Genomic DNA, 144,179 nt, shown 5'->3' on the forward strand with positions numbered 1-144,179 from the left:
GAGAGGCCGGTCGCGATTCTGGACCGGAAAACCAAGACCTTGAGGAACAAGGTAATTCAATTAGTGAAGGTGCAGTGGCAGCACCGGAAGGGGTCTGAGTGGACGTGGGAGGCTGAGGAGGAGATGAAAGAGCACTACCCAGAGATATTTGCAGATTCAGCCGTAGCAGACTTCGAGGACGAAGTCTGAGATAAGTGGGGGAGAATTGTAATGACCCGTTCCCGGTATGATGATTCCTTGGTATTTGTTTTGAAGTTTTGTAAAGGGACTCGGCGAGTTCATAGCCTGACTCGCCGAGTAGGGACGGGATTTCGAGCACGTGTTAGTTGGCGACTCGGCGAGTCCATATTCTGGACTCGGCGAGTCTGTCCGTCTGGGGGAAACCCTAAATCCCCAGGTTGCCCACTATTTAAGCCACCTTATAGCCCCCAATCTCGCCTCCTTCACCCTCAAAAGCTGTGAGAAAACCCTAATTCGTTCTTGAGTGATTCTAAGTGATTTTGTGTGCTAATTGTGAAGGCTTGAAGAAGGAGAAGAACAAAGGAGCAAGGAGAAGGATTGTAGAGCAGAGATTCAAGGGAAAGCAAGAGCTCTTTGAGGTATTCTTCAGATTTCCTTCCCTTTTATGCTTTAAAACCCTTTCTAGATCTTGTTTATGCTTTTCTAAAGCCTTATGTTGATATGAAAGCTCTCTTATGCCGAGATAACCTTAGATCTGTTCATTTAGGAGTTTTAGAGCCCAGATCTATTGCCTTTATGGAGCTATTTTGCATATTAACCCTAGATCTACCCCTTTTAAGCATCGTTTAGCCTTTATTCCCTTGTTCATGTGTTTGTACACGTAAAGTTGGAAACTTTACGTGGTAAATCAGCTTATTGGACTCAGATCTATCATTTGTATGTTTTGGATTCAAGCAGAATCGAGTGTAGAATAGTTGCATGGCGGTGACTCGGCGAGTCGAGTCGCGAGTCCCCGATTTCTTCCTTTTTCGCGGTGTCGAGTGGGACCAGTGAGTAGTGGAGTGGACTCAGCGAGTTTGAGGATAGACTCAGTAATGGAGGGACTCGGTGAGTTGTTCATATAACTCGACGAGTCCAAGGCAATCTTCTTAAGCTCAAGAACAACTCGTCGAGTTGTTCATATGACTCGGCGAGTCGGATGAAGATTGTCTGAGTTCCTGGATCGAATGAGTACTCGTCAAGTCGATGCCATACTCGACGAGTAGCAGCGAGTAGGGTCGAGGAGTGAGAGCAGGGACTCGGCGAGTTGGCGGCCCAACTCGGCGAGTCAGGTCAACTGTGGGTTGACTTTGACCGAGGGTTGACTTTGACCAAGGGGTAAAAGAGTCATTTTACCCAGTGCAGTGTTTAGTATTTGATTGAGTATGTTTATGGACTTGTAGCCGGGGAGATACCGGAGCAGCAGCAGTTAGCTTCCAGAGCCATACACTCAGCAGCCAGTTCACGAGGTGAGTTTCCTTTCAGTAGGAGTGGGTCTACGGCCACAATGCCGGCCCGTTTAATTATCAGTAGTTTCAGACCTTGGTCTGATGCAGTAGTTAGAGTGCTTGATGTCTTTGTGATACAAGCATGTTTGTGTTATGTGCTCCGGACTCTGTTCCGATGCAGTATGCAGTTTATGTGTTTATAATAGTTGTTATGTTTTATGCTATGCCATGATCAGTCAGTTCCGGACTTCGGTCCGATGCAGTTAGTTCCGGACTTCGGTCCGATGCAGTCAGTTCCGGACTTCGGTCCGATGCAGTTAGTTCCGGACTCTGGTCCGATGCAGGGGACAAGGTCCCAGTCAGTTCCGGACTTCGGTCCGATGCAGCTAGTTCCAGACTTCGGTCTGATGCAGTGGGCAAGGCCCAGTATGTGCTTTATATATGTATTGTATGGTATGTGGTAGTTTGGGGGAGCTCACTAAGCTTCGTGCTTACAGTTTCAGTTTTGGTTTCAGGTACTTCCGCAAGCAGAGGGAAGAGCTCGGGATGATGGCATCACACACACCACAGCTTCAGCTTTTATCCTGGGAGTTGATTTAGTTCTTGATTTTTATATGACATGGATATGATACAGTTTTCCGCACAGTGTTTTATTATTATTTTGAGATACATCATGTTTGGTTTTATGATATGATACTCAGATTACGGTTTTTGGTTATGTTGAAAAACGAAATTTTTGGGTCATATTTTTGGGTCGTTTCATGGAGCCACATTGACAGGATAACTAGTGGAAACTAGTTCCAGAGAAAGATTGCGTTCAGAAGTCGTGGGAGCGACTAAGTGAGTAGTCCTTGGACTCCACAGTTGAGTTGGAACTCGGTGTTGCAGATAACCAACGAATGATTGGAGACCAGGAAGGTCTTGAGATATTTTGGGAAACAGTCATATAGGCAGTTCAGTGTTTCATGTAGTTTAGTGTTTCAGGCAGTTCAGTGATTCAGGCAGTTCAGTGTCGTAGGTAGTGCAGTGTTTCGGATAGATTCAGTGTAATTGACAGTATGAGTATCGAAATGCAAGTGCTGACGGTATGGTTGGTTGTTTTGCAAATGGCAAGTCCCTCTCAGCAGGATTAGTTGCGTCAACTGCCAAGTATAAGTGATCTGCAAAGACAATTAGGCAGGTAACCTTTCTTTCATGATGGAAGACTCGAGTTATTGGATGTCGAGTAGTGAGATGAGAGATGAGCAGGCTGGTTCAAGCAGCATCGATTCAGTATGGATGGCAGAGTGGATAGAACAGTTATAGATAGTCGGAGTATCTTCAGAAGTCGCTAGAAGCGACTAGGAGATTACGATGGGGTGTAGTGATAAGTGGGAGTCCGGTAACCCAGATATCGGCAAATTAGTTGGAGCAGGGTGGTCTCAGTGCATCCGGTAGGCAGATGAGGGGCAACCGAATTTTCAGTCACAGGCAGCAAGTGGACAGAGGGTGCTACGCCTCTCGCAGCAGGGTTGGATAATCTCAGAGGGGAGGGTTTGACCTTGTTGCGCAACTCTCGTATGAGTCTTAACCGTTGTAGGGATGAATCTTTCTCTCGAAGGATTGTCTGATTCATTCGCTGGGACGGGTGCTCAGCACTAAGTTATGGAAATAAGAAGCATTTAGTATGTTCCAGCAATAGTGACAATCCCTGAGAGTGGCTGGAGTGATGGACAAAAGGGTTAGAGTCACCAGGCAGGGTGTGGGAGGTGGATTGCAAGTCAGTTGACCATAGCAGACTTCGAGGACAAAGTCTAGTTTAAGTGGGGGAGAATTGTAACGCCCTGATCTAAAATATTCGTTTATGGAATTTTAGAGGCCAAGGTTGTTGGATTAGTGTCTAAGTCCATAACGATTTTGGTATGTACTTGACCCGATGGTGCATGGTCCTTTTGGGTTGCCTTCACCAAAGCAACTTGATAGGATGAATTATGGAGAGAAAGGATTAAATATGATTTATTAATATATTATGAGAATAATATATTAATGGAGAAATCATATTGTTTAATTAATATTAGTCAATAATTAATTGGTAATTAGTTTTGTGACTAAAAGAGATTAATTAAACTTAAGGGACTGGAATTGTAATTATAAGATAATTGCAATTTGGGCTATGGATTGTCTTATATTAAGGAGTGGACGAACTCTATGGGGAAACCCATGAGGAAATCGTCCAAGGCCTTAAGGAAAGGAGTCCATGGGTTGCTTAGGGCTTAAGCATCCAAATTAGGGTTTCCTTGTTAGATAACCCTAATAGCCTCCTATATATATAGATCCCTTATGACCTAAAAACGTGGCTAAGCATCCTTCTAGGGTTTCACATGTTTTTGGGCACCCTCCATCATCTCTCCTCTTCATCCTCTTGCTCTTGGTGTTTGTGAACCATTAGAGGAGTGACATTTGTGACTCTAAGCTTTCTAAAGTCAATACAAGGAGGAATTGGATTGTTATTGCTACATAACAATCAAGGTAATATCTTAAACCCATTCTTATGTTAATATGATTATTTGTATGCTAGAATTAGGGTTTATAGTCTTGGATAACTTGCATGTACAATAGAGAAAACTAGATCCAAGCATTAGGGTTTGTATGAGAACATAGGATGTTCTTTATGACCAAAACCCATTAGTGGTATCAGAGCCTAGATTGGTTTCTATTGTATTGATGCCTTGTATGCTGAAAAAATTCGTTTTTGTGGTTCTGCTTGCTGAACTCGCCGAGTCCATGCTGACTCGATGAGTCCATGCCTGACTCGACGAGTCGGCTGGTCAGACTGAGGGAAAATCGGGATTTCTTGTTGTTTTTGCTTGAGGATACTTGGGATATCATATTAGATCAATATAAATCCGATTTTTTGATATATATGACTATATTCTTGATCTAATTGAAGATATTTATCAATTAATAAATTATTTTTTTCCTTATGTGATAATTGATTAATTATTTTGATCAAATTGGTAAATTGTTTTGCAAGAAATCATTAAATAAATAAAATATGGATAATTATGTGATTAAATGTTAATTTAGATTATTTGTTATTTGATCCTTGTGTTATGAAATGTTTCATATTTTCCCCTTTAGGTTTTATAGTTTAAATTTAACCTCAAAAGTTTTGTTGTTTTGAAATTTAAATAGTAGAAACCCTATTGTTTTGAAAAAGGTTTCAAAACTTGCCCTCAAGTTTTGGAATTTAAATTTTGATTAATAGTTTAATTTTGATGTATATTTAAATTCTAAACCCTAATGTTTTGAAATGTTTAAAAACTTGCCCTCAAGTTTTGAAATTTCAAAGTTGATTAAAAGTTTAATTAGGAATGTTAAATTCTAAAACCCTAGTATTGTTTTGAAAAAGTTCAAATCACACCCTTATGGTTTTATTAATTAATTAAGGTGTATAATTAAAGGAGGTTTAATAAATCCATAAAAGTTTTGGTTTAAAATTTAATTGAATTAAAGGTATAATCATTAAATTTGACCACCTAGTATTTTGAAAGTGTAAAATACACCCTATACTATATATAACATTAAAGTCTAACATTATATATATGTATGAGTAAAAGTCAGTCTTACCGTTAGTAGGCCTCGTTCACAAAGCTGGTCTATAACGGGTGTTTAAGGAAATTGTCTATAAAATGGCGATTGGATGGGTATCCACTCTTACCCATCGCACTCTTGACTAGTAAAGGGTCGTTAGCCGAACGGGTAGGATAGGACGAAACCTTCCATTATAAGTATAATGAATTACAAAAGTAACTAAATGTTTTACAAATTCCCAATCTTAGTTACTTAGGCAAAAGTGAATTGATGCAATTCCATGAAATTACACTTTGTGCCCTTGCGAAGACGTTAGTGGAGCGTGTGTGGTTTACCGGCACACTAAATGGTTCTAAGCAAAGGTAGCAAAGGGTGACTCAATGTTTGTCATAGTTCGGTGGAGCGTGTGTGGTTTACCGGCATATCGAATAGGTGACTGTAACATGTGAGGGCACCATGTAATTTTGCATGGTTATTCACACCCGCTTTGTGATCCTCGGCATCCTAGTCACAAACTAGAGGGGCATATGGAGATTTAAACATGCCATTGAAATGTTCAATGAATCTCAAAGAATCTTGGAGTTTTCATAGAATTAAAACTTAAATTTTTTTTTTGTTCTTCATGGTGAAAATTAGTGAATCGTCATTCACTTACCTTCAAATATTCTGCAACTAGATTACGGCATCCCTTTTCTAGGTTGTAGCATATTGTGTTGGGTCCTAGCCTTAGTATCTCATTTGGGTGATTTACTAAGGACTCAATCAATCAACTAACTTGAATTTGTTTTCTCCCGTTTTGTAGATATCAAAGTTCGACAACTATGGTCTTCCCAAATCCCGTGGAACAAGCATTCCACATGAAGATGATGTTCCACGATTCGATCGAGGAACAAGAAATCATGCTTCACTTCCTCCTCCTCCTCCAATTGTTCTCCCTAACCCACAAGATCGAAGAATTGAAAGGTTCAATATCACTAAAGACCTATCGGAAATGAAACGTGAAGATGGTAAATCCGTGTGTGCCCACGTTCTAGGAATGAAATCACACATTGATAGGTTGATAATGTTGGGTGTGTCATTCCCAGATAAGTTGGTTGTGAACTGGGTTTTGCTGTCACTCCCTGAATCATATAATGAGTTCAAAAGAAAGTATTATATGATGGATCATGACGATAACCTCATTGACCTAACTTACATGCTCATTGCTATTGAATCAGAAATGATTTAGTGAAGCAATGGAGCGTATTTGTTGGGAAAGTCAACCGACCATGCTTCTGAGGACGTTCTAGGAGAACCGACCTGCGTTTGCTGCCAAGAGAAAGCGCGTTGGATACAAGTCTGCCCAAAGAGCCTGAAGAGTCTAGAAGATAGGAGAGTCAAAGAGTATGGTTGCGCTTCAGGTAAAATCCACTATCTAACTCCGTCAAGTTCCTATTCATTGATTCTTGATACATGATCGATGTGATAAGATTGCATTTGAATGTTTTGTAGGATCAGTGAAAAGAAAGGAAGCTTGGTAAGAGAGCAAGAAGAATCTAATCACAAAGAAATGGATCTAGATCGCATGGACTTGAAGATTAGATTTTGAGCTTAGATAGTTATGATAGAGTTGTTAGGAATTTTCTTTTTGAATACATAGTTTTCAATGGATTTTGCAAGGACAAATGTTTTCCGCTGCTTTTATAAATAAAATAAATTTTGGTTTGACTTATTTATTTATTTGTTTATTTCCTTGCAATGAAATCATTATGAAAATTGATGTTTGCATATTTCTACAACAAGTGGATATGATTCTTATTTATGATAATTATGGAAAGGTCGAGAATTTACCAAATAGGGAGAGTTTCTCATTGCCCAAGTTTCAATTGGACAGAAACTTGGAATCACGCGACTTGGTTGCACGATGAATGAGAAATTTCATATTTGGAAATTAGACTAATTCATTGACTAAGTGTCAAGTGAAGGACTAGGAGATCAAGTACACAAAGTTGTTTGTTGATCAAAGTCCACCATAAGAGTAACAAAGAAATTCGTCATGGTTTACTAAAGGTTTAGTAAATATGATCACACTTATAAGATTAAGTGTAATTGTGAATTGATTAAAAAGGTTTAAATCAATAGCAAAACGAATAAGAAGAGTCAAGTAGGCAGAAAGATAAAAGTTTCTCCATTCTAAGAAGAAGGGAGAGTAGCTTTTATGCTTTATGATAGGTCTTAATGATTAAGAACTATATCTCAATTGATCCTCTAAGTGAGTATTAGTACAATTGTATGTTTAAGAAGAGGATTCAAGAATTGAAGAAATGGTTAAATCAAGAAGTCAATCATACATCATTCCAATAACAAGTCTTAGAGTTAAGATTGTGACATTGAGTGATAAGTATTAAGAAGGTTTATAACATTCATCAAATGTGGAAAGTTGTGATGTCTTGGATAAGACAAAGACCAACTAGGACCAATTTATGAAGTGTTTTGATAAAAACTACACTAACTCTTGAATATTTGTCTGTCAAGAAATGTTTATTGACAAGAGAATCTTATATGTCAAGGAGTCAGTGGGAGTCTTAATGGTCTTGAAAGGTTTCAAGAACAAATCAAAATAGACCTTATCGATCATCACTAGCACACGAGTTGAGGTTTACAACCTATCGTGTTGACATTATTTTGTTTCTATGTCGTTCCAATTAAGTTAATTATGCATGAGAGTTCTATGAGTTCTCATTTGAATGCATAAAAGGCAAGGACCTTGATCAATGAAAAGTACATTGATAGGAAAAGGTGAGCTGCTTAACTACTTGGAAGACATGGTGGGTAGCTGTGTTACCATAAGGCAAAGAAATCAAGATTAAGAAAGTTCGGTCCATATGAGTTTGAATTTGTCGTAAACTTTGGTTTTGACAAATTCACATGGATAGGAAAACATGCACCATTAAAATCTAAGTGTCATAAGATTTCTTCCTTCATGAAAATGACTGTGAGAAAATACTTTCACTAAGAAAGATTTTTTAGAAGATAGTAATTGTGAAATTGTATTCTCGAATTTGATTATGGTTATGGTATCCCTCTCCATGATTTGAATTGTGAGGTTTGACAATTAGTCTGAATTGTTTAGACACACATATGAGCTATGTAAGACAAAGGTGTATAAGTTCAAGAAGCCTTGATAAAAGATTATCAAAGCACTAAGTATTAGAAACATGAACTTAACAAATTCAATAATTATTGTTTTTCTGAAAGTTAAGTTGTTTATGAATACATGTCAAAGCTAGTGGGAGCATTAGTGTTATGTTCATAATAATCATCATGATAGTGGGAGCATAAATGTTATGATTGTATGATTATTAAGGCAAGTATTGCAAGGTAGCAATATTAATTATAGAAAACAAGATTCATACTTTGCAAGGTTGTAAGGGTTGAATAGTTGTTTTGCTATAATTAAGGGAGAGAATATTATGCTTCATTTCAAATCTAAAGGGTTAGGTTGTGGAATGTTAATAAATTTAGTCAAAGGTACATAGTGTGTTCTTAAAATTTCGATTATGATTACGGCATTCCTCTTCACAATTCGAATTTTGAGAACATAGCAAATAAAATATTATTGCAGAAGATTGATAAAGTATCAAATCTTTATGTAAGACATTATGCATTGTGTCCCATATGTTTCGGGTATAGGATCGATTGCATAGGCTATAATATTTGACCATTCTAAAATTTTCCAAATGTCTAGCACATTTAGAAGGAAAAAGGACAACAATCGGTTTTGACTAAGATAATTAAACAACTATCAAAGGACAATCCAAAGTTCGTTTAGGATTGGTCGCTTGTGAGTAGTTGGAAGTATAGTATTGGAAAATATGGAAATGTTTCCATATTGGATGGACCATATCGACATTATTATGAATAGATAAGATTCTATTAAGAATAAGTTGTCATATGGAAATTATGGAAACGTGTCCATATTGGGAATTGAATATTGAAAACCTATGACTAGATTAGAAACTTTTATGCAAAAGGATGTTCAAAGGAATGTTCTTTGAGTGAGATTTTGTAATTTCATTGGCGATAGTCTTTGTGACTTTGGTGCAGTGATATTACAAAAGGATCGTTGCATAAAATGTTAGAATCTAGCATATTCTATAAGTGGAAAGAATTTGATATTCTTAAACTTATGGAAAAGGATTTGGAGTTGTGAAATGAGAATGATTGGAAATGTGCTCAATTTGATCTATTTCACAAAGTAAGAACCATAGATAAACATTGTGTGCATGCTCGGAGCATGGGACAAGTGTAATAATTCAAGTAAGAAGTTGATTACCCGAAACAACAAATAATGAGTGATCGATATGGTGATAAGTAAAAGGTGTTTTATTTATGCTCAATGGTTTGAGGCCATATGGGATTAGTATTATTCTTGTGTTTCACTTTGCATGTTTTGACTTCCTGAATAATTTAATTGGTTTAGAATAGTCAAATTATTCAAACGGGCCACAGTCGTTCATATGTTGGAAGTAGGTATGAATGAAGACTATCGTGAATTGGTGTGTGGATTGTCTAAAGAGCATTGGACATAAGCAAATGTTTGCTGCAACATTCATGAGTGCTTATGAATATGATTTGAGCATTAGATTAAACCCACGCTCACTTGGATCACTCCATGAATTGTATCACGAGTGATTGGTGAGACGATAACATCTTATATTCTTGAAATCGAGATGTGTGAGTTGTATCTTGCAAATCGGTTGCACATTGATAATATGTAAACGCACTAGTAACTTGGTGTTATAAAACATATTGTTGTGTGTGATTGGGTGAGTGAGTGCAAGCAAGCATTGTATCAAAGTTTATCCGTTCCTTTTATCCGAAGTAGGATAAAAGCGATATCTTTGGGCCCCTCGATGATTTAGTGATGACAAACGTAAATGCTCGGCCGGGCTAGGGCTAATTTGATTTGTTCAATTAGTCAGTCGTCATGAATCGGAAATCAAGAAATAGTACAAAGATAATGATTAGAAATCATGTCTCATACAATGTCTAGAATGGAGGAATATATGATCCCTTATCTAAGGACACGTGTACCTGATAAGATCAGAGTTGACAGCGGCTTTGGAAAGCTACGATTGCAGATCAAGATCTGAAGTCATACGCATAATAGTTATTAGACTTATCCAAGTGGGAGACTGTTGGATTAGTGTCTAAGTCCATAACTATTTTGGTAGGTACTTGACCCGATGGTGCATGGTCCTTTTGGATTGCCTTCACCAAAGCAACTTGATAGGATGAATTATGGAGAGAAAGGATTAAATATGATTTATTAATATATTATGAGAATAATATATTAATGGAGAAATCATATTGTTTAACTAATATTAGTCAATAATTAATTGGTAATTAGTTTTGTGACTAAAAGAGATTAATTAAACTTAAGGGACTGGAATTGTAATTATAAGATAATTGCAATTTGGGCTATGGATTGTCTTATATTAAGGAGTGGACGAATTCTATGGGGAAACCCGTGAGGAAATCGTCCAAGGCCTTAAGGAAAGGAGTCCATGGGTTGCTTAGGGCTTAAGCATCCAAATTAGGGTTTCCTTGTTAGATAACCCTAATAGCCTCCTATATATATAGATCCCTTATGACCTAAAATCGTGGCTAAGCATCCTTCTAGGGTTTCACACGTTTTTGGGCAGCCGCCATCCTCTCTCCTCTTCATCCTCTTGCTCTTGGTGTTTGTGAACCATTAGAGGAGTGATATTTGTTACTCTAAGCTTTCTAAAGTCAATACAAGGAGGAATTCGATTGTTATTGCTACATAACAATCAAGGTAATATCTTAAACCCATTCTTATGTTAATATGATTACTTGTATGCTAGAATTAGGGTTTATAGTCTTGGATAACTTGCATGTACAATAGAGAAACCTAGATCCAAGCATTAGGGTTTGTATGAGCACATAGGATGTTCTTTATGACCAAAACCCATCAAAGGCTAGGGGCATTTTAGTCCTTTATCAAATTTGGATTTATTATTTGAGAATTTCTAGGAGCAGCCGGAGCAGCAGTCGGGGATTTCTCATTCAGGAGTTCACTAGTCAGCATCACGAGGTGAGTTTCTTTCCAGTAGGAACGGGTCTAAGGCTACAATGTCGGCCCGTTTAGCTAGCAGTAGTTTCCGGAATTCGGTCCGATACAGTGGTTAGTATGTTTGATGCCTTCGTGGCTCAGAGAGGATTTATGTGTTATGTGTTCCGAGCCACGGCCCGATGCAGTATGCAGTATATGTGTGTTCATGCTAGTTGATATGTTTATGTTATGCTTTGTTCAGTTAGTTCTGAACTTCGGTCCGATGCAGTTAGTCCAGACATCGGTCCGATGCAGTTAGTCCAGACATCGGTCCGATGCAAGGGACAAGGTCCTAGTCAGTTTCCGGACTTCGGTCCGATGCAGGGGGCAAGGCCCCAGTTAGTCCGGATTTCGGTCCGATGCAGGGGACAAGGTCCCAGTCAGTTTCCGGACTTCGGTCCGATATAGGGGGCAAGGCCCCAGTTAGTCTGGACCTCGGTCCGATGTAGTGGGCAACGCCCAGTATGTGCTTTATATGTTATTGTATGGTATGTGGTAGATTGGGGGAGCTCATTAAGCTTCATGCTTATGGTTTTAGTTTTTGGTTTCAGGTACTCAGTTTTCAAAAGAGGAGCTCGGAGAGGTTGCAGTGCACACAACATAGTCAGTTAGTCTGGGAGTGTTTTACTCTGATAATGAGATTATGTTTCGAATTAATACTCGAAAATTATGTTATGACTTATGATACGGTTTTATAAATATTGTTTTAGAAATGTTTTAAAAGAAATTTTTAGTAGTGATTTTTGGGTCGTTACATGATTTGGGGTGGGGTTGACCATACATGTCCCCATCCCCGAGTGTTTAGCATCGTCCTTATCCCCCACCCCATCTCCGACAAATGCGGTGAATCAAATCTCATCCCCTTTGTACTTTGGGCGTTTCCCTAGCCCATCCCTCATCGTTGGCCGATCCCCAACCCATCCCAATCTATCAACATAATAAACTCAACTTACACAATAAAACCAAGGTTAATAAGCGATCAAAACCAGATGCCATAATCAGATTCTGCTTACATCAATCATAGAGTTTAACAAGCGTCAAAATGAAAAGTGACGATATATATATATATATATATATATATATATATATATATATATATATATATATATATATATATATATATATATATATATATATATATATAGTCATCAAAGCAGGGGCGGGACGGGTTGAGGATTATTATACCCGGCCCCAGTCTCATCTCCGGTTTTAGCATAATGGGGATCCCTAGCCTCGTATCTGGTACCCTTTTTGGCGAGGAATACCCGTCGACAATTGGGACGAGTCAACTGGATTTTCCACTAGGTCCGGTGAAATTTCATCCCTAGTCGAAAAGAGATACCATGAAAGTTTTTTATTTTTCAGTCACAAATGTATCAAAAAAAAATAATAAAGTATTAAAAATAAATCAAAAGGATATGTTTTCTAAAAACTTAATCCCAAAAAAAAGATATTTTTTAAAACTTAATCCCATAAAAGATATTGTTTCAAATACAACCTCAAAAAGATTCTCGTACATAAACAACTAAAAAAAACTATATGAATCACGTTTTCTCAAAAATAAATATTACTACATAAAGAATCATTTAAAAAAAATAAAAATTATATATAAACAAACATGTTTAATTAATTGCTTTGTAGTGTTAGGCTTAAATTCATGTAAAATACCCATTAAACAATCCAATCTTCGCTTTCATTAGAAGACTAAAGTTGCTTTTGGAAACATAAAACAATCAAAATATTGCACATGCCCAATTCATGATCTCCTTTCGCTAATTTCCTCACTTTATATTTTCCATTTTTCCAAAGGGTTTAATTAATATCCCATGGCCAAAAATGGCGTTAACCTAACCATGTTCTTCCTGTTCATCATAACATACTGCTATTGGGAGAGCCACGTGAAACTCGCTGACTTCATCACCACTTCTCCAAATTCAATCGATCTTATCAAAGACATTTTCATACTCGCCGGAAAAAGCAACATGGCGGGGAGAGGCGGAGTGGTCGAAAGAAACTGGGACGGAATAATCCCACCGGAAATCCAGTCCCGGAAAGATTCTACGATTGGGTGGTGATCTGAATTGGGAACATGCAGAAGAACCACTTCATGCCGATATCGACGTCAACAAGACTTGTGGAGTTGGGCCAGGAATGGCGTTTGCGAATGCGCTGATCGACGGCGATCCACGGCGGTTTCCGGTGGTGGGGTTGGTGTTGTGTGCTATTGGAGGGAGTGGGATTGATGAGTGGTCGCGTGGGGGTAGACTTTATGAACAGTTGGTAAGGAGGGCGGCGGTGGCGGTGGAACACGGCGGAGATATTAGGGCGGTGTTGTGGTTTCAAGCGGAGAGAGACACGATTAAGACAACCGATGATGAATCGTATAAAGGGAAATTACCTCAGCCTCCCCCATGTCTTTCTTATCAAAACTAGATGATAAGAATTTCTTGGTTTTATCAACTTCTTCTAAATCAGTACCAAAAAACCAACATATCATCTATATATAAGCAAATCATGACTCCTTTACCAGAAGTATCAAATTTGCTATATACACACTTGTCAACTTGGTTTAATGCAAAACCATTAGACAAGACAACATCATCAAACTGTTGATGTCATTGTTTTGGTGCTTGTTTCAAACCATATAATGATTTATTCAACTTGCACACTTTGTGTTCATTTCCACGCATCACAAACCCTTCAAGTTGTTTCATGTATATTTCCTCCTCCAAGTCACCATTCAAGAATGCGATTTTCACATCAATTTGATGAATCACAAGATTATGTATAGCTGCGAGAGCTAATAATAATCTAATATTGGAAATTTTGGCAACAGGAGCATAAGTATCAAAGAAATCAATGCCTTCCTTTTGTCTAAAGCCTTAGGTAACCAATCTGATTTTGTACTTATCAATTGTACCATCCACCATCATTTTTCTTTTGAGGATCCATTTACATTCTAATGCCTTGTAACCAGGAGGTAAATCAGGCAATACCCAAGTATTGTTATGCATGATAGAATCAATTTCATCCATAATTGCTTCTTTCAAGAAATGAATATCCCTAGAAGCCATAGCTTCGCTAAAAGTCTTTGGATCCTCCTCAATATTAAAACAATATTGATGTTGACATATAGTCTCATTCCTTGTTCCTTCAACTAGATAAAGTTGAAAATTAGATCCAAAAGACTTCGCTTTTCTATCTCTGGTGCTTTTCCTAGGTTCAGGTACAGAAATTGCACAGCCAGAAAAGTCTTCAACTTGAGTATTACTCTTGCTGGAAGATTAATGAATCTTGTCCCTTGGTCTAGGTATAGATGTAAATCTTTCTTCATCAAAGATAGCATCTGTTGACTCTATCACTGTGTTTACAGACATAGAGTCATTAGATTCGAAAGCATAGAATCTATATTCTTTGGAATGCTCAGCATATCCAATAAAGATACAATCTATACCTCTCTCACCCAATGTTTTGCTTTTGGGTTCAGTGAGCCTTACAACTGCTCTACAACCCCAAACTTTGAGATAACTCAAATTTGGTACCTTTTTACACCAGAGTTCATAAAGAGTATTTTTAGTCCTTTTATTTGGAGTTCTATTCAAGATGTAACATGCAGTTAACATTGCCTCACCCGAAAACCCTTCACTTAAACTAGAATATGACAACATGGAATTAACCATTTGTTTCAAAGTCCTATTCTTCCCTTCAGCTACACCATTTTCTTGTCGTGTATATGGAGTTATGGTTTGATGTATTTTTTTAGTTGATTCAAAATAAACTGGATCATAATACTCACCACCTCTATCAGTACGCAATACTTTTATTAATTCATTTTTATGAAGTTCAACTTGTTGTTTATAAATTTTAAATTTCTCAAGTACTTCATCCTTAGAATGTAGCAAATAGATATAACAATATCTAGATGCATCATCAATAAAAGTAACAACATACTTCTTGTTTCCAAGAGAAGGTGTTGCATGGAAATCACATAAATCACTATGTATAAGATCCAACACCTTGCTTTCCCTAACAACATCTTTGAAAGGTTGTCTATTGATTTTAGTTAGCATGCATGTTTTACATTTTTCATTATTTTGCATATCAAAAGAAGGAATTAAACTCATTTTAGACATGTCTTTTAATCTATTGTAATGAATGTGTCCTAGTCTAGCATGACATAATTTAGATTTATGAAAATTATTGCTAGTACTACTAGAAGCCATGGAAACAGAATTATCACTATAAGGATAATTAATATTAACCCTAATCATTTGAAACGACCCAAAAATCATGACTAAAAATTTCTTTAAAAACATTACTAAAATCATATTTATAAAAACTGTATCATAAGTCATAACATAATTTTTCGAGTATTAATTCAAAACATAATCTCATTATCAGAGTCAAACATTCCTAGGCTAATTGACTATGGTGTGTGCACTGCAATCTTCCCGAGCTCCTCTTTTGAAAACTGAGTACCTGAAACCAAAACTGAAAACCGTAAGCACGAAGCTTAGTGAGCTCCCCCAATCTACCATATACCATACAATAACATATAAAGCACATACTGGGCCTTGCCCACTGCATCGGACCGAGGTCCGGACTAACTGGGGCCTTGCCCCCTGCATCGGACCGAAGTCCGGAAACTGACAGGGACCTTATCCCCTGCATCGGACCGAAGTCCGGACTAACTGACTGGCACCTTGTCCCTTGCATCGGACCTAAGTCCGGACTAACTGGGGCCTTGGCCCCTGCATCGGACCGAAGTCTGGAAAACTGAATGGGACCTTGTCCCCTGCATCGGACCTAAGTCCGGACTAACTGGACAAAGCATAACATAAACGTATCAACTAGCATGAACACACATATATTGCATACTGCATCGGGCCGTAGCTCGGAACACATAACACATAAATCCTGTCTGAGCCACGAAGGCATCAAACATACTAACTACTGCATCGGACCGAAGTCCGGAAACTATTGCTAGCTAATCGAGCCGACATTGTGGCCGTAGACCCGTTCCTACTAGAAGGAAACTCACCTGAACTGCTGAGCTCTGCTGATAATCCTCTGGCTGCTAACCGACAATCCTCTGAGCCACTGCTCCTCCAGCTCTCCGAGCTACCAATATCAATATTACACTTAGTCTGATAGTCCTCTAAAAGTCAACTAAGTCAACTCTGGTCAAAGTCAAAGTCCTGGTCCCAGTCAACCTTCCGGGTTGACCCTACTCGCCGAGTCAGCCTACTGACTCGCCGAGTTCATAAGCTCAGAAACCCCTTCATTCGCGACTCGACTCGCCGAGCCAGCCCTTGACTTGCCGAGTCTACCGATTTCCGAGTCCTGACCTGACCAACTCACTGAGTCCCCACTCAACTCATTGGGTTGGGGTTTCGCGACTTGACTCGCCGAGTCCAAGAACAAACTCGTCGAGTCCGAGGCAACCTTCAACAGACTCACCGAGTTGTTCGTCCAACTCGTCGAGTTCATCTCCATCTTCATACTACTCGCCGAGTCCACTCGAAGGACTCGCCGAGTCTATTCAGTCCTTCATATAGTCAGAGGCTTTTGAGTCATGCATGGACTCCAAACTGTAGATCCACTCTTCTAAAGCCTATTCCTTACGTAAAGTGGCAAACTTTACGTGTAGCTAAGGAGATCTAGGCTCAAAACACTATAAACTAGGGTTTGAGACAAAGGGGCTTAACAATCAACCCATAGATTGATGCTTTATGATTCTCTAGGCCAAGATACACTTAGATCTGAAGTGGCAACTTCAGATCTGGGCTTCTAACTCGAAATGGTTCATAAACTTGTCCTAAAAGCCCCAAATCTCATGATAAAGGTTGATCTATATGCAAAAGAGGGAAGGTAGTGACTCATTACCTTCAAATGTTCTGGAAGACCTCACAAACTCTGGATCTACTGCCAATCCTTGAATCCCCAATGGGTGCCTTCTTCCTTCTTCCTTCAAATCACCCAAAATGGCAAGAAAGCTTGAATGAGCAACAATGGAAGCTTAGGGTTTCTGGTTCTGGACTATAGGGGCCGCAAATGAGCCCTGGGGAAGAGAATAAGATGCTTAAATAGGGTACCAAGTCCCGAAATTAGGGTTTCCCAACCCAGACCAGACTCGCCGAGTCCACTTGCCGACTCGTCGAGTCGGTAACTTACTTTACACCCGGATCCTGCTCTGACTCGCCGAGTTCCTTCCTAGACTCGCCGAGTCAACCCTCTTTAACTTAGGGTTTCTCCTTTCCTTTCTTGACCTTTTAGATTTCCGGAGTTACAACTCTCCCCCACTTAACTAAACTTCTTCCTCGAAGTTCTCTATGGTCAACTGTCCTACAATACGCATCAACACCCTCCCTGGTGACTTAACCCTTTTGTCCATCACTCCAGCCACTCACAGTGCTGGTCACTACTAATGGTACATACTGAATTCTTCTGTTTTCCATAATTTCCTTAGTGTTACTTCCTCAGACTGAAAATTCTGTTGCCCCTCATCCGTCTACCGGATGCACTGAGACTACCCTAGTCTAACTAATCCGCCGATATCTGGGTTACCGGACTCCCACCGGTCACTACACTCCATCGCAATCTCCTAGTCGCTCCCAGCGACTCTTGAAGATACTTCAACTATCTATAACTGTTCTATCCATTCTGCCATCGATACTGAATCAATGGTGCTGGAACCAGCCTGCTTATCTCTCATCTGACTACTCAATTTCCAAAAAAAAAATTGAGTCTCCCTTCCTGAAAGAAAGGCTACCTGCCTAATTACCCTCACAGATCACTTATACTTGGCAGAAGACTCAACTAATCCTGCTGAGAGGGACTTTCCATTTCCAATTCAACCAACTATATCGCCCTGACTTGCATTCCAACACATATACTAATATTGTCCATAACTCTGAAACTATTCGAACACTGAACTGCCTGCAACACTGAACTGCCTGATACACTGAACTGCCTGAAACACTGAACTGCCTGAAACACTGAACTGCATGAAACACTGAACATGCCTATATTACTGCTTCCCAAAATACCTCAAGACCTTCCTGGTCTCCAATCATTCGTCGGTTATATGCAACACCGAGTTCCAACTCAACTGTGGAGTCAAAGGACTCCTCACTTAGTCGCTCCCACGACTTTTGAACGAAATCTTTCTCTGGAACTAGTTTCCACTAGTTATCCTGTCACTGTGGCTCTAATAACCTCCCGATCCACCGATCAGGTCCCAACGTCACATCCTGCATCATCAATTCCGCGACTAATAACATGGCGGCTCCCAGACTAACGGTAACCCTTAACATACACGAACCCAACAGTCCACTACTCTCATGATCTCATAACTGAGGTGACGATCCGATTGTCGAATCGCCGGCTTAACCATAACTGGCTCATTTGAGAAATCCGAAATCTGACCCGTGGATTCCCATATCTTCACTGATGCACCCGAACTGGTGGGTACTACTGTTTCCCCTGCGTCCAAACAACGTGCTCATGCTATCTACTAACCTGATGAATGTTACGGCTACATCCGCAGACTTACAACACTATACTACTATCTGTCTGCTAGTGAATGCTACGGCTACCCCCACAGAATTACAACACTACACTACTATCTGACTGCTAGTGAATGCTATGACTACACCCGCAGACTTACAACACTACTACTACTATCTAACTGCTAGTGAATGCTATGGCTACCCCCCGCAGACTTACAACACTACACTACTATCTGACTGCTAGTGAATGCTACGGCTACCCCCGCAGACTTACAACACTACTACTACTATCTGACTGCTAGTGAATGCTACGGTTACCCCCGTAGACTTGTAACACTACACTACTATCTGACTGCTTGTGAATGCTACGGCTACCTCCGCAGACTTACAACATTACTACTATCTGAGGACATCCTGACTATCCCTAGTCCTGCTAGTAATTCCTCATCCTGATTTCTCAAAACCAGCCATCAGTCATCGAATACTGCATCAACCTTGACATCTTACATCCTTGATATACTTAGCGCTTCGTCGAGGAATTCTTCGGCTTGGTTCCCAACCCAACCGTTTACTAATCCGGATACAAGAAACTATTGTTGGGAAGTTTCCAAACTCCCCACTCCTGAATCTACACAACCCTGCATGCTGACACTGCCACCGGCTTTCAATACGAAAGCATCTCTTGCTAACCGTTCTCAGGATCCTCATTCCGACTCACTATAGTCCTACAGGCGGTCCTCCAATCCTGGATTCCCAACCAGCTTCTAGCCATCTCAATTACATGAACTAACTATTGGGAAGTTCCTCAAACTCCCAATCCTGAACTCCTCAATCCATCAATCGCTGCACTACTATCTTTTCTTCTCCGAGGTCGTGTACTCATTCTGGGTCTGCGTGCTCTTATCCTTGTATACTCGGAGGGTTCTCCCCTACTTAGATTCGGCTAACTCCTTACGGCTCACTGGTCGAAAGGATTCCCCATCCTTTCTTCCATTAAAAGGCGATTTGCTGCCCGCCAACGTTTATCTCTGCTGGCGCTCCAGCTAACTTTTACCAGATCCGAACCATTCTTACTAACTAACCGAGCACCCTTCAATCCTTAACTGTACTTGTTTTAATGACTGCATCCCGAGAGCCTGCGGTTAGGGTGGACATCTCTAACCCACTTCCTTACCGACCGCTAGCTACTCCAATAGAAACTTTGGATTGTCACTACTATGAATATAATTGATCATTACCCGACTAACACCTTCCGCTAGTAGTGAGGCACTACTGAATCTTACAGATACATGCTACAGTTACTGTATCCGAAATAACCTGCCCTAGAGGGGACGACCTCCAATTCACCATTCTAATTCCAAGGTATGCAGATGGCATAAAACTCCATCACAAGTAGGTAATATAATACTCCAACACATATACTTATTGATATCAATGCAGCAACATAACAATAATAACTTGAATAATAATTGACAGGGAGGTAAAAGATACATACCTCCATCACTCAGTGCTGCTCGAATCCTTGCTAAAATCAACCGGAAAACTCGGCTCCGAGCCGTGGGCGCCCTTGCCCGGCCCTGATGTCTGTTGGTGGCTCTCGAAGTCCTAGGGGCAGGAGCTGGCACCTGCCCTGCTGTATACAAACTCGGACAGTGGGCCTTCTTGTGGTCCCTCTGACTGAAATGGAAACATATCAGATCAAGTCCCTGGGCGATGGTAACAACACAATCTCTGCTAGAATGACCAATCTGGCCGCACTTGAAACATCCAACATCGCCACCACTTCTACGCCTGCACACACCCATGTACGTCCTACCGTATTTCCCGCATCGTCTGCGGCTCTGATAGTCCCTCGTCCTCAAATCCGAACCCTTGGGCCTCTTACCCGAACCTGTGGCTACCTGAGACTCATCCGTTTTCCTCTTCATTTGTGACTCCCTGCCCGTCTCTCACTCATGCGTTACCTCATCGACACCGCCCATCGACTGAACAACAGTTATTTGATCCTGGAGCTTCGCCATCAACCTATCAGTGATCCTCACGACCATGTCGGGCAGATCCTCGCGAATGGCTCACAAAACCTCCTCAACTATCCAATCATGCAGAGGTCTCTCTTGGAGACAGGATGCCCCACTTACTCCTGTCCCCTGATGGCAAAAACTAGAAATGGGATCTCCCTCCCTGATGGATCCCTGAACTCCATAAGAATCGGGATCTAGACGAGCCTCAATTTGTCCTGAAACTATCCCGGCCTTAAAGGCCTCAGGATGACTGTCCATACGCTCCACAATGGCCTCTCTAACCGAGCCGAAAATCACAGGAGTCTGATCAATGATGTTGCGCATGATCTCTGCAAAAATGAAATCCCTCATCTGATCATCAAGCTGCCCGGCTCCGGAGCCCGAGCCAGATCCCTCCTCGATACCTGAACTGCTAACTGGTAACTCGCGTAATGTCACCATGCTGAAAATATAACAATTCCTGATCAATTTACACACTACTGCTGAGGGATCTCTTACACACTCTACTAGTTCCCTGGTTTTGCCTTGGCCCCTCTTGAATCGAGTACGGATCCTCTGCTTTCAGTAGTACAGACCCATACTACCTTCCACATCTATCCGTACTTTCCTCAAGAGTTACCTCAACTTCACCAAGTCCCCTTTTCTCTACTACTGATCTCTGCTACTCTCATCCTAGGCCTGCCCTAGGGAACCTCTTACTCCACCCAAACAGTCCTCAGCTGCTCAAGGCCTCCTCGTAATGCCACCTAGCCACCACCTGAATACCATCACATGTGACGAGGCTTAGATAATCCTTCGAGCAAAAGGCTCATCCCCACAACGGTTAGACTCAGACAAGAGCTGCGCTATAGGGCCAAATCCAGCACTCTGAGATTATTCAACCCTGGTCACATGTGAGGTGACGTATTCAACTAATGGCTAGCTCCCATCACTCAGAGTCCCGCTAAGCACAGAGCAAGCAACATTCGGATAAGGGGAACACACTCGTGTAAACTATTCTCATAATCAAGAAATTGTACTAGCATACAATGTTGAACTCATACTATCAGGCATAACCTAAACAGGCTATCCTACTGCTGTCTACTCAATACTAGCATGCAATTCTCATAAGGCTGAAACACATAAGCAGGCACATAAGGCATCCTCCTAGGTCCTTAGTCCTATACTAGCATGTTGTTCTACTGAAATCGAAACTGGAACTAAAGCTGAAACTGAAACCGATAATCATAAACATGTATAGATAATTTAGGAGTACTTACTTGAGCTCGGCTGATTGCAAGCACCATACCCTTTTCTCTTACCAAAACTCCTTTCTTTTTGAATTCTTTTGCTTTACTAAAACTGTTTTCTTTATCAAAATTCTTTTTACAAAACTGTCTTTTCCTTTTGAAAACCTTTATACCAATCTCTTAGTTTGAGTTCAGACACGCCCGAGGGTATGTCCGAATCCCTCAAACCAAGGCTCTGATACCAACTTGAAACAACCCAAAAATCACAGCTAAAAATTTCTTTAAAAACATTACTAAAATCATATTTATAAAAACTGTATCATAAGTCATAACATAATCTCATTATCAGAGTCAAACATTCCCAGGCTAACTAACTATGGTGTGTGCACTGCAATCTTCCCGAGCTCCTCTTTTGAAAACTAAGTACCTGAAACAAAAACTGAAAACTGTAAGCACGAAGCTTAGTGAGCTCCCCCAATCTACCACATAACATATAATAACATATAATGCACATACTGGGCCTTGCCCACTGCATCGGACCGAGGTCCGGACTAACTGGGGCCTTGCCCCCTGCATCGTACCAAAGTCCGGAAACTGACTGGGACCTTATCCCCTGCATCGGACCGAAGTCCGGACTAACTAACTGGGACCTTGTCCCCTGCATCGGACCTAAGTCCGGACTAACTAGGGCCTTGCCCCCTGCGTCAGACCGAAGTCCGGAAAACGGACTGGGACCTTGTCCCCTGCATCGGACCTAAGTCCGGACTAACTGGACAAAGCATAACATAAACGTATCAACTAGCATGAACACACATATACTGCATACTGCATCGGGCCGTAGCCCGGAACACATAACACATAAATCCTGTCTGAGCCACGAAGGCATCAAACATACTAACTACTGCATCGAACCGAAGTCTGGAAACTATTGCTAGCTAATCGGGCCAGCATTGTGGCCGTAGACCCGTTCCTACTGGAAGGAAACTCACCTGAACTGCTGAGCTCTGTCGATAATCCTCTGGCTACTAACTGACAATCCTCTGAGCCGCTGCTCCTCCAGCTCTCCAAGCTACCAATATCAATATGACACTTAGTCTGACAGTCCTCTAAAAGTCAACTAAGTCAACTCTGGTCAAAGTCAAAGTCCTGGTCACAGTCAACCTTCCGGGTTGACCCTACTCGCCGAGTCAGCCTACTAACTCACCGAGTTCATAAGCTCAGAAAACCCTTCATTCGCGACTCGACTCGCCGAGTCAGCCCCTGACTCGCCGAGTCTACCGATTTCCGAGTCCTGACCTGACCAACTCACTGAGTCCCCACTCAACTCACTGATCCGAGTCTTAACTCGAAGGGGTTGGGGTTTCGCGACTTGACTCGCCGAGTCCGAGGCAATCTTCAACAGACTCACCGAGTTATTCGTCCAACTCGTCGAGTTCGTCTCCATCTTCATACTACTCGCCGAGTCCACTAGAGGGACTCACCGAGTCTATTCAGTCCTTCATATATTCAGAGGATTTTGAGTCATGCATGTACTCCAAACTGTAGATCAACTCTTCTAAAGCCTATTCCTTACGTAAAGTGGCAAACTTTACGTGTAGCTGAGGAGATCTAGGCTCAAAACACTATAAACTAGGGTTTGAGACAAAGGGGCTTAACAATCAACCCATAAACTGATGCTTTATGATTCTCTAGGCCAAGATACACTTAGATCTGAAGTAGCAACTTCAGATCTGGGCTTCTAACTCGAAATGGTTCATAAACTTGTCCTAAAAGCCCCAAATCTCATGATAAAGGTTGATCTATATGCAAAAGAGGGAAGGTAGCAACTCATTACCTTCAAATGTTCTGGAAGACCTCACAAACTCTGGATCTACTGCCAATCCTTGAATCCCCAATGGGTGCCTTCTTCCTTCTTCCTTCAAATCACCCAAAATGGAAAGAAAGCTTGAATGAGCAACAATGGAGGCTTAGGGTTTCTGGTTCTGGACTATATGGGCCGCAAATGAGCCCTAGGGAAGAGAATAAGATGCTTAAATAGGGTACCAAGTCCCAAAATTAGGGTTTCCCAACCCAGACCAGACTCGCCGAGTCCACTTGCCGACTCGCCGAGTCGGTCACTTACTTTACACCCGAATCCCGCTCCGACTCACCGAGTTCCTTCCTAGACTCGCCAAGTTAACCCTCTTTAACTTAGGGTTTCTACTTTCCTTTCTTGACCTTTCAGATTTCCGGTGTTACAACTCTCCCCCACTTAACTAAACTTCGTCCTCGAAGTTCTCTATGGTCAACTGACCTACAATACGCCTCAACACCCTCCCTGGTGACTTTAACCCTTTTGTCCATCACTCCAGCCACTCACAGTGCTGGTCACTACTAATGGTACATACTAAATCTTCTGTTTTCCATAATTTCCTTAGTGTTACTTCCTCCGACTGAAAATTCTGTTGCCCCTCATCCGCCTACCGGATGCACTGAGACTACCCTAGTCTAACTAATCCGCCGATATCTGGGTTACCGGACTCCCACCGGTCACTACACTCCATCGCAATCTCCTAGTCGCTCCCAACGACTCTTGAAGATACTTCAACTATCTATAACTGTTCTATCCATTCTGCCATCCATACTGAATCGATGTTGCTGGAACCAGCCTGCTTATCTCTCATCTGACTACTCAATTTCCAAAAAAAAAAATTGAGTCTCCCTTCCTGAAATAAAGGCTACCTGCCTAATTACCCTAGCAGATCACTTATACTTGGCAGAAGACTCAACTAATCCTGCTAAGAGGGACTTGCCATTTCCAATTCAACCAACTATACCACCCTCACTTGCATTCCAACACAAGAAACTTCTTACTAGAAGCATCTTCAGCCATGTACTTGGATTCAAGAGAATCCCACAGTTCTTTTGCAGATTCAAAATTTTGATAGATATCAAAAAGAGAGTCAGACGTACCATTGAGAATATGACCACAACATATGTAATCATTATTTTCCCACTTTAATCTTCTTCTTGTTGCCTCCAAAGGTTCATCTTCAACAGATTCTGGTAAGACTAGCATGGGCGTACTCAGAAGATACACCACTTTCAGAGTGGTAAGGAGAAACTTCATCTTCTTCTGCCATCTACGAAAATCTTGCCCTTCAAACTTGTTCAGTTTTTCAAACTTACTTGTCATTTCCTTCACAGAATCACCATTTGCCATGATCACAGAATTACTTTAATCTTTGTTAGAAAGTGGGTTATAAAAAGGCTTGGAAATTTTGAGAATCGTGTTAAAGACTTTCAGATTAAAGTATTTGGGTGGTACTCCCAATCTTTAATCGGATAATACTCAGAAACTTAAGAAACAGAACAGAGAATATTCAAGATGTTATGAAGAAGAAGAGTACCAACAACTGATTTCGAAAATGATCATATAACCAGAAAAACTTCCTGTCTTAAAACTGCCTTAACAATTTTAAGTCTTAAAACTGTCCAAAAAACGATCATAAACTAACTTAAATCCGGGTCTACAATATGGATCACAAAACTGGGTACATTTGACCCCAGCTAGGGGCTCTGCCCGTTGGACCTCGCCATGGGCTGTCGTCCCTTGGACCCCGCTCCCAGGGGCGCTGCCCCCAGACCCCGTTCGTTCAGGGGCTTTGCCCCTAAATAGCAATATACTTTCAACAAAGACAAAATTAAACAAATGTGCACTCTACACCATACCGATTTGTTCAATAATTGTGAAAGTGACATTGATCAACAAATTAACCCCATTACACTTAAATAACATTAGTGATATAAAATCACCAACATATAGTTGATGAGTTAAAGATGGGGTTGGAAATGGGGCGGGTTTGGGATGGGGTTGACCATCCCTGTCCCCATCCCTGAGTGTCTAGGATCGTCGTTATCCCCATCCCCATCTCCGACGAATGTGGTGAATCAAATCCCAACCCCTTTGTATTTTGGGCTTTTCACCAGCCCATCCCCCATCGCCGGCCGATCCCCAACCCATCTCCAATCTATCAACATAATAAACTCAACTTACACAACAAAACCAAGGTTAATAAGAGATCAAAAGGAGATGCTATAATCAGATTCTATTTACATCAATCATAGAGTTTAACAAGCATCAAAATGAAAAATGACGATATATATATATATATATATATATATATATATATATATATATATATATATATATATATATATATATATATATATATATATATATATATAGTCATCAAAGCGGGGACGGGATATGTTGGAGATTGTTATACCCGACCCCAGCACTATCTCCGGTTTTAGCATAATAGGGATCCCTAGCCTTGTATCCGGTACCCGTTTTGACGGGGAATACCCGTCCTCGATTGGGGCAAGTCACCTGGGTTTTACATCGGGTCGGGTGAAAGTTTCATCCCTAGTCAAAAAGAGATACCATGAAATTTTTTATTTTTCAATCACAAATGTATCAAAATAAATAATAAAGTATTAAAAATAAATCAAAGGATATGTTTTCTAGAAACTTAATCCCTAAAAAGGATATTTTTTAAAACTTAATCCCATAAAAGATATTGTTTCAAATACAACTTCAAAAAGATTCTCCTCCATAAACAACTAAAAAAAACTATATGATTCACGTGTTCTCAAAAATTAATATTACTACATAAAGAATCATTTAAAAAAATAAAAATTATTACAGATAAGTATGTTTAATTAATTGTTTTGTAGTGTAATTAGACTTTAATTCAGGTAAAATACCCATTAAACAATCCAATCTTCGCTTTCATTAGAAGACTAAAGTTGCTTTTGGAAACATAAAACAATCAAAATATTGCACATGCCCAATTCATGATCTCCTTTTGCTAATTTCCTCACTTTATATTTTCCATTTTTCCAAAGGGTTTAATTAATATCCCATGGCCAAAAATGGCGTTAACCTAACCATGTTCTTCCTGTTCATCATAACATACTGCTATTGGGAGAGCCACGTGAAACTCGCTGACTTCATCACCACTTCTCCAAATTCAATCCATCTTATCAAAGACATTTTCATACTCGCCGGACAAAGCAACATGGCGGGGAGAGGCGGCGTGATCGAAAGAAACTGGGACGGAATAATCCCACCGGAAATCCAGTCCAGTCCCGGAAAGATTCTACGATTGGGTGGTGATCTGAATTGGGAAGACGCAGAAGAACCACTTCATGCCGATATCGACGTCAACAAGACTTGTGGAGTTGGGCCAGGAATGGCGTTTGCGAATGCGCTGATCGACGGCGATCCACGGCGGTTTCCGGTGGTGGGGTTGGTGCCGTGTGCTATTGGAGGGAGTGGGATTGATGAGTGGTCGCGTGGTGGGAGACTTTACGAACGGTTAAAAAGGAGGGCGGCGGTGGCGGTGGAACGCGGCGGAGAGATTAGGGCGGTGTTGTGGTTTCAAGGGGAGAGAGACACGATTAACATAACCGATGCTGAATCGTATAAAGGAAAATTGCAGAGATTATATATCGATTTAAGAACTGATCTAAATTCGCCTTTGCTTCCCGTAATTCAGGTATTAATTTCTTGCGTTTTTCTTTTTTACTGATTTGATCAAAATATTTCCGATTACTATGGTTTCTTGATTGGATTTTGGTCAACGAGTTGAGTCAATGAACTCAACTTGATTAAAATCGACAAAGAGTTGATCTTGATAGTCGTGTCTAACACTCTACCAACAAAATATTAAAAATGCAAACGCTGTTTGGCCCACTTTGTTTTGTAATGGCACTAGGCGCACACACCGGATGCACTAGTCCAACGAGTTAGGTGGGTTTTGTTCATGAAAAAAAGGTTTAAAGTAAAATAAATAATAAAATAAATTATATATATATATATATATATATTAAATGAAAAAACTTTCTTTATTTGTGGGTCCTCATAATTCTGTTTTATTTTTTTGCTGATTTATATAATAAAATGGTGTTTGATGGAACAATATGTAATTATGTATTAATCTGATATTTATCTGTCACTTACTTATACATGCATGGATTGTTTTTTTTTAATCAAATTTATAATGTAAACTATTTCAGTTTAGGATTAACCATTTATTTGTGTAAACATTATATATTGGAAATTTCTAATATGTATAGTAAGGGCATATATAAAAAACATTAATTGTTATAAATATTATCAATAATTAAATACGAAATTTATTTATTATAATGAATATTATCATTAATTAAATGTAAAATACATTAATAATCTCCTTAATAAATGAATTTACCATTTAATTATGGTAATATTTGTTCTAATCAATGTTTTTTTATATGTGCCCTAGACACATATTTGAAAATCTCTTATTTTATTTACAGGTTATGTGGGCTTTTTGAATTATTTTATTGAAATGTGAGATTATTATGTTAATACTAATTTTCTAAATATATCTAATATATTAGTTATTATATCTAAAATTAGATTAAAAAAAAAAACAAACAAAAACAAGACAAGACATTTTTTCGTGTCACTAACTAATTTTTTTCTCTCCGTAATTCCATCTACTCGAAAAGTTTCCCGATATAATATGTCTTTGCTATATATAACAATACCTAGAAGATAAATCATCATGAAGGATGCATTTTACAATGGTAGTATCAATGTGTCACACACTCCTACCTTTGAAAAATTCCACATCATTACACAAATTAGACAATATTCATATTGGTCACTAATATTCTCTAATTAGCTTCGAATCAAATACAATGATATTTCAAATTAAGAAGGAAACATCAAACATCAATATACATGTCAATGGTATAAGAAAAAAGTGTAATTACATTGTAAATTGTATGGCATGTTAATTAAATGGTTTATAAAACGATTTTTTCGAGCAACATGATTTATTTTTTATTTTTTAAAATTATAGGTTGCTTTAGCTTCTGGTGAAGGATCTTATGTAGAAAAGGTTAGAGAAGCTCAACTTGGAATCCAGCTTCCGAATGTAATAACAGTTGATGCGAAGGGACTACAACTACAACCAGATGGACTTCACCTCAGCACCCAAGCCCAAGTTCAGGTCGGGGAGATGATGGCTCATGCATATACTACATTCCGATTGTTGTCACTAGTTACAGGAGATTAATTAAGAATCCTTGTGAATAATACTGTTATTGTTATACATATAATGATCTGTGCATACTTTTTTTTTTTTTTGAAAGTATAGAGATACCCATTCATGGCTTAGTAAATTAAGAAAATAGCACCTTGTGACCCTTGCAAATTATTAAATTTAATTGGGCATTGTTTAAAATAGAAATGTTTGATAATCAACATATGTTTCTTTGCATTTATTGAATATTATAAAAACAAAAAGCTCAGCCACAATCAACAACACATTGTTTTTCTTATTCGTTTAGGAATGCAATCGATTGTTTGACGTTAAAAAACTTGCTTTTGTACATTTTCCTACTTAACTAATGGGTATAATAAGGTTTTTTTTATTGGGTTTACATTATATAATGTTTGGATGAGCTAAATATGCTTATTGACTTAAATAATTAGTTTTTAATAAATTAGTGAATTATAAATAAAATTGTAAAAACGATGCATGTGTTATATTAAAAATCTCCACTTTGGTCGAAAAAGTGGACCAACACCATTGGTCCAAAATAAGTATTTTGTTGCGATTTTGGTCTAAATTTTTTTTAAAAATACTTAAAATGATGCATTTGCCTTTTTTTTCTCAAGCAAATATAAAAAGTTTAAGAGTTTACAAACCTGATTATCACCTTTAGAATGATACCCAAAAGGTAAACCATCGTCATCAAGCTCACTATATAAAAAAACATTATTAACATCAAGTTGGAAAAGAGACCAAATATAATTAATTACAAGAGTAATAACAATTAATAGTAACCATTTTTGCAACCGAAGAAAATGTCTCCTCATAATCTATACATTCTCTGTGACTATACCCTTTATTCACTAAGCGGCTGTTTGGCAGGATCTGAATTTTTAAAAGGGTCTGAAATTTTAAGAGCTGAATGTTTAACATGTTATTTGGTTAGGACATCTGAATTGTTGTGCTGAATTATTAAAATGACCATTTTACCCTTCTGTTTTATTTTTTATTGAATTCATGTGTTTGTTTAGAAAATAACCTAATAAATTTCTTAAATACATATTAAAAAAATATAAACACCATATAACGACACAAATCAATCACAATTCAGCAACTAGAGATCAAGTCTCATCAACATAATTTTAGAATTCAATGAAGGTATTTCCAATTATAAATTTCACATACAATAGACAATAGCAGATTTTGAAGAACAACAGGGGAAAAAACGAGAAAAAAAAACATCAGAAAAAAGGATGGCGATATGGAGGAAGAGAAGAAAAGCAAGAAGAAAACAAGAAAATGAGAAGAAAACGCATCTGGTTTGAAGCAACATCTGAAAAAGAAAACGAGAAAAAAGGAGGAGAAAAGAGAAGAAAACGAACCTGATGATGTTGCTGCTGCTGGAGTCGTTAATGGCGAGGCTGAGAGGGATGCGACGGGGCGGTAGGGTGAGCTGAGATGGCGGCAGGAGATGGCGATAGGGAGGAAGATCTTTCGGTGGCTGGAGATGTCGATGGAAGCCACGCGATTGAACGAGCCGAACACAAAAGGATTAGGGCGTCTTTTTTAATTTCAGATAGGATTGCAAATCTGAATCGGTAAGTGGTAAAATTCAGATTAAGAGCCCAAAATAAGATGTAAACAAACGGTCTGAATCTTACTGATTCAGACATACCCCTTATTAAGTGGTATTAAGACCCAAACAAATAGGCCCTAATATAGCTTTAAATCTTTCAACCTCACCATTAGACGTATATTTTATTTTAAAAACCCATTTACATCCAATTGATTTTCTACCGAGGGTAAATTAGTAATTATCCAAGTCTGATTTCTATTCAAAGCTTCCATTTCTTCATTCACTGCAACTATCAAATTAAGATCAATAGAAGCTTGATAATATGTTTGAGGTTCAATAGTTTTATTAAGATTAGCAATAAAACACTTATTATCAAAATTTAAAAAAGAGTAATTAATAGATTTCTCAATACCATATTTATACTTTCCTTCCACAACAAAACCATTAAATTTATGAGGAAACCTAGACTCACGACTAGATCTCCTAACACTTACACGATTAGACAAACTATTTTCCTCATAACTTCTAAGAGTCTCAAAACCAGTCATATCAGGTTGCAAGACAAGTAGATCAACACTCTGAACACGCTCTAGACTAGGATTAGTTACAATAAAAAAATGACTACCATCCCAACTGGTACTAGTTTCATTCAAAGAATGATGAGCACTATCCTTACCATCCTGATTGCTATCAATTGAGATTCTAACATTATGTCTGTCATTTTGTAACGACCGAAAAATTCCGTCCAATTTAAATTTTTCAAAAACAACCCAATCTCTTTAAATTATTACAAAAAGGTTTTCAATGCAATTTATTTAGAGTATTCCCAGAATCACATCACAACATAAACATGAGGAGCGGTACGATGACGCCTTCGCCTTGCCACGGTCTCCTAAAGAACCTGAAAAAACATTAAACCACAACTGTAAGCCCGAAAGCTTAGTGAGATATCCCCAAAATACCAACCGCATATACCATACACGCATAACATGCCATATCATATCCGATCACAGAACAACCATGCACTTCGGGTCTACTGTGTGACTGGTCCGCCGCACCGGCCAACAGTTCACCTGGTCCACCCTCCGATTCTAACCATATACATTGAGTCTACAGTGTGATTGGTCCGCTCGCACCGGGCCTTCAATCCACCTGGTCCACTCTCTGAGTGTACAGTATGACTGGTCCACCCGCACCGGGCCTTCAGTCGGCCTGGTCCACTCTCCGAGCCTCGGCACGTCTGGTCCGACCTCTTGGGGCCTACAGCCTATCTGGACCGCTCGTTGGGTCTTCGGGACAACCGGTCCGCCCTGGGTATCTTGGCCTACAACACAAAGCAGGACCCACCTCAACCCAACTCCAGTCCAAACAACCATGTGCACATAATCATACAATCATATAACAATTCACAGTCAACAAGCCGATCAAACAGATCACATAACATATCATCATCCTAATCAGGATACCGACCTAACCGGTCACTAGCATAGCATCACCCTACATATCAGGATACCGACCTTAACCAGGTCTCTAACATATACCATCCTAGCTACCAGGATGCAAACATATCAAAGCAATAACATAACAACAAATACCCGGATCTCAATTTGATAAAGGGCCGGCCTTGGTGCCTTAGACCCTGTTGATATAGTGAGGATAACTCACCTCGCACTGCCGAAACTCTGAACTAAATAAGAAGATTCTCAAATCGCCGCCTCACCGAAAATCCCGAACTAGCCAACATAGCACAAATAATCATTAGGCTTAGCACAATACTCTATCAAGGGTAAATTGACCATTTTACCCTTAACTCATTCCGACCCAACACTGGATAAGCTCTCAAGCCCACTAATGGCTAAAAGTCCAAAAGTCCGAAGCAAAGCCCACTATTGGCCCAATTTACTAAATTAGGCCCACCTCATCAAATGGACCTAAACTCATGATCCATAACAACCAATGGGCCCACAATACTCTATCCATAATGTCCAGTCACGGCCCAAAATCCAGCAGCCCAAATAATAGCCCAATCCCTAAGGCCCAAAATGAAAAGCCCAACAGAGGGAGTACGCTGGGCGTACCCTCCTTGGTACGCTGGGCGTACACGCTGATTCGCAACAAGGGATCGGGGCACTGACTCGCTACGCGGGGCGTACTCACATGTTACGCGGGGTGTAACTTCGCTACTCATTAAGTCCCCATAACTTCTTAATGACTTAAGCTCTTAAGCCCAAACTTCAGATCCCTAGGCCAAATATGCCTAAGATTCATAAAGTCTCAAACTTTATCACTTTGGACGTCCATAAAACTCTTAATCCATTAAGACCCACATATCTCATACATGGAACAACCACAGCCCTTGGGACCTCATTTTTCTCACTCAAGACCTCTCCTAAGGTCTGAAAGGACATATAATCTTGACCAACCCGAAACATGCAACAAGATGAGGACTTTTGGGACAAGAATGGTGTCAAAGCTTCACAACACATAGATCTACACAATATGAATGTCAAGCAAGAAGATTTATACCTCAAATAGGCTCCAAAGGATGATGTCTTCCCAGATCTATAAGCTCCAGCAGTTCCTCTCCTTCTTTGACAACTTCTCCTTGCTTCCTTTATGCTCTCCTTTGCTAATCCAAGCGTTTCAAGACCAAACACACCCAATCAAGGAGGTGGGACGGCTATCTTAGGGTTTCTGAGGTTAAGGGAGAGCTTATGGAGGCTAGGGCATGAACCAACATGTTCCTTATATAGTGGCTGACCCTAATTTTAGGGTTTTAGAACTCTGAGAGTATGCTGGGCGTACCTCTAGTACGCTGGGCGTACTCAGCCTTGCACCCGCGTCCATATACGCCTTTACGCTGGGCGTAATCGGCTGGTCCCCAAATTTCATATTTGGCCCTCTTCTTCCACTTTCCCACAAAATGACCAAAATACCTTTCCTCATAAATCCCGGGGACTCACAATTAAGTACTCTTAGAAACGGGGCGTTACAATTCTCCCCCACTTAAATTAGGCTTCGCCCTCGAAGCCTGCGGCAACTCGACTCCTGAACTTCTCCCGCAACGCACCACCTAGCATTAACCAGACCAGGGTCCTCGACACAACCATCGAAACTCGAAACTCACTTTCTCCTTTCTTGCGGTGTCCTGACCACCGCCTCAAGCCGGCCACCGACTTCACTCTTTGATAACCATACTTATCAGATTCTACACTTATCAATCGAGTACCACTCCATGGCACTTTTCTCAATCCTGATCACAACAATCACTTGTCTCTTACGAGCTAGATATAACCCTAAACCATCGGGTTCCCGATCCGAGTCCAACTCTATTCATTCCATGCTAACAGAATGACACATTCTTCAGCCTCAGAGCAACTCCCATAAGTTCTCCTCTTGCAATCGTATGCACATGATGCACTAGCTCTAGCACCCTCAGTTAGGAAAACCCGTCACACTGACGACACCTCCAATCATCCCCCAGGATGAACCACCACTACATACACAATTCCTTGATCAGGATCAAAATCGGAGTCCAAGACTCCATCCCTGCATCCCTTCCGAGTCTCTTGTCTCTACACCCGCGAAATTCCTTCCGCGACCTCAACAGACATCCAATCCGGATGTGATCCCATACCACTGCCGCAATCACGCTGCTCAATGAACATAATTGGACCACTCCAATCATAACTCTGCACTGCCGCTTTCACTTCCGTGAATTTACACTCCCCCTCGGAGCTACATTCCTCTCTCTTTCCTTACCAAGGAAATCCACTTGGCCGCCTTGTCACTACGACAAGTGCCATGATGCTCGCCCAACGCTACACCACTCCTTTATAGCATAACCGTTATCCATGCAACACACATGCTCTGAATCTGCTCACAAGGACTCTCGAGTCCATGCACCATCTCCATTAATCAAGATCAATACCCGGGGCAAGACCCTCTAATGCCAACACATCACAACATACTCAATCCATTTCCTCAAACCGATCTAACAATACCTGCAGAGTCTTCAGCATGACTGGACTGCCTTACCAGGCCTTCAGCCAATCTAGACCACTCTCAGAACCTTCAACCAATCTGGATCGCCCTCCAGGGCCTTCAGTCTGTCTGGGACGTCCTCCGAGCCTTCGGCCTAACTGGTACGCCTGCCAGCCTTCAGTCTACCCGGACCACTCAACCATCATTCATCATTCCGAGTTATCTCTCCGGGAAATCCTCCCATGCATACTGTTCTAGCCCTCTAGGGGTTCCGAACTCTATCTCCATCATACATACTCAATCCCGGCCTGATCCCAGGCCTTCCACAATTAAATACCCTTGGTCTGTATCCCGCCCCGCATTCCTGCCACTTACTCATACCAGCCTACGCTCTTGGCTGACAGAACACTGCTGAATTCCAAACAGCTAAACAACCTCACGTGATCATCGATCTTTCGGAGAATTTTCCAATTCTCCCCCACATATAGCACTGACTATCAATCACCGGTCGCCATCATCGACCTCCCTCAACAACCTTACACAACACAACACTTACACGCGAACTGCGTCCCGCAAGCACAAACAACCTTCACAAAATCACATATTAACACTGATCATCCCGAGCTCAAAGCAATTCAATCTGCAGCTAACCACTCTTCAGAAAGCAGAGGCTACCCGACACTCAGACCAACGCCAGATTTCCACTAGTAACCCTCATGAATGATAACCAACGAAATTCCCGTTACTAACCCATAACCAAACCATAACCCTCAAAGAACAACGAATACCACACCGGAAACCTCACAATGAGACTAGAAGATAAACAATACTCCACAATAACCACAAGATAATCAAGATATCAATAAAGAAACATACCTGTGGCTGCATCCGGCACTGCCTGGACCTCCTCTGTTGTAAGCTGAAAAGCACGACCCTGAGCCCTTGGGGGCTTCGCTCCACCCTGACCTCCACTCGTGATCCTCAAAGTGGCCGGTGCTGGAGCCTGCACCGGTCCTGCAGCGAGCTGTGGACAGTTGACCCTCAAGTGCCCAACCTGATGACAATGATAACGAATCCTCAAATCCCGAACCGGCGCTGACTGCCGACAATCCCTCGCATAGTGCCCCTCCTTTCCGCACTTGCGGCATGCACCACCGGACCTGCAAACTCCGGTGTGACCCCTCCCACACTTCCCACAAGCGTGGCTACTCTGATCTCCTACCCTAGAATCAACGGTCTTGGACCGTTTCGGTGCCAGCTGCGACTGCATCGGAGCCTGCCTCAGCTCACGCAACTGCAACTCAATCTCTAACTCACGCCGCCTGGCGGCCTCCTGCAACTCCAACAAAGTCTCGCACCTTTGCGTAGACACAAACTGTCTGATATCCCTCTTGAGCATGCTCAGATATCGAGACATTTTAGCCTGCTCCGAAGCAAACTCAGGGCAGAACATCGCCCTCTCAGTGAACATCCTGGTGATCTCAGTCACCGACTCTGAACCCTGCTTCAGCTCAAGGAACTCCTGAGCCAATCTCTCTCTCTCTCAATCCGCGGAACATAACGAGTGCTGAACATCTCTCTGAACTGATCCCATGAAACCGCAGCCCTCTGCGCATCCGAATATGACCCCATGGTCAATCTCCACCAATCCTTCGCCCTGAGCCTCAACAGGTTCAGAGCACACCTCACCCTCTGATCAGCAGGGCATGAACACGTGAAGAAACACCCCTCCACGTCCGATAACCATCTCATAGCAACAATCGGGTCCTGAACTCCATCAAAGGTGGGAGGCTTCGTATTATCGAAGTCCCGATACTGAAAACCCCGACCAGCTCCTCCCCCTGCCACTACTATAGCCGCTGTAGCCGCCGCGGCAGCCGTCTCTGTGAGAGCTGCATAGCGCTCATCAAAATACTCAACCATGGCGGTCTTGTTCGACCCAAACAGTTTCGGCAACTCAGCTCGGAACAACGCAACAATCTCATCATGCAGGATCTCACGAATCCTCGCATCCAATTCGCACGTGCTCATCTGACCAATAACCTCGGGCGGTACTGACCCGCCCGGAACTCCCTCTCCTGCTCCCGATCCTGAACCGGATCCACTCCCAGCATGCCTCGGAATCTCCATACTGAAAACACCACAAAATCTCAGACACTTCCCTCTAACCCGGGAACAAACTCTCAACCTAACCCTAGAGGTCATGGTTTCCCTGATACGCGTATGGGTCCTGTGCTTTCAGTAGTACGGGCCCATACTACCTTCCACACCTACCCATATTTGTATGAAGTACTACCACAACACCCTAGTGGAAAACATACAAGCGCTCAATCCTCACGACTAGAGGAACACTAGAAATCTCCCACAAGGAAACCCTAGGCTAACAGGCATCATAAATCAGGCAACATTATCATGAAATCTTGAAGATCCCTAGCCTAGCACTAGCATGTTGTTCTATCAAAGCTCAAAAACAAATATCATGTATGGAATTTTGGGGTTACTTACTGGCTCCGAATGATCGTACCTTCGCGTCCTCCTTTTACTCATTTTGAAAACCATTTTAAATTCTCTTTTGAAAACCCTCCTCGATTTGTAACGACTGAAAAATTCCGTCCAATTTAAATTTTTCAAAAACAACCCAATCTCTTTAAATTATTACAAAAAGGTTTTCAATGCAATTTATTTAGAGTATTCCCAGAATCACATCACAACATAAACATGAGGAGCGGTACGATGACGCCTTCGCCTTGCCACGGTCTCCTAAAGAACCTGAAAAAACATTAAACCACAACTGTAAGCCCGAAAGCTTAGTGAGATATCCCCAAAATACCAACCGCATATACCATACACGCATAACATGCCATATCATATCCGATCACAGAACAACCATGCACTTCGGGTCTACTGTGTGACTGGTCCGCCGCACCGGCCAACAGTTCACCTGGTCCACCCTCCGATTCTAACCATATACATTGAGTCTACAGTGTGATTGGTCCGCTCGCACCGGGCCTTCAATCCACCTGGTCCACTCTCTGAGTGTACAGTATGACTGGTCCACCCGTACCGGGCCTTCAGTCGGCCTGGTCCACTCTCCGAGCCTCGGCACGTCTGGTCCGACCTCTTGGGGCCTACAGCCTATCTGGACCGCTCGTTGGGTCTTCGGGACAACCGGTCCGCCCTGGGTATCTTGGCCTACAACACAAAGCAGGACCCACCTCAACCCAACTCCAGTCCAAACAACCATGTGCACATAATCATACAATCATATAACAATTCACAGTCAACAAGCCGATCAAACAGATCACATAACATATCATCATCCTAATCAGGATACCGACCTAACCGGTCACTAGCATAGCATCACCCTACATATCAGGATACCGACCTTAACCAGGTCTCTAACATATACCATCCTAGCTACCAGGATGCAAACATATCAAAGCAATAACATTACAACAAATACCTGGATCTCAATCCAATAAAGGGCCGGCCTTGGTGCCTTAGACCCTGTTGATATAGTGAGGATAACTCACCTCGCACTGCCGAAACTCTGAACTGAAGAAGCAGATTCTCGAATCGCCGCCTCACCGAAAATCTCAAACTAGCCAACATAGCACAAATAATCATTAGGCTAAGCACAATACTCTATCGAGGGTAAATTGACCATTTTACCTTTAACTCATTCCGGCCCAACACTGGATAAGCTCTCAAGCCCATTAATGGCCCAAAGTCCAAAAGTCTGAAGCAAAGCCCACTATTGGCCTAATTTACTAAATTGGGCCCACCTCACCAAATGGACTTAAACTCATGATCCATAACAACCAATGGGCCCACAATACTCTATCCATAATGTCTAGTCACGGCCCAAAATCCAGCAGCCCAAATAACAACCCAATCCCTAAGGCCCAAAATGAAAAGCCCAACTGAGGGAGTACGCTGGGCGTACCCTCCTTGGTACGCTGGGCGTACACGCTGATTCGCAACAGGGGATCGGGGCACTGACTCGCTGCGCGGGGCGTACTCACATGTTAAGCGGAGCGTAACTTCGCTACTCATTAAGTCCCCATAACGTCTTAATGGCTTAAGCTCTTAAGCCCAAACTTCAGATCCCTAGGCCAAATATGCCTAAGATTCATAAAGTCTCAAACTTTATCACTTGGGACGTCCATAAAGCTCTTAATCCAACGTCTTAATCCATTAAGACCCACATATCTCACACATGGAACAGCCACAGCCCTTGGGACCTCATTTTTCTCACTCAAGACCTCTTCTAAGGTCTGAAAGGACTGATAATCTTGACCAACCCGAAACATGCAACAAGATGAGGACTTTTGGGACAAGAATGGTGTCAAATCTTCACAACACAGATCTACACAATATGAATGTCAAGCAAGAAGCTTTATACCTCAAATAGGCTCCAAAGGATGATGTCTTCCCAGATCTATAAGCTCCAGCCGTTCCTCTCCTTCTTTGACAACTTCTCCTTGCTTCCTTTATGCTCTCCTTTGCTAATCCAAGCTTTTCAAGACCAAACACACCCAATCAAGGAGGTGGGACGGCTATCTTAGGGTTTCTGAGGTTAAGGGAGAGCTTATGGAGGCTAGGTTATGAACCAACATGTTCCTTATATAGTGGCTGACCCTAATTTTAGGGTTTTAGAACTCTGAGAGTACGTTGGGTGTACCTCTAGTATGCTGGGCGTACTCAGCCTTGCACCCGCGTCCATATACGCCTTTACGCTGGGCGTAATCGGCTTGTCCCCAAATTTCATATTTGGCCCTCTTCTTCCACTTTCCCACAAAATGACCAAAATACCTTTCCTCATAAATCCTGGGTACTCACAATTAAGTACTCTTAGAAATGGGGCGTTACACATTTAGACTATCCGAAAGAAGTAACCCATCATTGGAAAAAGGATCCTAATGATCATTGGTATTGGTAAAAGAAGGATCAAGAAAATCAGAAGCACCATCAGATTTCATTTTAAAATGAAACACATATCATAGAATTTCACATCTCCAGAAAAGAAGAAAAGATTCTATTATCAAGACTACAGACTTTATAACCTTTTTTTTTAACATTTCAATAGCTAACAAGAACACATTTTTCAAATTATTAGAAAAACAGTTATCATTATTATTCAATTTAGTTGCAAAACATAAGCACCCAAATACCATAATATTATCAAACACAGGTAAACGTTTATAAATGGATTCAAAAGGAGTTTTACCATTTAAAATGGAATAAGGAGTTCTATATACCATAAACACTGCATTTAGAATGGCCTCTCCCCAAAATCTCCTAAGTAAACTAGATTGAAATAACAAAGACCTAGAGACATTTAAGAAATGCATATGCTTTCTTTCCACAATACCATTCTGTTATGGAGTATGAATACGAGATGTTTGATGAATGATACCTTTATATTCAAAAAACTTTTCATTCTATGATTAACGAATTCGGTACCATTATCATATCTAATAGTTTTGATTTTAACATTGAACTGATTTTCAAGAAAAGATAAAAAAAAAATGGAAGCAAGAAAACACTTCTTCTTTAGATTTCATCAAATAAAGCCAAGTAGCCCTAGTATAATCATCAACAATTGTAAGAAAAAACCAATAACCTCTATAAGCAACAACCTTATAAGGCCCCTATACATATAAATGAATTAATTCACCAATACAATTAGTTTTATGTTTGCTTAAAGGTAATACTTCCCTCGTTTGTATGGACCTATGACAAACTTCACATGGCATAGCAGATTTATTACCAAATTTAAGAGCATATTTTACCATATTCAAAGTTTGGTTAGTAGGATGGCCAAGTCTATTATGCCAAGTAAGTTTAGAAACAAAACTTCTAGCAATTTTACATACAAGATTAGACCTACCAAGGACATGACTATCAAGATAATACAAGCCTATAGATTCTTTACCAGTCTCCATGGACAGTGAATACTAATTAGAGCAAGTATTCTCATCAAAGATCCCTTTAAACTTATTATCTTTGCATAACTTGTAAATAGAAAAATATCAACATGAAAGTTAGGAACCACAAAGGCATCAGTTAAGGTGATGGAATTAGACAGGGTCATGTTACCAGTTTTATCAATTTTAGCAGTAGATCCATTAGGATGATCTACTTTAAGGTTTAATTTTGAAACATCAACAACATCATCAAGTTGGGATTCGATAGCTGTCATATGCTGATAGCTCTTGAATCCACAACCCATTTTCCGTCTTTATATAAAACACTATTACATTTAATACCTTCCATATTAACATTACTTGACACGTCCTCTATAAGTTTTTTGTCATTTAGAAGAGACATGATCTTAGAATATTGCTATTTGGTTGGAAAATACTGATCTGGCTTATTAGAAGAACCACATGAAGTATTAAATGAATCAACAACATGAGAAACTATAACGCTCTGTTTCGAATCATTTCCTATTTTGGAGTAGTGATCATGGATTGTATATTAATGGGCTTGGTGTTAGAATAGTGTCTAAGGCTGCAACTATATTAGGAAAGTATTTGACCCGATTGAGCATGGTCCTTTTGGGTTGCCTTCACCATAGCAACTTGACAGGATGATTTATAATCAGAGAAGAAATATTATTAATATATTATGAGAATAATATAAGGAATATTAATATTATTATTTGATTAATATAAGTCATAAATTAATTAGGAATTAATTTGGTGACTTAAAGAGATTAATTTAATAGAAGGGCATAAACTTTCAATTGTATGATAGTTGTACTTTGGGCTATAATCCCTTATGGATAAGGGGGGACGGTTTTTTGGCTTAGGATAGACCTTGAAATCGTCCAAGGCTTATCATTAGGGTATTGGATTGCTTAGGGCTTAAGTTATCCAATTAGGGTTTAAGGGTGAAACCCTAGGAGCCTTACTAGTATAAATAGACCCTATAGGCTAAGGAAAATCGACACTCTTGCCTTTGGAAGAACCCTGGCTGATTTCTAGCTCTTTCCCTTCTCTCTTTGATCATCCTCTTGCTAGTTGGTGTTTGTAAGCCATTAGAGGAGTGACACTTGTGACTCTAAAGCTCCAAGGACAAGAAGATTCAAGCAAGTGATTCAAGGTAATCATCTAAATCTGATTTCTTATGTTATTATACTAGAATTATCATTAGAAGTCTTGGATTCAATGCATGTTCAATTAGAGAAACCTAGATCCAAGCATTAGGGTTTGTATGTGCACATAGGAATGTTCATATGGCTAAAACCCATCAGTGGTATCAGAGCCTTGATTGGTTTCTATTGAATTGATGCATTGGTTGCTTGTTTGTTGCTTGCAAAATTCAAATTTTGTCATTCTGCCTGATGAACTCGGCGAGTTCCATAGTGGACTCGGCGAGTACGCCTCAACTCGGCGAGTCCATTGTCGTACTCGGCGAGTTCGAGCATCATAAAGAGCTAATTTCAAGATTTCTTGTTGTTTATCTTTTGGATACTTACCATAATCTTAATAGTTCAATATAAATCCGATTTTGTGATATATTTGAGTATATTCTTGACCTAATTGAAGATATTTATCAATTAATTAAATATTAATTTCCTTATGTGATAATTGATTAATTATTTTAATTAATTTGGTAAATTGTTTTGCAATAAATAATTAAATAAATCAAATATGGATAATTATGTGATTAAATGTTAATTTGGATTATTTGTTATTTGATCCCTTATGTTTTGAAAAGTTTAAAACTTGCCCTCAAGTTTTGAAATTTATGTTTTGTGATTAAAAGTTTAATTTAGATATTTTAAATTTCAAACCCTAGAATTTTACAAGTTTAAAATTCAACCCTATACTAATATAATATTACAAGATTAATCTATATATATATATATATATATATATATATATATATATATATATATGTATGTATGTATAACTAAAAATGCTAGTCTTACCGTTAGTAGGCCTCATTCACGAAGCCGGTCTATAAGGTGGGTATAAGGTTGCGGCCTATAAAATGGCGCTTAATGGGTGTACACTCACACCCACCACTTGCTTGATCGGTGGAGGGTCGTTAGCCGAACGGGTAGGATAGGGCAACCTCATCTCCTCATTAAAAGTATAATATGAAATACAAAGTAACTACATGTTTTTCAAAATTCCCAATCTTAGTTACTTTAGGAAATGTGAATTGATGCAATCCCATGAAATTACACTTTGCACCCTTGCTGAGAAGTTAGTGGAGCGTGTGTGGTTTACCGGCACACTAATTGGTTCTAAGAAAAGGTGGCAAAGGGTGATTCATTGTTTATTATAGTTCGATGGAGCGTGTGTGGTTTACCGGCACATCGAATAGGTGATTGTTACAATGAAGGCACTTTGTAAGTTTGCATGGTAATTCACACCCACTTTGTGATCCTCGGTATCTCAGTCACAAACGAAAGGGGCATATCGAGATTTAAACATGCCATTGAAAAGTTCAATGAATCTTATTGAAACCTAGGAATTCTCAATACATTTAGAACTTAAAGTTATGTTTTCATGGTGGAGAATTAGTGAATCGTCATTCACTTACCTTCAAATTGTTTGCATGTTAGATTACGACATCCCTTTTCTAATATGTAAATATTGTTGTTGGATCCTAGCCCTAATTTTTCTTATTGGGTGATAATTAGGGATTCAAATTCTAATCTATCTTTGTCCTTTCTATTTGTAGATGTCGAACTTGAACAACGCTGTTGCAAGCTCGTTCACATTGATGAGCCTTTGCCAAAAGGTGACTTTCGATGGGACGAACTTTAGTGAATGGATAAGATACATTCGCACGATAGCTCGCTACGAGGACAAGGAGTATGTCCTCGATGAGAAGCTCAAGAAGATCAACCCAGAAATTGCTACTCCAGCTGAAATGACTGCTTTTGAGACTCATGAATGTGATGTAACGAAGGTTCATTGCATCATGATAGCCATAATGAACGCCGAATTCCAAAAGTCCTACGAGGACATGTATCCGTATGAAATGCACCAAGACTTGTTGGAGAGATACCATCAAAATGCGAGGCAGGAACGCTACGAGATCTTCACTAACATGATCTCCGCTAAAATGGGTCATGGAGAATCTCTAACTGTGCACCTGCAAAAGATGCAAAGGTATGTCGATCGTCTTCGCAAGTTGAATGTTGACTTTGGGGAAGACTTAGCTATCGACATGGTGCTTCACTCCTTGCCTCCGTGTTACAACCAATTTAGGATGACCTACCACATGAACAAAGAAGAGGTCACCCTATGTATGCTCTAAGGTCTCCTTAGGGTTGCTGAGAGCAACCTTAAGGACAAGTCTGTTGCACCAACTCCCAATCCACCAGCTGCTCCTGTTTTGGCAATTGGGCAAGGTAGGGGTAAGAAGAGGAAGGCTCCGTCTAAGAGCTACCACAAGGGTTCCTCTTATAGTGGGACCAAAGTTGATCCCGCTAAGCCTAACCCTAACCCAAAGGAGGCAGAGTGCTACCATTGCCACAACATAGGGCATTGGAAGAGAAGCTGCCCAGACTACCTGCAAGCCATCAGGGAAGGAAAGATCAAGCCGTCTTTCGCAGGTATATACATAATTAAATCTAATGATTCATCTCATGTTATTTCTTGGGTACTAGATACCGGGTGTGGTTACCACATTTGTTCTGAATTGCAGGGACTAAAAAGAAATAGGGATGTGGAGCATGGAAGAATAAATCTAATCATGGGGAATAGAAGATCGTCGCCTGTGACCAAGATTGGAGTGTATTCTCTAGTGCTTAGGAATGGTTTATGTTTAGATTTGAACAATTGTTTCTATTCGCCAGAAATGGCAAGAAACATCATTTCATTTCATGGTTTGTTTAGACAAGGATTTAGATTCTCTTTTAATAATGAGAATGGTTCTATTTATGCTTATCTAAACGGTGTCCTATATTTTGAAGCTATACCATGTAATGGAATTTATGAAACTGTTATGATTGTAGATAACATAGGAAATGATGTTTTATGCATGTATTCTTCCAATAGTATGGATAGAGCATCCTTGTGGCATTGTCGTCTTGGACATGTCAACAAGAAGCGCATAGCCCAACTCCAAAAGGATGGAGTGTTGGAGTCATTTGACCTTAGGGAAGATGACATATGCGAGTCTTGTTTACTTGGAAAGATGACCAAGTCACCCTTCACTAGTACATGTGAAAGGGGTGAGGATCTATTGGACCTCATACATACCAATGTATGTGGACCGGTTAGATAAACCACAAAGGATGGGAACCGCTTCTATGTGACTTTTACCGATGACTATAGTAGATATGGGTATATCTATTTAATCAAGCAAAAGTCAGAAACGTTTGAAAAATTCAAAGAGTTCAAGAATGAAGTGGAGAATCAATTGGGCAGGAAAATCAAGATGCTTCGATCCGATCGAGGAGGAGAGTACCTAAGTCTTGAATTCCACGACTATCTCAAGGAGTGTGGAATAGTTTCACAATTGACACCACCTAGGACACCACAGTTGAATGGTGTGGCAGAAAGGCGTAATCGAACCTTGTTAGACATGGTCCGCTCTATGATGAGTCATGCTTCACTACCAATCTTGTTCTGGGGGTATGCCTTAGAGACTGCCGCCCATATCCTTAACCGAGTCCCTACTAAGAAGGTTGCCAAAACACCTCACGAGATGTGGACAGGGAAAGCTCCCTCATTAGCATATATCAAGGTTTGGGGTTGTGAGGCTTTCGTAAGACGAGATACTCACGAAAAGCTCGAACCTCGTAGTGAGCGATGTATTTTCATCGGCTACCCGCATAAATCCTTTGGATATCTCTTCTATAGATCGAAAGACAATGTTGTCTTCGTTGCGAGGAGAGGAGTTTTCCGAGAGCGAGAACTCATAAGCCAAGGAGACAGTGGGAGGAAAATCGAGCTTGAAGAGATTCAAGAGTCGATTGATGAAGGAACCTCTACCGCTGGCACTCAACCCGAGGAGGAAACTCCGGTTGAACCGATTGACGTGTCATTACCTCTTAGACGTTCCGAAAGAGTTAGAGTTCAACCCCAGTTATATGGTTTTCATATTACTACCGAAGGGGACACGTATATTAGTGATAGTACACTAATAAATCTAGATGAACCTAATAGCTATAAGGAAGCCATGGCAGGCCCGGAGTCTGCAAAATGGAAAGAGGCAATGGACAGCGAGATCCAATCTATGTATGACAACCAAGTTTGGAATTTGGTTGATAATGTGCCCGGACGAAAGACCGTTGGGTGCAAATGGATCTTCAAGAAGAAGACCGACGTGGATGGAAACGTACACACGTATAAGGCACGATTTGTTGCGAAGGGCTTTACTCAAACTCCCGGAGTTGACTATGATGAGACCTTCTCACCAGTTGTAAAGATAAAATCTATTAGAGTGATGCTAGCGATTGCCGCATTTCATGATTATGAGATTTGGAAAATGGAAGTCAAGACCGCTTTCCTTAATGGGAAATTGGCTGAGGATGTTTACATGGATCAGCCAGAGGGTTTTGTTGATCCGAAGCATCCGAATAGAGTGTGTAAGCTTGAGAAGTCCATTTATGGACTTAAGCAAGCGTCTCGCAGATGGAATCTTTGCTTCGATGAGAAAGTCAAAGAGTTTGGATTTGTACGAAGCGAAGATGAATCATGTATATATGTCAAAGCCAGTGGGAGTATAGTAAGCTTCCTTTTTTTTATGTCGATGACATACTACTCATAGGAAATGACGTCCCGACTCTACAGGAGGTTAAGTCTTGGCTCGGGAAGTGCTTCGCTATGAAGGACCTCGGAGAGGCTTCCTATATTCTAGGAATAAGGATAGTAAGAGAACGAAGTAAGAGACTAATAGGACTTAGTCAGAACACTTACTTAGATAAAGTACTGAAACGTTTTAGTATGGAAAACTGAAATAGCAGAAATGAGCCGAGTACCATACGCTTCCGCAGTTGGCTCAATCATGTACGCTATGACTTGTACTCGCCCTGATGTAGCCTTTGCTTTGAGCATGGTTAGTAGATATCAAGGGAACCCTGGCAAAGCACATTGGATTGCGGTCAAGAATATCTTGAAGTACCTTCGGAGGACGAAGGAATGGTTTTTAGTCCTCGGAGGGAGTGATGACTTGAAGGTGCGAGGGTATAGTGACGCCAGTTTTCAGACCGACAGAGATAACTACCGTTCGCAGTCGAGCTGGGTCTTTACCCTGAATGGAGGAGCAGTGACTTGGAAAAGTTCCAAGCAAGAAACCATAGTTGATTCAACGTGCAAATCAGAGTACATTGCAGCGAGCGAAGCATCGAAAGAGGCAATATGGTTGAAGAACTTCATCAGTGATCTTGGAGTTGTACCTGCCATAAAGGAGCCCATGGAGATTTTCTGTGATAATGAAGGAGCGGTTGCCTTGACCAAGGAACCGAGGGATCATGGTAGATCTCGACATATCGACAAAAAATATCACTTTATTAGACATCGTGTAGAAGAAGGACAACTCGTGGTTAAGAGGATATCATCAGAAGATAACCCAGCAGATCCGCTTATGAAGGGACTGAGCAGGGTTAAGCACTTGCAGCATGCTTGGAGTATTGGGCTGAAGGATGATATTAGTATAGATTAGGTAGTATTGGAAACGTGTAATAGATAAATGTAATTAACATTTGATGATTAAATAAAGGAGTATTATTTATGAGTAATGTTACTGTCTTATGTTAATTGTTTAACTATTGTTTCACTTTGCATGTTTTGACTTCCAGAATAATTGAGTTTATTAAAAATAATCGAATTATTAAAATTGTCCACAATCGTTCATATGTTGGAAGTAGGTATGAATGAAGATTGTCATGAATTGGTGTGTAGATTGTCTAAATGGTATTAGACATAGCAAAAGTTTCCTACAACGTTCATGAGTGCTTATGAACTAGTTTTGAGCATTGGAACAAACCTGTGCTTGCTGGAATCACCTTATGGAATGTGATAAAAAGGGTGATTGCAAGACGATAATATCATATGGTCTTAAAACCTAGATATATGGTTTGTTATTTGTTAATTGGTTGTACATTGATAATGCGAAACCGTACCAATAACTTGATGTTATAAAACGCATTGTTGTGTATAGTTGATTAATAAATAAGTAAATGCATATAAGTCGAAGTTTATCTGTTACTTTTATCCTAAGAGGGTAAAAGCGATATCTCGGTCGCTCGATGATTTGATTTGACTTATGAGTCGGGCCCGGTCAAAACTAAATTGATGTGTTCGATTAAGTTCTATGTCGAATAAATCTGAGATCGAGAAACCAATTGATGGACAAATTGGTTCCACAGAATTGTCAGCATGATATCTAAACAGAGGACTATACGATCCCTTATCTAAAGGACAGGATTGATAAGATCAGAGTTTGACAGCGTCTTTGAGAGCTACGATTGCTAATCGGATTATACTTGTATATAGTTACTAGACTTATCCAAGTGGGAGACTGTTGGAATAGTGTCTAAGGCTGCAACTATATTAGGAAAGTATTTGACCCAATTGAGCATAGTCCTTTTGGGTTGCCTTCACCATAGCAACTTGACAGGATGATTTATAATGAGAGAAGAAATATTATTAATATATTATGAGAATAATATAAGGAATATTAATATTATTATTTGATTAATATAAGTCATAAATTAATTAGGAATTAATTTGATGACTTAAAGAGATTAATTTAATAGAAGGGCATAAACTGTCAATTGTATGATAGTTGTACTTTGGGCTATAATCCCTTATGGATAAGGGGGGACGGTTTTGGGGCTTAGGATAGCCCTTGAAATCATCCAAGGCTTATCATTAGGGTATTGGATTGCTTAGGGCTTAAGTTATCCAATTAGGGTTTAAGGGTGAAACCCTAGGAGCCTTACTAGTATAAATAGACCCTATGGGCTAAGGAAAATCAACACTCTTGCCTTTGGAAGAACCCTGGCCGATTTCTAGCTCCTTCCCTTCTCTCTTTAATCATCCTCTTGCTAGTTGGTGTTTGTAAGCCATTAGAGGAGTGACACTTGTGACTCTAAAGCTCCAAGCACAAGAAGATTCAAGCAAGTGATTCAAGGTAATCATCTAAATCTGATTTCTTATGTTATTATACTAGAATTATCATTAGAAGTCTTGGATTCAATGCATGTTCAATTAGAGAAACCTACATCCAAGCATTAGGGTTTGTATGTGCACATAGGAATGTTCATATGGCTAAAACCCATCACTTGGGAACCTTAAAGAATTGAGATTTGGACTCATTTTGGGTGGATGATGTAATTTGGATGATCTCGGTATTCAGTTTGTGTCTTGGAGCAAAAGGGTATTTCGGTAATTTGTCATCTTGGGTTTTTATGGAAATTGGAGGTTTGTTCGGGAAATTTTAAGGCAAGTATGAGTTGAATAAAGTGTAGATCTTCTCATTACCTTTTCATGGATATATGGATCGTCATATTTATAACGATGAAGTTATGACCTTCGGAACGTGTTAGGGTTTAAGGGGAAAGCCTAGTACCTGGGGTGTACTTAGGGAGTGCGTGGGGGGGGGGGGTTACTGATGCGAAGGGTGTTACGGTGGGCATAATGTTGTGTACGTTTAGCGTACTGCAAGGGTTAGAATGGGGATGCGAGTCCTCGTACGCTGGGCGTACGAGAGTTAAAGGAAAAACCCTAATTTGGAAGTTGTTTCCTATATAAACTCATTAAGTCATTAGGGCTGTGATTTTGAATTCATGGTGTGCATTTTGGTATTGTTGGGTCATTTCCAATAAGATGGAGTTTGGTGCAAGGGTGTGGATCAAGGAAGAGCTTGTGGATCTTTTTTGAGGTAAAAAGCTTTGATCTTGTTCTTTAGAAGCTTAGTTCTTCCTTGTTTAAGTGTTGGACCATTTTTGGCCCCATAGATGAGATCTAGTGGTTGATACCACTCCCGGAGCTTATACTTGCCACTCTTGGTGTTTTTATGATCCTAGATTCATAAATTTGGCACCTTTAAGGCTTATAATCCCCCATGCTTGAGTTTGAGTTCATTTGATGGAAGTAGAATGTTATTTCGAGATTGGGTTCTTTTGGGGCATGCAAAGTCACCAAGTTAGTGACCTTATGTGTAACGCCCAGTTCCCTGGTACGAATTTATTTATTTATTTTGAAAGAAGGACTTGACGAGTTGGTAGCCCTGACTCGTTGAGTAGAAGGCAATATTCATGCGGGTTTTAAGTGAGCTACTTGACGACTCGCAACCCTGACTCGATGAGTAGGACAGGCTGGATGAAACCCTAATTTTAAGGACTTGTACCCAATTTAAGCATCATACCTGGCCTCCATTCCAGCCTCGATCACCTCCAAACCCTAATCTCGAAACCCTAACCTGCCATAAGTGATCTTGAGTTATTTCTAGCTATTTTGAGTGTTATTTGTGCCTTTTGAAGCTTGTGGAAGAAGTAAAAGATAGAAGACTCAAGAGGGAAGAAGTAGATCCAGGTACTACACTCCATTTGCTACATTTTCTGGTAATCAAATTCCCAACTTGATCATTCTTCTCTTAGATCTATTTGTTTCTATTTTATGAAGGTTTTGGGTCAAGAACCTTGGTCCTTGGTGTTGGAACGACCCAAGTGACTTATGTCTCAGATCTAGGATCTAGGAAGGGTTCCACATGAAGTATTAAATGAATCAACAACATGAGAAACTATAACGCTCTGTTTCGAATCGTTTCCTATTTTGGAGTAGTTATCATGGATTGTGTATTAATGGGATTGGGACCCTTAAAGAATTGAGATTTGGACTCATTTTGGGGTGGATGATGTAATTTGGATGATCCGGGTATTCAGTTTGTGTTTTGGAGCAAAAGGGTATTTCGGTAATTTGTCAGCTTGGGTTTTTATGGAAATTAGAGGTTTGTTCGGGAAATTGTAAGGAAAGTATGAGTTGAATAAAGTGTAGAGCTTCTCATTACCTTTTCATGGATATATATGGATCGTCAGATTTATAACGATGAAGTTATGACCTTCGGAACGTGTTAGTGTTTAATGGGAAAGCCTAGTACCTAGGGTGTACTTAGGGAGTACGCGGGGGGGGGGGGGGGGGGGGTACTGATGGGAAGGGTGTTACGGTGGGTGTAATGTTGTGTACATTTAGCGTACTATGAGGGTTAGAACGGGGATGCGAGTCCTCGTACGCTGGGCGTATGAGAGTAAAAGGAAAAACCCTAATTTGGAAGTTGTTCCCTATATAAACTCATTAAGTCATTAGGGCTGTGATTTTGAATTCATGGTGTGCATTTTGGTATTGTTGGGTCATTTCCAAGAAGATGGAGTTTGGTGCAAGGGTGTGGATCAAGGAAGAGCTTGTGGATCTTTTTTGAGGTAAAAAGCTTTGATCTTGTTCTTTAGAAGTTTGGTTCTTCCTTGCTTAAGTTTTGGACCATTTTTGGCCCCATAGATGAGGTCTAGTGGTTGATAGCACTCCTAGAGCTTAGACTTGCCACTCTTGGTGTTTTTATGATCCTAGATTCATAAAGTTGGCACCTTTATGTGACAACCCGAAAGTTTCGTTTGTTTAACGCTGTTATTAAGTTCGTCAAAAATTAGCCAAATTTATCCCAAAATATTTTTGACCGGATTTAAGCCCGTTGGAATATTTTGAATAATATTCGTCAAGCAAATAAAAAATAAGGAGGTATAATTTAAAATTTTCCATGTTTAACGGAAGTCGTGGAAAACCCCGTTTGCGGTTGGTGTTGCGTGGACCCCCACCCAGGCTGTAAACTCAACCCTATATAAGGGTTGAGTAGGTTTCATCCCAACCTTTTTCAAACCTTACACCTCCTCCCTCTACTTTCTCTCTCTACAAATCGGTTTTTGGTAAAAAAATCGCCCCTTCGAGCTTCAAAACGGTAAGTTTACCTTCCTAGCTTGTTCTTTAGCTTATCACACTTGAAAATTCATGGCTTAAACATCGAAAAACCCCCAAGAACAAGAGTTTACGGTTTGGGAACATCCCAAAAGCATAAACACCTTGAAAGAGGGTTTTGATGCCCAAAAACCCTCCCAAAACCTTTCCAATGCTTAGTTATGGTTTGGGGACTTGCATGTACGAGCTTAGAACACCAAAACCTTGTCTTTCAGGAGTAAAGATGATTTTACGGCCCAAGAACACTCTTGGACCGTAAACCCCTCTTCATGGGCCATAAACACCTTTTAAGGTGTTAAATTTTCCCTTCAACACCTCCTATGGCTTGGAATAATGTCTAGAACCAACCACCATTGCATTAGGGACCTTAAATTTGAAGGAAACCATGACTCTAGGAGTTTACGGCCGTAAACATCCCAAGGATTGGTCCATGGGCCGTAAACTCCCGTAAAATGGTCAAATGGTGCCCTAACTTCCTTCCATGGCTTGTACATTGGACTAGAATCACTTGTGCTTAACCTAGAACCATCAAAATACAAAAGGAAAAGGCATGTAAGAGTTTACGGCCATAAACTCCCTGTTTACAGCCGTAAACTCCTTAAATTGGTCCATTTGATGATTAAACCACTTCCTATGCCCTAGAATTGAACCTATCCTAATTCCACAAGTGTTGTAAGACCTTTAAACATCCAAGAACACACCACCCATGAGTTTACGGCCGTAAACTCATGGGGGATATGGTTCCAAAACCATAAACACCCCTAGACACTACTATTTGAGGAGTAAACTCCAATGTGAGTCCATCCACACCTTATATGCAACCCTTGGTACTCCTAGCACTTGTAGCAAAGTGTTTTCATTTAGGAGGACATCCTTACTCGCTTAATTAGTTATTAAATGACTAATTAGATACTTAAATGTATCAATACATGTTAAATAGGATTCGCGTGTGTGGTTCAGTCCTCACTTGACACTTAGCATCCTATACCGTCCATTCATTCGAATCGCCAACGTCAGGTGAGTTCATACCCCTGAAGTAACCTTTTAAATGATTTTAACTGCTTTTATATGGGGGGGGGGATACAAGTTGAACTTTACAGTTATTAGATAAATCACATGTGATTAATAACTGTATAGCAAACTAGATTTTGCATGTTAAACTGTTTATCCAGATTAAAGGTTTCCAAACCATGTTTTCAAATCTTGTTAAAGTATGAATATCGCTTTTTAGATCATTAAAGGTTATCCAAAGTTTTTCAAAGTTTGTTTAATTAAGAGACATCCAGTCGTGATTTCTTATCAACAGTTTTCTTCACTTAAATCGTTTTATACAAATCATTTTTCAAAGTTGTTTATGAAAGATTTTTCAAAGGATTTCCAAAGGTTTTCAAAGCTTGTTTTACAAAATGACATCAAGTCGTAAATTTCTTATATATGAAAGTTTTCCAAAGGTTTCATCAAAGTTTTCCTTCTATGCCTCTACTTCGTTAAATGCATGGCTATATTTGTATAGTTATATAAATAATGTTTAAAGGACTTAGGAAGGCTAGTTCGCCCTATTTCCTTTTCCTCGTTGCCATGTGGTCTAGTGGGTATCGGTTATCTGTCCGAAAGTCGTTTAAACATTAGTTATATATCATGTATACATGTATGGACATAAAGGTTTACATCGACTGGTTCATTTCCCTTGGGTAGCAAGGGCATCCTTCCATTCATCATTCATAGACCAGAAACACTAGTAACTATTATAGGAATAGTTAGGAGGTTCTATTTACTCTCTCTACTACGAAGAATTCCAAAGGAATCGGTTCATTCATGAGTCTATATCATTATTCCAGTACTTATAATAGAATTCAAAATACGAGATGCATCTTCAGGACACGGATCTCCCCATTGTCAAGTTGGTAACCAGAGTCTCCTGGAGGGAGAGCCGGCATTGTGTGTATAGATTTATACGGGACTGACACTCCCACACCCTGACTGCTAGCTACAGTCCCCGGCCGACCAAGCCAAGGGGTGATAAATGTCACATTTATTCCGACACTTGCAAGGTGTTAAGTACTCTATTGTCAATCAGTATGGTTACGAGTATCTCTATGTTTACCTTATAATTCATGGCCTTAAGGTAACATGGTATTTTTGAAACAAACCACTTAGGATTACCGGATGTTTTAGACTTTGCTAGCTGTGTCGTTCATTCGATACTGTATGGAGTCTATACTTCCTTGTTTTAGACTTTGCTAGTTGTGTCGTTCATTCGATACTGTCTGGAGTCTGTGCTTCCTTTTGTTAGACTGAGCCAGGCGTATCATTCATTCGATACTCTCCTTGAGTCTATTATTTCTTTTGCCTTAGTCAGCAGTATCATTACTGAGGCATATGTTATTTTTTTTCCTAGTATTTTAACTAGTGATATTCTAATATTTTCTTTAAAGTCAATACCGTTTTTTTGTAATGATAGTATTTCGGGAAAATTACTCCTTAAAACATAAGTCTGTGGGGTCTTGGTAGAAGACATCTTTTATTTAAAAAATGTAGGATTTTCTGGAAAGGACGCTAATACACCGTAGATTCTAAACTACTATCTTTCATAAAGTTATTTTGTATAAAAATACGTACTTATACAAATGACACTAAATACTTATGGACTCACCAGCATTATAAAATGCTGATACTCTCTTTCAAAATAACTTGTATTCTCAGGTCATCGATAGACGGGTACATCCCGGGAGCTTTTGTGGAGATAGCCTAGTACCGAGCTGCATCTATGTTATGTTCTGTAATTACTTTGATATTACTATAACATGTAACCGATGTAAAATTATTACTATTAATGTAATGGTTGTTGTACTTTGATTACTATACTGCATATGTTGTGATACTTGACATGACGTCATCCACCCCAGAACATTTCCGTCGTTCCGGTTTTGGGGTGTGACAGATTGGTATGAGAGCATTGTTTATAGTGAGCTCTGTATATCAATTCATAAAAGATATACAGCCTATAAATACATTGGGATAAAACACTCTGACCAAGAATTATACTTTAAAATATAACCATATTTTACCGAAGTATAAGAACATCCATAATCTAAATACCCAAACAAAGTATCACAAGAAGAACAAAAATAAAAGTCTTCGAATGTTGAGCATTACCGTCAAACCTGGGCAGTTATGTAATCATAAGCTGGAATAAATGTAACCTGATCAACTACATTTATTCGAGATGCGATGAATGTTTGCTTGGGAGTGATAGTGGTGTTGCAACAAGTCTGAAACTTACCCAATAGGAATGCTAGAGCCAAACATAAAGTTTAAAAATACTATGGGAGTATTTTGGAATACTAAAAGACTCAAATTAATCCCAGAATCATATTCAGAAGTTAAGAATCAAATAAGAAATTAAAATACCATAGGGGTATTTTAGGATCCATAGATAACCTTGTGCGAAAAACTAAAAAGATCCTTATTGATATACCTATGATTACAAAGGTATACTTCAAGGTTATATATGATAAGGATCCTATAGACTAAGAATGTGTGGTTTCGCTCTACTTCCTTTTCCTTGTTCGGATGTGGATATAGAGTAGTATCACATATTCGAAGGCCTATCGGATCTAAGTTATATATCATTTGTGTACCCTATGTAATTATAGCAGGACTCAATATGGATCATCCAGTGTAATGTTTTAATAACCTCCTAGGATTCTCTAGACATTTCCATTCTCGCACGAACCCTATAGAAAACCTTATCCATTTCAGTGTTCGACAGAAGAGTTGATTCAGACCCAGAAGAAGTTCATTGAGATGGTTTATAGTTCGAAAATAAATGAACTAGGACGAGACTATTGAAACCACCAAGTGCCTATATGTTTTTGGGACACTGGTGGGAAATCCGCCTGAACCTACGAGATTTCCAGTCATCCATCCTGAAGCAATGACACTCAGGGGCAGGATCAGAAGTAAGACCGCGATGACACTAAGATTCAGGATCGGAAGTAAGATAGAGTAGAAATTCAATATGTCTTCACGAGAAGAGAACCTTAGGTAACTACCCGAAGAAAACCAACGTCGATCCCAATCAAGGATAAGAGGTAGACAGAGGGAGCCGATACATGGAACCCGAGAAGTGTCTTTTCCTCGTATTCGTCGCGCTAATACACCCATAAAATAATACAATTTTGTGAGTTAGTGATTACACTACTCACACTATGTGTTAGGTAAATCACCTTTTCCCGTCGCAAGTAATACGATTAGATCAGATTTCAAAACCTCGATTGAGGGTGTTTAGCCATAAGTCTTCATAAGCCTTTTCTTCCGCAATCTTTGTTCCGAACTGTCCTCAGATATTTCCAAAGCCGGAGAGTGAGTCTCTCCAGTATAAAGATAACTTAGTAGGAACGACTCCCATCTTATGGCTTTCCGATAGTCTTACTCCTCCCTTGATACCCGGACTACATCATAGGGATGTAGATCGACACTCAGATAACCAATATTCAACGCGTGGGAAAATTTATGCCTAATACAGTAAGGATAGATACGTCCAGGGTTAACCATCGTCTCTCATTAGCTTGTGTTCCTTTCCGTGTAGGAAAAACCATGCCTCCGAAGAAACGTAACCAATCCGCTGGCAAGAAGCCGACTCTCCTATTCGATGAATCTACGTTCCAAGCTGTAGTCTCAGCAGCCGTAGCAGCTGTCATGGCTCATCTGAATGCTAACAACGCCAATGTTAGCAAGAGCCCTATCGAGATTTCCGATCCTAATGATGGACGGCAGCAACCAACTCCTGCGTACACAGCCACCCAAGAACCTCAACCAAATCCACTGAAGAGAAAGTTGAAGAACGAGGAGGGAAGTACCTCGGCTGAAGGACCTTCCGAGGGGCAACGAGCTGAGACAGTCAATACCCCTGCCAACCCTTCCATCCCGACACCTGGAAGACCATACCTAGGAAGCCTCCCCCACTACAGCAAGTGTAGCTACCATCATCATGGTATCTGTTGAGAACTCTTGTGCACTAGGTGCAACAGGATGGGACATACCTCTCGTACCTGCAAAGCCCCAGTTGAGTTCATTACATCAACCACCAATGTAGGGGCCAGTCGAGTATGCCACCTATGTGGTGAAATTGGACACTTCAGGAAGGACTGCCCAACTGAAAGAAACGACAAGGACACATGAGGAGTCTAACTCTAATGCCTAGGGAGAAGCATCAAGGAACCTGATAGCTTTTTGGTATGTCTCTCAATCCTAGATAACTAACCGAAAACAATAAAGTCTAATTCTAAATGTAATTACTCTCCCATTAAGGCGAAAGTCGCAGCACTTTTGTAAAATTCAAAATTTCATCAAGTAAAGCTATAATGGCTCGGTATATACGTTAAATCCATGAATAATTAAGATGGATAGACCTCGAGTGAGTGATGCTGCCTCATTTCTTGTTCTTTGTTTTGTTGTGGATTTAGGACGGAGTCGCTCAGTCAACAGTTCTTTCCACCTTAATTATATAGGACTAGTATATACTAGGCGATTATAGAGAGGCCTCGTGAGAATCCATTCATGAGAAGTACATTATTCTGAAATCTCAGGACCCTCTATAGTTCCGCGTCAACTCTATCAGTCCAACAATCCACGATAGCGATACACGTGACGAAACCCGAGACGCCAAGAACTTGTGTGCCCGTTCAGCACATGGCCCTATCGACCCTCATTCTATGTCATGTCGAGGTATGCCAACTTCGACGCCTCTATTAATCATGGTTCGACTTAGTACAACCATGTGTAAATTCCTAATGTTGTGTAAAAAGAACTTTCACTGTGGCCATTTCGGCAAATAAAAGTTCTTCCGAACTTAATAATAAAACCTAATGCGATCCACCAGTCGTCTCTCTTATCTAAAACTTTCCGAAATACCCCTGAGTAGGGTATCGCGCGATGTTAACCAACCATTCCTTAGTCAAATAGAACCCGAAGCGAAAGACACTACATGCATTTCAGAAGACGATAACCACCTGAAACCTACTCCGTGGATCCCCCAGAAAGACCCTTAGTACTCCACAATCAGGTTCGTGAATCAAGAGGAAAGAACTCATGGGATTGACTACTATTAACTAAGTATATGCATAAGAGTGGTATATAATTGAGATAAAAAAAAGATTTAAGATGTGTGCTTCCTCCCTACTCCCTGTTCCTCGTTGGGTTGTGGGTCTGGGGTGGAGCCGCACAACTGAACATCCCATCGATCTTAATTATATACGGCTTGCATACACCAAGTATTAGTGGTTAAGCCAAGTATGAGCTCTACCACGAACCTCATTGTAAAACCCTCCATCCTATCCCATAGAATAGGAACTAGAGTCAAGAGAACCACTGCGGGTTGAACTACTAAAATGACCACAAATCCGAAATTTGTTATTATCCCGGTTAAGCCAAAATAGTAGCTAATAACCTCAGTTGATAAATAAATCTAAGTCGTAAGAGGCAAGGACATTGACTACGACCATCCATTCATGCTTAATCCCATGAATTAAGCATCTCAGGAGATATGTCGGAAACCTGGAAGATGCGATAAGATAAGCTCTGAGAAGAGTGGATGAGGAAATTAGAAGTTCCGAGTGGCGAAACCCTATACTTCTAGACTTAATCTGAATCAAGGAAAATCATAACCACTGGATGAGTAGTTGCTGAAGATGCTCACACTACTCAGGCACTTCGTCCACCCCATTACCGACGAGTAGTGCCAAGAAAAACTCCGCCTCCTCACATGGAAGAAGTCACCGTCGCCCTATAGACGATAGGCTACATTCTCCAAAGTGAATACTGGAATGCCAAGAACCACAGGATAACCTCCGTAGCCAAGAATTCTTGAATAAAGTACGTAAGTAAGTGGCGTTAAGCCTTATAACCCTGATCCCGAAGAGAGTATAGACTTGACACCAGCCTAGGTGTTAGTCGATGGGTTATACAAGAGCACACACTTTCTGCAACTGAAATAAACCGACGCCTTAGAGAATAGGGCATGTATTAGGGATTCATTGGACTGCTAGGTGTTCCAAGAATACTATCTCACCCAGAAATAGTAGAACCACATCCCGAGATAGTCCAACACTTCAGAAAATCTCTAAGGATTGAGTTAGCCCTGAGCAGAGATTGCTATTCATGAAACAGCAAAGCAAGTAAGAGCGTGCTTCTTTCCTATTAGGAATCATATTGTGAAAGCGTCAATAAGATGATGATGAGGATTTTGAAAACCCTTCTGAACATCGTCTGGTAAAACCCTATCTCGCTAACTTTGAGAGTTTCCGTTAGAAACACCTCAAGAATTAGAAGTGCAAGTCCATTTTGCACTAGGTCGAGATAGATGCCATGAAAACCAATTGCATACAGTGTGTAGCCAATACATCCGATGATCCAGAGAACCTCTGAAATCCAATCGGCAGAAAACACGAATCCGAGGATAACCCGAACCCTCTAAGAACCAACCCGAAGAACTACACCCCCGGTATTAGAGAACGTTTGGAACTTCAAAATGGCTATCATGACAGTGATGATCGCACCATAGAAGTACGTTATGTTCTAAGTACTGAAAAGCTCTATCCTTCCGAGAGCTTAGGACCATCCAAGATTCTTTATAAGAATTGGCCCAAACCTTGTCAGACCACGACTACTTTCGGAATTCCATAAGTTTCAACCCAAATCGATCCACATCTTAGACTTGAAAAAGTGCTTGCCCGACGTGACTCTCGAAATCCCACTCGTCGAGATAGGAATCTTTGAGAACCCTAACTTTGTAAAGGAAATTGTAGGACTCATGAGCGGAGAGGTCGAACCGAACGAACCAAACCCGCATTCCGTTAGTGAAGGGTCGCTAGATCGCCAAGTGAAGACCTAAGTTCACTTGGGAGCGTGAGGACCAACCAAATAGGAAGTACCCTCATCTCTCTACCCAATTGTTCATGCCTACTTCCTTTCCTAAACTCTAATTTCGGGACGAAATTCCCTCTAATGGGGGGATGATGTGACAACCCGAAAGTTCCGTTTGTTTAAGTACGTAAAAAATTAGCCAAATTTATCCCAAAATATTTTTGACCGGATTTAAGCTCGTTGGAATATTTTAAATAATATTCGTCAAGCAAACCAAAAATAAGGAGGTATAATTTAAAATTTGTCGTGTTTAACGGAAGTCGCGAAAAACCCCGTTTGCGGTTGGTGTTGGGTGGACCCCCACCCAGGCTGTAAAGTCACCCCTATATAAGGGTTGAGTGGGTTTCATCCCAACCTTTTTCACACCTTAGACACCTCCTCCCTCTACTTTCTCTCTCTATAAATCGGGTTTTGGTCAAAAATCGCCCCTTCGAGCTTCAAAACAGTAAGTTAACCTTCTTAGCTTGTTGTTTAGCTTATCACACTTGCAAATTTGTGGCTTAAACATCCAAAAACCCCAAGAATAAGAGTTTGTAGTTTGGGAACATCCCAAAACCGGTAACACCTTGAAAGAGGGTTTTGATGCCCAAAAACCCTCCCAAAACCTTTCCAATGCTTAGGTATGATTTTGGGACTTGCATGTACGAGCTTAGAACACCAAAACCTTGTCTTTGAGGAGTAAAGATGAGTTTACGGTCCAAGAACACTCTTGGACTATAAACCCCTCTTCATGGGCCGTGAACACCTTTTAAGGTGTTAAATTTGCCCTTAAACACCTCCTATGGCTTGGAATAATGTCTAGAACCAACCACCATTGCATTAGGGACCTTAAACTTGAAGGAAACCGTGACTCTAGGAGTTTATGGCTGTAAACCCCGCAAGGATTGGTCCATGGGCCGTCAACTCCCTTAAAATGGTCAAATGGTGCCCTAACTTCCTTCCATGGCTTGTTTATTGGAATAGAATCACTTATGTTTAACCTAGAACCGTCAAAAAACAAAAGGAAAAGGCATGTAAGAGTTTACAGCCGTAAACTCTCTATTTACAACCGTAAACTCCTTAAATTGGTCCATTTGATGATTAAACCACTTCCTTTGCCCTAGAATTGAACCTAGCCTAATTCCACAAGTATTGTAAGACCTTTAAACATCCAAGAACACACCACCCATGAGTTTATGACTATAAACTCATTAAGTCATCAGGGCTGTGATTTTGAATTCATGGTGTGCATTTTGGTATTGTTGGGTCATTTCCAAGAAGATGGAGTTTGGTGCAAGGGTGTGGATCAAGGAAGAGCTTGTGGATCTTTTTTGAGGTAAAAAACTTTGATCTTGTTCTTTAGAAGTTTGGTTCTTCCTTGCTTAAGTTTTGGACCATTTTTGGCCCCATAGATGAGATCTAGTGGTTGATACCACTCCTAGAGCTTAGACTTGCCACTCTTGGTGCTTTTATGATCCTAGATTCATAAAGTTGGCACCTTTATGTGACAACCCGAAAGTTCCGTTTGTTTAATGCCGTTATTAAGTTCGTCAAAAATTAGCCAAATTTATCCCAAAATATTGTTGACCAGATTTAAGCCCGTTGGAATATTTTGAATAATATTCGTCAAGCAAATCAAAAATAAGGAAGTATAATTTAAAATTTGCCATGTTTAACGGAAGTCGGGGAAAACCCCATTTGCGGTTGGTGTTGGGTGGACCCCCACCCAGGCTGTAAACTCAACCCTATATAAGGGTTGAGTAGGTTTCATCCCAACCTTTTTCAAACCTTACACCTCCTCCCTCTACTTTCTCTCTCTACAAATCGGGTTTCGGTAAAAAAGTCGCCCCTTCGAGCTTCAAAACGGTAAGTTAACCTTCCTAGCTTGTTGTTTTGCTTATCACACTTGAAAAGTCATGGCTTAAACATCCAAAAACCGCAAGAACAAGAGTTTATGGTTTGGGAACATCCCAAAACCATAAACACCTTGAAAGAGGGTTTTGATGCCCAAAAACCCTCCCAAAACCTTTCCAATCCTTAGTTATGGTTTGGGGACTTGCATGTACGAGCTTAGAACACCAAAACCTTGTCTTTCAGGAGTAAAGATGATTTTACGGCCCAAGAACACTCTTGGACCGTAAACCCCTCTTCATGGGTCGTAAACACCTTTTAAGGTGTTAAATTTTCCCTTAAACACCTCCTATGGCTTGGAATAATGTCTAGAACCAACCACCATTGCATTAGGGACCTTAAACTTGAAGGAAACCATGACTCTAGGAGTTTACGGCCGTAAACACCCCAAGGATTGGTCCATGGGCCATAAACTCCTGTAAAATGGTCAAATGGTGCCCTAACTTCCTTCCATGGCTTGTACAGTGGACTAGAATCACTTGTGCTTAACCTAGAACCATCAAAATACAAAAGGAAAAGGAATATAAGAGTTTACGGCCGTAAACTCCCTGTTTATAGCCGTAAACTCCTTAAATTGGTCCATTTGATGATTAAACCACTTCCTATGCCCTAGAATTGAACCTAGCCTAATTCCACAAGTGTTGTAAGACCTTAAAACATCCAAGAACACACCACCCATGAGTTTACGGCTGTAAACTCATGGGGGATATGGTTCCAAAACCATAAACACCCCTAGACACTACTATTTGAGGAGTAAACTCCAATGTGAGTCCATCCACACCTTATATGCAACCCTTGGTACTCCTAGCACTTGTAGCAAAGTGTTTTCATGTAGGAGGACATCCTTACTTGCTTAATTAGTTATTAAATGACTAATTAGATACTTAAATGTATCAATACATGTTAAAGAGGATTCGCGTGTGTGGTTAAGTCCTCACTTGACACTTAGCATCCTATACCGTCCATTCATCCGAATCACCAACGTCAGGTGAGTTCATACCCCTGAATTAACCTTTTAAATGATTTTAACTACTTTTATATGGGGGGGGGGGAATACAAGTTGAACTGTACAGTTATTAGATAAATCACATGTGATTAATAACTGTATAGCAAACTAGATTTTGCATGTTAAACTGTTTATCCAGATTAAAGGTTTCCAAACCATGTTTTCAAATCTTGTTAAAGTATGAATATCCCTTTTTAGATCATTAAAGGTTATCCAAAGTTTTTCAAAGTATGTTTAATTAAGAGACATCCAGTCGTGATTTCTTATCAAAGGTTTTCTTCACTTAAACCGTTTTATACAAATCATTTTTCAAAGTTGTTTATGAAAGATTTTTCAAAGGATTTCCAAAGGTTTTCAAAGCTTGTTTTACAAAATGACATCAAGTCGTAAATTTCTTATGTATGAAAGTTTTCCAAAGTTTTCATCAAAGTTTTCCTTCTATGCCTCTACTTCGTTAAATGCATGCCTATATTTGTATAGTTATATAAATAATGTTTAAAGGACTTAGGAAGGCTAGTTCGCCCTATTTCCTTTTCCTCGTTGCCATGTGGTCTGGTGGGTATCGGTTATCCGTCCGAAGGTCGTTTAAACATTAGTTATATATCATGTATACATGTATGGACATAAAGGTTTACATCGACCGGTTCATTTCCCTTGGGTAGCAAGGGCATCCTTCCATTCATCATTCATAGACCAAAAACACTAGTAACTATTATAGGAATAGTTAGGAGGTTCTATTTACTCTCTCTAGTATGAATAATTCCAAAGGAGTTGGTTCATGCGTGAGTCTATATCATTATTCCAGTACTTATAATAGAATTCAAAATACGAGATGCATCTTCAGGACATGGATCTCCCCGTTGTCAAGTTGGTAACCAGAGTCTCCTGGAGGGAGAGCGGGCATTGTGTGTATAGATCTATACGGGACAGACACTCCCACACCCTGACTGCTAGCTACAGTCCCCGGCCGACCAAGCCAAGGGGTGACAAATGTCACATTTATTCCGACACTTGCAGGGCATCAAGTACTCTATTGTCAATCAGTATGGTTACAAGTATCTCTATGTTTACCTTATAATTCATGGCCTTAAGGTAACATGGTATTTTTGAAACAACCAACTTAGGATTACCGGATGTCTTAGACTTCGCTAGCTGTGTCGTTCATTCGATACTGTCTGGAGTATGTATTTCCTTGTTTTAGTATTTGCTAGCTGTGTCGTTCATTCGATATTGTCTGGAGTCTGTACTTCCTTGTTTTAGACTTTGCTAGATGTGTCGTTCATTCGATATTGTCTGGAGTCTGTGCTTCCTTTTGTTAGACTGAGCCAGGCGTATCATTCATTCGATACTCTCCTGGAGTCTATGATTTCTTTTGCCTTAGTCAGCAGTATCATTACTGAGGCATATGTTATTTTTTTTCCTAGTATTTTTACTAGTGATATTCTCATATTTTCTTTAAAGTCAATACCGTATTTTGGAAATGATAATATTTCAGGAAAATGACTCCTTAAAACATAAGTCTGTGGGGTCTTGGTAGAAGACAACTTTTATTTAAAAAATGTAGGATTTTCTAGAAAGGACGCTAAGACACTGTAGATTCTAAACTACTATCTTTCATAAAGTTATTTTGTATAAAAATGCGTACTTATACAAATGACACTAAATACTTATGGACTCACCAGCATTATAAAATGCTGATACTCGCTTTCAAAATAACTTGTATTCTCAGGTCATCGATAGACAGGTACATCCCGGGAGCTTTTGTGGAGACAACCTAGTACCGAGTTGCATCTATGTTATGTTCTGTAATTACTTTGATATTACTATAACATGTAACCGATGTAAAATTATTACTATTAATGTAATGGTTGTTGTACTTTGATTACTATACTGCATATGTTGTGATACTTGACATGACGTCATCCACCCCAGAACATTTCCGCCGTTCCGGTTTTGGGGTGTGACAGATTGGTATCAGAGCATTGTTTATAGTGAGCTCTGTATATCAATTCATAAAAGATATACAGCCTATAAATACATTGGGATAAAACACTCTGACCAAGAATTATAATTTAAAATATAACCATATTTTACCGAAGTATAACAACATCCAGAATCTAAATACACAAACGAAGTATCACAAGAAGAACAAAAATAAAAGTCTTCGGATGTTGAGCATTACCGTCAAACCTGGGAAGTTATGTAATCGTAAGCTGGAATAAATGTAATTGATCAACTACATTTATTCGAGATGCGATGAATGTTTGCTTCGGAGTGATAGTGGTGTTGTAACAGGTCTGAAACTTACCTAATAGGAATGCTAGAGCCAAACATAAAGTTTAAAATACTATGGGAGTATTTTGGAATACTAAAAGACTCACATTAATCCCAGAATCATATTCAGAAGTTAAGAATCAAATAAGAAATAAAAATACCATAGGGGTATTTTAGGATCCATAGATAACCTTGTGTGAAAAACTAAAAAGATCCTTATTGATATACCTATGATTACAAAAGGGTATACTTCAAGGTTATATATGATAAGGATCCCATAGACTAAGAATGTGTGGTTTCGCTCTACTTCCTATTCCTTGTTTGGATGTGGATATAGAGTAGTATCAGATATTCGAAGGCCTATCGGATCTAAGTTATATATAATTTGTGTACCCTATGTAATTGTAGCAGGACTCGATATGGATCATCTAGTGAAATGTTTTAATAATCTCTTAGGATTGTCTAGACATTTCCATTCTCGCACGAACCCTATAGAAAACCTTATCCACTTCAGTGTTCGACAGAAGAGTTGATTCAGACCCAGAAGAAGTTCATTGAGATGGTTTCCAGTTCGAAAATAAATGAACTAGGACGAGACTATTGAAACCACCAAGTGCCTATACCTTTTAGAGACACCGGTGGGAAATCCGCCTGAACTTCCAAGATTTCCAGTCATCCATCATGAAGCAATGACACTTAGGGGCAGGATCAGAAGTAAGACCGCGATGACACTCAGAGTCAGGATCGGAAGTAAGACAGAGTAGAAATTCAATATGTCTTCACGAGAAGAGAACCTTAGGTAACTACCCGAAGAAAACCAACGTCGGTCCCAGTCAAGGATAAGAGGTAGACAAAGGGAGCCGATACATGGAACCCAAAAAGTGTCTTCTCCTCATATTCGTCGCGCTAATACACCCATAAAATAATACAATTTAGTGAGCTAGTAATTACACTACTCACACTATGTGTTAGGTAAATCGCCTTTTCCCGTCGCAAGTAATACGATTAGATCGGATTACAAAACCTCGATTGAGGGTGTTTAGCCATAAGTCTTCATAAGCCTTTTCTTCCGCGATCTTCGTTCCGAACTGTCCTCAGATCTTTCCAAATCCGGAGAGCGAGTCTCTCCTGTATAAAGATAACTTAGTAGGAACGACTCCCTTCTTATGGCTTTCCGATATTCTTACTCCTACCTTGATACCCGGACTACATCATAGGGATGAAGGTCGACACTCAGATAACCAATATTAAAGGCACGGGAAAATTTATGCCTGATATAGTAAGGATAGATACGTCCAGGGTTAACCATCGTCTCTCATCAGCTTGTGTTCCTTTCCGTGTAGGAAAAACCATGCCTCCGAAGAAACGTAACCAATCCGATGGCAAGAAACCGACTCTCCTATTTGATGAAGCTATGTTCCAAACTGAAGTCTCAACAGCCGTAGCAGCTGTCATGGCTCATCTGAATGCTAACAATGCCAATGTTAGCAAGAGCCCTATCGAGATTTCTGACCCTAGCAATGGACGGCAGCAACCAACTCCTGCGTGCACAGCCACCCAAGAACCTTAACAAAATCCACTGAAGAGAAAGTTCAAGAACGAGGAGGGAAGTACCTCGGCTCAAAGACCTTCCGAGGAGCAACGAGCTGAGACAGTCAATAACCCTACCAACCCTTCCATCCCTTAGAATGGTCAAATGGTGCCCTAACTTCCTTCCATGGCTTGTTTATTGGAATAGAATCACTTGTGATTAACCTAGAACCGTCAAAAAGCAAAAGGAAAAGGCATGTAAGATTTTACGGACGTAAACTCTCTGTTTACAGCCGTAAACTCCTTAAATTGGTCCATTTGATGATTAAACCACTTCCTATGCCCTATAATTGAACCTAGCCTAATTCCACAAGTATTGTAAGACCTTTAAACAACCAAGAACACACCACCCATGAGTTTATGACTGTAAACTCATAGGGGATATGGTTCCAAAACCATAAACACCCCTAGACACTACTATTTGAAGAGTAAACTCCAATGTAAGTCCATCCACACCTTATATGCAACCCTTGGTACTCCTAGCACTTGTAGCAAAGTGTTTTCATGTAGGAGGACATCCTTACTTGCTTAATTAGTTATTAAATGACTAATTAGATACTTAAATGTATCAATACATGTTAAATAGGATTCACGTGTGTGGTTAAGTCCTCACTTGACACTTAGCATCCTATACCGTCCATTCATCCGAATCACCAACGTCAGGTGAGTTCATACCTCTGAATTAACCTTTTAAATGATTTTAACTGCTTTTATATGGGGGGGGGGGATACAAGTTGAACTGTACAGTTATTAGATAAATCACATGTGATTAATAACTGTATAGCAAACTAGATTTTGCATGTTAAACTGTTTATCCAGATTAAAGGTTTCCAAACCATGTTTTCAAATCTTGTTAAAGTATGAATATCCCTTTTTAGATCATTAAAGGTTATCCAAAGTTTTTCAAAGTTTGTTTACTTAAGAGACATCCAGTCGTGATTTCTTATCAAAGGTTTTCTCCACTTAAACTGTTTTATACAAATCATTTTTCAAAGTTGTTTATGAAAGATTTTTCAAAGGATTTCCAAAGGTTTTCAAAGCTTGTTTTACAAGATGACATCAAGTCGTAAATTTCTTATGTATGAAAGTTTTCCAAAGGTTTCATCAAAGTCTTCCTTTTATGCCTCTACTTCGTTAAATGCATGGCTATATTTGTATAGTTATATAAATAATGTTTAAAGGACTTAGGAAGGTTAGTTCCCCTATTTCCTTTTCCTCGTTGCCATGTGGTCTAGTGGGTATCGGTTATCCGTCCGAAGGTCGTTTAAACATTAGTTATATATCATATATACATGTATGGACATAAAGGTTTACATCGACCGGTTCATTTCCATTGGGTAGCAAGGGCATCCTTTCATTCATCATTCATAGACCAGAAACACTAGTAACTACTATAGGAATAGTTAGGAGGTTCTATTTACTCTCTATAGTACGGAGAATTCCAAAGGAGTCAGTTCATTCGTGAGTCTATATCATTATTCCAGTACTTACAATAGAATTCAAAATACGAGATGCATCTTCAGGAAACGGATCTCCCCGTTGTCAAGTTGGTAACCTGAGTCTCCCACACCCTGACTGCTAGCTACAGTCCCCGGCCGACCAAGCCAAGGGGTGACAAATGTCACATTTATTCTGACGCTTGCAGGGCGTCAAGTACTCTATTGTCAATCAGTATGGTTATGAGTATCTCTATGTTTACCATATAATTCATGGCCTTAAGGTAACACAATATTTTTGAAACAACCCACTTAGGATTACCGGATGTTTTAGACTTTGCTAGCTGTGTCATTCATTCGATACTGTCTGGAGTCTGTATTTCCTTGTTTTAGACTTTGCTAGCTGTGTCGTTCATTCGATACTGTCTAGAGTCTGTGCTTCCTTTTGTTAGATTGAGCCAAGCGTATTATTCATTTGATACTCTCCTAGAGTCTATGATTTCTTTTGCCTTAGTCAGCAGTATCATTACTGAGGCATATGTTATTTTTTTCCCTAGTATATTTACTAGTGATATTCTCATATTTTCTTTAAAGTCAATACCGTATTTTGGTAATGATAGTAATTCGGGAAAATTACTCCTTAAAACATAAGTCTGTGGGGTCTTGGTAGAAGACTGCTTTTATTTAAAAATGTTGGATTTTCTGGAAAGGACGCTAATACACCATAGATTCTAAACTACTATCTTTCATAAAGTTATTTTGTATAAAAATGCGTACTTATACAAATACACTAAATACTTATGGACTCACCAGCATTATAAAATGCTGATACTCACTTTCAAAATAACTTGTATTCTCAGGTCATCGATAGATAGGTACATCCCGGGAGCTTTTGTGGAGACAGCCTAGTATCGAGCTGCATCTATATTATGTTCTATAATTACTTTCATATTACTATAAAATGTAACCGATGTAAAATTATTACTATTAATGCAATGGTTGTTGTACTTTGATTACTATACTGGATATGTTGTGATACTTGACATGACGTCATCCACCCCAGAACGTTTCTGCCGTTCCGGTTTTGGGGTGTGACACTTTAAGGCTTATAATCCCCCATGCTTGAGTTTGAGTTCATTTGTTGGAAGTAGAATGTTATTTCGAGATTGGGTTCTTTTGGGGCATGCAAAGTCACCAAGTCAGTGACCTTATGTGTAACGCTCGGTTCCCTGGTACACATTTATTTATTTATTTATTTTTAAAGAAGGACTCGACGAGTTGGTAGCCCTGACTTGTTGAGTAGAAGGTTCACGCGGGTTTTAAGTGAGCTACTTGATGACTCGCAACCATGACTCGACGAGTAGGACATGCTGGATGAAACCCTAATTTTAAGGACTTGCACCCTATTTAAGTATCATATCTGGCCTCCATTCCAGTCTCGATCACCTCCAAACCCTAATCTTGAAACCCTAACCCGCCATAAGTGATCTTGAGTTATTTCTTGCCATTTTGAGTGTTATTTGTGCCTTTTGAATCTTATGGAAGAAGTAGAAGATAGAAGACTCGAGAGGGAAGAAGTAGATCCAAGAACTACACTCCATTTGCTACATTTTCTGGTAATCAAATTCCCAACTTGATCATTCTTCGCTTAGATCTATTTGTTTCCATTTTATGGAGGTTTTGGTTCAAGAACCTTGGTCCTTGGTGTTGGAACGTCCCAAGTGACTTATGTCTCAGATCTAGGATATAGGAGGGGTTCCACATGAAGTATTAAATGAATCAATAACATGAGAAACTATAACACTCTGTTTCGAATCGTTTCCTATTTTAGAGTTGTGATTATGGATTGTGTATTAATGGGCTTGGGACCCTTAAAGAATTGAGATTTGGACTCATTTTAGGGTGGATGGTGTAATTTGGATGATCCAGGTATTCAGTCTGTGTTTTGGAGCAAAATGGTATTTCGGTAATTTGTCAGCTTGGGTTTTTTATGGAAATTGGAGGTTTGTTCGGGAAAGTGTAAGACAAGTATGAGTTAAATAAAGTGTAGAGCTTCTCATTACCTTTTCATGGATATATTGATCGTCAGATTTATAACGATGAAGTTATGACCTTCGGAACGTGTTAGGGTTTAAGGGGAAAGCCTAGTACCTGGGGTGTACTTAGGGAGTGCGTGGGGGGGGGGGTTACTGATGCGAAGGGTGTTATGGTGGGCATAATGTTGTGTACGTTTAGCGTACTGCAAGGGTTAGAACGGGGATACGAGTCCTCGTACGCTAGGCGTACGAGGTAATTACCTACGGATTAGCTACGGAATATGCTTTCCGTTAGAATTCCGTAGCTATTCCGTAGCTAATTAGCTACGGATTTGCTACAGATTTTTCTTATTTTTGATTTTTCGGGCACCAAACGCCGTTTTTTTTGCTCCTTTATTTTCACACCTCTATTATATATGATTATCTATATTTTCACCAATTTATACCTATTAATATCATTTATAAAGCCGTGTGCACATATAGGATCCATTGCTCGTTTAGTGGTTTAACACTATAATGCTTATGAATACGTTCGCATACATCTCACAAACGCATATACATATACATATACACGTACACATATACCACAACTCATTCATGTATATAAATATACATGTACAAACATAATCCATCAGAAGTTGATGAAAAGTATAAGCATTACAATGTTAAACTATGAAACGAGTACTTGATCCCAAAGGGGCACACGACTTTACGAACGATATTAATAACTATAGGTTGGTGAAAATATAGATAATCATGAATAGTAGAGGTGTGAAAAAAACGAAGCGGAAAAAACGACGTTTGGTGCCCGAAAAATCAAAAATAAGAAAAATCCGTAGCTACTTAGCTACAGATTAGCTATGTAATTCTAACGGAAAGCATACTCCGTAGCTAATCCGTAGGTATATAGTATCTGTAGGTATTCCGTAGCCATTCCATAGCTAATTAGCTATGGAATAGTTACGGATTAGCATCTGTAGCTATTCCGTAGCTAATTAGCTATGGAATAATAGTTACGGATTAGCATCTGTTGCTATTCCGTAGCTAATTAGCTACGGAATAGCTACGGACTGACGTCCGTAGCTATTCCGTTACTAAATTAGGGCATCCCATTCTGTAGCTGATCCGTAGCAATTCTGTAGCTAATTAGCTACGAAAATTTTCCTCAGGGCCGGCCCTTAACATATGCCGGGTGTGCGACCGCATAGGGCCCGCATTGTTTGGGGGGGCCGATATATATATATATATATATATATATATATATATATATATATATATATATATATATATATATATATATATATATATATATATGAGATGTCGAAACCAAAGTAAACAAAAAATTGGTGGTTGACATGGTAAAGGCGCTTGACATTTATTAGTTAGTCCCAAGATCGAAACTTGGCACACGCAATTTTGTTTTTTATTTTTATTATAATTCTTCAACATATCCTTTTAATTCAAGTGTAACAAACACGTCTATCCCATAAGGAATTATCTAAGTCAAACACATCTGTAATTAAATTAATATATAATTCCAATTAAGCTAAGTATATCACATACAATTAGTATCTAATACAAACACGCATTTAATTACTATATATAAGTCCTTAGCCTCTTTTATTTATTTGTTGAGTTTGGGCAATTCGGCATCAAAGGAAGACATAAGAAAAGGTTCATTTTTTTTTTCTCTAATGGTAATATTTATAATTCATCATTATTAGTATTTTTTATAATCATTAGTATTTTTTTTTTCTAGTTTACATTGTTATTGGTATTGCTCATTCAACGTTTTGATATATTCAATTAGATTTCTAGAGTTCTTTTATCATAGTTTTAATTTTTATCGAGTATTTGGTTGATTATTGTTATTTTATTTTCAGAAATAATGCCTCCTAAGTATTTATCTGGTAGTCAAAAACGTAAAAAGAGAAAAAAAATTGAAGAATCAACAAAGGCTAATAGTGGTTCTCTAGATAAGTTTTTCCAAAAAAAAACTTAAAGTTCCTTCTCAAAATCAAAATAATGATGATATTCCTGATAATTTGGGTGTTGATGTCGAAGGAGATCAAATTAATGACGTTAATGTTGATAATGTTAATTTCGATGGAGATCCTGTTGATGTTGATGATGGTAATGACGATGGTGATAACATTGAAGATGATGGTGATGATGACGATGATGATGATGATGTTGATGATGATGATGATGATGATGTTAATGTTAATAGTAATAATGTTGATATATTCGATCCAAGAAATTGGGATGGACTAAGCACAGACATGGTGAAACGTTTGGTAGAGAAAGGTCCTAAAAGGGATAATACTATTGATAAGGGTCCACCTGATAGATTTTCTAGACGGTTTTCTACAACTATGTATACTAGAACTCTGCCAAATAAACAGACATGTAACAGGGAATGGCTAGTATACTCGAAAGAGCTTGATAAAGTTTTTTGTTTTTGCTGTAAAATATTTAGAAAAGGGATCCCGAAAGGTTAATTAGATAGTGAAGGTTATGCAGATTGGCAACATCTTAGTACAAGACTTAAAGAGCATGAAGTTGGTTTAGATCATCTCACAAATTTAGCTACTTGGTTTGAAATGTGTGAAAGATTGAAAGTTAATGAAACAATTGATAAAGTGGTGTATGATCAATTTAAGAAAGAAAGGGAGCATTGGAAACAAGTACTATTGAGGATTATTGCACTACTGAAATATTTGGCTAAATATAATTTAGCATTTCGTGGAACAAATGAAAAATTATATCAAAAGAGTAATGGAAACTTTCTTGGAGCGATTGAGATGTTTGAAGAGTTTGACCTGGTTATGAAAGAGCATGTGCGTCGTATCAAAAATGATGAGATCCATGTACATTATCTTGGCCACAAGATCCAAAATGAGGTGATACTTTTACTAGCTGATGAAAGTAAACGAGAAATCATTAAAAAAGTAAAGGAAGCAAAATATTACTCCATCATACTTGATTGTACCCCTGATACAAGTCACCAAGAACAAATGTCTTTGATAGTGAGGTATGTAAATTTCTCCTCCAATGATGTTACTGTTGAAGAATCCTTTTTAGGTTTTTTGAATGTTAATGATACCACTGGTAAAGGGCTCTTTGATATTACACACAATGAATTAAAATCTCTTGGTCTTGATATTGATGATATGCGGGGGCAAGGGTATGACAATGGATCAAACATGAGAGGAAAACATCAAGGAGTTCAAAAGAGATTTTTGGACATAAATTCTAGAGCATTTTATACTCCATGTGGTTGTCATAGTCTTAATCTTGCACTGTGTGACATGGCTAACAGTTGTAGTAAAGCTAGAGATTTTTTTGGAGTCATACAACGAGTATATACAATATTTTCCAATTCTACTAAGAGGTGGCAAATTCTTAAAGAGAATATCAAAGGTTTGACTCCAAAGTCATTGTCTGCCACTCGGTGGGAAGCTTTACTTGAAGTTGCGGAAAAAGACAACGATGCTAAAATCCAAAGTGAAGCTAAATCGCTAGCAAATAATGAGCTTGGTGGATTTGAGTTTTTGGTATCCATAGTCATTTGGTATCAAATATTGTACATGGTGAACTTAGTTAGCAAAAAATTACAATCAAAAGATATGCTTCTCGATGTTGCTATTAACGAAGTGAATATGCTAATTGAGTACTTCAAAGATTTTAGAGAAACAGGGTTCTCCAAGGCAATTGATGATGCGAAGGAACTTTCCGTTGAAATGAATATTGATCCGGTATTCTCTCAAAATTGGCCGGTTAGTAGAAAAAAACAATTTGATGAGAATTCAAGTGATCAAGATGTTGTATTTTCAGCCGAGGAGAATTTTAAAGTTAATTATTTTTTATATATTGTTGATCAAGCGAGTGCTTCTCTTAAAACAAGATTTCAACAATACAAAGAGTATGAAAATATTTTTGGTTTTTTGTTTCCAAAAAATGAAGGAATTTGATGACAAAGATCTCAAGTCATGTTGTCGCCGTCTTGAAGCCGCACTTAAGTCTGGTGAACAATCAGATATCGATTCTCATGAACTTTATATGGAGTTAAAGCTGCTTCACATGTTCTTACCGAGTGAAATTACGAGCCCTATTGATGTTTTAAAGTATATGAAAAAAGTCGATTGTTTTCCTAATGCAACTATTGCCTACAAAATCTTGTTGACTATTCCCGTAACGGTCGCGTCTGCAGAAAGAAGTTTTTCAAAGCTAAAGTTGTTGAAGTCCTACCTAAGGTCCACAATGTCACAAGAAAGACTTAATGGATTGGCGAACAATTTTGCTTTGAACAATTTTGCTTCCAAGAATGCTAGGAAAGTCTCGCAATTCATGTAGTTGTCTAAGATTATCTATTGTATGATCGTTCTTTTCTTTTGCTTCATATTATAACAATTATGAAATAATTAATGAATTTTTGGTATAAGTAAAAAATAAATATATATTTAGGGGCCCATTTTTTAGTTTCGCACCGGGCCCCTAAAATTAACGTACCGGCCCTGATTTTCCTTACCTATTTTCCGTAGAAAAACCCCATATTTTCTAGTAGTGAAACCCTAACACAGGAAACCCCATACGATGTCACTTACTTGAAAGAAAAATGAAGAGAAATGTGTGTGAAAAATAATCAATTCTACTGAAACAACACACACACCACATACTTTATACATCAGGTACAAACCGGATTAAATACGGATAAACCCGATCCATGCTCACTCGAATAAAGCCCGCATGTCCTAACATGTTTCAATCAATTAAGTCGCGACCCATAAGACTTAGCTTCTTTACAAAACTACTCCCTTGCAAGAAATACAACGCAAAACAAGAAACCGAAATAAACAAAAAATAACCCAACACAATAAATATTAACGAAAAAAAATCAAGGATACTTTCCAAGGACATTTTAACGAAACATTCATTATTCTCAACATCTCTTGAAATATTGAAAGCTATGTTCTCGAGAAGAGAAGATAAGGTAGTTCCCTAGATTTCTTAAAACTTGAGGAGGTCCCTGAAATCATCCTTATTAATTGCATCAAGGACTTACCGGGAACTAATATTCTATAACTCGTACGTATTATTTTTTTAATAGTATAATTTCTGTTTTATACTCTTGTTCTAACACTAGAATATACGACACCCCAAATACCATGGCAAGTCCCTTAGCTATTTTTTTACATTACATTTACAAACATAAAAAAGCTCATGATAAACTCTTTCAAATTAAGATAGCTATTAACTAAATACCATTTTCTTATTTCTAATTAATGATGTTCTTCCACATGCATCAGCATATCCACAACCTGGCTCATGGTTGGTCTTCCATCCTTATCTTCCTCACAACATTGTAAAGCCACCTTAATGAGAATTTCCATTCTCTTCTTGTCGTACTCCCCTTCAATTGTTAAGTCTATAATTTCTTCGACCCAACCATTCGGTCCACTAGTAGCAATCATCTTTCCTCTCACCCAGCTATCTAGCCTTCCTTCTGATCCCCCACTCTGATTAGCACCCGTTGGGCTCCTCCCTGTTATCATCTCTAACATCACCACACCATAGCTATAGACATCAACTTTTGCGGTTATGGGAAGATTGACAAACAACCATTCTGGAGCCATGTAACCTCTTGTCCCTCTTGCTCTTGTAAACTCTGAATTACCAGTCCCATCTCTATCCAACAACTTTGATAACCCAAAATCTGCTACCTTGGGCTTATAACGACAGTCGAGTAATATATTATGAGGCTTAACGTCACAATGCAATATCCATTCCAAACATTCTTCGTGTAGATAAGCAAGTCCTTTTGCTGTGCCCAATGCAATGTCAAACCGCTGATCCCAATCGAGTTGACTGGAATATAAGTTGTGAGCTAGTGACCCATATTCCATATACTCATAAACTAAAAGCCTGTGTTTACCTTCAGCACAATACCCCCACATCTCTATCAAATTCATGTGATTAAGCTTCCCAAGGGTTGTTATCTCTGCTAGAAGTTCAGCTTCCCCTTGACTTTTACTAGATTCATTAAGATGCTTAATTGCAGCAATTCGGTTATCAGACAACACTCCTTTGTAGACAACGCCACCACCTCCTCTCCCTATCTCGTTGCTGAAATTTCCTGAGGCTTTCTTTAACTCGGCATAGCTGAATCTCCTAAATCCACTCGCAGCTTGGAGATAACCTTCGGTAGTTGAATGTGAATGAGTTCCATAACAGAAGTATGTTATGCAGATAATCTCCAGTGCCCCAAGTACACTTGTTATTATCAGCATCAATAACTGTATGGATTCATTTTGCCGATTAACGTCATAACTTCGGTCAAGTTGGATTGCAGGCTTCCAGGAACATTTTAAACTGAACTCTTCGCCAACCTTAATGTTTTTCGAAGATAAGGGAATATCTTTTGGAACTTTTAGATACATGGAACCATTGAAATCAGATGAGCTTAATCCATTAACCAACAGGAACTTTGGGTAACAAATAGAAAACCCTTTCTTCCAGTCGTTCTTGAACTGGAACCCTTTGCAATCGCATATATTTCTGCACACTTGCTTACACTCTTCTAAGGTTGTATTAGGCATGTATCTACGATCATATCCATAGAAGTCAAAATGAGGAAGATGTAGGAATTGATCCTCACCTTTCCCACATAAAGTCGGCTTAAATTCGGGTTCACAACCATATGACCAATCTGTATGATTGATCATCCTGTGATTTGGTAGGCATGAACATTTCCTACCATAGACAGGGTCGTTGGAACATGTACTATTTTCTCCACAACTTCCATGGATATAGCATGTGTTAGAAAGAGCTTGCCATGTAACATGCCAAATTCCTGTGATCTCATCCAGACTATACGCTCGGAAGTTACCATCAACATCTAATGTCAACCTTCTTAAAGGGTGATCTCCAGCATCTGATGTATTGAATAAAAGATCATCAGTTGAAATGAAACGACCAGAAGAATCCATTGTTGCGATTCTTCGGCTTCCATAGATATTCCGACCAGATTCCCATGCTCGTACGTCGGGACTAGGCCAATAGATGCCTGTCAGTTTAGGGTCACTGTATACAAGTCGAACCACATTATCACTGTCAAAGAACAACTTGTAGTATCCTGATGAGTAATTGGTTAGGCTTCTTGAAGACACAAGTGGTGCATCTTTGGTTAGTGGTTGATTGGGAAGAAGGGTATCTGTTGGGGAGTCAAAACTTTGCCACAGAACTTTTCCAAGTTTATTTTGTAGGCAAAGGTTTCCTGAATCGTTCATTTTCAGCTGAGCAGATTTCGTTGAATCTCGAGTAGTTGTCGTCCATATAGGCAACCGTTGATATGCATCCCTTAAGACAAGATTTCCAGTTTTCAGCAACGAAAGTTTTGAGAACTTGCCGTTGACTGGTAAATCTCGGTTGGCCATCCATACTAGAGTATGATTCCCGTCTGATAAAGCTTTCGTGAACCATATTGAAAAGCAATAAGCATTCTCGCCTACCCTGTAAAATCCGGCAGTGTAAAAGCCATTTGGTGAGATCAAGAAGTCCTCCTTTTTCTCCACTGAGAGAGATGAGCCCAGATTCAAACCAAAGGGTGGAGAAGACAAAGATGAGGAGTATATTAATGTAGTTCTACACAGGAACATTAACCCAATTACATTTACAAGATGTGGTAGAGCCATAGGTAAGTGGAAATGTTAGTTCAACTACTTTATAATAAGAGTACATGGAGTGAGCCTTGACATTATATGGTTAGATATGGGAACATTATATTAATATGATATCATTATCAGGGAGGATAAACAATAGGAGGCACTCGCAGAGACATTATTAACTTTGATATTGAGCAGGTGGACGATATGCAGAAATCGGTTTAGGTGCATTAAATTTCAGTATTATTAGCATGACTTTCACAGTGTTATTAATTATGTATCACTCTATATACCTGTCCATGCAAATTGATCGTGTCCATTACTAGGGTGGCAAATCGGGCCATCATGTCGTGTTTTTGTTTGAGACGACACGACACGACAAGGTTTTATGTAACACGTACACGACACGACACGATGTTGTGTTTTTTTTTTAACCAATACGAAAACGAACCGATTAAAAAACGACAAACACGACACGACAAAGATAACATAATAAAAAAATAGTTTATTTAATTAATATTTAATCATGCATAACACAAAAAACACGACAAATAAATGTTAAATCGTGTCAATTTCGTATCGAATTAAAACACGAACGCGACACGACACGATATTCGTGTTTTTTATACTTAACACGAACACGAATTTGAATTTCAGTTTCATCCTAATTTCGTTTCCTGTCGTGTAGTTTTGTCATGTCGTGTTAACAATTGTCACCCCTATCCATTGTTAATCCAAGATGTATTCTTATTAATATCCATTTTGATATTTTTTCGAGGTACTTTTCTTTTGGATAAAACAGCAGCTGGAATAAAATTGATAGGTTTTGTATAAAAAATAAAACTTTGAAACTTATAAAATAAAACATAAAATTCTAGCACCTAAAGTAAAACTAATTGATGATACTACAAGAAAGGGATATCTCCAGAAAAGTCCTAATATTTTGGACAAATTTTTAATAAAGTCCTAAATTTTATTTTTAGAATAAAAAAGTCCCGACTTTTTCACCTTTTGAATAGGAAAGCCCAATAAACTGGCTAATTTATTCATTTTATCCCTTTTTGACCTGTTCAGCAGCTCATGGGACCAAATTATTGATTTTTCGAAAATAATGGGACTTTTTGACAGATTTCTTCAAAATTTCTATATAATGTATAAGCATATTTTTTACATATCTATATCTATTTTTACGTAGTTGTGTATTTTTTATGTTTTTATATGTATATATTTACGTATTTTTATGTATTTTAAATGTATAAACGTATTTTTTACATATTTATATGTAGTTTTAACCATGTTACATATTTTTTTATGTATTTTTATGGGTTATTATTTATGTATTATGTATTTATATCTATTTCTATGTATGTTTACGTATTTATGTATTTCTTAAAGCTTTTTATATAGATATTTATGTATTTTAAATGTATAAACGTATTTTTTACATATTTATATATATTTTTAAGTATTTTACATACTTTTATGTATTTTTTACATATTTTTTTTATGTATTTTTATTGGTATCGAGACCACCCGTTGTCTTGGGAAACTTGGTTATGAAGTCCATTGTGATCCGCTCCCACTTCCACTCCGGTATGTCTGGTTGTTATAGTAACCCTGAGGGTTTCTGGTATTCGACCTTAACCTTGGCGCAAGTAAGGAACTTGCTCACGAAGGTAGCAATCTCTGCTTTCATGTTAGGCCACCAGTATAGCTTTTTGAGGTCAAGATACATCTTATCTGAACCTGGGTGGACAGAATATTGAGTGTTGTGTGCTTCGGTCATAACCAAGTCTCTGAAACCACCATGCTTCGGTGTCCAGATCCGGTCCATGAGATATAAGGCTCCGCCACCCTTGACTTCCAAATTTTTATCCACCCCTCTCAGGGATTCACCTTCCACATTTACAGGTTTCAAGGCTTCAAGTCGAGCCTCCTTAATTTGTGTGGACAGATATGAATGGACAGTCATAGTCAATGATTTGACTCTACGACCAGAGTATTCTTTCCAACTTAGGGCATCAGCTACTACGTTGGCTTTACCAGGATCATAACGAATTTCGCATTCAGAGTCATTGAGTAGCTCAACCCACCGTCGTTGTCTCATATTGAGCTCCTTCTGGTCGAATATATGTTGAAGGCTCTTATGGTCTGTAAAGATATTGCTTTTTGTACCATACAGGTAGCGTCTCCAGATCTTCAGAGCAAACACAACTGCTCCTAACTCAAGATCATGTGTGGTGTAGTTGACCTCGTGTGTCTTCAACTGTCTTAAGACATAGGCGATGACCTTACCTCATCGCATAAGAACACAACCGAGTCCTTGGTTTGATGCATCACACTAAACCACGAATTCTTCTATTCCTTAGGGGAGGGATAGTATCGGTGCGCTGCATAAGGCTCGTTTCAGCGTTTGGAACGCCTTCTTTTCTTTCTTTTCCCAGTCAAAGGCCACGCCCTTCTGGGTCAATGTTGTAAGCGGCTTTGAGATTCTAGAGAAGTTCTGAATGAACCTACGATAGTAGCCAACGAGGCCTAGAAATTGACAAATTTCTGTAGGCATCTTGGGTGCTGACTAGTTCTCAATGGCTTTAATTTTGGAAGGGTCCACATGAATTCCTTCTTCACTGACAACGTGACCCAGTAATTCGACTCTTCGAATCCAAAACTCGCATTTAGAGAACTTCGCGTAGAGTTTCTTTGATCGTAATGTTTCTAAGATCTGTCGTAGATTTTTACTATGCTCCTCTTTACTACGTGAGTAGATAAGTATGTCATCGATGAATACAACGACGAACTGATCCAAGTAAGGACGGCACACCCTATTCATTAAGTCCATGAATATTGCGGGCACACTGGTCAATCCGAACAGCATTGCTACAAACTTGTAGTGTCCATAATGAGCTGGAAAGGGTGTCTTCGAAACATCCTCCTATAGCACTCGTAACTGGTGATACCCAGATCTCAGATCTATCTTTGAAAAGTAATTCACCCCTTGCAGTTGGTCGAAAAAATCATCTATGCGAGGCAGAGGGTAACGATTCTTGACGGTTAGCTTGTTTAGTTCTCTGTAGTCAATCCACATACGGAACGATCCGTCTTTCTTCTTCACGAACAAGACCAGTGCTCCCCATGGTGAGAAGCTTGGTCTAATAAATCCCTTACTGAGGAGTTTGTTAAGTTGACCGGACAGCTCCAGCATCTCAGCTGGTGCTAGACAATAAGGCGATTTGGCTACGGAGGTAGCCCCTGGAACTAAGTCGATCCTGAACTCGACTTTACGTTGTGGAGGTAATCCTGGTAGTTCTTTTGGAAAGATGTTAGGAAAGTTGCGTACTTCAGGGATGTTCTTTATGACTTTCGTCTCTTGGATCATATCAACCACATGATCAAGGAATGTGTGACATTCCTTTCGCAAGTACTACTGGGCTTGAATACTTGAAATGATGCGAAGGTTCGTGCCGGGTTTGTCGCCATAGATAACTAGAGTTTCGCTAGATGGCAGATTAAGGCGAACTGCCTTCTCAAAACACATGATGTTGGCACGATGAAGACTCAACTAATCCATGCTGATAATGACATCGAAACTTTTAATGGAGACCGGCATGAGGTCGACTGAAAATGAATGGCTGTCTAGAGTTAGAGTACATCCTATGTATATACTGCTAGTGCTCTTAGTCTTTCCGTTAGCCATTTATACTTTGAACAGTTCTTTAAGTGCACGTGGTTTTTGTTTAAGCAAGTGAGCAAATTTATGGTTCACGAAACTCCTCTCCGCTCCACTATCAAGTAGTATGCATGTATATGAGTTATCGAGGAGAAACGTACTAGAGACCACTATAGGGTCGGCTACCGCTTCTTCGTGGCCTATAGCCAAAAATCTTTCCACTCTGCCAATGTTTTCTTCCTTCGGGCAATTTATTTTGTAATGACCCACCTCGCCACATCCGTAGGAAGCACTACAAGAAAAAGTCGAAATAACTACGGAAATTTGCTACGAAAGTAAAATCCGTAGTGATTCTGCTACGGATTATGCTACGGAATGGCTTCTCGTGGCTATTTTGCTATGGAACTTGCTACAGAATTACATTCTGTAGGTAATATTTGAATAACTACGGAATGTTGCTACAGAATTGAAAACCATAGTTATTCTACTATGGAATATACTACGAACTAGTTAGACGTAGGTATATTTGCTACGGAATTAGCTAGGGAATTGCATTCTATAGCTAATATTTTAATAACTACTGAATTTTGCTACGCAATCGAAGTCCGTAGTTATCATGCTACGAAATTTGCTACAGAATTAAAAGGTGTAGGTATTTTGCTACAACTGTTGCTACAGATTAAAGTTTGTATTTAATGTGCTACAGAAATTGTTACGAAATCAAAATATGTAGCTATTTTGCTATAAAATTTGCTACCATATCGAAGTTTGTAGCTAGCTTGCTACGACATTTGTAACGAAGTCAAAATCCGTAGCTATGTCGCTACAAAATTTGCTACAAGATCATAAGTCGTAGCTATTATACTATAATATAAAAACCAAAAATATTATACAATAGAAGTTTCCAATATGCAATTTTTAGTGTTTGGAGGTTTCTCAAGTAAAGTTTAAACCCTTAAAACCGAAACTCGAATTGCAATTACTAATTACTTAATTAGAAATTGCAATTTTAAGGTAGGGGCTGGTCACATCCCGTTTGTTTTGTAACATCCTGATTTTCATGGAGTAATTAAATATAAAGCAGGAGCCTCGGGAAGTAATCCTAGTATTGTTGTATATTTTTAAGTCCAAAATCAATTAATAATTATTGGAATATGAGTTTCGAAGGTTAAAGAATAATATTGGACTTATATTGAAAGGATTTTATGGAGTAGGGGCTAAAGTGTAAGTTCGGGCCTGATTTGAAAAGAATTATAGAGAGCAGGGTTAGAAAGGTAAATTATGAGTTAGTTTTGAAAGAATTTGGGGAATGAGGGGTTTATATTGTCAATATGGGATAGATGGTATGGGACTCGTGATATAAAACCCATCATCCCGTGAACCCTAAACCTAGCTATGAACAGCCGCCAACCTTGCCTTCACCCTCCTACACCTTCAGCGCCGCTACCCCCTCCCATTCTCTGTCGAGTTACCTTCCACCGCTATTGCTGGAGTCGTCAAGCATCACCACCGCAACCCATGTCGGTTCTGTTGTCGTGTTTGGTCGAAGGATATTCCCGAGAGAGAAGCTGTCGATGTCGTGTTCTTCTTCTTCTCTGCTCCTTGCTATCGTTGCTGTCGATTCAAAGCTGCCATCGATCCTACTGCCGCCAATGAAGTCATGAGCAGCGAGGGTTTCTCTTGGGTCGCCGGAAGCAGGGAGGCGAGACCGGTAACGTTGCTTCTGTCAACATGGAATCAGCCCCAACTGTGTCATTCCTCTCTATCTCCGTTCTCGTTCCGGTGTAGCGTCGCTGTTACCGTTTCTTGAGTTGCTGCCGTCGCCACCCACCTGTGGTGGTGATGGGTTATTTTCCAAGCAAGAAGTCGAGGTCTCTGTGAGTATTTTGTGTGTTGATGCTTCAAGCTCGTGGGTATATGTGTGTGTATGTTCAGTCGTGACTCACTAGTTGGTGGGAGTCTTGGATTTACTGCTGCCGGAGAAAAGCCAAGGAAGAACCACCATGGCCGCCGGCCATGGTGGCTGCCGCCTCAAGGACCGCCATGGAGGGTGTGTTTGATGCTGTGTGTGTATTATTTTGTGTCTACGTTAATTTGATGTTATTGTAAATTGTAACAAAAATGTGAATAATGGAAGAAAAGCTTGAAACCACTACCGTGAAATCTACTACCAACTATCTGTTACATAATTAGATCGTAGTAGATTCACTATGGAATATTTGCTATGACATTACCTGTAGTGGATTTGCTATGGAAATTAGCTACGTGGATGGTTTGTAGTTAATTTGTGACATATTAACTATGGATCAGGTCGTAAATAATTTGTTATGGATGTGCTACAGTAAACAATTGTAGTTAGTTTGTGACAGATTAGCTACAGATCAGGTTGTAGGTAATTTGCTACGTTACTGCTACGGATATAGTTTATAGCTATTTTGCTACGGAATAAGTGTGTTGCAAAATCCGTCGCGAAGGTCCTACGGATTCCGTAACAATAGTTTAGTAACGAAGATTTTTGCAACAAATGGGTTCCGTAGCAAATTCCATCTCTAATCACACTTAACTATGGAATATCATGTTTTAGCTACGGAATTTTTCCGTAGTTATTTCGGTTTTTTCTTGTAGTGAAGCTTGGCCCACACCAACGTCGGGGACTTGGGTCATTGGCCTTGCCGGAGCCTTGCAGAAACGGGCACTGTGCCCTTTCCTGTTGCAGTTTAAGCACTGCATTTTCTGGCAGGGTCCGTTGTGATGGAAGTTGTAGTTATTGCACTTGGGCGAGCTCCCAGCATACTGCTTCATCGGAGCAGTAGCAGTAGGTGTTATCACAGTATGAACAGCCACGACTTGCTACCTCTTGGAAGAGCTCTGTTCCGCGTTCTTCTTCTTGTTGTCCCAAAACTTCCGTTTTTTGTCAGCGGTCTTGGATGGTTCGGGGATGGCCAGTGTTGTTGTTGTTGTCAGGGTGCGGACTCCATGATCGATTAGCCGTTGTGCCAATCGCTTGGCACTATCAAAGGTAGTGGGGTTTGAAGCAAAGACATTCCCCTGAAATAGAGGCACCAGCCCCCAGATATACGTCTCTATTTTCTTTCCCTCCGTAGGGACCATTCTCGGACATAGTGCCATCAGATCGCTGAATCTGGCAGTATAGGCCACTATGTCGGAGCCCTTCATGGTTAGGCTCTAGAGTTCTTGTTCAAGTTTCTGAACTTTGCCCGTCGGGAAATACTCCTCAATCACGAGCTCCTTCAGAGCTTCCCATCCTATATCATTAGCCACTATTGGAGTTAGTGACTTGACATGGCTATTACACCATGTCAGGGCTCTATCCGAGAAGGTGCATGCAACAAATTTAACTTTGCTTCCTTCCGAACAGGAACAGATCTCAAAGATCGAATCCGTCTTCTCGAAGCAATGCGAGAGGGCAATGATTCCGCCAGTCCCATTGAAGGACCTAGGCTTGCAGTTGGTGAAGTCCTTGTACGAGCACTCTCTCGAGTGCATTGGAACATGACCTTGAGTGGAATGCACGATTGTTCCATTCCCGCTAGTACTACTAACACTAAATTTATAGATTGGTTTCTCAAGAAGGTGATATAACACACATGTATGACTGAACAATAACAAATAAAGAACATATATATATATATATATATATATATATATATATATATATATATATATACCACATTAGTCTATACTTGGTAGGTCTTATCGATGCAAACACAAATTTCTCCAAAATTTCACAAAGAGTTCAATGCTCTTTCAATGGGTGCGCAAATACATGCCTCTATTTACTCTGCTTACATAGTCAATGGTGTTAGGTTTATGGTTATTGGTCATGACGCACAATACACAACACAAAAAATTTAGGGTTTTAGTAGGGGGTGAATAAAGAGATATATTATGGCCTCAGCTGAAGATATTATTGAGTTGTATTATCCATATAGTTATTCAACTGCAACATTTCAATGCAAATGGTTTGATATGTCAAGGGGAGTTATATCTTAAAATAATCTCACGAGTATCAACACTGAACACAAACATGACCAAAAAGATCAACTCATATTTGCCATGCATGCCAAAGAAATGTTCTACGTCCCATAACCATATCTAGGAAACAGAAACCATCTATGGGTCGTTGAGAACGTTAACTCATATTTGCTTTGCAAACTCGTGTAAAAAATATTTACAAAAGCTCTGCCCAAAACTTTTATAATTGCTTAAACGAAAATGTGGACATTGTTAGAGGGTGAAACTAAAATTGAAGTTATCTTGCCCATGGGTATTGTAAATGATGTGTAGGAAAGGAAATGATTCATCTGGGTCACGCTTGCTGATTTTCAAGTTCATGGAGGTCAATTACACTAATTCTTCTATTTAGTAGGCATTACTTGTTTTATGTTGTTCACATATACCCTAATCTAGTAGACTAAACAAGGAAAGACAGAAAGTAGTTTGTTCGCTAGTGAGACAAGCAGACAAGACTCATTTTCGTGTTCTCGATTCGTTAATTATTCTCATGTATTAAATCACATGTGAATATATGATCTAATCACATATGACTTATATGCACAAGATTTATTTTTGTTTTCTCAATTCAATAATTGCTCATTGTCTGTGTTAATCGTATGTGATTAAATACATAAAATGACATATGATTAAATACATGATAACAAATATTGAATTGAGAACACGCATTTGAATCTTATTAACATAAATCATATGTGATTAGATACGTATAATCACATATAATTAAACACACAAGCACACCTATTGAATCGAGAACAAGAAAATGAATATTGTCCACATAAATCATATGCAATTAGATACAGATAATCACATGTAATTATATGTATCTAATCACATATGATTTATGTGGCAAAAATTCATTTTCGCATTCTCGATTCAATAATTGTTTTTTCCACGTTAATCATATGAGATTAAATACATTTAATCAGATGTGATTATATGTATCGAATCAGATATGATTTATATAGAGAATATTCGTTTTCACATTCTCGTTCATTAGTTTTTCTTGTACATTTAGTCACACATGATTTATGTACACAAGATTCATTTTCACGTTTTTGACTCAACAAATTTTCTTTCTACCGTTAATTATATGTGATTAAATACATACAATCACATATGACTAAATACATGAGAAAAAATATTGAATCAAAAATGCGAAAACGAATATTATCAATAGAAATCATATGTGATTTGATATGTATAATCACATGTGATTAAGTGCATGAACACATCTATTGAATCGAGAAATAAATAATGAATCGTGTCGGCATAAATCATATATGATTAGGTGCATATAATAACATGTGATTATATGTATTTAATCACATATGATTTATGTGAAAAATATTTGTTTTCACGTTCTTGATTCAATAAGTCATATGTGATGAAATATATGTGTATATATATATATATATATATATATATATATATATATATATATATATATATATATATATATTATCACATTATTTATATATAAGAGAACAACTATCGAATCAAGACCAATAAAACAAATATTTGTCCACATTAATCATATGTGATTAAATTATTGAGAAAAATTATTGAAACGAAAAATCAAAAAAGAATGTGATATGTGTTCGGATACTTATAATCACATGTGATTATATGTATCTAATTACATATGATTAAAGTTGACAAAAAACAATTATTAAATCGAGAACGTGGTAATGACACATTTTCACTAAATATATTTGATCACATTTGATTAAATATATTTAATCACATTTGATTAAATATATCTAATCACATGTGATTATATACATATAATCACATATGAATTATATGGACAAAAAAAATATTATCCATATAAACCATATGTGATTAGATACACATAATCACATGTGATTATATATAAATAATAACGGGTGGTGGTGGTGGTTAATGATGTTTGGTGGTGGTAGCTGGTAGCTAGTGTTGGTAATTGGTTGTGGGGGTGATATATGGTGTGGTGGTAGGGGTGGTGATTATAGTAGGTGGCAGATGGCGGTGGCGGGTTGTGGAGATGGGTAGTGGAGACATGTGATAGTGATAAGTGGTAGTGTTAGGAGGATCGTGGTGCTTGATGTGGGTGTGGTGGTGACAGGTGGTGGTGGTGTATGGTGGTTTGGTGGGAGACGGGGGGTGGTGGTGGCAGGTGGTTGTGATAGGTGGTGGTTGCAGGTGGTGGTGATGGGGGTGGGCAGGTGGTAGTGATGTTTAATAAGGTGGGTAGGTGGTGGTTTTGGTGAGTAATGGGTGGGGGTGATAGTGCGGAGTAGTGGCGTTGGGTAGTAGTGGTCAGTAGTGTTGGGTGGTGGTGGTGGTTGGTAGGGGTGATGGGTGGTGGCAGAGGCGGGTGGTTGTGATGAATGGTGGTGGCGGGTGGTGGAGACGGATAGTGGGTGATGGTTGGTAGTAGTGACAGGTGGTGGTCATAGTCGTGGGTGGGTGGTAGTGATGAGTGGTGGAAGTGGATGGTGGTGGCGAGTAGTGGTGATGGGTGTTAGTGGTGGATGGTGGTCGTCGTTGGCAGTGGCGGGTGGTGGTGATGATGTTAGGTGGTGGTTTTCATGGGTGGATGATGGATGTGGTGGTGATGGGTAGTGAAGGTGGGTGGTGTGACGGGCGGTGGTCGTGGGTGGTGGTGGAGGACAGTATTGTTTAGGTGGTGCGTGGTGTTGGTTAGTGGGATTCCAAATTTTTTTTACTTATTTTTTGATTTATATTAATTTATTTGATGATTTTAATTAAAAAAAATTGTATGATCAGAATTTGTTCTCAAATGTTCTCGCGATAAGAATTGTTCTCAATTGAACACTCTCATATATATATATATATATATATATATATATATATATATATATATATATAGAGAGAGAGAGAGAGAGAGAGACACACACACACACACACACACATATATATATATATATATATATATATATATATATATATATATATATATATGGTGAGCGTCAATAGAGAACCATTATTAACAAGGAACCAAAGAACCAACCTTTAGCGTCAAAATTGAAAGCGATCAACGGTCATGGGAAATTGATGTACATTTGTACATGGGATGTACATACACCGGATTATATTATAAAATTCACCTTTATACCAAAAAAACACATATGTTTTTAGTTTAAATTTTTTTAAGCCACATTTTTTATTGAAAAAAACAAAATATACCGTTGTTCACAATTTTTGTTCCTCTTTCGATAAAGATCAATGTTAATATATTAAAGACCAACTTTTTTTTTTCGAAAAAAACCACTACGTTTTGCTATTTTTTTCAATATTTTTTATTTTTATAAAAACAAAACCAATTATACCAAAAATCTTAATTTTTTATCCTTTACTAATAAACATCATCAACGATTAAAAAAAATCGATTTGTTTAGATTCACATTGTGAATCGAAAGTGCAAATATTTTAATTTTAACATTTAGAATATGAATCTAATTTACTATTATTCACATTGTGAATTTTCTCAACTCAGATTCACAATGTGAATCCGGGGCAGATTCACAAATTGAATCTGTACTGAAATTTATTTTTTTTCTTAATATCAATATGAATCTATGTTTAAAAAAATATATATAAATTTTGATATATTTATTAAATCTTTTTTGATAAAAAAAAAATAGGCATGAACTTCTATAAAAACAATGAAATAAAGTGGGTTTTTTGAAAAAAAAATTATTTGTTTATATGAATATGAATTGGTATGAAAAGAGGACAAAAATCCTGTATAATGGTATATTCGTTTTTTTATATTAAAAACATGGCCTAAAATATATATATATATATATATATATATATATATATATATATATATATATATATATATTTAAAATAAATGGGTTTTGTTATAATTCGATGTATGCACAACTATTGTAAAAGTCTACAACATTTCCTTTTGATGTTGAGCGCTTTAAATTTCGACGTTTTAGATTGGTTCATTGGTTTATTGATTAATAATGGTTCTCTGTTTTATATATATATATATATATATATATATATATATATATATATATATATATAGAGAGAGAGAGAGAGAGAGTGCGAGAAGATAAGTTAATTGAGAAGAAAAATAAAAAGTTGAGAATGGGGGAATCATTCTCTGCCAATTGTTTTTATATATATAAAACATATTTACATTAAGTCATTAAGGATACGTTGATAATTTTTCACATCATTTGTTTTTCATCTAACATCATATCTTCTACTACTTCTTCTTCATCAACATCGCCTATTCTTCATAAAAAAATCATCACTTTATAAAAACATTAATTCTTCATCAAAATTCTTTGTTTGTTCATCAAAATGTCTTGATTCATCATAAAAAATATTTATCGTGAAACTTCATCAATCGAACATTTACACTTAGGTTGTGTTTGGCGCGCCACAGCTACCTAATAAACTAGCTTATTTTTTAAGCTTTTTTATGTTATTGTGTTTGGTAAGCCAAAAAGTAGCTTATAAGCTAGATTTTTGAAAAGCTACTTAGACTAGCTTTTTATGAGTTTATTTAAAATTTTCCAAATAAACCCCTTAATTAATTATAGAAACACGTACTCTTACATGTTCTTCTATATAACTTTATATATTTATGCTAGCTTTTCAGCCAATTTTACCAAATGTTATTTTTTATCAGCTGACTTTTTATTTAACAGCTAGCTTTTCAGCTAATAGCTAGTTTTTCAATTAGTACGCCAAACATAGCTGAATAGTATGAATAAATGTTCGATGAAATGCATAAACTAAATATATCACGTAATATTTATAAGTAAATATATATTTACACAAGAACCAATATATGTCTTTTTAAAACACATGTCAAATATGTAATTCATATGTGAATAATATATAAAAATATATTCACATGTGAATATATATATATAATATTCATAAATGAATACATGTAATATTCATAATTGATAAAATATTTTTCGAAAAATAAAAAATATAAACATATGTCGTTTTGAGGTCCTACGTAGGTTTGTAATTCGTATGTGAATAACATATAAGATCATATCAACATGTGAATATATGTAATATTCACAAATGAGTATATGTAATAATCAAATGAGAATACATATGTATTATTCACAAATGAGTAAAACTCTCAATATATTCGAGAAGTACTAAATTTATAAAATTTAATATAAAAAGGTATTTGATAATAATATATATATTTATTCACATACAACTAAGATTTTTGTGATTAATAAAATAATCGTATAAGCATATTTTTTTATTAATGTTATTTTCATTTATGAATAAATGATAACTTTTTTTTTTGGAAAATTATAAAAAGAGAAAAATGTCATTTTAAGGCCCTAAACAGGCCCGGATGGCTGAAAAACACCGTAAGCCACGACACATTTTACATCAATCATACGGATTTCGTCCAATTCCGAGACTAAACTTAATTGCGACGAATTTTTTTATGATGTACTAAATTTTTATTCCTACTAATAATGACATCATCATGACATGTTATTTTATTAATATATGAGTAAAGTTTATAAATCATTACGACATATTTACTGATGATGTTTCTCACTTCAATCTTACATGTAAAAACATCATTATAATTGTTATTTTAATTTATGTGAATAAACTATACATGTTGATTTATTCATTTGTGAATAGACAAATTTGAAAGAATGGTCCCTGTGGTATGTCAAAACTAGCAACTTTGGTCCAAAATGGGTTTGGCTCGCAAGGATGGTCAAATAGTTTCGTTTTGTTGCGAGTTTAGTCCAAAATTTTTAAAACTTTTTATAATGACAGATTTGCCCTTGGTATTTCCCTTTTTCAATTTTTTTATTACATATGTCAAAAAAAGAAAAAGAAAAAGAAAAAGAAAATCTCTCTCTCTCTCTCTCTCTTTCTCTCCCCCCCCCCTCTCTCTCTCTCTCTCTCAAGTTTCAATACCCAAAGATTCAATCCACCATCATCTTCTTCAATACCCTCGTCTTCTTCATAAATCCCAACTCCTCACCACCATCTCTCCTTCCAGCCACCATAAATCAATCACCAACACCACGATCAAAAATCAAAGTTTGTGCAATCATCCTTACTCATGCTCAAATCAAGTATATATCAAAAGCTCAAAATCAGCTCCTCACTGCCCCTTTCTTACAGATCTGAAATGTCGCTCACCTTTGCAGCGGCTATCTATATTTCAAGAAGGTTTTCCGAATCGTTTCATTCTTCAAAATCTGATTTTGTGCTTATTATCTGTAATTAATCGATGGAGGTTTGCTATTAAACGGGTTCATCCACCCTTTGATCTCTATGAATCGGTGATTAGGGAAGGGTCGGGTATCGGAAGCCATCAAACGTAACACCAAATGTTGATTTTGATTCTAAATACATACACAAACAGATTTCTGATGTTATTTCTAGAACTCAAGAACAACACAGCTTTTGGGGGAAAAGTTCTAGAGTGACCCTTGATTTTCTGTGTGGTTTTCGTTTCTAGAACCAAAAAAACACAGAAAACAAAATTGAAGCTGTAATATATACACATATATGGAGTGATTATACAGATGTGGACATGATGTACGATTACATGACCGAAACTCCAATTGAAAGAAATGAATTGAATGTACCTTTTATTGTTTCCAGAATGGTCTCTTGCGGTCTGCTAAGAACCCAAAAAGTGAAGCTTTTTCATCCTAAGAAGTATGTGTGTGTGTGTATTTTGTTACAATGAGTGTTTGCGTGTTTTTTTTTGTTTCTTTGGATCATTCATTCTCAGATCATGTATAATCGAACAAGAGATAGAGAAAAATGATAAAATGTGGTGATGAGCTTTTGTTTGATTCTATATCTGCAAGTCTGAAGCAAGAAGAAAACTGTGACAACCCAAAGTTTATTCCGTTACATTACCCCGTTACCGTTAACGGAATATTCCATTTTATAAAAGTTCCGTTAATTAGAGGTCGCCAAATAAATAAATGTTTTATTTATTTATATTTTTTATGTCGTTAAAGTCGTAATAAAATAAATAAAACTATTACTTTACTTTTCCATATCAATTTGGGGAAAAAAAGTTAAATTTTATTACGACCATTAAATCGGGTGCGACCAAAAGCCCCATTTAGCGACAGTATCGGGTACATTCCCACTGATCTCCAACTCCAACCTGTATATAAGGGGGAATGGACTTCATTCCACCCCTTTTCACTCTCTCTCTCTCTCTCTCTATACTCTCTCTCATGCAAACCCGATTTCGCCTCAAAACCGCAACCAAACGCCTCCAAATCGTGAGTCTCCTTACCCTAACTTATTCTAAACATCATGACTTGTGATTATACCCCAAAAATCAACATTTTAAGCTGTTGAAATGGAGTTTACGGCCTAAGAGCCTCCTTAGGCCGTAAACCCCTAAAAAGAGGCCAAAATGACCCAAATTTGTCCCTAAAATCTTGGAAACTAATTGGGGATTTAGCCTAGGAGTGTTTGCACCTTAAAACAATCATTTTTGGGACATAAAAGTGGTTTACGGCCCAAGCACATGCTTAGGCCGTAAACACCCTCTAAACTTGTTAAATCATGTCCAAAACACTCCCAAACCATCCTTAGGCTTAAAACATAAAGTAGGGACTTGCTATTTTGGGTTTAGAGCAATTAAACACATGGAAATGAGGGGTAAAAAGGAGTTTACGGCCCAAGCACATGCTTAGGCTGTAAACACCCCCAAACCTCACCAAATGAGGGTTTAAACCCCCTAAATTGGCATTATACCTTCACTAGAAAATGCTAGGGTTGAAACAAGGGCTTAAACTCCAATAAAATCAAGGGATAGGAGTTCACGGCCGCGAACTCCCATAGAGGTGGTTCATGGGCCGTAAAATCCTATAAAAGGGGTTAAATGGTGCCCTAAACACCCCATTTGACTTGGAAAAATGCTTAGGATTTTATCCTCTACCATTTAAGACTTCAAAACACCAAAAGAATGAGTGTATAGGAGCTTACGGCCGTAAGTTCCCTTGCTTAGGGTCGTAAAATCCTCAAAGGGTCCCTATGATGCCTTAAATCCATTCATACAATTTATATTTGGGCCTAGCAAAATTCCACAATTGATACGAGACCTTTAAATATCCTAGAACCCCTCACCATGAGTTTATGGCCGTAAACTCATGGGGAGTTGTCCCAGGGCCGTAAACACTAAGTATAGAGTTTACTCTTGGAGAGTAAACTCCATTCCTAAGCCATTCACACCATTAAATGTTACCCGGGACACCCCAAACACTTAACCAAAGTGTTTTCCGCTCCTTAGAGTGCGTATACTTGTTTAATTAGTATTAAATGTACTAATTGTATGTGAACATATGTTATCATATGCTAAATAGGTCACTAAGTGTGTCCAAGTCTTTACTTGACACCGAGCAGCCAATCGGCACCTTCGTCGGATCCACTTACACCAGGTGAGTTCATACCCCTGAATGAACCTTTTAAATGTTTTTACATGTTTTATAGGGGGGGAATACAAGTTAAACATGCCAGTTATCATATCAATCACATTTGATTGATAACCCGCATACACAAGGATTTACCACACTGTAAACTGTTTTACCGAGTAGGATACTATAAATGTTTTCTGAAATGTTTTCACGTGTTCAAAACTCTTACTTATACTGTTTTATCAAAGTTCATTTTAAACTGGTTTATGAAAAGTTTCTAAAGAATTTCTAAAGGTTTTCAAACTTATTTTACCAAATAACACCAAGTTGTGATTTTCTCAAGTATAAAGGTTTTTTTTCCATGTTTTGATACTCCCTCTTAGTTTAAACTCCTACTTGATAACGCTTTCACTTCGTGATGCGTTTATACTTGTTATTGCCTCTATTTCGCTTATACTTGTAGTCACTTATGCCTATTAGACGCTCTTACTTCACTTATTGTCGCTTCTACTTCGTGATACACTCATATTTGGTAACGCTTATACTTCACGGTTCGGTTATTCCACACTGTACGCTTATACATCACGATTCGATTATTCCACACTGTACACTTATACTTCACGATTCGGTTATTCCACACTGTTTGTTCACACCCCACGATTTGATTATTCCACACGATTCGGTTATACATCACGATTTGATTATTCCACACGATTCGATTATACATCACGATTTGGTTATACTTCACGATACGTTTTCCACTTGTTACACACTCAAACGTAGTTGGATGTATGCCTATGCTTGTATAGATGCATATAAATAATGGTTGAAGGTCTTAGGAAGGCTTGTTCGCCCTATTTCCTTTTCTTCGTTGAGATGTGGTCTGGTGGGATCGGATGTCCGTCCGAAGGTCGTTTGATCATTAGTTATATATTATGTACGCAAGCATAGACATATAGGCTTGCACCAGTCAGTTCAGTTATGAGTCTCTACCTCTAGTTCAACACTTATATTGGAAACCCACTAACCACTATTTGGGATGCATCTACGGGACACGACCTTCTCCGTCGTCTAGTTGGTAACCAGAGTCTCCTGTAGGGAGAGCGGACATTGTGTGTATAGATCTATACGGTATTGACACCCCCGCACCCTGACTGCTAGCTACAGTCCACGACCTACCAAGCCAAGGGGTGACAAATGTCACATTTTATAGACGCTTGCAGGGCGTCAGGTACTCTAGTGTCGGTTAGTATGGTTACGAGTATCCCAGGTTACCTTATAATTCATGGCCTTAAGGTAATGGTATTTCACCAGCAATTTACACTGTATGCTGGAAACCCACTCTCAGAGTCACACTGTTTTTAGACCTTACTAGCTGTATCTTTCATTTGATACTGTCTGGGGTCTGTATTCTTTGTTTTAGACCTTACTAGCTGTATCTTTCATTTGATACTGTCTGGGGTCTGTATTCTTTGTTTTAGACCTTACTAGCTGTATCCCTTCATTTGATACTATCTGAGGTCTGTATCCTTTGTTTCTAGACCTTGCTAGCCGTACCTTTCATTTGGTACCGTCTGGGATCTGTGTCTCTTTTGTTAGACTGAGCCAGGCGTGTCGTTCGTTCGATACTCTCCTGGAGTCTATGATTCCTCTTGCCTTAGTCAGCAGTCTTCACTGCTGAGGCATATGTTACTTTTCCCTGAGTTCTCCTGCTTTCTTTAATAATCAAATTCTGTATTTTGATAATGATAGCGATTAAGGGCAAACTACTTTTTACCACATAACCCCGTCCGGTCTTGGTAGAAGACTGCTTTTATTAAAGAAAATATAGGATTTTCTGGAAAGGACTCTAACTTAATGGGTACTCTAAAACTACCACTTTTATTAAATTTATTTGAATGAAATGACACTAAATACTTATGAACTCACCAGCATTTGTAAAAATGCTTATACTCGCTTTTCAAATAACTTGTATTCTCAGGTCAGCATTAGACAGGTACATCCCCGGAGCTGTTGATGAAGATAGCTTAGTACCATGTTATACTTATGATATTTACTTGTATTACTTAGATGTATTGTATGTAAACCATGTAAAACTATTATTATTAATGCAATGTTTTGTTGTACTTTGATTACTATAATGCATGTGTTGTGATACTTGACATTATGTCATCCACCCCAGAACGTTTCCGCCGTTCCGGTTTTGGGGTGTGAAAAAAACTCTCAATTTATAGGTTTGAATCAAGAAGAAAATTGATGGTGTTTGATTTGGAGGTGTGAAAGTGATAGAGACAGAGATGGTGTTCAAGAAGAAAGCACCTTCTATTTCCAGGTAAAGGTGATGGAGATGGGTTCGACTGCTAAGAGAGAGAGAGAGAGAGAGAGAGAGAGAGAGATTTTTAATTGTTTTTTAATTGTTATAATAAAAGAAAAATGGAAAATAAAATAATAAGGGGCAAATCCGTCATTATAAAAAATTTCATAGGAAATTGGACTAAACTCACAACAAAACGAAAATATTGGACTATCCTTGCGAGCCAAACCCATTTTGGACCAAAGTTGCTAGTTTTGACATACCACAGGGACCATTTTTGCAATTTTATCTTGTGAATATATATATATATATATATATATATATATATATATATATATATATATTAATTTAGTATTTTACATCTAAATTCAACATTATACTAAGATAAACAACATTGAATTGGTTAAGAATACCATTTACATTTGAATTTATCAAGATAAAAAATGATGAATATATTAAATTGTATAAGATTTACAGATGACTATAAAAATATATTGTTTTTATCAATGATATATTATCATTTATGCCTCTAATCGTCAATCATTGATTGAAATGTTATTAATTTGTTGAGTTATAACCATTCCTGACAAACATGTGAATACACATAAAAAAATGTTAATAAACATATATTGTTAGTTCATAATAATAGCGATTTATTACATGCTAATTATTACATGGTATATTTACACATGAATGTATAATCATATGTGAATATTATATGATATATTTTGTATTATATTGTAGATTCACATTTGATATTACATGGTATATTCAAATATGAATATCATAGTAGATTCATATGTGAATATTATATGATATATTTATTTGTGAATAGTACACATTATTATGACACTTTAACATTGCATGATTTATTTATTGATTAATATTACACATTATACTCAAATGTGAATATTATATAGGATATTCACTTTTGAATATGACACACTACATTCATATTTAAATATTTGATGATACATTCACTTATGAATATTACATAGTATATTTACTTGTGAATATTAAATGGTATATTCACTTTGAAATATTAGAGAGTATATTCATATGCGAATATTACACAGTATATTCACATATGAATATTACGAGATATATTCACAAATAGATAAAAAAAAATTATATGTTATTGACATAAGAATAGCATACATACTTGTATATTTGTTTTATGTTTTAATAATAATACACTGATTTAGATGTGAAAACATATTCATATGTGAATATTACTTGGTAATTTAGTGTATGCATTTCATCAAACAGTTGAAGTGCATACAAGTTAGGTTTTATAAATAGGGAATCTTTGGAGAAGTTCTAAAATTTCACCCTAGTTTACGAAAAAGTCCTAATTACCGATAAAAATGACGATTTAACCATTTTTTCCGCTTTATCGGTTTCAACACTTACCCGGTTTCATTAAAGTTCAATTATTTTACCATAATTTCTTTAAAGTCCAATTATTTAAAAATAATTTCATTAAAATCTCATCATTTTACCATAATTTGGGACTTATTCGTAAATTATGGTAAAATAATGGGACTGTAATAAAACCAAGTAAGTAATAAAACTGGTAAACCGGAAAAAATATGTCAAATCGTCACTTTTACCGGTCATTGGGACTTTTATATAAACAAATTTTAGTTTAAGACTTTTTCATAAATTTTGGAAAAATATTGGGACTTTTCCGGAGTTTTCCCTTGTAAATATGGTTAAAAACTTGATACTTGGACTAGTTAAAACTTACAAAATAGTAGACAGATAAAGAATTATATGAAATTTTAAAAAAATGATTTGATGTTTTTCTAACCTTAATTTTAACATTTTGTTTGATGATTGATATTGAACGAATGGTATGAAATAGATTTGTTGTTGATTATCGATGATGTTGATCTAATGGCGTTGTATGTATATATATATATATATATACTAGGTGAATGCTCACGTTTTGCGCAGAAACACTTTTATAGTTGAAGTTTTTACAAATATATGTTTTTTTAAAATATAACAATAACGTTGTTGTGAAATTTGATATAATAATTCATACATTAAATTCATATAACATATTGATTATTTTGAATTATATGATAACATATGCATCTATTATAACTGCATAATCCCAATTGTTTAAATGACTTCTACCCGCGAGTTATACATGAATAAAATTAGATATAAAATATGGTTTAATGTTATTTATAGTTGTTATTGTTAATTAATTTTTTAAAATTTATTTTCTTAATGTTTTAATTTCTATCATTATAATTATTTAAAATATCAAACATTATTTTTTGATTTTAAATGTAACAACAGGAAAATCTATATAAAAATCCAAACTTTTGGGAAAAGTTTAAATAAAGTCCTAAAAAAAATTGAACAGAAAAGTCACATTATTTTAAAAAAATCATATAATTTGTCATTTGTTGTTCAAATATAAAAAAAATGATTTTTTCGTTAATTTAAGCAAAATGTTAAAGAATCGAGACATTTCTATTCAAAAAAAAATTAGGACTTTATTGAAACTTTTCCTAAAAGTTTGGGACTTTTCTATAGTTTTTCCCGTAACAATATAACATTTGTATAGAGTTATTTGTAACTATTGTTATTGTAAGTTGTTTTAAACTACTTATCTGAAAACTTTTAACGATTATAAAAATATCTTTATGAAATATTATAGTTGAATTGAGATTACGATTTAGTTTCTGCACTTATTACTATAGTTTATCACTTTTAACTATTTAAAAAATATTCTTTGGTTTTTTTAAATAGAACTGAAATTTGTATTTAAGTTGACTGTAATGTTATATTTAAATTAACAATTTAAATATTTTGTCAAAATGTTCAAAAGTTGTAGCTTGAAACCGATAATGGTTTACATACAACAACATTTTAAATTTAATAAATTAAGTATAATATGTTAAAAGTTAAAGACATAACTTTATAAATAGAAGTAAATATATTATTTTAAAATTGAAATTTAGTTTATTTATGATTACATTTTAGGTTTGATATTTATATAACCTTATTAACCAACTTATAATCATTATTAGAAAGACACTACAATTTATCACTTTTAAATATTTACAAAATATCATTTGGGTTGTTTAAGTTAATCTAAAATTTATATTTAAGTTGAACCTGTAATGTTATATTTAAATTAATAATTTAAGTATTTTATACAAATTGTTCCAACATTGTATCTTTAAAATGATAATGGTTTGCATCCAACAATATATTAAAACTAATAAATTAAGTATAATATGTTTAAAGTTAAAAAAAATAAAAATAAAAATAAAAATAATAAAATAAAAAACATAACTTTATAAGTAAAAGTAAATATATTATTTTAATATTGTAATTTAGTTTTAATATGATTACACTTTAGGTTTGATATTTATTTAACCTTATTAACAAATTATAATTATTATTAGAAAGAGACTAAAAAGTCATAGAAGTTTTAAATGAATATGGTGAAAGGAAAAATGTTTCATTTATATATATATATATATATATATATATATATATATATATATATATATATATATTGAATTCATTAAATTCTTAAAAATAACTTCTCAATTATTGGGTTTTAATACCCATAAGTTATTCCAAACATTTTTAATTCTAATTTCCCACCACACTAATAACCTTTTCTTTATAGAAAACATAACTTATTTTTAATCTGCAATCCCAAACACACCTTAGAAAAATATGGAGGATAAGCAATGAATCCATGAACATGCTTACATACATGAATAGTAAGAAGTTGTTTGTTTTTCTTAAAAAACACATTTTCAGACCATCATTTGTTGTGCGGCGCAGCATACGCACTACATTTGTCTTGTCGCAGAAGTTTGTGTTTTGGAAAACTTCAGACGACAAAACCTTTGATCATGTTTTGCGCGGTGCAACATTTGACTTGTCTCTTTAAACCTATTCAGCTTTCATTTTTTCCAATTGATTTTTTTTAGAAATTTTGTATAACTTGATTTGTTTTTTAAAATTTGATTTTTTTTTAACTTTGATTTATGGATTTGATACAATTTCCTTTTATAGTTTCCTTAGTTTTTTATAATTTGATTGTTTAATTTTTTTTTACCGTGTCACTTAATAATATTTTCAGTTCTGGTTGCATGTTTTTAACATATATGATTTTTGTACGAATTTTGTAGACTTTGTTTGCAATATTTTCTTAATTTTTTTTATTGTTTTATTTTTTATGCTCTTTAAAAGTAGTTTTTTTAAAAAAAAAACTAAGAGTTTCTTTTATATTTTTTTTGGAAATTTTGTACTTTCTTTTAGATGTTTTTTTTAGTATTGTTTTTCAATGGTTTAAGATTAGAATTATTAAAATTTCATTATTAAGAACTACTTTTAGTTTATAAAATCAATTTATTTAACTTTCAATTTACTGAAGCACCCACAGATCCACAGATGTTTGATCCACTTTTTCTAAATATGATTAGCAGACTTCATGAATTTTAATTTAAAAAAGGTAATAAATAAAAAGCAAACAGTTAATTATTTATTCGCATCTAATTATAGTTGAAAATCTAATGTCAACTTTACGACTTTTCTGGTCAATGGCGGCTCATTGGTTCCTTAATCATTTTTGGCTCATTTGACTTATTGCCATCAGCTATTAATGCTGACCTACATTTTGTTTTATTAGGAATTATTAGTTCTGATGCCTTAAAAAGCTGGTTGAAATTTTGCACAAGATGTTTAATTATATTAAAATTTGATACATCCTGTCCCATATCCAAGGCCAATTAGATTCACATCGATCTCATTCGTGCTAAGGCAATTATGACAAACAAGTTGCGACAGCTAATTAGATTGGGTGCGTACAACAATTATTGAAGATTAACAGTTAGTAACATGGTAGTCAGCTTTATACGATATATCTAAGATCTTGAGATTAATCCAATTTTAATATGAATAAAAGTAAAAAACCTTCTCGTATCTGAACATTTTTTACAACCATTTTTCTGTATAATGTGCACTTACATACGTACTAGTTGACATAGATCCTTGAATGAGAAAGTAATTTTATATCACATACAAATTAATAACACAGAGCTCCAACTTCTTTTAATCATCTTCTTTAACATGCAGCAGCAAATCCACAACCTGGCTCATAGTTGGTCTTGCATCTTCATCTTCCTCTGAACACTGTAACGCTAGCATAATCAAAATTTCCATTCTACGCATGTTATATTCGCCATTGACATTAACATCTACAACTTCTGCAATCCAGTCATTCTTTCCACCAGCTGCTACTATCTTTTCCTTCACCCAGTTCGCAAGCTTTCTCTCAGATTGCCCACTTAGATCACTTCTTTGGCTACAACCCGTTATCATCTCCAACATCACAACACCATAGCTATATACATCAACTTTTGAGGTTATTGGACGATTGATAAACAACCATTCTGGAGCCATGTAACCTCTTGTGCCTCTTGCTTTCTTAAACTCTGAATTACACGTTCCATCTCTTTCCAATAACTTCGACAATCCAAAATCCGCCACCTTGGGTTTGAAATCACTATCGAGCAATATATTATGAGGCTTAACATCACAATGCAAAACCCACTCCAAGCATTCTTCATGTAGATAAGCTAAGCCTTTTGCAGAGCCTATTGCAATGTCAAATCTCTTACTCCAATCTAGTTTCTTGGAATGTAAATTTTGAGCCAATGATCCATTCTCCATGTACTCGTAAACCAACAATCTGTGATTTTTCTCAGCGCAATATCCCCACATCTCGATCAAATTCATGTGGTTTAGCTTCCCAAGAGTACTTATCTCTGCTAGAAGTTCGGCTTCAGCTTGGTTGTTGCTAATTTGTTTAAGACGCTTGATCGCTGCAACTCGATTGTCTGACAATACTCCTTTGTACACAATTCCGCCACCTCCTTTCCCTATCTCTTTGCTGAAATTTTTAGTTGCTTTCTTCAATTCTGCATAGCTGAATCTCTTAAACCCTGTAGCAGCTTGGAGGTAACCTTGTGATTTGTTGTATGGATTTCGGGTTTTATAAAAGAAGTACATAATGCATATGATCTCCAGTGTTCCAAATACATATGTAAATATTTTCAGGGACTTAATGGAATCTTCATTTGGGTTCTTATCATAAGCTCTAGGAAGTTGGATTGTTGGTATCTCACTGCAGTTTAAGGTGAATCGCTGAACAACGTTGTTGTTAATTGAAGATATGGGTAGAGTTTTTGGTAGCTTTAGATACATGGAACCATTAAAACTCACCGAAGAGAATCCATTCACCAACTTAAACTTTGCGTAACAAAGAAAAATCCCTTTGGTTCTATCGTATTTGAACTGGAACCCTTTGCAATTGCAGATGTTTAAGCACTGTTGCTTACACCCATCTAGTGTTATATTCGGCATGTATTTAGCATCATAGCCATAAAAATCGGTGTGAGGAAGTTCTAGGAAATTATCTTCGCCATTATCACATAATGTCGGCTCGAATTCTGGTTCACAACCGTATGACCAATCTGTGTGATTGATCATTTTGTGATTTGGTAAACAGGAGCACTTCGTACCATGTGTAGGATTGTTAGAACACGTACTATTTTCTCCACAACTTCCATGAATTCTGCAACTTTCGGACATAGCTTGCCATGTAACTTGCCATACTCCTCTGATCTCATCAAGACTGTATGCACGGAAGTTACCATCAACATCCATAGTCAACCTTCTCAATGGCTGAATTCCAGCATCCGATGTGTTGAAGAAAAGACTATCACTTGAGATGAAACGACCAGAGAAATCAAGGGTAGCAATCCTTCGGCTACCATAAGTGGACCTTCCAGATTCCCATGCACGTAGCTCAGGAGATGGCCAGTAAACGCCTGCAACTTTAGGTCCATTATACACAAGTCTAATGACATTATCGTTGTCAAAAAAGAGCTTGTAGAACCCCGAAGAGTAGTTTGTTAAGCTTCTTGAAGAAACAAGTGGTGTATCTTTCGTAAGCTGTTGATCGGGAAGAAGGGTATCTGTTGGGGAGCCAAAGCTTTGCCAAATAATTTGATTATCATGATTTTGAAGATAAAGATTTCCTGAGTTATTCATTTTCAACTGAGCTGATTCTGTTGAATCTCTTATAGTTGTGGTCCATATTGGCAACGGTTGATCTGCATCTCTCAGAACCAGATTTCCAGTTTTTAGGAGGGAAAGCTTTGAACGTTTTCCATTAACTGGTACATCTCGATTAGCCATCCAAACAATGGTGTGACTTCCATCTGCGAGTGGTTTAGTAAACCATACTGAAAAACAATATGCATTCTCTCCAACACTGTAAAATCCGGCTGTATAAAGGCCGTTTGGTGAGATCAAAATGTCATTTTTGTTCTCCACTGAGAGAGATGAACCAGGGTTTAATACCAGTGGTGGCGAAGGAGAAGTTGGAGAGGGAGATATCAATGGTGTATGGGTTAGTAACACAAAAGCAAGCACTTGGAAAAGAAAAGCCGCAGCCATTGAGGGCGAGCATGAATTCAGGCGTCGATGCTCTTATAATCAATTAATCAGTATTCACACAAAGTCTACGGTCCACGGTACTGCGAAAGATGAATTTAATTATTATACTTTTGAAAATGATCATTTCACATGTTATTTTTTAAAGATTTTTTAATTTTCTCTTTCCATTTAAAATGTTTTTTTTTATTTATATATTGTAAAATAGTTTATAACCCGTGAAATCATGGCTACAAAATTAATTAAACTTTAATAGTTAGAATACAAAATTATTAATCAATTATAATCGTTAATTTAAATAAATATATGAAATTATATCACCTTATAATTTGTATTAATTTTATTTTAATTTTTATTGCATTGTTATTAATTTATTGTAATTAAAGTAAAAATTTTTAAATTTGAAATAGATAATTAATAGGTTGACAAGTGGCATGCATTAATTAAGAGGTTTAATAGGGTGACATATGACAAAAAAAATACGTATTGATTAGAAGACTTAATATGATGACACATGTCAAAAGTAGATTAAAACTATTTTTTTATTAGAATAGGAATACGTTAATTCTATTAATTTTGAAAATACATATTCTAGCTAAAGGTTTAGATATGGCATTTTAACAATTACCATTAAGCATTGTTTTTTTAATATAAATTTATATTCAACTATATATACATATATTTTCCTAAATATATTTAAGAAAATACTAAATATTTTATCTACTTATAATATTTATTTATAGTTATATGACAATTAAGTAGAATATATGTTCTTTATTTTATACATGTAATATATATAGAAACAATGAATAAAATGTGAATTTATATTTTGTTAAACTCAAAACATGTAAAATGTAAGACATAGTTGTAGCATGATAGGTTCGGGCACATGAGTAATTAGAAGGGCATATCAATTCAAAGTATACAACGATTGCTTGGTAGATGCTACTTGAAATACTATGTTTTGTGAAGGTTGCATAAGGGAATGCATCGCAAAGTGAAGTTCGATATTGGTTTGCCACCCTTAAATTCGGACTAGTCAATAATAAACGTTAAAAATGATTTTTTCATCTAGGATAAATAATCTTAACCAAATTAATAGTTATGATCAACAACTGTAACCTATTTGATTTAATAAAGAAAATTATGTTAATATTATATGTTTCATTAATATTATAATATAATAAAATAGAAAAAATCAGTCGAATCGTCCGTACATCGTAAAAATAAGTGCACCAAAACATATATATATATATATATATATATATATATATATATATATATATATATATATATATATATATATATATATATATATATAGAAAGTACACATCTTTCAAATCCCAAAAATATAAATTTAATAGAAATCCGACTTCGTATGGATTAGATATGATTTTTACAAGATAAAAAAATTAGTCGCGCACAACGAATGTATGACGTAAAATGCTACGAAGAAAATGGTTGACTTTTAGCTAATGTGAATAAAAAGAAACTCGTAATACTCCTTAAAATATGAATTTTGAGAAAAAGAATGCTAAAAATGGCGTTCGTAAGAGAGAGTTATGATTTTAGCAAAATCATATAATTTTATAAAATATGGACAAAAATATAAATTCAAAAATTAGTCGGCGGAGTCTAAACGAAAGTTGTAGATCTTGTCAATAGCTATGCGTGGATATAAATAATGTCAAAAACGGAGTGCGTATGAACGAATTATAATTTATTAATAGCACATTTACATATTAAAATAAATTATAAATCATATATATATATATATATATATATATATATATATATATATATATATATATATATATATATATCTCAAAGGTATCGAGGATGCGGTCTTTATAAGACTAGTGTTGAGTAGTTTTGATATTAGTTTAGTATAAATATCATTAAATCTATTTTAAATTCTATTAAAAATGAGTGTCTAGTCATTTAAGTAGATATAGATGCTGATTTTTGAAAATTCAACTACTATAAATAAGAGCTTCTAGGCTCTCATATTTTTGCACCAGTCTCTTGATTTAAGAGTTTTTCTCTTCTTATCCGCTGAGCATTTCGGTTCCTCGTGATTCGACTTCTCTTTCTGTTGTTTTAGTATAATAAGGTGAGTGCAAAAACGCTACAAGAATCTTTCTTAGAAAGATTCAGCGACAAAGTTCTGCTCCTGTAGAGCCCGACTCCTAGCAAAAACCCCATTCTAAGTAACTTATGCTTACCCTATTTTAAATATAGTTTATATTTAAAATTAGTATTGTTATTACGAACTTATAGTAAATATTTGGGCTATTATTATAACTTATATAAGTGTCGTTATAATATCTTTTTAACTACTCGCGGTTCAGAGAATTTGTTTAAAGGGCCGCATATGGTTGTTGGATTTTAGAAGTGCTATATGCCAAAATGGTCCTGCCGTCCGGTGTTTTATGTCTGACCCTTGTCTGTACATAGTTGTTGGAAAATATTGTCTAAACGCTTATAATAGAATAATAATGCTAAGACTAATAATTAGTCACAGTAAATATTAGACTAAAATCTAGTGGTAATAATAGTAGGTTTCGTCATAAGAAATTATATTGATAAGAAGCGAAGCTCTGTTTGAGTTTGGAATCATCACTTTAACAAGTGAGTGTATAGTTACTTTCATCTTACATATAGACATGAAGTATTTAATATAAATTAAGTGTTATGTGTGCATATTATTTGTGTTCTTGATATCTATGCTAGATGAACAAAAATATACATTTTTTAACTGTTAAATTATATATGTATTATATATATCTATAAATATGATGGGTAAAAGATGGGTAGATTAAAGATGAGATGAATGATGAGCGATGAAAGATGAGATGAATGATGATCGATGATATATGAACGGTAAAAGATAGTGAGAGGCGATGACCCAAGCGATGGCCTCGTCATCTAGCAGAGTATAGATGGCAACCACAGACTATTCTAGATAGTCCAGTAGAACACTAGCATGCTCGCAACCTGTAGGTGTTGTGAACAATGTGTTCACCCTGTGTACTATAAAAACCCATTAACATGTATTACGGGTGAAATCCCTAAAATAATATTGTCAATAAATGAGATAAACCTTGGCAACTATCGACTTAGCGCCTGTTAGATGAACCCTGTCAACTATGGATTTAGTACTTGTTATATAAACCCTGGCAACAATGGACTTCGTGCCTATTCTATAGGACAATCCTTAAGAATAAATAATGAGAAATAGATGATTCATAAGGAAGATACTTAAGAATAAAGAAGATGATGGGGATGGATAATTGGGTTTATTGTTTCATGATTAAACATAATAACTTTATTATTGTGGGTTGAAAACCCTATGTGCTCACCAGGTTTCCCAACTTGACCTACTCAGTATATTTGTATCACAGATGTCGATACCAAGCTACATTACACCGAAAGAGTAAAGGAGATGTAAATCACTAGTGTAAAAGAATGTAAGGTCTGTTTATACTTATGCTTCTGTATTGACAATGACATCCCAACATTTTAATATAAACAAATACATTTCTTGTGAAATGCTTTGATAAAACATTTATCATGTTTTCTGGGAACAAAATTCCACAACATTGTTCTTTAAAAAGGATATTTGATTTTAAAATAACCATAATAATTTTTTAAAATGTCCATGAATTTACGGATGTCACAGTTGGTATCAGAGCATTAGTTTAAGCAAACTAGGAATTTCAGGATAATTTCTAGACTTAAACTTAGAATGCTAATCGATGATTGTGAGATGAGTGTCTGCTATATTAAAGATGAATGCCTAAATAGACACGAGCACTAGCTGATTTTAGGAAAGTTGCCTAAATTACTTTTATGTGCTAAATGATTTATGTTATAGCCTTACATGCTTTATGATGCTATTATTTGATTGGATCCATGGTCTATTGCCAACCGGATCTGGAAATTTTATGTGTTTAGATTTCTAGACGTTTAATTACGGTATTAGAACTGACATGTAACTTTTTGGAGGAATAAGGGGATTTACATGTCGATCGTAAATAAAATCTTCATATCTTAATTGTCGTCGTTACACACTAAACGTCTGATTTGGTGTATAAATCGAAATGGCAAGAACCCGAAGCGGAGTTGGAAGCGCAAATAGAAACAGGAATTAGCAGCCTCAACCCCAAGTGATTGAGCAAGTACCAGTAGTAGCAGCTGCAACTGAGCCAATCATGATGACAGGAGTGTAAGTAATGATCCAGATGATGTTTTATCATCAAATGGAGAATAAAAGGCGGTTACTTCAACAGAATTGGGATGAACCTATGATGCTTGTTGAACAGCCTGATCAGAATGATGGACAGTTGGAAGAAGGGAATTATAGTAGGACCATTGGTCAAGCTGAACTGCCAATGGTTAGAAGGAATAACCAAGATGGAGGAAATGACGGATGTGGATGCCAATACAAGGATTTAATTGTATCCAAACCAACATGTCTTTCTGGAAGCCCAACAATGGTGGAACTTATGGACTAGATCTCTGAGATGGAGACAATATTTGAGAGTTGCGATTGTAGCAATAGACACAAGACCGCTCTCGCTGTTCCCCTGTTAATATCTAGAGTACTGAGCTAGTTGAAGCTACTAGTTGATATGATGCCCAAGGGTGAAGCAATCAAGATGTCTTGGGAAGATTTCCTAATGCAACTAAAAATACAGTACTACTCTGAGCAGGATCTTCTGGAGATTAACAATGAGTTACAAAACCTAAAGAAAGGAAGGATGAGTGTGACCGAGTATGCTGCAAGTTTTACGGAGAAGATGAAGCTTGTTCCTTACCTAGTTCCAACTAAACTCTCCAAGGTCAACAAGTTTGCCAATGGATTTCCAGCATACTTTGGTCCATTGGATAAATAAACAACCACTTTGAAAGCCGCCATCTGGGCAGCCAAGAATGTTGAGACCCAGATAAGGGAAAAAGGTCTGGAAAGAGTTGAATTTGGAGAGAAGAGGAAGTTTGAAGGATCTTCAAAGTCCAACAAGGAGAGAAAATTCACAAAGTTTGGAGGAGGAGGAGGAGTTGAAGCAACATGGTGCGATAAGTGTAAGAAGAAACACTTGGGAAAATGTGGCGAAGTGGTGACATGTTTCAAGTATGGAAAGTCTGGGCATTAGGCCAATGAGTGCACATTCAACATGAAGGTATGTTTCAGATGTAACAAAGAAGGGCATATTTCTAGAGACTGCCCAAAGAAAAATGAAGCAGCAAGGCCAAATGTACCGCTAAATCCGAGGGCATTCCACATGATCCTTGACGAAGCAGATAGCAACGCTAGGAATTAGAAGTGAGGACTTTATATCCCAAGATCAAGATATGAAGTAGCTATATAGATAATATCCGGTGGTATAGCCTATTAGAGGCATAATATAGGTTAAACTTAAACAGCTGTTGAATCGTTTCAAGGAGTCATATAAACCTTGGTTTTTTTTTTATCTGTTGTGTTAAGTTGTTATGTGATTTTTTTGTATGATGAATTGAAAAACTACGAGACAATACTTCGGAAGAGTATGAGTAGGTGTGAATGGTAGTAAAAGCCTATACTACCGGAAGCACAAGAATCACTCTTGGTTTAAAGAAAGTCACAAGGTTAACAACACACTAGTAATTGATTCTGTTTGATTCATGTCCGTCGTTACTATCGTTTAGATAATGACTAAAAAGATGATTATTATTCTGATCCTAGTGGTACTAGAGTTTGTTATGTGGTTCAAGGGACCATGTTCGATGTAGCATCCGACATAAGACAGAAGATTGAAGTTAAAGATAATCAAAGCAAATACTACAAGTATCGTGATTGTCATGAAAGTAAAAAGCTTATAGCTAAAAGTGTTAAATGCTAGAGGTCGTTAGACCATGACCCATCGATTTGTTATGTTAATCAAAGTAAAGACCTTTCGTAAGTTAAGTATGTTTAAGAAGAAGCAAGAATCTCTAATAAGGATTGAGTTTGTAACTCGAAGGTTAAGATTGAAAGTCCAACATAGGATAAAGAGTGGGTGCATTGCAGACTGCCATCAGTCAAGGAGTCCTAGAGTTAGATACTCATTGGAAAGGACATAATAGTTACGATTATCACCTAGGATGGAAAGGAAATGTACAAAGTCATTATACAAGCCCTGTTTTGTTGATGATTCTGGGACGTAATCAACCTAAGGGGGGGGGGGGGGGGGGTAATTGTAACACCCAGATATTCGGGCCAGTCAATAATAAGCATTAAAAATGAATTTCTTTTATCAACGATAAATAATCTTAATCAAAGTAACAATTATGGTCAACAATTGTAACCTATTTAATTTAATAAAGAATAATTATGTGAATATTATATGTTTAATGATTATTAAGATATAATAAATTAGGAAAAATCAGTCGAATTGTCCGTAAATCCTAAACATAAGTGCACCAAAACATATATATATATATATATATATATATATATATATATATTTAGAAAGTACACGTGTTTCCGATCCCAAAAGTATAAATTTCAAAGAAATCAGACTTCGTACGAATTAAATATGATTTTTATAAGATATAAAATTCAGCTGCGCACAACGAACATATGACTGAAAAAGCTACGAAGTGAATGGTTGACTTTTGGCTAATGTGACCAAAAAGAAAATCGTGGTACTGCTTAAAATATGAATTTTGAGAAAAAGAATAACAAAACGACGTCCATACGAGGAACTTATGATTTTAGAAAAATCATTTAATTTTATAAAAATATGGACAAAAATATAAATTCAAAATTAGCCGGCGGAGTCTAAACAAATGTTGTAGATCCTGTCTATAGATACGCGTGGATATAAAGAACGTCAAAAACGGAGTTCGTATGAACGAGTTATAAATTTTAATAGCTTATTTACGTATTAAAATATAGTGTAAATCATATATACATGTACATATATACACATATGTATATATCATTAGAAAGGTATCGACAATACGGTCGTTATAAAACTAGTGCTGAGTACTTTGGACATTAGTTTAGTACAAATATTATTAAATCTATTTTAAATAGTATTATAAATGAGTATTTTATCATTTAAGTAAATATAGAGAGTGGTTTTTGAAAATTCAATTACTATAAGTAAGAGCCTCTAGGCTCTCATATTTCATACACCATTCGCTTGATTCAAGAGTCGTTCTCTTATTGTCATCGGAGCATTTCGGTCCCTCGTGATTTGACTTCTTTTTCTGTAGTTTTAGTATAGTAAGGCCTGCGCTGAAGCGCTGCAAGAATCTTTCTTAGAAAAATTTTGCGACAAAGTTCTGCAGTTGCAGAGCCCGACTCCTAGCAGAAACCCCATTGTAAGTAAGTTATGTTTAACCTATTTTAAATATAGCTTATATTTAAAATTAGTATTGTTATTCAGAACTTATAATAAATATTTGGACTATTATTATGACTTATTTAAGTGTCTTTCTAATATCTTTTTAACTACTCGCGATACGGGGAATCTGGTTTAAAGGGCCGTATAGGGTTGTTGGATTTCAGAAGTGCTATATGCCAAAATGATCCTGCCCTCCGATGTTTTATGCATGGTCTCTGTCTATATATAGTGGTTGGAAAATATTATTCGAACGTTTATATAATAATAATAATGCTAAGACTAATAATTAGTCATGGTAAATAATAGACTAAAATCTAGTGGTAATAATACATGGTTTCGTCGAAGGACATTATATTATTAAGAAGCAAAGCATTGTCCAAGTTTGGATCATCACTTTAACAAATGAGTGCATAGTTACTTTAATCTTACATATATATATATATATATATATATATATATATATATATATATATATATATATATATATATATATATATAGATATGAAGTATTCAATATAAATGACGTGCTATGTGTACATATTACTTGTGTTCCTGATAGCTATGCTAGATGAAGAAAAATATACATGTTTTAATTGTTTTAAACTGTATATGTATTTTATACCTATAAATATGATGGGTAACAAATGGGTAGATTATAGATGAGATGAATAATGAGTGATGAAAGATGAGATGAATGATGAGCAATGATATGTGATTAGTAAAAGATAGTGAGAATCGATGAGCCAAGCGATGACCCACGCGATAACCCAAGCGATGACCCTGTCATCTAGCAGAGTATAGATGACCACCACAGACTATTCTAGATAGTCTACTGGAACACTAGCATGAACGCAACCTGTAGGTGTTGTGAACCATGTGTTCACCTGGTATACTTTAAAAACCCATTGATATGTATCGGGGGTGAACTCCTTAAAATAGTACTGTCAATAAATGAGATAAACCCTGGCAACTATGGACTTAGCGTCTGTTAGATGAACCTTGGCTACTATGGACTTAGTGCCTGTTAGATAAACCCAGGAAACGATCGACTTCGTACCTATTCCTTAGGACAATCCTTAGGAATAAATAATGAGGAATAGATGATTATTAGGGAAGATACTTAAGAATAAAGAAGATAATGGGGATGGGTAATCAGGTTTATTGTTTGATGACAAAACATAATAAGTTTATTATTGTGGGTTGAAAACCCTATGTACTCACCAGGTTTCCCAACCTGACTCACTCAGTTTATTTGTATCATAGGTGTCGATACGAAGCTACATTACACTGAGAGATTAAAGGAGATGTAACTAACTAGTGTAAAAGAATGTAAGGTCTTTTTATGCTTATGTTTCTGTATTGACGATGACATCCTAATGATTTAATATAAACAAATACATTTCTTTAGAAATGCTTTAATAAAACATTTATCATGTTTTATGGGAACAAAATTCCGCAACATTGTTATTTAAGAAGGATACTCTGATTTTAAAATAAGCATAATTAAATTTTTTAAAATGACCATGAATTTGGGAATGTCACATGGTCAACACATAAGCAAGTAAATTTTGGAGTATGTCCATTCAGATCTGTGAGGTCCTGCACCAGTAAAGTCTCAAAGAGGATGCTCATACTTTTGGACATTCATTGATGACTATTTTAGGAAGGTTTGGTTTTACTTTCTGAAGATGAAGAACGAGGTGTTTGGGAAGTTCAAGGAGTGGAAGACCATGATTGAGAAAAGGACTAGAAAACAGGTCATGAATCTAAGGATAAACAATGGGTTGGAGTTCTACAATGCTCCATTTGACGACTTTTGCAAGGCATGAGGTACAGTAGGACACCACACTGTACAAAACACACCGCAACAAAATGGAGTGGCAGAATGTGTTAACCAAACACTCATGCAGCGTGCAAGGTGCATGCCGATATTTGTTAACATATCCAAGCAATTCTGGGGGGAAGCATTTAATATTGCAAGCTATCTGGTGAACGGATCACCATCAACCGCAATATACTTAAAGACCCCTCAAGAGGTATGGTCTGGTAAATCCTCTGACTATTTTGGTTTACGTATATTTGGATGCCCCTCATATGCTCATGTGAATGATGGTAAACATGAGCCAAGGGCAATGAAGTGCATATTGTTGGATCTTATACACACTGATGTGTGTGGACCCTTTAGACCCGCCACAAGGGATGCTAACCGTTTGTATGTGACTTTTACTGATGATTACAATAGATATGGCTATATCTACTTAATCAAGCATATGTCAGAAACCTTTCAAAAGTTCATAGAGTTTAAGCAAGAAGTGAAGAATCAATTGGGCATAAAGATAAATATGCTCCGATATGATCGAGGTGGTGAGTATCTTTGTATCGAGTTCCTCGACTATCTTAAGGAATGTGGAATTATTTCGCAATTGACACTAGTAGGACACCACAACTTAATGGTGTGGCTGAAAGGTGCAATCAAACCTTGTTGGGCATGGTTCGTTCCATGATGAGTCAAGCTTTGTTACCTATCTCATTATGGGGGTATGCCTTAGAGATTACCTCCCAAATCCTTAGTCTAGTCCCTACTAAGAAGGTTTCCAAAATACCTCACGAGATGTGGATAGGGAAGGTTCCCTCGTTTATACATATCAAGGTTTGGGGATGCGAGGCTTTCGTAAGACGAGAGACTCACGACAAACTTGAACCTTATAGTGTGAGATGTATTTTCATCAGCTACCTACAAAAGTCCTTTGGGTATCTCTTCTATAGACCGAGTGACAATGTTGTCTTTGTTGCGAGGAGAGGGGTTTTCCAAGAGAGACATCTCATATGCCAAGAGGACAGTGGGAGGCAAATTGACCTTGAAGAGCTTCAAGATTAAATGGTGAAGGAACCATAAACAATAGTACTCAACCCAAGGAGGAAACTCCTTTTGAACCTATTGACGAGTAACTACCTCTTCGACGTTCCTCTCGAGTTAGGATGGCACCTAAGTTTTATGGTTTCCATATTACTACTGAAGTTGATACGTTTATCAGTGATAGCACACTAGTAAATTTGGATGAGCCATCTAACTACAAGGAAGCCATGGCAGGCCCCAAGTCTCCAAAACAGAAAGAGGCTATAGACAACGAGATTCAGTCCATGTATGACAATCTAGTTTTGAACTTGGTTGACAATGTGCAAAGTCGCTAGACAGTCGGGTGCAAATGGATATTCAAGAAGAAGACCGACATGGATGGGAAAGTACACACATATAAGGTACGACTGGTTGTGATGGGCTTTACTCAAACTCATGGAGTTCACTATGATGAGACCTTCTCACTAGTAGCGAAGATTAAATCTATAAGGGTTATGTTAGCCTTAGCTGCATTTCATGATTATGAAATATGTAAAATCGATGTCAAAACCACTTTTCTTAATGGAAAGTTGGTTGAAGAAGTTTACATATGTCAGGTACAGGGTTTTGTCAATCAAAAGTACCTTAATAGAGTGTGTAAGCTTGAGAAATCCATCTATGGATTGAAACAAGCATCTCACAGATAGAATCTTTGTTTTGATGAGAATGTCAAAGGGTTTAGATTTTCTAGAAGCGAGGATGAGTCCTGTGTATATGTCAAAGCTAGTGGGAGTATAGTTAGTTTTCTGGTATTGTATTTAGATGACATATTGCACAAAGGAAATGACATCCCAACCTTGCAGGAGGTTAAGTCTTGGCTTGGGAAGTGTTTCGCTGTGAAGGACCTTGGAGAAGCTACTTACATTCTAGGGATAAGGATATTGAGAAACAGGAGGGAAAGACTAATAGGACGTAGTGAAAGTACCTACTTGGATAAGGTGTTTAAACGTTTCAACATGGTGAATTCCAAGAAAGGTGACTTACCTATCTAGAGCGATACCAAACTGAGTAAGGCTCAAAGCTCGATAACTAATGATAAGATAGAGGATATGAGTCAAGTACCATATGCCTCCGCTATCGGTTCAATCATGTATGTTATGATGTGTACTCACCCTGATGTGGCTTTTGTTTGGATCATGGTTAGTCGATATCTGTAACGCCCGTAGATCTAGGCTAGTCAATTTAGAGGAAATAAGTGTCGAAAACGACTTTTTGGCAAAATATTATTTATAATAAATACTGCTAACCAAGTTGTAGAGTATGTCTCAAGGTTTCCATACATATACAGAACGCCGAAATCCGACTTATAACGTGAAAGCTATGGCCCGTCGAAGTTTTACGGCAAAACCGACACGACACCGGGAAGCGTAAATAGTGAATTTACGATAGAGCAACTTTTAGCCTTAGCGATCTAAACAAAAGTTGTAGAAAATGTTAAACCGAGAGTCTCCAGAAAAAGAACGCCCAAATCTGACTTCGTATGAGGAAGTTATGATTTTTCTAAGATTTGGCATAGCGGTGCATGACCCGAAACTTGAATTTTAGTTCGAGTGGTTTTTGGCTTACGCGACCTAAATTAGAGTTGAAGATCTCATTAATAGGAACTCAATGGTAAAAAGGCAGACAAAAACGGAGTCCGTATGAAGGTGTTACGAATTCTTCGCGGTCATTTAACAGTGTAATCTCTTGCTACTGTTAAATTTAAGATCGGCCGAGAATTAGCCGACGGAGTAAAAAGGAAAGTTGTAGATTTTATTTTTACATACGAGTGAATATAAATAACGTCAAAAACGAAGCTCGAATGCGAAAGTTATGGACGAAGCTTAGTCTCTACTTTTCGTGCGCGGCAAATTCGATAAAGTTTTGTAAATCCGAGATATATTGAGAATTAGCCAACGAGGTCTAAATGAAAGTCGTAGTACTCGTAAATACCAATGCGTTGATATAAATATCAACAAAAACAGAGATCGTATGCAAAACTTACGGACGAAGCTTAGTCTCTACTTTTCGAGCGTGGCGAATTCGATACAGTTTTTGTAAAGATGAGATAGAAGGAGAATTAGCCGACAAGGTCTAAATGAAAGTTGTAGTACTCGTAAATACCAATGCGTGTATATAAAGAACGTAGAAAACAGAGCTCGTACGCGAAAGATACGGACGATGCTTGGAGACTACCTTACTATAAAATTCCTATAAATAAGAGATGAACTCTTCATAATTTCTTCACACCATAAGCCTCTTTTTCTCTCTCTAACTTCTCTCTAGCCTCCCTAAACCCCTCCCAAATCTAGGGAACCTCCCTAGCACGAGAAGAAAGCCCCGGAGCGCCCGACGGCTCCGAGAAGAAAAACTTTCGGCTCGGAAACGCTGCTCCAGCGAAGCCCGGTTTTTTCTATAAAACCTGTTTTAAGTGAGCTACGCCTACGCTATTTTTAATATAGCTTCTAATTAATTATAGTAACATTATTAGGACCTTAAAATAATTATTTGGGCTATTATTATGAGTCATATTGAGTGTTACTTAACACTTATATAATAATAATAATAGCTGGACTATTAATTAGTCGTTGTTAACGCCAGACTAAACCCTAGTCATATTGATACTAGGTTTTGTCGAGGAAAATTGTGTTAAGAGTAATGAAGTGTTGTCCAAGTGTCGAGTCACCATCTTCTCAAGTGAGTGCATGGTCCCTTTCATCTTACACATAGATATGATGTCATTTAATATAAATTACGTGCTATGTGTGCATATTGTCTGAATACTTGCTGTCTATGCTGGTGAAAGATTTTTATACATGTTTTAAATGATGTAAATTGTATAAAGTATTTTATATCTACAAAATATGTTGGGTAAAACATGGGTAGATGAATGATGAGGGATAAAAGCTGAAATAGAGGAACATTAGTAGTACGGACCCAGTGCCCTATATGTATTCATTGGCAGCAGCGGACCTAGTACCCTATAGATGAGCACTGACAGCTGCGGCACAACCTGTAGATGATTTAGATCGACGGTAAACGTCCTAGCAGCCACGCTCTAAGGACAGTATCGGCAGCTGCGCCTAATAGGGAGCCTTATGACCATGACAGTAGCTTTTAAAGGTCAATACCGGTAGAAGCGCCTCATCGAAAATGTCCCAATTCTGGCAGCGGCGCCTAAGTGATAGAACTAGTAGCTGTGCTTGACAACCATGTCATTGAAAATAATGGACTTCGTACATACTCCTTAGGATAATCCTTAGGAATGAATGAATGAGAAATAGCTGATCCTTAGGATAAATCCTTAAGAAGATAATGGGAATGGGTAATTGGGTTGATTGTTTGATGTTTAAATATAATAATGATATTATTATGGGTTGAAAACCCTATGTACTTACCAGGTTTCCCAACCTGACCCACTCCAGCTTATTTGTACCACAGGTGTCGATACGAAGCTACTTTACACTGAGAGATTTAAAAGAGATGTAGATCACTAGTGTAAATGAATGTAAGTTCTGTTTATGCTTATGTTCCTGTATTGACGATGACATCCCAATGTTTTAAAAAAAATAAAAAAAATACATTTCTTCAGAAATGCTTTGATAACGTAATTATCATGTTTTTATGGGGACAAATTCCGCAACACTTTTATTAAAAAAAGTACATTGATTTTTATAAAGCATAAATAAAAAATCGGTATTTTCTGGCCGTGAAAATTAGGGATGTCACAGTTGGTATCAGAGCATTAGTTTAAACGAACTAGGAATTTGTAGGAAATTTCTAGACTTAAACTTAGAATGCTAAGTTATGATTGTGAGATGAGTGTCTGCTATAATTTAGACACGAGCACTACTTTATTTTAGGAAAGATGCCTAAAATGTTTTATATGCTAAATGATTTATGTTATAGCTATAAAGATGACTTATATGCTGTTATTTGTTCGGATCTATGGTCTGTTGCCGACCGGATCTGGAAACCTTATGTGTTCAGGATTCTAAGCGTATGATTACGATATTAGAACTAGCATGTAACGTTTCGTTGTGACAAGGAGATTTAGACGTCTATCGTAAATAAAATCTTTCCTATCTTAAATTCTCATCTCGGTACACCAAACATCTGCTTGGGTGTACAAAACAAGAGGAAGAGGACAACCTGAGCCTAAGAATGTGATGGGTCACACATCGGTTGTTGCGCCTGCAACCGAACCTATCACGATGGCAGAAGTTCAGGAAGTGATGCGAACCATGATAGACAGAGAAAATAGAGGAAATGAGATGGCTTACGATACTGAATGATACCTATCGAAAGATATCATAAGAGAGGTATCTTGCCTTTAGAATACGTCTGATAAAATAGCAGTACGTCTATAGAAGTAGGGTACATCTGAATGTACACATTTGATTGGCGGGATGATAGAACGATTGATGTAATTCCTAAAGTTTTCCTATCATCTGGAATGTCCATCACCAACCGAGTTGAAACAGAATTGATGATTGAAGACACGCATGGAAGAAGTCCTAGTAGAGTCTAGAGAAAATTACATAATTGTTTGGACACATTTGTATGTGTTAAAATTGCTTTTGTGATAATAACTTAGAGAACTACGAGACAATACTTGAGATGAGTATGAGTAGGTGTTGATGGTAGTAGAGGCCTATACTACCGGAAGCATAGGACTCACACTTGGATCAGGGAAAGTCACAAGGTTACCAAGAAGCTAGTAATTGATTTCGTTTTATTCAAGTATGTCGTTACCATTGTTTCGGTAATGACTAAGAATGTTGGTATCCCGACCCTAGTGGTCATATCACATTGAGTCCGACTACGATGAGTAGGTTACGTGGTTCAGAGAACCAAGTTTGATGTAGCGTCCGACTTAAACCAAACAATTGAAATCAAAGCGATCAATAGAAGTATCGCGCTCGTTGTTAAAGAAGTTGGTAGCTAGAAATGCTACATGTTAAAATGTGATTATATCACATTAGAACATGAAGGTAGGCATATTCCATTCCGGAATTTGACTCTAAGAGACCTGAGTCTAAGCGTTGCTACATACGATGATAGGTCATTAGAATATGACACATCGGTCAATTGTAGTAATCAAATTAAGTTATCCTAAGTTTGTTAAGAAGAAGAAGGAGTCTCTGATAAAGAATGAGGCTGTGACACGAAGGTCATGATTGAAAGTCTAAAGAGCAGGTGCAAGACCGAGCACCGCCTGCAGTCAAGGAGTCCAAGAGTTAGATACTCATTCGAAGCAACATAATGTCACACCCCGAAAACCAAAGGCGGAAACGTTCCCGGGGTTGACTCCATATTGTGTATCAAATCCAATGTACATAGTAATCACAGTAAACAACCATTACATTACATATATTTGAAAGTTTACATTTGGTTCAAAAGTAAATTGTACAAAGTTATACATATATCATATGAACAAAACGAGACGAGTCTTCGGAGCACTCCATCTTCACCAAAAGATATCGCCGAGTACCTGTCTAACTTGGACCTGAGAATACAAGCGGTTTGAAAATCAGCATAAAGCTGGTGAGTTCATAAGCGGTTTTGTTTTGTGAAAATGTATCGATTTCCTTTAGTTTTTTGAAAAGATTTGATATCCAAGAAAATCCCATATTTTCTTATGTAAAGTAGTTAAGTTATCTTTCATTACAGTTCTGTTACAGATATAAGTTAACCCCAGGAAAATCCCATATTTTCCTAATTGTAAGATTGATTGGATAACACATAGTATAGTTTAATACACAAAACTATAATTTAGATGCACTGTAAATAGAAAGCATTTTGAAAACCTTGGGACTACATCCCGAACCAGTTATAAGATAATTCGATAAAACCATGGGGTTACTATCCCGAAAGTAGATATAAGATAGCTCGATAAACCATGGGATCACTATCCCGAAACTAGATATATGATAGATTGATAAAATCATGGGATTATCATCCCGCATAAGATTTTGTTTCAAAACCATGGGATTGCCATCCCGAACGAAATATAGACACAAGATCATGGGATTATTATCCCGAACGAGGTATAGACATAAAACCATGGGAATACTATCCCGAACGAGATATAGATTACAAGACCATGGGATTACCATCCCGAACAAGATATAGATTCTAAACAGATCCTATCTGTGAATAAGTTTATATTAATACGTATTGTGAGTCGGGTAACCATGCTGATACGACAACGAGACCTCCTTGACGTTAGTCAGACGTCGGACGATATATAGAATTTGTCACCCCAGGCGTGCCCGCCTAACTGTAGCTAGCAGTTAAGGTGTGGGATTGTCAGTCCCGAATAGATCTATTCACAAACTCTTCGCTCTCCCTCCAGGAGACTCTGGTTACACTTCTGGAGAGGATTTACTTGATCATCCATAAAGGATAGTGACTATCTCACAAGTTAGTATTAAACTATTCACAGGATTCTCATACGATACGAAACATACAAAGATTTCAAGACATGATACAGTGAAAATAGTTACATACAGGAAATTATCTGGCAATACATTCAAATGATACGGAGATAAACTGAATCAGACATAGTTTATCAAATAACTTTATACAGATATCAGTACATGATATAAAGAGAAACATAGAACCCCAAATTATTCCCATAATAATTTGATTTGTTTGGTTATCTTCTTAACTAAAATCCCTTTAGTTGTAATTGATAAATCATTCCTTATGCTCAACATAATACATAAGGAGTAAAAGAATTTATAAGATTGCCAGATATTATTTGAAACACATAATTGTTATGATTTGAAAACAGTTTTGGTTTGCTTGTATTCCCCCCCTGAAAACAATTAAAAACAGTGAAAAAGGCGTAGGGGTATGAACTCACCGGACGAGAAGTATGACGATTTGGATGCTAAGAGTTGATCCGGGGCTTGTAAATACACGAGGTTCCTAATTATAATGTAAAGATACACATTTGTATCTAATTAGGACTTAGATTGATTGTTGGATAGGGACAATTGCTTCTAGTCGCGAAAACACTCCGATACGAGTGTTTGGAGGGACCCGGGTGGCGTTTAAGGATGTGAAATGACACTAGGGACTTGGGACTTGAGTTTACTCCCCATGAGTAAACTAATACAAGAGTTTTGGTCTAAAAACACCTATTCCCCATGAGTTTACGTCCGTAAACTCATGGTGGGTGTGGTTTATGGTGCTAAATGACTTCTAACACTTAGGGGATAATTTTTAGGCTTGGTTTAAGGACTTGAAAGGATTTTAGAACATAAAATAGACCCTTATATGGGAGTTTACGGCCTAGCATGGCTTCCTGGCCGTAAACTCCTATTTTCTCAAGAAAATGGTGTTAAATGGTCCCAAAACAAATCACATGTGATTAATAGAATTATTCCAAGGCCTAATATGAGTTTTATGGGACATTTGAGGGGTTTTATGGAGTTTACGGCCCATGAAACCCCCTTCATGGCCGTAACCTCTAATATGTCAAGCTACAATGTGTTTCAAGGTCTAAAACTTGCATGAAAGGACTTCTAAAATTCATCTAAAGGCTGTAGGGGTGTTTAGTTTGCATTCTAACACCAAAAATTTTGGAGTTTACGGCCCAAGAACAGGTCTTGGCCGTAAACTCTTAGAAATCCCACAAAAGATGTGTTTTAGGCCCTTAAACTATTTTTGGTTGGTCCCTTGATTTATTCCAAGGCTTTTGGTGGTGTTGGATGGCTTTCTAACACCTTAGAATTGGATTTATGCCAAGTTTTGGGGAGTTTACGGCCCAAGCACTATCCTTGGCCGTAAACTCATCTAAGTCCCCCAAAAATCATGTTTCAAGTGTCCAAATCCTATTACCAAGGTCCTATAATTCATATCTAAGCCATAGAGGTGATTTGGAAGGGTTTAAAGGCATGAAAAACACCATTAACATGAGTTTACGACCCAAGATTATGCCTTGGCCGTAAACTCCTTCAAAGTCCTCAAAATCGTAGTTTTAAATGTTCTAAATCCATATCTTGAAGTCCCTTAGCCATATCTAAAGTCCAATTGAGTCTAGGAAGGAGTTTAAGGGCTAAAAACCCTTCTAAATGGTGTTTACGGCCTAGGCTGCCTCCTGGGCCGTAAACTCACATATATAGTCCAATTGCATGATTAAGTGTCTAATTTGGAAGCTAAACATGCTATAGATTAAGGCTAGGAAGGTACCTTAAGGATTTGAAGCCTTAAATTTGAGTTTTGGACACTTAATCTTTGGATTTTGGAGAGAGGTTAGAGAGAGAGTAGAGAGAGAAGGAAAAAGCTTCAAATGAGTGCTTAAACATGCTTATATAGTTCCTAAAACTTGGACACGGTGGAATTCTACCCGATACCGACCTTAAACGATGCTTTGGGTCGCACCCGATTGAGTTTCCGTCACCCGACGAGGATATTTCTAAAACTTAAGAAATAAATGTTTTGGGCTAAATTCATGAGTTCCTAAATGATTTGGACCCTCATTGAATGAAAATAGATATATAATTTTAGTTAACTAAGCCCAAAACGATAACGGGACATTTCGATTTCCGACGAGTTATTCGGGCAGAACGGGTTTTCGGCGATGAACAACTTCGGGTTGTTACACATAAAAGTTACAATTATTACATAGGATGAAGAGATAACGTATGGAGTCATTATACAATTATGCTTCGTTGATGATTCCGGGACGTAATCATCCTAAGGGGAGATAATTGTAACGCTTGTAGATCCGGGGCTAGTCAATTTAGAGGCAATAAGTGTCGAAAATGACTTTTCGGAAAAATATTATTTATAATAAATAGTCTTAACCAAGTTGTAGATTATGCGTAAACGTTTCTGTAAATATAAAGAACGCCGAAATCCGAGTTATAACGAGGAAGTTATGGCCCGTTAAAGTTTTACGGCAAAACCGGCACGGCACCGGGAAGCGTAAATAGTGAATTTATGATAGAGAGACTTTTAGCCTTAGCGGTTTAAACAAAATTCATAGAAAATGTTAAACCGAGAGTGTCCATAAAAAGAACGCCGAAATCTGACTTCGTATGAGGAAGTTATGATTTTTCTAAGATTTGGCATGGCGGTGCATCGCCCGAAACTCGAATTTTAGTTCGAACGGTTTTTGGCTTACGCGACCTAAATTAGAGTTGAAGATCTCATTAATAGGAACTCAACGGTAAAAAGGCAGACGAAAACGGAGTCCGTATGAAGGAGTGACGAATTCTTCGCGGTCATTTAACAGTCTAATCTCTTCGTACTTCTAAATTTAAGATCGGTCGAGAATTACCGACGGAGTAAAAAGGAAAGTTGTAGATTTTATTTTTACCTACGAGTGGATATAAATAATGTCAAAAACGAAGCTCGTATGCGAAAGTTATGGACGAAGCTTAGTCTCTACTTTTCGTGCGTGACAAATTCAATATAGTTTTCTAAATCCGAGATAGATTGAGAATTAGCCAACGAGGTCTAAATGAAATTTGTAGTACTCGTAAATACCAACGCGTGGATATAAATATCGACAAAAATAGAGATCGTATGCGAAAGTCATGGAGGAAGCTTAGTCTCTACTTTTCGAGCGCGGCGAATTCGATACAGTTTTTGTAAATATGAGATAGAAGGAGAATTAGCCGACAGGGTCTAAATGAAAGTTGTCGTACTCGTAAATACCAATGTGCGTATATAAAGAACGTAGAAAACGGAGCTCGTACGCGAAAGATACGGACGATGCTTGGAGACCACTTTACTGTAAAATTCCTATAAATTAGAGATGAACTCTTCATAATTTTTCACACCATAAGCCTCTCTTTCTCTCTCTAACTTCTCTCTAGCCTCCCTAAACCACTCCCAAATCTAGGGAACCTCCCTAGCATGAGAAGAAAGCCCCGGAGCGCCCGACGGCTCCGAGAAGAAAAGCTTTCGGCTCGGAAACGCTGCTCCAGCGAAGCCCGTTTTTTTCTATAAAACCTGTTTTAAGTGAGCTACGCCTACGCTATTTTTAATATAGCTTCTAATTAATTACAGTAGCATTATTAGAACCTTAAAATAATTATTTGGGCTATTATTATGAGTCATATTGAGTGTTATTTAATGCTTTTATAATAATAATAATAATAATAATAATAATAATAATAATAATAATAATAATAATAATAATAGCTGGACTATTAATTAGTCGCTGTTAACGTCAGACTAAACCCTAGTCATATTGATACTAGGTTTTGTCGAGGAAAATTGTGTTAAGAGTAACGAAGTGTTATCAAAGCGTCGAGTCACCACCTTCTCAAGTGAGTGCATGGTCCCTTTCATCTTACACATAGATATGAAGTATTTTAATATAAATTACGTGCTATGTGTGCATATTGTCTGAATACTTGTTGTCTATGCTGGTGAAAGATTTTTATACATGTTTTAAATGATGTAAACTGTATAATGTATTTTATATCTACAAAATATGTTGGGTAAAACATGGGTAGATGAATGATGAGCGCTAAAAGCTGAAATAGATGAACATTAGTAGTGCAGACCCAGTGCCCTATAGGTATACATTGGCACCAGTGGACCTAGTACCCTATAGATGAGCACTGGCAGCTGCGCCACAACAGGTAGATGATTTAGATCTATGGTAAATGTCCTAGCAGCTGCGCTCTAAGGACAGTATCGGCAGCTGCGCCTAATAGGGAGCCTTATGACCATGACAGTAGCGTTTAAAGGTCAATACCGGCAGAAGCGCCTCATAGAAAATGTCCTAATTCTGGCAGCGGCGCCTAAGTGATAGAACTAGTAGTTGTGCTTGACAGCTGTGTCATTGAAAACAATGGACTTCGTACATACTCCTTAGGATAATCCTTAGGAATGAATGAATGAGAAATAGCTGATCCTTAGGGTAAATCCTTAAGAAGATAATGAGAATGAGTAATTGGGTTGAGTGTTTGATGTTTAAATATAATAATTATATTATTGTGGGTTGAAAACCCTATGTACTCACCAGGTTTCCCAACTTGACCCACTCCATCTTATTTGTATCGCAGGTGTCGATACAAAGCTACTTTACACTGAGAGATTTAAAAGAGATGAATTTCACTAGTGTAAATGAATGTAAGTTCTGTTTATGCTTATGTTCCTGTATTGACGATGACATCCCAATGTTTTAAAATAAATAAAAAAATACATTTCTTCGGAAATGCTTTGATAACATAATTATCATGTTTTTATGGGGACAAATTCCGCAACACTTTTATTAAAAAGAAATACTCTGACTTTTATATAGCATAAACAAAAAATCGGTCTTTTCTGGCCGTGAAAATTGGGGATGTCACAATATCAAGGGAACCCTGGTAGAGCTCATTGGACTACAATAAAGAACATTTTTTAGGTACCTACAAAGCACTAAGGACTGGATTCTTACCCTTGGTGGGAGTGATGACTTGAGAGTAATAGTGCATTGTGACGCCAATTCTCAGACCGACATAGATAATTTACACTCTCAATTAGGCTAGGTGTTTATCGTAAATGGAGGAGCAGTAACATGGTAAAGTTACAAACAGGAGACTTTAGCTGATTTAACGTGAGAATCAGAGTACATAGTAGCGAGCAAAGCATCGAAGGAGGCGATATGGTTGAAAAACTTCATTGGAGACTTTGGAGTTGTACCATCCATAAAGGAGCCTATGGATATTTTCTACAATAATGAAGGAGCGGCTGCCTTAACTAAGGAACCAAGAGATCATGGAAGATCTAGGGATATCGATAGAAAATATAACTTCATAGGACATCAAGTAGAAGAAGGACTCATTGTTGTAAAGAGGGTATCGTTAGAGGATAAGCCAGCAGATCCCCTTACGAAGGGACTAAGTAGGTTTAAGAACTTACAACATGAAAGGAGCATCTGGCTAAAGGACGATATTAGTTTTAGTGATTAGAAAAATATTTAGAAACTTGTAATAGCTAAAACGTAATTGACATTTGATGATTGAATAAATGGATTTTTATTTATAAATAAAGTTACTATCTTGTGTCAATTATTTACTACTGTTTCACTTTTGCATGTTTTCACTTTCAGAATAATAAGATTATTCAAACTATCCACATTTGATCATACTTTGGAAGTATGTTATGAGGTTAGATTTTCATGAATTGTCTTGTAGATTATCTAAGGTGTTAGACAAATCGAAAGTATGCTATAATGTTCATGAGTGCACGCTTGAAATAAGATTTGAGTATTGGATTAAACCCATGCTCACATAAATCACTTCATGGAATTTATCATGAGTGATTGTGAGACGATAATATCATATAGTCTTCAAACCAAGATATATGATTTGTTGACTACGATTTGGTTGTGCATTGATGGTATGAAAAGGCATCAGTAAGTTGATGTTATAAAACTTATTGTTGTGTATGATTTAACGAGTAGTTAGTACAAACATATAAGTCGAAGTTTATTTGTTCCTTTTATCCTAAGAGGATTAAAAGCGATGTCTTGGGCCCCTCAATGATTTTGTTTTGTCTTATTTGTCGGGCACGATCAGAACTCAATTGATGTGTTCAATTAAGTTTTATGGCAAACAAATCAGAAATCAGGAAACAAATTGTCGGCCACGCGATATCTTATAGAACAGATGATTACATGATCCCTTATGTCGCTGATTAGGTTAGAGTTCGACAGTGACTTTTGAGAGCTACGATTACTAGTCGGATTTGGAAGTTGCTTTGGCAATTATAGTTATTAGGCTTATGCAAGTGAGAGATTATTGGATTATGTGTCTAAGCCCATAACTATAATTGGTATGTACTTGACCCGATAGTTGCATAGTCCTTTTGGGTTGCCTTCACCAAAGCAATTTGATAGGATGGACTTTTGAGAAGAGGTTATTTGTGATTTATTAATATATTATAAGTATGATATATTAATTGAGAAATCATATTATCTAACTAGTATTGATCAAAAATTAATTTGGAATTAAATCTGTGGTCAAAAGAGACTAATTAAATTTATGGGGACTGATTATGTAAATCAATAATACTTATAGTTAGACGAACGATCCATGGTTGATTAGGGTGGGCTAAACCTATATGATAGTCCAAAAAAGTTTAACCCATACAACCTAGGAAATATGAAGGGTCATGGTGAATTAGGGTTTGCATGGATGAAACCCTAGGCTTTGCCACACTATAAAAGCAACCCCATAGTCGCTAAAGTTGGCCCCATGCACTCCTAAGAAGAATCACATCCGATTTGGTGCTACCTTGTCACTTCTTATAAGCCTCCTCTTGCATTTGGTGTTTGTGACACATTAGAGCATCACATTTGAGGTGCTAAAGCTTTTGAAGGCCAAGAACCACAAGCTACACTAAGAGGGATTCATCTAACTTGGTTTTATGTTGTATAACTCAAATTAAATGCTATTTAGAGTGTATGCTTTGGAAAATTGAAATTGCATGTATAATTAGAGAAAACTTATATCCAAAGCATCTAGGGTTGCATGTGAAACATAGGGGTGTTATAGTGCTCAAAACCCAATATATATTTCTAGGATATGCAACATATGTAAAAGGTTATTGACTATGGTGTACAAAAGAAGGAAGAACTCCTAAATTTATTATGAGAAGAGATGTGACCTTTGATGAATCTGCCATGGGTAACTAGGGAGGAGGTAATACAAGTCAAGCAGGGAACACAAATCAGGGTACTAGCCAGAATGTTGAGTTTCCATCTCAAACTCAAGACATAGTTGTGATAAGTGATGAAGAATAATACGGTAGTGAACAGCCTGGACAAGATGAAACCCAAGAGCAATACATGGGCTCTTCGTCTAGTGGTTCTAATACCGGGAAAGATGATGGGTATAAATCTATAGCAAGGAGAAGATTAAAGATGGTTATTCGATAACCTGATAGATATGTGGGATGTGTGAATTCAGGTGAACTTGACTCCATTGCTTTTGCCTTAGCAACTGGAGAAGACATTGACCCCGATGAGCCTTAATTGTACAAAGAGGTTGTGGTGATTAAAGAAACAAATGACTGGTTGATGGCCATGAATGAAGCAATGCAATTGTTGGAGAAGAATGAAACATGGGATCTTGTTCCATTACCAAAGGGAGCAAAGCCAGTGGGATGCAAATGGATTTTAAGAAGGAATGGATAATAGGAGTTGAACCTACTAGGTTCAAGGAAAGGTTGGCGGCAAAAGGGTTCTCTCAGAAAGAAGGAATCGATTATCACGAGGTGTTCTTACCAGTCGTGAAGCACAAGACAATTCGGGTCCTTTTGGCCATGGTGAGTGCATTTGATCTGGAGCTTGAACAACTTGATGTGAAAACTGCATTTCTTCATGGAAATTTAGAAGAAAAGATTTATATGTCCCAGCCAAAAGGGTTCCTTGATGCTAAGAAGGACGTTGTATGTTCGCTGAAGAAATCATGTATGGTTTGAAGTAGTCTCCACGACAATAGTACAAGAGATTTGATTCATTCATGATCTCAAATGGCTACAATCGGAACCAGTTTGACAATTGTGTTTACTCAAAGGATGAGTTTGAGATGAAGAATTTAGGAGCAACAAAGAAGGTACTAGGGATGGAGATTCATAGGGATAGAAAAGCAGTGAGTTTGTGTATTTCTCAACAGAAGTACATTGAGAATGTTCTGCAATCCTTCAATTATGATCAGTCCAACCCAGTTGGAACTCCTTTGGTGGTTCACTTTAAACTTGGTCTAAGCACTATACCCACTACTAATGAAGAAAGGAAGTACATGAGAAGGGTTCCATACCCTAGTGTTGTTGGAAGTCTCATGTATGTTATAGTTTGTACTAGAACTAATTTGGATCATGCAGTTAGTGTGGTTAGCATGTTTATAAGTTAACCAGGGAAGACTCATTGGGAATCTATAAAGTGGATCTTGCGATACTTGAAGAGAATGGCATATTTTTGCCTGGTATATGGAGCAAATACGAAGAGTGAGTTGGTGGGAGATGTTAACTCTGATTATGGTGATGACTTGTTGAAGCGCAGTTCACGGACGTGCTACATATTCACTTTATTCGGATGTGCCATTAGTTGGAAGTCAATGTTACAAGATATAGTTGCTTTGTAAAAAACTGAATCCGAGTACATGTCCATGGTGGAATGAATAAAGGAGGAGATATGGTTACAAAGTCTTATTCAGAGTCTTGGTCTGAAGGTGGAGAAACGTGTCTTTCATTAATGAAGTCAAAGTGCTTTGAGTCTTGCAAAGAATCCTGTGTATTACGAGAAGACGAAGCACATTGATGTATGACTGAATTTCATTCGGGATATTCTGGAAGGAGACAAGTTTTCAGTACTAAAGATTGATACCAAGATCAACCCAGAATATATGTTGACAAAGTCGTTGCCAACAGAGAATTTCACGCTTTGCTTGGACTTTGTTGATGTTTGCAGGAGATAGGTACCTTTGGGGATGAATGGCAGGAAGGGAGAGGAAGTTCTTATTCGAGGTGGAGTTTTGATGAAGCTTAAGTCAAATTGGAGATTGTTAAATGTGACTCGAGCATTTGGAGCATTTGGAGCATTTGGATTATGTTCATGAAGCATTTTGAGCACCTGGACCTCAATGGAGCACTTAGAGTTCATGGAGCATGTGACAAAGGAATGGATCTTCTGAGAGAGGAATTGATCATCAGAAAAAGTAATTGATCAAGTGTCAAAGGAGCGGAAGATGTTCAAGGGGGTTTGGAGCACCTAGAAGGAGTTTGGAGCACTTGGAAGAGGTTTGGAGCACTTCGACATGATATGGAGCAACAATGGGTCCTTGTTGCGCCACATGATGAAGAGATGGGTCAAGAGGGATGATCATGCACCATCTTGTACTCCTCTTGTGCCATCTTGTTTTCTTGTTGTGCCATGCATGGCCTTCTTGAGCCATGCATGTGCCTGTTGCTCATGGTGATTCTATTGCTCCAAGACTAATGTTGTGCACAACACTTGATGCTATGTCGCCATTTAGATCGATGTAGCACCAACTAGGGTTGCTGTTGCGCCATGAAGAAGCTAGTGCACCATCATGGACCATCTTGCTACATGATGCGCCACATTGATTCCTTTGTTGTGCCATGTTGATCCAAGGATGCCTAGAAGATGATATTGATCAATAATGTTCTAGAAGATGATGCATGGCAGATTGTGATTGGCTAACAACCTTCATGGGCCTATGGGCCAATGGGCTTGGTCATTAGGGTTTTAAGTCTGATCCCTCAACTATAAATAGGGATGCATGCTAGGTCATTTGGTATCCTAAATTCTAGAGTGATAAGCAAATCTCTGTGTAATTGTACTTGTAAGCTCTGTGTTAGGAGGTCTGAAATAAAAGAATAATCCCCTCATGCCAGTGGACGTAGGTCACCCTGACCAAACCACGTAAATACTATGTCTTGTGTTCTTTTGGTTTTGATAGTTATCCATTTTATTTCCAAATAGTCGCCCATATCTCGAATCAATGGGGTTGAACTGCTTCACCACAGGCTATGACTACATATGAGCCAGCCTCTGCTCCCTTGCTTGGAGCTCTATATCAATCTCCCGATTCCTCACAGCCTCCTGAAGCTCAACAAGAGTGTTGGGTATTATGTGTTGTGTCATGGGTCAGTCTTTTGTATATCTGGTTTGGGCCCGTCCAATAGTGATTGTAGTTAGGGTTACATATTATATATAGTGCATGCATGTATGCCTTAGGGAATTGGGTAAATTATTATTGTTGTTGCTTTGTAACCCTAAACATCTCTACAGTCAAAGTTCTTAATCGAGCTCTTCTGAGGTGTTGAAGTTAATAATTCGACATCAGTTTAACCATTTTTGTGTTCATCAATTCTTCATCTTTATTTTTCTGCTTGAATCTAACGATCATTAAGGAGTTTTTTTTATTCCAACAATTGGTATCAGAGCAGGAGACTGTGTTACTCATATACATTGCTTCTGTGTGAAGAATTCATTAGGTTTTCCGCTTTTATCAAATATATAAAGCCCGTCTTCTACATGTCGACGGTAACTGTAAAGTTTGATAAAAACCTAATCTCAATTTTACAAGTCTGATTCTATCAGATCCAAAGCACAAGATCAGCATGTCACACGAAGACTCTAAAAGCAATCCCATAAACATCTCGAATAGAATAGGATCATCCACAAGAGTTTTCATTCTTTACACTCAAGACTATGAAGTGTGGGCGCATCTCTTTGAAGATTACGTGGTTGGATCTGAAGACAATGGTTATCTCATTTGGGAGGCTTTCACAATCGGTCCGTTCGTTCATGCTGGAACAAGTAGGACAGTGAGGACTCAAAACGAGTACTATCAGCTTTTGGTGGACGTAGAGAAGATTCCACAAAATGAAAAAGAAAACAATTGTGCAATCTTAAAGCCATGAGGAAGATCAGATTTGCCCTACAAGCCAATACCTTCCGTCTGGTCAGTTCATACACTACCACGAAAGAAATATGGGACAGGCTGAAAGAATTGTATTCAACCGGCAAAGATCTTGAACACTCAATACAAACGTTGTTACTCTCCGAGTTCGCTGCTTTTGCTCAAAAACCTGAGGAGACTCTTCTTCAGAGGTTTGATCACTACAATCATCTGCTCAGTAAGATGATGAAGCACGGTATTGAAAGAAAGGAGATTCAACAGAAAGTCACGTTTATGAATGGCCTAAGACCTGAGTGGATGGCAGTGGTCTCAACTGTAAAGGCTCATGAACAATTCAAATCTTACTCACTGGCAAAACCGATGGGTATCATAAAATCCCATGAAAGCATAGTAACAAAAGAAGCAAAGGTGGTGTCTGGCATGGGCTCTTTAGCCCTTATCTCAAAATGGAAGAATGTGACGGAAGAACAAGATGGCTCGAATTTATCTGAGTGTGACCTTACAGGTGAAGAATATGCAATGACGGTCTCCAACCGTAAGAAGTTTGCAAGAAGGAAATTCCCGGCCAATAAGAACCGAAACTAGCAAGGAAGTTACAGCTCCGAGAAGGTGAAAGAAGAATCAAAGAATGTCTCGCAAAAGGATGATGATAAGAAAGAAAGCAAGCTAGTAGGAGATTCTGGATACGACTGCAATTATTATCACGACAAGAATCACTTTGCCAAAGATTGCATGTTACGAAAGATGGTAGAGAAAAGGGATGGTGAAGATGATGAGGCTTATCATGCACGAAAGTTGGAAGAGCTAAAGAAAAGGAAGGTAGTTAACAGCTCTAGGAATGTCTTGATTGTGCAGGAGAATGTGGTCGATGATGAGTTTGGAGGCGTTGAAGACTGGTCAACAGACTTTGAGGATGAATAAGTGAGGAAGCCTACGCATGGTAGAGCATATGTGGTGAGAGAGAAAGTTAACGATTCGTATGGGAAGTGATTGATAGTGACTGTAGGCGTACCAATAGAAGACGAGCGTAAGGCGCCGAACTTGAAGGAGGACAAATGTTTTGCAGCAAAGCCCATGAGTGATAAGATTAACGACTGCGATCGATTGACCAAAAAGGTACAATCCATCCTCGAATCTCTTCAAGTTCCCATCACAAATTATGAAGAGGAATTAAACGAAGATAAATTTAAATTCACTAATCTAAGTAGTAGTCTCATGCAAACTCGATTAACGAACTCTAACCTAACTCACCAACTCAGCAGGGAGTCATCGAAGAGTGAGGAGAGACACATGTGGATTGAGCTGAAGGAGACGAAGTTAACTAGGGTTGGGGATGAGATTATCTATTTACTGAGAGACACTTTGAACTTTTTAAAACAAAGAAACATTTTTTGCGTAGTTGCTAAACGTTTATATACTAATATTACTCAATTGCATTAAGATTGTGAAATAGGGAAAAAGATTCATAAGATGGTCTTACCCTTTCTTGAGTTTAAGGAGGATGAGGTCATTGTTGAATGTGAATCCATAATGTCCTCAGAAGAGACTTCTCTCACTTATAAAATCGGTCTGGACAAAATTAAGTCTTTCATTGAGTCAAAGGAACACAAATGCATGCTTAAAAGGCTCTTAGATGAAAATGATAAGTTGAAAATTAAGACAGAGACCTTACAATCATTTAACTCCTCAAGCTCCAAATTAATGACCGAACATAAAATGAATGTAAAATATGTATGAATTTGATGAGGAGAGTGAGATGAGTGAAATTTTGTTGGGAGATGTAGTTGATTTCTCTAAGTTCTTTAAAAGTGAAAACAAGAAACACCTTATATCCAAAAATTCAATTGAATATGCACGTTTGTCAAAGGATAAGTCAAAGAAACTCAAAGAGAAGGCAGTGGTTTACCAGAAGGTTCAAACCGTGCCAAATCAGGTTTATGTTGTCACAGGGGTCACTGGAAAACAAACAGCAGAACTAAAAATCCTAGTTGACAAAGACAATGCTGAAGGGTGTGATAATTATTTTTGGTCTGGTCCTATCGATAATGCACAAGAGACTGTTGGTCTATCAGAGCGAACCTCATGGAGGGTAAAGGGTAGATATGTTGCCGAACCAATCAACAAGCCCTCAAGCTTTGACAAACCAAGTCCAAGTGGCACAAAAGACATACCAGAAGAACCGAAGAACACACCCAATGTATCTTCCAACTCAACTAAAGCTAAATATGGGATACCAAAATCAAGCTTCAACATTCATAAATCTTAAAAGCAGTTGGCTGAACAGAAACGCCAAAGAAACCAGAGATACATGAAGAATCTGAGTGAGAGAAAAAGGGTTTTGGCAATCTCAAAACCCTAACCATGTTCCCTCGAAGAAAGAAGCAAATGCTAAAGAAAATGACAAACCTGAGATCAAAAGAAAGAAAAATTCCAGTCCCAGCTCTTTCTATTCAGAGCTCAAAAACAAAAATCTAATCTCTGTTCCGACTCAAAAGGACAGAACCGAACATCCAGTTTCGGTCTCAACAACAGAGTTCATACCCGAACATCAAGGTTTGGTCCCAACAAAACTGAGAACTGAAGGTCAAGTTTCGGTTCTTCCCAACGGAAACCTTACTCAACAAAGGATGTTAAAGGGAAGGAAAAGCTTTATTCTAATACTTACATCAATAATAATAAAAAGGAAGCTAACCCTAGGGATCAAAAGAAAAGTCCAACTGTCAAAACACTATCTGGTACATTTCAATTTAAACAAGATAAAAATATAATAAAAGTGTACACCATTAAAATAAAAGACGAAACCACACTCATAAAAAGAACTTATCTTGTTGATATCTTTGTTGCTGTTCCTTTTTCTGTGAAAAACTCACCAGGGCCCAAGAGACTTTGGGTTCCTAAATCTGCTTAAATTTGCAGGTTATAAGTGACAAGAAATTCGATGACAAATGGTACATTGATAGTGGCTGCTCATGTGACATGATAGGGAGAAAGGAAGAGCTAAGGGAGTTTCGGTCCCTTAAGGATGGTGGATGTGTGAAGTATGGCAACAAATCTTATGGAAAAATCAAAGGATATGGGATGATAACCAACATAGAGTTCACAATTTGAAAAGTAGCATACGTGAAAGGATTGCAACACAATCTCATAAGTGTAACTTAATTGGTTGTGGGTATGGGGTTGAAAGTCTCATTTGATGATGAAGGATCAGAAATTGTCGAAAACCAATCCAAAAGTGTCTTGTTAATGTTTGAACGAAAAGGAGAGATGTACCCCCTAAACCTCAGTCCAATTAAAGGAATACCAGCCATTTGCCTGCTGTCCAAGGCGAATTCGGATGAAAGCTGGCTATGGCACAGACGCCTATTGCATCTAAACTTTAAAGATATTACTAAGTTGGTGGTTGGTGACCATGTTCGAGGTCTTCCAGTTCTCAAGTTTGATAAGGAACACCTGTGAGCATCATGCGAGATGGGTAAACAAAGCATAAAGAGCCATCCAACAGGTATCAATACCAATATTGTTGAAGCTCTTGAGCTTCTACATATTGACTTATGTGGACCTTCGGCTATTGAAAGAATCGATGGCAGTAAGTTCATTCTTGTTATTGTAGATGATTTTTCACGTTTCACTTGGGTATTCTTTCTTAAACAGAAGTCAGAGGCGACTCCAAAGTTGAAAGCTTTGATCAAGCAAGTCGAACTTCAACTACAAAAGGTGGTGAGGAACATTCGAAGCGACAATGGGCTTAGATTTAAGAATAAAGAGTTCGAAGAGTTTCTAGCTAAAAATGGAATTTCTCACAACTTCTCAGCTCCCTATACCCCACAACAGAATGAAATTGTTGAAAGACGAAACCATTCCTTGTGTGAGGCAGCCCGAACAATGCTTCGCTTTGCTTCACTCCTCTATACTTCTGGGTTGATGCAGTTGCTACTGCATGCTATACTCAGAATCGGTCCCTACTTAACAAGTGATTCGCCATCACTCTGTATGAAATTCCGAAGAACAGGAAGCACAATGTTAAGTTTTTCCACGTGTTCGGTTCCAGATGCTTCATTTTTAACTCCAAAGAGAACCAAAACAAATTTTATGTAAAGGCTGACGAAGGAATTTTTCTTTGCTATTCACTAACTTCAAAGGTTTACAGGGTTTTGAATCAACACTCCAAACGGATTGATGAAACCTACTACGTAACATTTGAGGACAACTACAAGAGGAAAGTTCAGACAACCGAGTGTGTCACCAGGGAAATATTTCCAGAATCAGGTCAAGTCTCAGTTCCTATTTCCAACTTGTTTGAAGAATACATAAGGGTGTTCGACGAACTAGAAAAGGCCGTACTCTCAGAGGCGAAAGTAGCAGAAAACAAAATCGACCATCTGAAGAAGGTTATCGATGAAGCTGCAAAAGAAATGGAAAAAGATACTTCGAAACCAGCTGAAGTTCAACCCTCAGCAGATCCTCTAGACAAAAACTCAATGTTCGAGGGGGAGGGTCCATCTGTCACCCACACAGCCAAACTGCCAATCAAGGGGCAACATCCAACACTAACTCATGATGGTCTGGTCGAGGGGGAGAACCATTCTCCAACTGAAAGAGAACGTCCTACTCCAACTAAAGGAGAGACTCCTAAACCTAACATGTATTATACTTTACCATTTGAGGGGGAGAATGGAAATACAAATGATGAAGATGATTAATCAGAATTTGAAGAAGAGATTAATGTAGAGTTGGATCCTATTTATAACCCGAACTACCCTCCTCTAACAAAATGAACTAAAGATCATCCTAAAACACAGATAATTGGTGAATCATCTGAATGAGTTCTCACACGGTCTCAATTGAAAGTGAAGCAAACTGCATTATTTTCACACGTTGAATTCTGCATGTTTAATTCGTTTGTTTCTAAAATCAAACCAAAGACGGTCAACACTGCACTTGATCATGCTGATTGGGTACAGGCAATGCAAGACGAACTCCATGAGTTTGAAAGCAATCAAGTTTGGAGACTAATACCCACACCAAAGGATGCTTCTGTGGTTGGATTGAAGTGGGTCTTTGTGACAACCCGATATTTCAACTCTTTGTAATGACCTAAAAAGTCAAGTATTGTAACCACCTTTGAGTTAATAAAATTAACTTTGATAATAAAATGTCCAAAAAGTTTCTATTTAAATTCCTGCTATGTTTAATGTCATTAAACCGTGATCGTACGTAAAAAGAACGCCCAAATCCGACTTCGTATATTGAAGTTATGATTTTTCCAAGTTCGGCATAGCGATAGACAGCTAAAAACTCGAATCGGAGATCGGACGACTTTTGGCCGGAATGACCTAAACGAGAATCGAAGGTCTTGACAAAGGTAATTCAGCGGTAAAAAGTCTGGCAAAAACCGATGTCAGATAAAGAAATTATGAATTTCTAAAGAAATCCCTTAAACACGACATTTTAAAAATAAATAATAAAAATAATTTTGAAATTTGCCGACAGAGTCTAAACGAAAGTTGTAGAGCGTAGTCTCACTTACGCGTGGATATAAAGACCATCGAAAACGGAATTCGTATGAAGAAGATATGAATTTTAGAAGTTTATTAATTAAATTAAATATAAATTTAATTATAAACTCTTGGTAATATCCGAAGAGGAGTCAGCAGATAGGGTCGAAGTATGCCCTGCGTACCCTCGTACGCCCCGCGTACTCAAAGCCAAGGCCTCGGATCGTCCATGTCCCGGTCTATGCGAAACTAGCCTTGTCCCATCCGAAGTCCGAGGCAGTCGAGGACTCGGTCATGCATGACGTACGCGTACGCCTCGCATACCCTCGTACACCCCGCGTACCGAGCGTGTTCCAGCCCCTATAAAAGGGATGCGAGGGTTCTGAAGAAAGGGCTCCATTTCTCTCTTTTCTTTTGCGTTCTTCCCTCGTTTTCCGTGCCCGTTCTAACCCATAGCCCCGGTCATTTTGCTCAAGTCCCGAAGGTCGTTTTTACTCCCGAGATTCCCGAGAAAAATCCGTTTACCGAGACGAAATTCTGCTCAGTTTCCATCTTGCTTTCTTCAAACTTTCAAGTGAGTTCATACCCCTTAATTAACCTTTTAAATGTTCTATAAATGCTTTTATATGCTTTCAAGGGGGGGGGGGGGGGAATTCAAGTAGAACACACGAGTATCATCGTGTGTTATATAAAGAATTATTATATGCTTTTATTTAACCAAATCATAAGTGATTCATAAAACTTTATAGGGAACTCTCATATATAAAATATATTACAATAGCATTCTATCTTTTGAAATACAAATTGTTGTAATGCATGTATAAACTAAACATTTTTCTTAGATTATATGTATACTTGTCTATCTTAGGCTCTACAAAAATCTATACTTTCATAACAAGTGATTCCTTTTCTAGATATTTCGAAACAAACGAGACACACTTTTAGAAAGCTATAATAGGTATAGTTTTACGAGGATATTGCTAACTTTTACATACTAGAAACACGATTTACAAGAAGTCACTTTCATATACAAGAACAAACGAACATTTTAACACGTAAATCTGTTTTTATACCACGGTTTGTGAGACAATTAACTTCACGTACGTTCGAGGACACATTTCAAGTCCTGTATTATATACCAGAATCCTTTGGAGGGGGAGCATGGTGTTTGTGTATAAATCTATACGGGCTTGACAACCCGCGCCTTGACTGTTAGCTACAGTCCACCATTTGGGATGACAAACGTCATAACATTCCAATGCCTGAAGAACGTTGTGTATAGGCATCCCGAGTCAATAGTATGGTTATAAAACTCACATGGGGTATTAAAAATACATTGATTTACGAGGTTTTCAAACACGTTGGTTATTTTACACTTACATACATTTTTAGAAACAAATATTGGCCTTGAGAGAAGGCTACTTTTATACTAGTAGAAAATATAGGATTTTCTAGAAACAAAAAAACAAGGACAAAACATTTCATTTCATACAAACATTGTCATTTAATACTTATGAAACTCACCAGCTTAAATGCTAATACACTCTTTCAAATTTACTTGTATGTCCCAGGGACTCGGTAATTTCAGGTATCAATATGCTTTTGAAGAAGGGATGCTGCGGCGCCAGTTTAATCTCATATTTTGACATCATATTGTAATTGGTTTTGAACATGTAACTTTTGACAAATGTAAACTTTCAATTATATATATGATGGTTGTATTTCTTTCTTTACTATGTATTCATTTGTTACCTTACCACATGAAGTCATCTGCCCCCGAACGTTTCCGCCGTTCAGGTTTGGGGGTGTGACAGTCTTCAAGAACAAGATGGTTAAAGAAGGCAATGTTATTAGGAATAAGGCTCAGCCGGTGGTAAAAGGATATTGCCGAGAAGAAGGAATAGACAATGAGGAGACCTTCACACCTGTAGCCTAATTGGAATCAGTTCGAATCTTTCTAGCATATGCTGCTCATAAAAACTTCGATGTCGTTCAAATGGATACGAAATGTGCCTTCCTAAATGGAGAACTAGAAGAAATGGTGTATGTCGAGCAACCACCCATGTTCGTGAATGAGAAATTCCTTGATCATTGCTATGTATTGGATAAAGTTGTGTATGGATTGAAGCAAGCACCAAGGGCCAGGTATGAAACATTAACTCGGTTTCTAAAAATGTCTAAATTCAAGCAAGGTTCGGTTGACCCAACCTTATTTCGCAAGAAAGAAGGCGAACATCTAATGATAGTTCAGATTTATGTCTTCGGCTCCATAAATCCCAACTTAACAACTGAATTCAGGAAGCTGATGGAGACTAAATTTGAAATGAGCGCAATGGGTCCAATTAACTTTTTTCTTGGGTTGAATATAACACAGAGACCATAAGGTATTTTTATTAACCAGGAGGCATACACGAAGAATTTATTGTCAAAATTTGGTATGAAAGGAGACTCGAAGGTGGAGGTTCCCATGGCGTTTGGCACTAAGTTAACACCATCTCTGGAAAAGCCTGCTGTTGACATGACTCTCTATCATCAAATGATAGGATCTCTCATGTATCTAACTGCTAGTAGACCGGACATTCTGTTTTCTATCTGTTATTGTGCCAGGTTTCAAGCTAATCCTAGAGAACCTCACATGGTGGCAGTGAAGAATATTTTTTGCTATTTGAAGCGAACATCGTCGCTCGGTCTCTGGTATCCAGCAAAACCCAGGTTCTTTGTTCAAGCCTTTCCTGTTGCTGATCTGGGTGGATGCAGTCTAGACAGAAAGAGCACAACTGGAGGATGCTAGTTCCTTGATGGTAGACTAGTTAGTTGGCAATTCATGAAGCAAACCTGTGTGTCTCTCTCAACAGCCGAAGTAGAATACATTGCTGCTGCCTCTTGTACCTCACAAGTATTCAGGGTACAAAGTCAACTTAGAGACTATGGACTGAGTATGAAGACGATTCCTCTTTATTGTGACTCTGAAAGCGCGATAAGAATTTGTCACAATCTGGTGCAGCACTCCAAGATAAAGCACATTACACTTAGGTACCATTTCATCAAGGACCATGTTGAAGATGGAAACGTGGAAGTCCATTTTGTTAGGTCCTTAGATCAACTTGGAGACATTTTCACCAAAGCATTACCAGAACCAAGCTTCAATAAAATTTTGCAAGGTTTGGGAATGATGGAAGTAGAGTCGGTACCGAATCCTTAAAACTGTGTCTGATGGCAAGCGAAATAGAGTGAATGCTCGGTCTATTTCGGTTCCAGAATTTTAGGAATTGAAATGAACCAAGCACTCTGCTTATTTCGGCTACTTAATTTTTAGGAACCGAAATGAACCGATCGCTCGGTCTATTTCGGCTCTAGAATTTTAAGGAACCAAAATGAACCGAACGCTCTGCTTATTTCGGCTCCTCATTTTTGGGAACTGAAACGACTTGATCGCTCGGTTTATTTAGCTTCAATTATTTAATGTTTAAGTTTGGCTGTACCTTTCTATATACTTTCTTTTCGCTCGTTATTTTTTTTTGTTCTTTGTTTGTTTTTATTATTTTTTAGAAATTGCAAAAATCAAAAAAGATTTTGTTTTACAAAAAAAAAAAAAATCAAAAATCCAAAAATTTTGTTTTTTGTTTTTTTTCTTTTGTGTGGTTTGTTTCTCTCTTCTTCAAGTGCAAAGTCATAATATGAACTCGTGGAGGGGAAGGTATGTCAATTTTACTATAAACTAGCTAGGTGTCCCTAGAAGCATGCTGATGCATGTAGACCAAAGCCTCTTAAAACTTTGAGTTATGCCTTAGTGATTCGATTTATACTTATCATTTCTTCCCAACTAGGCCGTAACATTCACTCAAGTCCTGAGCTACCCTACTCTTCTCAAATGAGTCAAGAGTTTTCTGCTATGTCACTCTTTTAAAGAAGGGGTACTTTCTGCTTTTTAACCACCTCATCTATATTCTCCATCTACTTTCGGTTCATCAAAGTAACCCTTGAGACTCTCAAATATTACCACTGAGGTTTATGGTTACACAAAATTTGTGCTTATGATCTTAGATGCGTACACCACGTGCTAAGCGAGACCCAAAATCCAACATCAATGCTGAATGGACGGAGAATAATTATATTCATGAACTTACTTGTTACCAAATGAAGTCTCTTTCATTTTTCTTGTGTGATCCATACGAAATTGTCTAACACAAATACATTTCTTCCCAAAAGATCCATTTTAGTTTTTGTTTTTGAGATTTCTATTATAAATTCTGTTACTTCCAATCTATTCGACCTACTTGTTCAACAGACCACATCGATCTCACAAGTACTTCTTCCAACGTTCGTTCTTATGTTAAGTATCAAAGTTCGGTTGGAGATTAGCCACCCTCTATAGCTTACATTTAAAAGGAAGCCTTTCAATGTTTCTTAACAAACATTTGATTGTATGACGTGTATCTGGGGAAAACCAAGCTGTCAAATTCCGCTTTTACAGGCGCCTTTTCAGAGATCGTTTCATTATTATGGAAAATTATTTCTCTCTCATGGAAATCGTATATAAAGAAGTTCTCGCTCTACTATACCTTTTACCACACTCCAATTCTCTAAAATACACCGGCGTTTTTAACAAATGTTCATCTTCTTCACAAGCTTAACAATGGTGGATTCTTCATCTCTTCATGATCAGACTGCATCATCGACTCTGCTTTCGATCGAGCCCAACCAGAATATGATCATTCAGATGACTCCATTCCTGTATGAGCCATACATGCTTCAAGTTGTGGAATGTCTCATGTATTCCCCTCTTGTAATCACTCTAACTCAAGTGGAATCCGTTCCAATGTCACTACTATCTCAAGTATACTCCACAGCAACTTACGACAAAATCAAAGAACGCATATACTATCAGATTCATTCTTACAAAGCTTCTATTTCAAAAGAAAGATTTTGCTCTCTTCTATGGCTTGTAGTAGACGCCTCAGTCATCTCCCCAGACTTTATCATAATGACTCAACTGTTCTCGATGTTCTATGAGATGGGCTAAACTGAGGTGCTTACCACCTTCACCAAGTTCAAGAAATCTTGCTTACCCCCTTAATGGAATGGGTTACCCACCCTTCTTCACAAGGGATTGGATGAGCGTGTTGATGGATCTGACGGTTCAAACGAATGCTTCATGACGATCATATATAGTATCTACAATGGAATCAACTGGGACTACGGGTCATTAATCTGGTCCTAACTGGTACAGAGCTTGTCCTCCTCGACCAAGCACTCTGAAATTTCCTGTGGTCATTTTTGGACCATTTTCGCTCAAAGGGAAATAACCTCTCTCAAGGTTCTAGTCATGAACGATTCTCTGCTCTCCCCCGTCTCCTCTTTTTATACCAAAAAGATAATCGTGGCTGATCAAACCAGGTTTTCACACAATGGGTATATTCCGAAGACAATGTACCAGTCTGTTTCTCAGGAAAGAAGAGTTATCTCTGAATATAAACTACTTCCTCCCAAGAATCCACGCATATTAACTCCTAAGATGAAAGCTGCATTAGACGAAGTGGAGATACCTGCTAAACGAGAGAAGAAAGCCATTCTCAAGAACGAAGAAATCAAAGATCCCTCTTCCAAACCCACTAAGTCGAAGAAAAGGAAAGCTTAAAAAGGTGATTCCTATGCACCAAAGAAAGTAAAGATAATGGCTCGCCGAAAACAAACTCCTTCACCTTCCCATTCAGAAGAGAAACATGAGCAGTCTGCAGGTGAGGAAGAGGAAGAACAACACAAAGGTGCACCTAGGGGACTACACCTCCTTGATCTCCAACTCCTGAGAAGGTTGTTGATGACAATATTCGCACGCCTCCTCCATCTCCACCAAAATCCATTGTTCAGGATTCGGTTCCACCTCCACCTATATCTCAACTCTCTTATACAATTGCTCCACCACCAACTGTTAGTTCCACTCCTATCACCACTGCTCCATTACCGCCTCCTATTTTTTCCCAAGCCACCTTCACCACTACACCAATCATCACCTCTACCACATATTGTTCGGTCACAGTCAACACATCTGATGTGGGGGCTAAGACTAAAGATCCTCCTAAAGTTACTACCAAACCAATTTCCCCGACTCCCTCTAGGGACTCTAATCCAGTTCTTGGAGGAGTTGAGACTGAGTTTGATTCCACTTACTACAGTCCCTACCGAATCCCTAGTGAGGAAGATGATTCTGCTCCAGCAACCAAGCACCATATCGGCAATGTTATGAGAAGCTTGATACATTGATTGAGACATAAAAAAAGTGCAATGATATTGTCACACCCCAAAACCAAGAACGGCGGAAACTTTCTCGGGCGGAGGATGTCATGTATAGTATCAAAACACAGTATAATAGTAAAGAAGTAAACAACACCATCCATTGCATTAAATAAATAATTTTAGAGCAAATTGCTTAAATCATCCTTGTGGTTTGGTCAAAATTCCACGTATGGTCCCTAACTTTTTTTTGCACTCGGATCGTCCCTGTGGTTTGCTTTTGTTGTGTTTTTCCTCCCTATGGTTTGGTAAAAGTTGCATGTTTGGTCCCTAACTTTGTGTATGTAAGGGACGAAAAATGCAACAAAATCAAACCACAGGGACGAAAAATGCAACAAAATCAAACCACAGGGACGATCCGAGTGCAAAAAAAAAGTTAGGGACCAAACGTGCAACTTTGACCAAACCACAGGGACGATTTGAGTAATTTACTCATAATTTTAATACAAGTGTTCTGTAGTATATAAGACACCAAAACATAAATCAAAATATTAGATGAGTCTTGAATGCGCTCAATCTTCCCAAAAGCTGTCATTGGTACCTGTCTATTGATGACCTGAGAATACAAGTTATTTTGAAAGAGTTTATCAGCATTAAAGCTGGTGAGTTCATAAGTATTTAGTGTCTATGTTTGTATCAAAATGTTTGAACTGTTGTTTGAAGTACGAGTTTGTAAACGTTTGTAGTAAAAGTATGTGAATGTTTGTAAAATTTTGTAACCCCTAGAAAATCCTATATTTTCTACTAAAAGTAGCCTTCTACCAAGGCACAACTGTTTTGTATGTTTGTTTCTTGTAAAAGTGTGTAATGTTCCCAAGTATAATTATCATTATCAAAATATAGTTTGTACATTAATGTTTAAGTGAAGTAATCACCAAATAAATGTAAAGGGTAAATTAATGTAGTACTGTAGTGTTGTATTATAGGAACTGCTGCTATACTATCTACATTAAACCGGATTGATATCAAGGTATTATGTGATTAATTGTACCATACTATCGACTGGGAAACACGACAATGTAAGTCGTCAAAAGGTATGACATTTGGCACCTGAAGACTTGCAGGTCCCGTTGTAGCTAGCAGCATGGTGTAGGATAGTCAATCCAATATAGATCTATATGCAAACTCACGCTCTCTCTCCAGGAGATTCTGGCTACAACTTGGGCCATGACAATGAAGGCATGCTCCGATACAGTGGATCACATTTATGTTAAAGTATACTTGTATGTTCTCATCATGGTATTGTTGTATATGTTCTCATCCTAGTATAGTTGTATATGTTTTCATAGTAATAAGTAATGACTCGTGAATGAACTGACTCTTGTATGTTTCATTCGACTAGAAGTAGTAAGTAGTATAACCCTAAACTATACCTATTATAGTTTATTAGTAGACTTGTTTGTACGACTGAATTTACTGAACTGAGATAAAAGTTTTTATATTTATACATATATACATAATATATAACTAAGGATT

General features: G+C 37.7%; 4 protein-coding genes across 4 annotated transcripts; 2 read left to right on the forward strand and 2 right to left on the reverse strand.

The window, feature by feature from the left end:
* Positions 1-26,703: 26,703 nt before the first annotated feature.
* Positions 26,704-29,087, forward strand: LOC145096934 (putative carbohydrate esterase At4g34215). Its single transcript, XM_079034326.1, has 2 exons — positions 26,704-27,443; positions 28,797-29,087. Exons 1-2 carry the CDS (start codon positions 26,808-26,810, stop codon positions 29,010-29,012), a joined length of 852 nt encoding a protein of 283 aa, XP_078890452.1. The 5' UTR covers positions 26,704-26,807; the 3' UTR covers positions 29,013-29,087.
* Positions 29,088-30,449: 1,362 nt separating this feature from the next.
* Positions 30,450-74,011, forward strand: LOC145099295 (uncharacterized). The gene is made up of 5 exons (XM_079036886.1): positions 30,450-30,589; positions 69,549-69,622; positions 71,660-71,821; positions 72,161-73,509; positions 73,622-74,011. The coding sequence occupies exons 1-5, from the start codon at positions 30,450-30,452 to the stop codon at positions 74,009-74,011; spliced, it is 2,115 nt and encodes a 704-aa protein (XP_078893012.1).
* A 559-nt stretch (positions 74,012-74,570) lies between these two features.
* Positions 74,571-77,435, reverse strand: LOC145096935 (putative receptor protein kinase ZmPK1). Its single transcript, XM_079034327.1, has one exon. It carries the CDS (start codon positions 77,347-77,349, stop codon positions 74,938-74,940), a length of 2,412 nt encoding a protein of 803 aa, XP_078890453.1. The 5' UTR covers positions 77,350-77,435; the 3' UTR covers positions 74,571-74,937.
* Positions 77,436-100,700: 23,265 nt separating this feature from the next.
* LOC145096936 (putative receptor protein kinase ZmPK1) lies at positions 100,701-103,323 on the reverse strand. Its single transcript, XM_079034328.1, has one exon. It carries the CDS (start codon positions 103,262-103,264, stop codon positions 100,853-100,855), a length of 2,412 nt encoding a protein of 803 aa, XP_078890454.1. The 5' UTR covers positions 103,265-103,323; the 3' UTR covers positions 100,701-100,852.
* Between the last annotated feature and the right edge of the window lie 40,856 nt (positions 103,324-144,179).

This window comes from Lactuca serriola, chromosome 4 (assembly GCF_051521515.1).
Source record: "Lactuca serriola cultivar US96UC23 chromosome 4, Lser_US96UC23_V15, whole genome shotgun sequence".
In the NCBI taxonomy this organism is placed as follows: domain Eukaryota; kingdom Viridiplantae; phylum Streptophyta; class Magnoliopsida; order Asterales; family Asteraceae; genus Lactuca; species Lactuca serriola.

Coding starts and splice junctions, on each gene's coding strand:
- LOC145096934 (XM_079034326.1), top strand. CDS start 26,808: ATGGCCAAAAATGGCGTTAACCTAACCATGTTCTTCCTGTTCATCATA. Junction 27,444..28,796: donor CTTTGCTTCCCGTAATTCAG/GTATTAATTTCT, acceptor TTAAAATTATAG/GTTGCTTTAGCTTCTGGTGA.
- LOC145099295 (XM_079036886.1), top strand. CDS start 30,450: ATGGCGGCAGGAGATGGCGATAGGGAGGAAGATCTTTCGGTGGCTGGA. Junction 30,590..69,548: donor AGGATTGCAAATCTGAATCG/GTAAGTGGTAAA, acceptor TGGATGATCCAG/GTATTCAGTCTGTGTTTTGG. Junction 69,623..71,659: donor GTTTTTTATGGAAATTGGAG/GTTTGTTCGGGA, acceptor AAAAACTTAAAG/TTCCTTCTCAAAATCAAAAT.
- LOC145096935 (XM_079034327.1), bottom strand. CDS start 77,349: ATGGCTCTACCACATCTTGTAAATGTAATTGGGTTAATGTTCCTGTGT.
- LOC145096936 (XM_079034328.1), bottom strand. CDS start 103,264: ATGGCTGCGGCTTTTCTTTTCCAAGTGCTTGCTTTTGTGTTACTAACC.